Raw genomic sequence first — 144179 nt, 5'->3', positions numbered from 1 at the left:
GAAGGAAAGCAGAGCCAAGATATGAAGAAAGAAAGAGAGAGTTCAATGACACTGATTTAACATCTGGGCACAGGTGCTTTAATTCCTTTTATTTCCTGTCATGTGAGCTGAATCAGTTCATTTATTAGATTTCTTGCCAATGAAAGATGAGATAATGTGGGCCCAAGTGCTAGGGTGAATAACATAAAGAGAAATATGCAGGAAATCAGAGAAGAGCAAGTTGGAGGGAACTGATACAACGGGGGAAGTCGGTTTTGAAGAGGTGGACTTAGCTGGATTCTGAAGGATTTAAGTATAGGCTCCTATGGGGGGTGGGCACTGAGTAACAAAGGGAAAAGGGGAAGTGTGTGAGAAGAAAAATCTCTTCCATTATTTAATGCAAACTTAATAAAATATGAGAAAAAGTAGGTTAAAGCAACCTCGAAGCAAAGTGAAGTCTTGCCAAAAACAAAAACAAAACAAAACAAAACTTAACTAGGCTTCTGTTTATCCCAAATTTGTATGCCTTTGAACAGCTCTCTTTCTTAGCAAAGGCAGACTAAATTTCTCTTAGAATAGTGTTTGGAAAGAAAAATGAGCTAAAAAAGGGAGAAAGACAGTAGTTATTAACTAATTATTCCAAACAGGACCTTGGGTAATAACAAAGAGGAAAAAATGCTTTGCATCCATCCGGTTGAACGGGGTGCCTCTTTTGGTTTCAGTCCAGCCAGTCATTACAGACGCAAAAATATCAGCTCTGGCCCTCAGCATTTGCAAGGAGTATTTGACCTTTCCATTTTAAAGGAAATGAGGAACAAAAGGATTATATAATTAAAAATCTGTTTCTGACTCTTAAAAGCAATTCAATGTAGGTCAGGAGCCAACTGTCTCCCTTCCCTTCTAATTGTTTTACTCTGGCTCCTGGTACCCTGTTCTTGTTTCTCCTGTGAATAGCTCATTAGTGTTGGGCAGATGTTCCCATTGGGTGCACCGTGTTAATGGAGAAACAAAAGAGGCAGCATTGTGATCCAAGAGAAGTTAATATTGAATCCAAAATAGAATAATGAATAAGAATATGTGCCTCCTACATGCCTGTTAGCAACAAACTCTCAATTGTGGCTTATTTTCTTTATGACTTACTTGGTTAACCTCCCGTTAACAAGAATGGAGAAAAAATATTCACCAGTTTGGCTGTTAGGTGCTGATACTGTTCACTTTTACCCTGGTCATCTTTCTTTAATATTTGAAAAGAGGCCAGTAGAAATGTTAAAAAAATATGCATATGGATATTTGAATATAATTAATGTTAAATCAAGACTAAACCACTAAGCCAGTTACAGAGGTGCAATCCTGGGAAAAGGTGATAAAACACATAAGTTAGTGAGAAGTACAAAAGATGAATTAAAAATTATGCTGCATTAAAAAGTAAACATTTGTTGCAAAAAACTGGTTTCATACTCCGTACATTCCCTGCATTTTTATTTATTTATTTATTTTTTCAATTAATATATTTTGGAGATGCAAAGTCAGAGGATTTTAAGAGTGTTAGATGTGGACTTCAGAGATTTGTATATGAATCTTATCACTGTATCTATGGCATAATATTCCTGCTTTTAAAAGATGACATAGAACAGTAAATGTTGAGTACTAACTTGGATGATAATCTTCAGACACAGATGCTCGGTATTCTTTTTGGCAGCCTTTTTTCACTTTTTGTACAAGTAAGTCATATTCCTTGTTAAACAATTAGAAAATAGAGATAAGCAAAAGGAAAGAAATCATCCATATTTTTTCCCTCTCAAAAATATACATTTACATCTTGATGTTTAACGAGAATTTTCTCTTTCTCCTCTCTCCTTTTCTCTGTGTACATACACACAGTCTCTCTCTCTCACACACACACACACACATATATACACACACACACACATATATCTTTTAAAAATGAGATCACATATATATAGCTCTGTAACTTGCTTTTATCACTTAATTTTTTACGCCAATGAAGATAGGTCTATATCATAACTTTAAATCATGGCAAACTGTTCCATTGTATGTGTTATCAAACCAAACTGGGGCCTGCTCACCCAGCACAGTGAGGCCAAACATCCACATTGAGATTTGCTGTGGGAGAAAGGAGTGTGATTATTTTTATTTTTCAGCTTTTACTTTAGATTCAAGGAGGATATGTGCAAGTTTGTTACATGGGTAAACTGCGTGTTGCTGAGGTTTGGTGTATGAGTGATCCCATCACCCAGGTAGTGAGCATAGTATCCAAAAGGTAGTTTTTCAAGTGTTACCCCCTCACTGCCTCCTCTCTCTAGTAGTCTCCAGTGTCTATTGTTGCTATCTTTATGTCCTTGTGTACTCAGTGTCTGCCCACTTATAAGCGAGAACATGTTGTATTTGATTTTCAGTTCCTGTGTTAATTCATTTAGGATAATGATCTCTAGCTGCATCCATGTTGCTGCAAAGGACATGATTTTGTTCCTTTTATGGCTGTGTAGTATTCTATGGTGTATATATGCCACATTTTCTTTATCCAGTCCACTCTTGATGGGCATCTAGGCTGATTCCATATTTTTACTATTGTGAATAGTGCTGTGATGAACATACAAGTGCATGTGTCTTTTTGGTAGAACAACTTATTTTCCTTTCAGTATATATCCAGTAATGGGACTGCTAGGTCAAATGGTAGTTCTGTTTTTAGTTCTTTGAGAAAGGAGGGCATTTATTTGCAGGACACCAAGGAAAGGGAATCTGGAAGCTCACATTTAAGTCCTGACTTCCCTGATGGCTTACAAGAGAGGATTTTTAAAGGCAGGGATAAATTTCAGGAAAGCAGAAATTACAGGCAAAATCATAAATCAATACAAGGTGATTACTCATTGGTTTTGGCCTAAAAGGGCAGGATATCTTGACGTGGGGGCTTACAGGTAATAGGTAGATTCAAAGGTTTTCTGATTTGCAATTGGTTAAGGAAGAGAAGCTTTCTTTAAAAATTTGGGGTCAGCAGAAAAGAATATTAGATGTGGCTTGTGGGTGTGACTTCCTCTAGGCCACTTACAAATAAATTCAGAACAAAGAATGATGGTCAGACTTCAGTTCTCAGTTCCACTTTATCTGAGGTCTGTGTGCCAGTGCATCTGTTTGGTGGTGGTCCAGGTTTCTGAAAAACAACTCAGGGACATACATTAGATGTTATCTTCAGTTCCTTTAGAGGAACCAAACAACCTGTGATTCAAACTTCCTTGCATATTGTTTTAAGCTACTATTATCTTCTTGCTGATCAAGTTACTTATTTACTTTTTAGGACTTCCTTGGTGCTTGGAATTTCCTTTGAAGGAACTCAAGACTTCCCTTTATTTCTATGCTTGGGGGTCCTTCAGGCCCCTAAGAGGGGCCTCTGCTGCATCTCATATGGATAGTCCATAATTTATTTATTTAACCAACCCACTGTGATTGAACACTTCAGCAGCTTCAAATATTTACAAGTATAAACAACTCACACTCTGCAACATGAGTGCTTAATAATGTCTTATTGACACCAGAATTTCAGGTACTTCTCCAAAAGGCATTTATTTCCCCTTGATTCCCTCACTCCTCCCTTCCTCCCTCCCTCCCTCCCTCCCTCCCTCCCTCCCTTCCTTCCTTCCTTCCTTCCTTCCTTCCTTCCTTCCTTCCTTCCTTCCTTCTTTCCTTCCTTCCTTCTTTCCTTCCTTCCTTCTTTCCTTCCTTCCTTCCCTCCTTCCTTCCTTCCTTCCATCCCTCCCTCTTTCCCTCCCTCCCTCCCTTCTTCCTCTTCACCTCATTTTTTAAGCAATGCTTCCATTAGTAATGTATTTCATTCTGTTGTGATCAGGTAATGGGACTGAATCAAAGTGGGCAGCTGGCAAGGAGGCTAAGAGGAGGGTTTACCAGCTGGTGGTAAAGAGGAACCAAGGTTTCTGCTTACTAGTAAACTCTCCATGGCCGTTAATGCAGGATATATCCCTGCCTTTACACATAGCTCCCAAGCTGATATATGTCATCCTTTTCTGATGAGTCTTCTTTTCTCTTTCAGGGTTTATCTTAATACGGTATTTTAATGAGAGCTCACTGGTATAAAAACGCAGCCATGTGGACTAAATATTGAGCCTCCCAAGGTGATTATTTAGAAAGATAAGACTTATTTGCATGCAGAAGTTCTAATATGTTTGTTTAAAACAAGAAGTCTCACTATTATTTTAATATTAGGGTAGAGTCCCTAGGCTGTAAGAGGTGGGAGGTAGAGTAGGATGCTGGAAATTAAAAATATAAGGGCCATTTACCTGAGCCTGTTGGAGATGAAAAATACATTTGAATAGGGTAAGAGCAGCCACAATTCTATTATATCTTAATTCGCATCTCATATTCCAGACAAGTCTTGCAGGATAACAAAAATAATTAGCATTTCATAATGTAGTAATTCTGTATTCTAGCAAAACAGCCCCTTATGTGAAAGCCAAATTAGTTGACAGAATGATGGCACTGAACTCACAGGCATCATCTTTGGTTCAGTGAGTGCATGTTTTGTACATTCTTAAGTGGGGGAAACCGGAGACTTCAGAGATTGGGCTTCCCTCCTGTATTAGGGACTAACCCAGGCCCTTCATTAAACTCTTCTCAAATTATCCACTTTGGCCGGGCGTGGTAGCTCACGCCTGTAATCCCAGCACTTTGGGAGGCCGAGGTGGGCGGATCACAAGGTCAGGAGATCGAGACCATGGTGAAACCCCGTCTCTACTAAAAATAGAAAAAATTAGCCGGGCGCAGGGGCGGGCGCCTGTAGTCCCAGCTACTCGGGAGGCTGAGGCAGGAGAATGGCGTGAACCCGGGAGGCAGAGCTTGCAGTGAGCCGAGATTGCGCCACTGCACTCCAGCCTGGGCGACAGAGCGAGACTCCGTCTCAAAAAAAAAAAAAAAAAAAAAAAAAAAATTATCCACTTTGAATGTACTCTTTCCTGAGGGACTCTCCCTGATGCTGCTCTTCATGGAATTTTGATTCTAGAGTTTTAGGATAGGGCCTGGAAACTGTATATTAACAAGCACCTCAAGTAAGTCTTAAAATCTGGAAGGTTTGGGAAGTCTGCTGGAGGGGATAGGAGTATAGACTTTGAGTCAAACGGACCTGGATTCTGGGACTGGCTTTCAGTTTCCAGCTGGGTAAGCTTGGGTGTGTTACTTAACTTTCCTGAGGTTAAGAGTCCTCAGAAAGGACTCATCTGTAAAATGTCTACTACCTATTTAACCCAATATTGTGCCCTGTCCTCTTTGCTTTCTGAACCGGTCACCTGCCCTTTTATCCCTGCTCCTCAAGGATGGCAAGACCTTTTCTTTCCCAGAGCCTTTGCACATGCCATTCTGTCTGCACATCTCTCTCTTCTGGCTTCCCTCTAACTCATTCTTCAGGCTTTAGATCAACCATCACTTAGGTGGCCTTTCTTGATTTTTATAATCTGAATTATGTCCCCCATCTCATCTGAAGTATTCTCTTACATAATTTATTTTCCTTCTTTGACTTACCTTTTACCTTCTATTACAAAATGATTTATTTTCTAGACTAGTCTGTTAGCTCCCTGAGGGCAGAGGGCTTCCTTTGTTCAGCACCATTGTTAGAGCCAAGGAGTGATTTGGGGAGGAAGCTTTATACTTCCTGTTACCAAAAAATTTTCAGTCTTAAAAACAAACAAGCAAACAAACAAAACCCAGTGCTCTTTTTGTGCAAATGTGGCCTCAAGAAAAATCCTCTGGGCTCCAGTTATTTCTCTTTTGCTTTCTTTTTTCTTTTTTTTTTTTTTGTAGAGACAAAGTTTCCTTTGGTTAACCAGGCTTGTCTCAAACTACTTACTGGCTTCACCGGATCCTCCCACCTCGGCTTCCCAAAGTGCTGGGATTTGGGTGTGAGTCGTTGCGCCCGACCACCTTCTTAATCGCATTCTGGAGCCTCTGTTGTTCCTCCTACACACCCTATCAAGCTTGTCCAACCCACCATATTTTGTTGTTGTTGTTGTTGTTCTGTTTTGCTTTGTTTTAGGCTTTTAGCAGCCTTGAAGCCATGGATTTTAGTTTCTGTCTCTAGTGATAAGCAGAAGAGAGGAAAGAGGAAAGGGCTTTACTGGCCCACACAGAAACAGAAACTGAAGCTGAGAAGCCATGACTGTATTCTGTCCCTTGGACGTCCCTCAGAGAGCACAGGGACTGACCTAGAATTCTTAAAAATATTTGTATGCAGATGACACCTGCATTTATAGTTCTAAAGCTACCTCTCTCCTGAGCTCCAGCTCTGAGCTTCCAGTTGTTTCCTAATTAACTCATTGATATGTGGTAATGGCTATTCCTCTAATTATTTCAGTGGGCTTTTGCATTGCTGTCATTAAAAAAATTGTACCTTGTATTGTTTTGAATTTAGTCAAACTGATTCAATCTTTTTAAAAAGGAGGCAGATTATAATTCCAAATAAATAACCAACTGCCAATTGAATATTTCCGTTTAAGATCTTCAGTGTCACCTGAAACTCAACATGGTTAAAACCACATTTATCATCGTCCCTCCAAACCGACTCCCCTCCTGATTTCCATGAGATCCCATTTGTCAGTGGCTTTACTCTTCTTTCAGACAAGTGAGTGGGAGCCTTGCAGTCATCTTTACTTTCCTCTACTCTTCTATATTCTTTCTTATCATTAATCACTATGACTCAGTTATCATCATACCTCCTGCCATCATCATCCCTTTCCACTTTCTTTCTTAATCACATCCTGACAGTTTCTGTAGATTCTGTCTCTCTTTCCTTCCAAGCTCCCTGTAGCCTCCTTCCAGCATTAAGTAGTGCATCTGGAGTTCCCTTTAATGACTTCATTTTCTACAGAGTTCCAGCTCCCTGACCTGGTTGTCCAGGCCTTTCTCAGGCCTTCCCCCAACCCACCATCTTATCTCGTCTCCACCATGTTCTCACATTTCCTTCCTTTCTTCTTTCCTTCCTTCCTTCCTTCCTTCCTTCCTTCCTTCCTTCCTGCCTGCCTGCCTGCCTCCCTCCATCCCTCCCTCCCTCTCTCTTTTCCCTCCCTCCTTCCCTCTCTTCCTCCCTCCTTTCTTTCTCCCTTCTTTCATTTTCCTTTTCTTTTCTTTTCTGCTCTTCTCTTCTCTTCTCTTCTCTTCTCTTCTCTTCTCTTCTCTTCTCTTCTCTCTCTTCTCTTCTCTTCTTTCTCTTCTCCTCTCCTCTCCTCTTCTCTTTTCTCTTCTTTTCTTTTCTTTCTGTGTCTCACTCTATTGCCTAGGCTGGAGTGCAGTGGCGTGATCATGGCTCACTGCAGCCTCACTCTCCCAGACTTAAGCGATCATCTCACCTCATTCTCCTGAGTAGCTGGGACTACAGGCGTGTGCCACCATGCCTGGTTAATTTTTTTTATTTTTTGTAGAGACGGGCCTCACTGTGTTGCCCAGGCTGTCTCAAACTCCTGAGCTCAAGCTATCTTCCTGCCTGGGTTTCCCAAAGTGCTGGGATTACAGGTGTAAGCCACTGTGCCCAGCCACATGCATCTTTTCTCAGTCAGATTTATGTATTCACTGTTTCAAGAGGCTGCGTTTACTTTCAGGGAACATAACTCACTGAATCCTTTAATACCTTCTCTTCTCTCAAGGGTACCTGGAGGGGCTCCTTTTGTGAACGGCCCTGTCTTAGGCTTAATGAAGATTTACTGAATGAAGTAGACATGTTCCCTGACCTTGAGGAACTGCTGGAAAAATGAGAAGAAATGGACAGAGTTGATCTCTTTGCTTTAGCTGTCTTCATGATCAATATCTGTCTCTGTTGAATTGATTTTATGGAGACTGAAACTAGTGGTTAAGAGACCAGATTGAGTACTGTAACTGTGTTACATATGCTCATTTATATTATCCATGCTGGCCAGGCCAAGGGCCATACATTCTGTGTGGTACCATCGCTGGGGTTAAATATATGCACAAGCCATCCTTGAAATGGATTATTATTCTTCACAATTTTTTTTTTTAATATGAAGTAAACACTAGGGCTTCATTACGATTTGAGAAAAAACGAGTCAGGAACTAATACAGCCCAGGGACAATGTTTATAAGATCTATGTAAGGTTTCTTAAACTTTCATAATCTCATTTATTTTTGTCATGCTTCATAGTAATTAACAACAAAAACATTAAAACTAGCAACAAAAAGGCTTCGTGTACTTATCTTTGGGAACTGGTGGTGAGTAGGTCTTCATCTGAAGCAGAGTTTTTCGTTGTTCTCGCTCATGGCACTTGGTGGCTTCATCATTGTTTGTAAGACTGTATTTTCTCAGTTCTTGTCAGTCTCTCTCATGTAAAGTCTATAAGGGCAGGGAACATGTCTGCTTTGTTCCCTAATAAGTCCCCTGAGCCTACCAAAGAGCACAGGATGTCAGAAAGTTCCCTTCTTCTCCTGTCCTTTTCAATTGTTTCTAGACAACTGTAGTAGGAAGAGCTGAACTCTGGAAATATATTTTTGTTTCAATCTGAAATAAGGTCGCATTCTTTGTTTTTCCACCAGCATGCTGGTATTCTTACTTGATACCACCCTCGTCTAGTTTTTGTTTTTTGAGATGGAGTCTTGTTCTGTTGCCCAGGTTGAAGTGCAGTGGCTCTATCTCGTCTCATGCAACCTCTGCCTCCTGGATTCATCAGCCTCCCGAGTAGCTGGAATTACAGGCATGCACCATTGTGCCCGGCTAATTTTTGTATATTTAGTAGAGACGGGGTTTCTCCATGTTGGCCAGGCTGGCCTTAATTTTTTTTTACATATACTATATAATTATATTATATATTTTCCTTTTTATTTCCCCTTAAAGGAATGAGTTTGAGGTAGTTTCTGCACTTATTTATTTATTTAAAGACTAGTCAAGTGCAGTAGTGAGAAGGGGGAAAGAGTAGAACAAAGAGTTAAATCTGTAACTATGAACAATCAATTGTGGTAACTCACTAACTTCCGACAGCCTGATTTTTATTTTTCAGCTTTAATATTAAATATTGTACTTCTAATGTCATTTTGTGACATCATACATAAGAAAAGATATTTTTAAAGCAGGGACAAAATTAGTTTGTTTAAAACCTAAAACATTACATTTATGTGTTAATAATACATTCTATATACTTGTATGCATTCGTGTCTTAAAGTAGATTCCTGGGGATTATTTCTAATGTAAAACCCTCAGCCACATATAATTACAGTGCCAAACTACAAGCAAATGTGTTCTTTTCCAATCTAACCAACTATCGTTCTCAGTTATGTTTTTCATTTTGCTTTAAGATGAACTAGTTCAACAAAGACTAAAAGGAATTATGATAGATGAAAAGCTGATTTTTGTTTTGTTACTGAAGCATCAAAAGGCCCCAAATTACATGTATCTTAGTGATGACAATTTATCTATTCAAGCAATTTACTCAGAGGGTATGAGTATCTAAAGAAAAATTCAAAATGAAAGGAAGTATAATTTATCTTGCAGACCATATTGGTACCACTGTCCTTACCTGTCAGTTGTACTTTATTTACTTGTTATTTATACTGTTAACCCCACTGATGCATATATACAAAAATGCATTTTTTACACGTGAAGATATGATACTATCATGTAAAAATCAGATACTATCAGATTGACACTTATCATAATAGGTGGTTGTCACATGTTTTCTTGAAAATTTGCTTGATGGGTTAATTTTCAAAGATTAACGATGATGGGTTGAATCACAAGCTACCACTAAAATAAGTACTTATACAATACAATCTTATTTTTCTTGATATAAAGTCTCTGATAGATTGAGATTAACAGAGGTAAGACCACCCAAGATCCCAGATGGATTACTGTGCTGAGTGGTGACGGGCAACTCAGCAGCCAAAGATGCTCTTGGTTGGCACTAGGAAAGCTATGCACAGGCCTTCCTTTGTCTGGAACACCCATCCCCTTCTTTGTCTAGGTCTGTCTTGTTGTGTTGCCTGACATCTAGCAGGCACTCAAATATTTGTTCATGGAATGAATACATTCAATACTTAGAGAAGAGGTTTTGAAATTAGCCATGGGACACTCACAAAAAATAAGTTGGTGTGAGTATCCAATTAATATTATACACCAACTATATTCAGATAAGATAAAGTTGTCTGGAGGTTAAAGGGGGCCAGTATTGATTCTTTACTTTGTCCAGGCTAAGGAGGATAGTGTCCAATAACTGCTAGGGACATGGCAGGGAAAAAAAAATCTAGCCAAGAGTCAAAGGGATGTGAAAGTGTCAAAAAGATGTCTCTTATCTCTCCTCCTGCTCTGGCTCATGGGCGCTGACCACTGGTGTTGGTTAAGGGTCCTTGCATGGAATTTTGATGGCAGTGTCCAAATATTATCTCGTAGCCTAGTGGAGTTTGTTAGTGATTTTGTAAATTTGTTTAATCAGATATCATTTATTCTGTAGTATATTTGCATAGGTAGTGTTTTAGAAATAATAAATCATTTTATGTTTTGTTTAAAAATGATTAGAATTCAGCATTTAGAATATTAATAGTATACGTGAATTTAGATTATATAGTATAGAGGTCACCAGGCTTGTCACTGCAACTAACAGTAGTCTGGGGACTGGAGAAGATATTCTTAGTGAGGATTCTAATACTAAACCTGAAAAACTCAAAAAAATAAAAATAAAAGAGATAAATTATTCTTAAAATATTAGAAGAGGCCCTAAATTCCCCATTGAGTTAGACATAATGTGGTTTCTGCTCTTTGGCTGCACACGTAGTGGTTGCTTAAAAGATGTCTGCTGGGCCGGGCGCGGTGGCTCAAGCCTGTAATCCCAGCACTTTGGGAGGCCAAGACGGGTGGATCACGAGGTCAGGAGATCGAGACCATCCTGGCTAACGCGGTGAAACCCCGTCTCTACTAAAAATACAAAAAACTAGCCGGGCGAGGTGGCGGGCGCCTGTAGTCCCAGCTACTCGGGAGGCTGAGGCAGGAGAATGGCGGGAACCCGGGAGGTGGAGCTTGCAGTGAGCTGAGATCCGGCCACTGCACTCCAGCCTGGGCGACAGAGCGAGACTCCGTCTCAAAAAAAAAAAAAAAGATGTCTGCTGTGCTAAAAGATGTGTGCTATTTTTGTTATTTCCACGTGCTAACTTTTAAATTATCTTTGAGCTATGCATCCAAAAATAACATGGTAAATATTATAGATTTTAAAAGAATATTGACATTTATATTTTTTGTTTAAGAAAAAAAGTAAAAACAAGCCCTAATGCTTGTATTTATTTTCCTTTAAAGGTAGGTTGCTCTTTGATTACACTGGTCACTTTGGAGTCATTTGTTACCTTACCGTTTGAATGAGTGGGCTCTCATTGTTTGGCAGGAGGCAGAAGGATATGCTGCATCATTTCAAAAGAAACTGTAGCAACTCTTGACCTTGGGTTGTGAACAATGGTTTACTCTCTTCACTTGGCCACTGCTGTCATTAGATGCACATTCTGTCTTTTGAGTAAAAGGACTGTTCTATTCATCTTGATGTATATTGATTTGTCCAGAAGATGTTAACTTTTATTACAACACCAAAATTGAGAGGAGAGGATAAACCTGTGGAAATAGAAGCAGAATTTAAAATGAAAATTTTTAAATTCGATGATCTCAGCTTGTCATTCTTATTTGAGATGATAAAAAGATGCCTTAGAAACGAATGCAGTTTCTGACTGACAAAATCTGAAGGCAGTATGGGACAGGGGAGTCTGAAACTCATATCATTTTATTATTGTCAATAGCAGCCACACAGACAGATAGGAACACCTAATAGATACCTCCTTCAGCAAATTTATGAGCTAATCCAAATTAATCTTGGTAAAATCCTGTGAGCCACTGATACCTGGACACTAGGCCAAGCAATCCGGGAGAGGCTACATGGCTTTATCATAATTAGAAAAGAGAGTCGCAGCCTAGGTATTCTACACAATCGTAAACAAGCTGTAATTCACTCTGCTGTGATTTAAACTCTGAGATATACATAGAAAAAAACAAAAAGTTCTATATTAGAATTCTCCATCCTGTTTAAGCATCACCTGAATGACTGAGACCTAAAGCTATCACACACAACATTGATTAGTCAAAAAAACAATATTGATTCTTCCTATCCATGAGCATGGAATGTTCTTCCATTTGTTTGTGTCCTCTTTTATTTCGTTGAGCAGTGGTTCTCCTTGAAGAGGTCCTTCACATCCCTTGTAAGTTGGATTCCTAGGTATTTTATTCTATTTGAAGCAATTGTGAATGGGAGTTTACTCATGATTTGGCTCTCTGTTTGTTCTTGGTGTGTAGGAATGCTTGTGATTTTTGCACATTGATTTTGTATCCTGAGGCTTTGCTGAAGTTGCTTATCAGCTTAAGGAGATTTTGGGCTGAGACAATGAGGTTTTCTAAATATACAATCATGTCATCTGCAAACAGGGACAATTTGACTTCCTCATTTCCTAATTGAATACCCTTTATTTCTTTCTCGTGCCTGACTGCCCTGGCCAGAACTTCCAACACTGTGTTGAATAGGAGTGGTGAGAGAGGGCATCCCTGTTTTGTGCCCGTTTTCAAAGGGAATGCTTCCAGTTTTTACCCATTCAGTATGATATTGGCTGTGGGTTTGTCATAAATAGCTCTTATTATTTTGAGATATGTTCCATCAATACCGAATTTATTGAGAGTTTTTTTTTTTAATCATGAAAGGCTATTGAATTTTGTCAAAGGCCTTTTCTGCATCTATTGAGATAATCATTTGGTTTTTGTCTTTGGTTCTGTTTATATGCTGGATTACATTTATTGATTTGTGTATGTTGAACCAGACTTGCATCCCAGGGATGAAGCCCACTTGATCATGGTGGATAAGCAAACAAGGTGCGAATAGGCACCAGACTGTTGCTTAAAATAATATGACAGAACCAACACTGTGCTGGGAGGAGTAGGCATCTTGACTAAATTATGAGTCAGGCAAAGTGTGGGACTCAGTTTCCTTGTCTCTAAAATAAAGCTTTTAGATTTAGGTCATTTGTTAAGTATCAGTCTTAAAGTGCCATCACACGATTATTCTAAAATTTGGGGATTTCTCATTTTGAGGGGTTCTATGCTGTCTTTGGAGCATCTCCTTCACCTGCGAGATAGACATCTCTTCTCCCCTGCTCCAACCTCACTAAAGGATTTCACCTGCATCTGCCTATCACTCAGCTCTAGGGGTGTGAGCGTGTGTGTGTGTGTGTGTGTGTGTTTTGTTTTGTTTTGTTGTTAGCTCTAGGGGTTTTTATTGCCTATGCACTCCCTCTTCTCATGGGTCCTTCTTCAGGGTATCTTTGACTGGCGACCTAATTTGTTCAAATTATTGTTTTAATGTCGTACCTCCTCCACAATATACATACGTTTACAGGAGGATATTTTGAAATATTTATCTATGCTTTTTCTTATTTCCTTTAGCACTTTCAGCATTAACATTAGACAGTGAGATTGAATCTTATAGCCCCAGGGAAGGAAGGATACAAGGAAGCACAAAGAGAAGGATAGATTTCATTGAGCTTCTAACTGGATTAAAAAATCAGACAAACACTAGAGGCAACAGACAGAACATTTCTGGATTTTAATGGAAAGTGTTGGTTTCTGCTTCTGGTAATGGTACTGTAGCTTCTGTCAGAATAACCTTCTCTCAAATAACTACAAACTCTGCATAAAATAAAAACACAACCATCGGAAGGCATTAGAAAGCAAGCCAAAGCAGGCACATGCATATGAATTATGGATGGACATTTGGAGAAAGGGAGTGGCACTGCGTGGGCTTCCAATTTCTTATAGATTTTAGCCTGAAGAGAAGTCTCAGATGGTATACTAAGAAACCAAAACATGGATAGAAAACTGATATCCTTACTGAGGACAGGGTTTGAGGCAGCCAGCAGCTGAAGGTAAGGAAGGAATCCTGGAAAAGAGAGCCACAAAGAAGGAGCCCCAAGTCCTGTATATCAACTGCTCAAATATCTGACTGACCCCTGAACTACACATGTCCAGGAAGACTCCAAGCTACCCAGCCAAGGCCAAAAGAACTGAACTGAGATTTCAGAGTTTGGAATTTGAGTACAGCCTAGTTAACTTTTTGCCAATATAAGCAAACAAAAGTGAACCTTTTTGGAGAAACAGAACAGAATCCATTTTCCACAATGTATCATTCACAATATCCAGGTATAATCCAAAATTACTGGACATGAAGATATAAGAAAATGTGACCCATGCTGAAAAGACTGACCTAAAGATAACCAGATGTTGGATTTAACAAAAAAGAATTTCAGATTCCTGGGCAAGATGGTTGAATAGGAATAGCTCTGGTCTGTAGTTCCAAGAGAGACCAACTCAGAAGGCAGATGATTTCTGCGTTTGTGACTGAGGTACCCAGTTCATCTCATTGGGACTGATTAGACAGTGGGTGCAGCCCACAGAGGCCGAGCAGAAGCAGGGTGGGACGTTGCCTTACCCGGGAATCACAAGGGGTCAAGGAACTCCCTCCCCTAGCCAAGGGAAGCTGTGAGAGACCCTGCTGTGAGGGACAGTGTTATCTGGCCCAGATACTACGCCTTTCCCATGGCCTTTGCAACCCACAGACAGGAGATTCTCTTGGGTGCCTACACCACAAGGGCCCTGGGTTTCAAGCACAAAACTAGGTGGCCATTTGGGCAGACACCGAACTAGCTGAAGGGGCTTTTTTCCATACCCCAGTGGCACCTGGAACACCATGAGACAGAACCATTCACTCCCCCGGAAAGGGGGATGAAGCCAGGGAGTCAAATGATCTTGCTCAGTGGACCCCACCCCCACAGAGCCCAGCAAGCTAAGATCCACTGGCTTGAAATTCTCGCCAGCACAGCAGTCTGAAGTTGGCCTGGGATGCTTGAACTTGGTGGGTGAGGGAAGATCGCCATTACTGAGGCTTGAGTAGGTGGTTTTCCCCTCACAGTGTAAACAAAGTCACCAGGAAGTTTGCACTGGGCAGAGCCCACTACAGCATTGCAAAGTCGCTATAGCCAGATTGCCTCTCTAAAGTCCTCCTCTCTGTGCAGGGCATCACTGAAAGAAAGGCAGCAGCCCTAGTCAGGGGCTTATAGATAAAAATTCCATCTCCCTGGGACAGATCACCTGGGGGAGGGGGTGACTGTGGGCACAACTTCAGCAGACTTAAACGTTCCTGCTTGCCAGCTCTGAAGAGAGAAGCAGATCTCCCAGCACAGTGCTTGAGCTCTGCTAAGGGACAGACTGACTTCTCAAGTGGGTCCCTGACCCCCACGTCTCCTGATGGAGAGATATCTTCCAGTAGTGGTCGACAGACACCTCATACAGAAAAGCTCTGGCTGGCATTAGGCTGGTGTACCTCTGGGGTGAAGTTTCCAAAGGAAGGAGCATGCAGCAATCTTTGCTGTTCTGCAGCCTCTGCTGGTGATACCCAGGCAAACAGGGTCTGGAGTGGACCCCCAGCAAACTACAGCAGACCTGCAACAGAGGGGCCTGACTGTTAGAAGGAAAACTAACAAACAGAAAGCAGTAGCATTAACATCAACAAAAAGGATGACCATGCTAAAACTCCATCCAAAGGTCACCAGCATCTAAGACCAAAGGTAGATAAATTCACGAAGATGAGGAAAAACCAGTGCAAAAACGCTGAAAATTCCAAAAACCAGAATGCCTCTTCTCTTCCAAAGGATCACAACTCCTCACCAGCAAGGAAACAAAACTGAACAGAGTATGAGTTTGATGAATTGGCAGAAGTAGACTTCAGAAGGTGGGTAATAACAAACTCTTCTAAGCTAAAGGAGCATGTTCTAACCCAACTCAAGGAAGCTAAGAACCTTGAAAAGAGGTTACAGGAATTGCTAACTAGAATAACCAATTTAGAGAAGAACATAAATGACCTGATGGAGCTGAAAAACACAGCATGAGAACTACATGAAGCAAACACAAGTGTCAATAACTGAATTGATCAAGTGGAAGAAAGGGTATCAGAAATTGAAGATCAACTTAATAAAATAGTGTGAAGATAAGATTAGGGAAAAAAGAATATGAAGGAATGAACAAAGCCTTCAAGAAATATGGGACTATGTGAAAAGACCAAACCTATGTTTGATTGGTGTACTTGAAAGTGATGGGAGAATCGAACCAATTTGGAAAACACACTTCCAGATATTACCCAGGAGAACTTCCCCAACCTAACAAAGGCAGGCCAGCATTCAAATTCAGGAAATACAGAGAACACCACAAAGATACTCCTTGAGAAGAGCAACCCCAAGACACATAATCATCAGATTCATCAAGGTTGAAATGAAGGAAAAAATGTTAAGGGCAGCCAGAGAGAAAGGTTGGGTTACCCACAAAGGGAAGCCCATCAGACTAACAGTGGATCTCTCTGCAGAAACCCTACAAGCCAGAAGAGAGTGGGGTCCAATATTCAACATTCTTAAAGAAAAGAATTTTCAACCCAGAATTTCACATCTAGCCAAACTAAGCTTCATAAGTGAAGGAGAAATAAAATCCTTTATAGACAAGCAAATGCTGATGGATTTTGTCACCACCGGGCCTGCCTCAAGAGCTCCTGAAGGAAGCACTAAATATGGAAAGGAAAAGCCGGTAGCAACCACTGCAAAAACAACCGAAAATGTAAAGACCGTCGACACCACGAAGAAACTGCATTAACTAATGGGCAAAATAACCAGCTAGCATCATAATGACAAGATCAAATTCACACATAATAATATTAACCTTAAATGTAAATGGTCTAAATGACCCAATTAAAAAACACAAACTGGCAAATTGGGTAAACAGTCAAGACCCATCAGTGTGCTATATTCAGGAGACCCATCTCACATGCAAAGACACACATAGGCTCAAAAGAAAGGGATGGAGGAAGATTTACCAAGCAAATGGAAAGAAAAAAAAAAAAAGCAGGGGTTGCAATCCTAGTCCCTGATAAAACAGATTTTAAACCAACAAAGATAAAAAAAGACAAAGAAGGGCATTACATAATGGTAAAGGGATCAACACAAGAAGAAGAGCTAACGATCCTAAATATATATGCACCCAATACAGGAGCACCCAGATTCATAAAACAAGTTCTTAGAGACCTACAAAGAGACTTAGACTTCCACACAATAATAGTGGGAGGCTTTAACACCCCACTGTCAATATTAGACAGGTCAATGAGACAGAAAATTAACAAGGATATTGAAGTCAGCTCTGGACCAAGTGGACCTAATAGACATTTATAGAACTCTCCACCTCAAATGAACAGAATATACATTCTTCTCAGCACCTCATAGCACTTATTCTAAAATTGACCACATAATTGGAAGTAAAACACTCCTCAGCAAATGCAAAAGAATGGAAATCATAACAAACAGTCTCTCAGACCATCCCCTTATAAGGGATGTGAAGGACCTCTTCAAGGAGAACTACAAACCACTGCTCAAGGAAATAAGAGAGGATACAAACAAATGAAAAAACATTGCATGCTCATGGATAGGAAGAATCAATATTGTGAAAATGGCCATGCTACCCAGAGTAGTTTATAGGTTCAGTGCTATTCCCATCAAACTACCATTGACTTTCTTCACAGAATTAGAAAAAACTACTTTAAATTTCATATGGAACCAAAAAGGAGCCCATATAGCCAAGAGAGTCCTAAGCAAAAAGAACAAAGCTGGAGGTATCACACTACCTGACTTCAAACTATACTACAAGGCTACAGTAACCAAAAGAGCATGGTACTGGTACCAAAATAAATGTATAGACCAATGGAACAGAACAGAGACCTCAGAAATAACACCATACATCTACAGCCATCTGATCTTTGACAAATCTGACAAAAACAAGCAATGGGGAAAGGATTCTCTATTTAATAAGTAGTGTTGGGAAAACTGGCTGGCCATATGCAGAAAACTGAAACTGGACCCCTTCCCTACTCCTTATACAAAAATCAACTCAAGATGCATTAAAGATTTAAACATAAGACCTAAAACCATAAAAACCCTAGAAGAAAACCTAGGCAATACCATTCAGGACATAGGCATGGGAAAGACTTCATGACTAAATCACCAAAAGCAATGGTAACAAAAGCCATAATTGACAAATGGGATCTAATTAAACTAAAGAGCTTCTGCACAGCAAAAGAAACTATCCTCAGAGTGAACAGGCAACCTACAGAATGGGAGAAAATTTTTGCAACCTGTCTATCTGACAAAGGGCTAATATCCAGAATCTACGAAGAACTTAAACAAATTTACAAGAAAAAAAACAACCCTATCAAAAAGTGGGTAAAGGATGTGAACAGACACTTCTCAAAAGAAGACATTTATGTAGCCAGCAAACATATGATGAAAAGCTCCTCACTGTTCAATAGAGAAATGCAAATCAAAGCCACAATAAGATACCATCTCATGCCAGTTAGAATGGTGATCATTACAAAGCCAGGAAACAACAGATGCTGGAGAGGATGTGGAGAAGTAGGAATGCTTTTACACTGTTGGTGGGAGTGTAAGTTAGCTCAAACATTGTGGAAGACAGTGTGGCAATTCCTCAAGGATCTAGAACTAGAAATACCATTTGACTCAGCAATCCCATTGCTGGGTATATACTCAAAGGATTATAAATCATTCTGCTATAAATACACATGCACATGTATGTTTATTGCAGCATTATTCACAATAGAAAAGACTTGGAACCAACCCAAATGCCCATCAATGTTAGACTGGATAAAGAAAATGTGGCACATATACTATGCAGCCATAAAAAAGAATGAGTTCACGTTCTTTGCAGGGACATGGATGAAGGTAGAAACCATCATTCTCAGCAAACTAACACAGGAAGAGAAAACAAAACACTGCATGTACTCACTCATAAGTGGGAGTTGAACAATGAGAACATATGGGCACAGGGAAGGGAACATTACATGCAGGGGCTTGTTGGGGGTGGTGGGGCAAGGGGAGGGATAGCATTAGGAGAAATACCTAATGTAGATGAAGGGTTGATGGATGCAGCAAACCACCATGGCACATGTATACCTATGTAACAAACCTGTACATTTGGCACATGTATCCCAGAACTTAAAGTATAATAATAAAAAAAAATTTAAAAGCAGCAGTAATAACTACATTCAAAGATATAAAAGAAAAATAATTTACAAAGAACAAGTAGCTAAGATATAATAGCAAATAAACTGAAAGTATAAAAAAGAACAAAATGAAAATTTTATTATTTATTTATTTTTAATGTTTGTAGATTTAGAGAGTACAAGTGCAGTTTTGTTACACGGACATATTGCCTAGCAGTGAAGTCTGGGCTTTTAGTGTACCTATCACCAGAATACTGTACATTGCACCCAATACGTAAGTTTTCATTCCTTATCCTTCTCTTGTCCTCCCTTTTGGAGTCTCCAATACCTATTATTCCTGTCCGTATGTTAATGTGTATACATTGTTTAGCTCCTACTTATAAGTGAGAACATGCAGCGAAATTAAAATTTTAGAACTGACAAATACAATACCTAAAATAAAAATCTACTGAGTGGGTTTAAAAGTAGATTGCACTGTCTACAATAGCTAAGATTTGGAAGCAACCTAAGTGTCCATCAACAGATGAATGGATAAAGAAAATGTAGTACCTATATACAATGGAGTACTATTCAGTCATAAAAAAGAATGAGATTCTGACATTTGCCACAACATGAATGGAACTGGAGTTTATTATGTTAACTGAAATAAGCCAGGCACAGAAAGACAAACATCACATGTTCTCACTTATTCGTGGGAACTAAAGATCAATTGAACTCATGGACACAGAGAAAAGAGGATGGACATCAAGAGACTAGACGATGGACTGAGGGGCAGATGGGGTGGTTACTAAGTACAAAAAATAGAAAGAATGAATGAGACCTACTATTTGATAGCACAACAGGGTGACAATAGTCAATAATAACTTAATTGTACATTTTAAAATAACTTAAAGAGTGTAATGAGGGGATGAATACTCCATTCTCCATGGTGATTATTTCACATTGCATACCAGTATTAAGACATATCATGTATCCTATAAATATATATACCTACTATGTACCCAAAGAACTTAAAAATATAAAAAAAAAACAAAACCAACAACGACAACAAAAAACCAGTAGATTGAAGATGATAGAAGTCATAGTTAGAAATTTAAGATAGATGGATGAAAATCACCCAGTCTTGGTGAGCGCACTGGGCCTAGTGGATCAGGGTGCAGGGGCAACCTGGAGTATAGGTCAGAGCGGGGGAGGCATGGGGGCACGTCTGTCACTGTCCTGGGGACCATCTCCAGCATGGAGCCTCACAGTGTGGAGACCTATGATCCTGACACCTGCAGATGCTGAGCAGACCAGAATTGGAAGCCAGTTTAAACCTGGGGGAGATCAAGATACTTTTGGATTAAAGGGAGTCTTCAGGCTTCAGCATCCTGCAAGACTTTACTTTCCCTTTTTGAAATGTCAAGAATATTTGCAGTGTTCTGGGGAAAAAGTGCTGGTCAGTTTTCCAGTGCAAGCCATGATTTATTTCTATAACGATGAGTCTGATTCAGATGATGAAGAGCAAGAGGAAGAAACCAGTCCTTCCATTTTCTGTCCCAGGAGGTGGAAGGTCTGGAGGAAAATGGCCTGGGGGAAAGGGCAGAGACAGGAACATAAACCGAGGATGGCAACCTGAAAGAAGGGGTGGCCTCTGTGTGGAGGACCAACTCCTCTGCTGTGACTCCTCAGGGGGCAGGGAGTGCTCCTCATTCACACGAATAGGGCTGTCTCCCATGCCAGCTCCACAGGGGCTGTCTCCTCCTGAGCCCTGCTCCGGGTCCTGTCCCCCATGCTTTTTTGAGGACAGCCAAGCTGGGACATGGTGCATCCTCTGCTGAGTTTATAGATGCTGGGGGCTGCTTTGACTGCCTCTGGTCAGCACTCTAACTCATGGCTGGAACTCGGCTCTTACTTTTCTTTCTCTTGGTGATTCTTTTTTAGTGCACTTATACATACCTTTGAGAAAAGATTTTAGGACAGAGAAGGTTTGTGTCAACATGAATTCTTTTTTTTTACTTTCAAATGAAAAAATGAGAATTTATTATTTTTTTATATATATATATATATATATTTTTAAACATGAGTTCTTATCAGGCGGAACCATCTTTCAAAGTTCATTCAGCACAGTCACTCTGCTGATCAGATTACAAATTATTCTATGTAGATTAGTAACCCTCCTCTCCACCTCTCAATCTGAGACTCAATTTTTAGCTATTTCTGCTTTTGTAAAAACAATTTAGATATTAAATTTTAATTTTAATTTTAATTTTAATTTAATTTTAATTTTTAAAATTTTAATTTTAATTTTTTAAATTTAAATTTTAATTTAATTTAATTTTAATTTTAATTCATTGTTTAATTCATTGTTGATATGTTTGTTTAGTAGCATTTTGGAGAAAACTATTTATGAAAAAATAAAAAAAATTACCAAGTAATTTTGATAAGAGTAACAAATAAAAAGACTTAAATAAAATATGTACAAAATAAAATAACAAAAAGAATTTTTAGCAGACAGTTCTGGATAAAAATGTGTGCAATAGATTGCATAAAGGCTTAGATTAGAACTTTAACTCTTCTTAGTTGATGATTGATTTGGGTTTGTTACTTAGACTAACATTATTATTATTAATAATTTTATTTTATTATTTATTTTATTTACTTTATTACATATTTTACTATATACAAGTATATATTTTATGTTATTATTTTATTATTATTTTAATTATTATTAAACTTTAACTCTTCTTAGTTGGATTAGAACTTTAACTCTTCTTAGTTGATGATTGATTTGGGTTTGTTACTTAGACTAACATTATTATTATTAATAATTTTATTTTATTATTTATTTTATTTACTTTATTACATATTTTACTATATACAAGTATATATTTTATGTTATTATTTTATTATTATTTTAATTATTATTAGCATTATTTTTATTATTACCTAATGTAAAATTTTAAAAAAATGAAATCACCCAGGCTGAAGGGGGGAGATTTCCAAAGATTGGAAAAAATAAACTGTCTCAGGAACCTGTAGGGCAATATTAAAATAGATTGAAAATTGGCCGGGTGCAGTGGCTCACGCCTGTAATCCCAGCACTTTGGGAGGCCGAGGCGGGTGAATCATTTGAGGTCAGGAGTTTGAGACCAGCCTGGCCAACATGGTGAAACCTTGTAGTCTATTAAAAATACAAAAATTAGCCGTGTATGGTGGCAGGTGCTTGTAATCCCAGCTACTTGGGAGGCTGAGGCAGGAGAATTGCTTGAACCTGGGAGGCAGAGATTGCAGTGAGCTGAGATCGTACCACTACACTCCAGCCTGGGTGACAGAGCAAGTCTCCATCTCAAAAAAAAAAAAAAAAAGAAAAAAATTGAAAATAAATGGATGGAAAGTTATAGCATGTAAAGCATAAATGAGAAGGTTGAGTAAACTGTATCAATATCAGATAAAACAGGCTTTGAGATAAAGGATATTATAAGAGATGAAGTAGACTTTGTGGTGTTGAAAAGGTCACTCTGTAAGGATGACATGACAATCACAAATAATTATAAGGTTAATCATGGAGCTTCACAGTACATGAAGCAAACTGGAAAAAATTAAAGGTAATGACAAACACCAGGCACTTGAGAAATTTCTAGATCCCCAAAGCTTCTGTTGTTAAATATTAAAAGTCAGAGCCTGATGGACTCAGAGGTCAAAATGTATTAAATAAACCTGAAAATAGAGGTGACTCAGCATTTGGATATTTGTAGGGAATGGTTGCGAAGAGGATGAAGCCAGAGAAACATGGCAAATTTGGGAGAAGGCCAGAGCATGAAGATTTGTTCCTTGCTTGCCATGGCATGGGTGCAAGAAGACGGAGAGCAAATGATAAATAAGCCTGGGCAGCTTCTCTAAGGCCTTGTGCTCAGCAGGGCAGCACAGAGAAAGTGGCTGAAATTCCCTGAGCCTGCCGGGTCATACAAAAGTGCTGAGAGGGCTGAGTGGTTGAAAGAGGGGACAGGTCTCAGTGAGGAGGATTTGGTGTGCACTGACTTTGAGATTGGTGTGGGGTTGAGGCAGGAACTGAGTACATACATGTGTGTTAGACACCAATGCATGATGTCCTGTGACTGGTGGGGTGAGCTACACTTTTGTAGATGCTGGTAAGTACAGGTAATGACATGTGGAGCAGATGCCTTTCTCCAGCTGTCAGGATTTCATATAAACCCCTTGGGAAATGTTATCATCATTGCAGGAGAAGCATGGTGTAGGGGAAGGAGAGAATCTTGAATTGACAGACTATTTATTCAGTGAAACAGCTGTAAATCAAAAGTAACTGGGTTACTTTAAGTGGCATGACTAAGGGATTAAAATTTTTTTTAATGTTGAAATTAAACATTTAAAAATGTTTAAATAAGAATGCTTCTGATGCATGCTAAAATGAGAGAAAAAAACAAAAAATAAGGATAAAATGCATAAAGCATATATGCAGAATTTAATAAATCATCCAGGTTAAGAAATAGGACATGCTGTTGCTTCAGAATCTTCCAGTATGGTCATTCATGATCACAGCCTCCTCCCTCCTCCCAGTGGTAACTACTGTCTTGATGATTGGTTAACATTTTTTTGAAAAAAGTTTTTTAAAAGCATCTTTTGTAAGAGCAGTCATGCCATTATTATTCTTGTACAGGACAATGATCATGCACAGACAATTCTATAAGATAAACACCTAAGAATGGCATTGCTGGGTCATACTATATGCACATCTTTGCCTTTACTGAATAATGTTACTATTTCCAAGTGGGCTTACCAATTTTCATGACCACCAGTAGTGAATGGGAGTTTCTTTTGTGCCTCATTCTTGATAACTCCTTTTTATGTGTGTGTCAGACTTTAATATTTTGCCAATGATGCTTACAGTATTTTGCAGTCCTTCCTCCCAGGTGATGACTTACCTTCCTAAATCTCTGAGAAAATAGATAAGAATAGACATGCCAGAATTCCCATCACTACTTCTACCTGCCTACCTGCGTCGGTGCCCTGTGTGCTGTCTTTTCTCGTATCCCTATGAAAGAAGTGTCTGTGCTCTTGGTCGAGACCAGTCATCTCAATTGTGCCCCAGATCCCATCCTTTATTATCTATTTAAGGATGTGACTTCACTAATCTCCCTTCTATGTTCTTCATCATCTTTTCCCCTTTCTATACTGGATAATTTCCAGTATTTCCAGGCATGCAGTTATGTCTCCCAACTTAAAACATAATAAATGATAGTTAGTACCATTGCCAGCAACTGCTTCGTTTTCCTGCTTTCCTTTACAGCCAAACTTTCAAAGAATTGTCTTTTCTTCCTGTCTCCAACTCCTCACTTCCATTCTCTCTTAAACCCAATCCAATTAAGCTTTCTTTCTTACTCTTCCAGGAGAACTGCTCTTAAAGTTACTAAAAACTGGGCTATTGCTAACTCCAGGAGTCACCTCTCTGTCTTTGTCTTACTCGCTCTATCAGTAGCATTTGCCATTAGTCCTCTCATTTTCCAGGACACCTCTTGAATCTCCTCCTACTTCACTGGTTATTCTTTCTCGGTCTCCTTTGTTACTTTCTCCTCATCACTCTCTGGTTTATTAACACTGGATACTCCAGACCTTAGTCCTTGGAGCTCACCTTTATTTGTTCCCACTTCATTGATAACTCATTCAGTCTTAAGGATTTAAGTAGTATAATTAAACTGGCAAATCTCAGATTATATTTCCTCTTCTGGAATTGTTTAGGAATCTCCAAATTTGTTCATTCAACTGTTTACTTGACACATTACTTGGATATATATTAAAAAATCCCTTAACATGTGTGAAACCAAACTGATTTTTCTTGGTTGTCACACCATTTGCTTTTATGCAAATTAGAAAAATACTTCTCATCCTCTCGGCAGATGCTGCCTGTGGGGAGGGTGCACAGCTTTGGCTGGATGCTTGGGTGCAGCCATTTGCAGCTTCCCTCATCTTCCCCTTCAAATGGCTCCTCCCATTGTCTTCCATTTCAGTTGCTAGCAGTTCCAGCCTTCCTGTCATTCAACTCAAATATTTTGGAGTCATCCTTGAGGTCATTTTTCTTTTCAACCATATCTAATTAATCAATAAGCCCCGACAGGTAGTTAGGTTGGAAAAGAGGAAAGAGAATTCTAGCTAAAGGAATAGCACACAGGTAGGGAGGCCAAAGAGCACATAACGTATTTGAGGAGGCAGTGTAGCTCTTCAGCTTTGCTACCTTTTTCATGCTGTCTTTTGCCCATAAGGGTCTTTCTTTCGACCCTTCACAGCCCAGTGCATTTTTTACAGCCCAGCTCAAATAGTACCCACTTTGTTGACATTTCTTTTTTGCTGTCTTTGCACCAAACTATTATTTATTTATTTATTTATTTGTTTATTTTTTTAAGACGAAGTCTCACCCTGTTGCCCAGGCTGGAGTACAGTGACTTGATCTCAGCTCACTTTAACCTCCGCCTTCTGGTTCAAGCGATTCTCCTGCCTCAGCCTCCTGAGTAGCTGGGATTACAGGCTCCCACCACCATGCCCAGATAATTTTTGTATTTTAGTGAAACCCATGGAGTTTCACCATGTTGGCTAGGCTGGTCTCAAACTCCTGACCTCAAGTAATCCATCCGCTTCAGCCTCCCAAACTGCTGGGATTAGAGGAGTGAGCCACCATGCCTGGCCCGAACTATTCTTTTTACTACTTGTCAATAATCATAATAGTTTGCTTTTGCCTTAATTTCCTCATCTGTAGGGTGGTATTAATACTACCTGACTCATAGAGTTTATATGGGACTAAGTTGAGATAATAATTGGAAAGAATTTAGGACAGTGCATGGCACATGGTAAATATTTTTAAAAGTTACTTTTTTTTTTTTTTTTTTACAATGCTGATGGTGTTACTGTCTTCACAGTAGATTGTGTGCTTTTGGAGGGTGAGTGAGTTTACCTGATTATCTTTGAATATCCAGCATTTAATTATATTTATATTCAATAAACCTATTGAAGAAATGGGCTCATAGGATGTCGATGTAGTTGGATAGACATAGATACATGGAGGTAGCAGTGGTATTTTGGAAAAAATTGCTGAATTTAGAAGACTTATTGGTGAAGCTCTGGCTCAGACTTTACCAGTTGCATGACTGCTTGGGCAAGCCACTTCACCTTTTTGAAGTTTAGTTCCTTTGGCTGAAATTAGAGATGATACCTTTGGGTAACGTTATAAACATCATATATGAGATAACATATATGAAATTATTTGGATCCTAGCACTTTGGGAGGCCGAGGCGGGCGGATCACGTGAGGTCAGGAGTTTGAGACCAGACTGACCAACATGGCGAAACCCTGTCTCTACTAAAAATACAAAATTAGCCAGGCGTGGTGGCTTGCTCCTGTAATCCCAGCTACTCAGGAGGCTGAGGAAGGAGAATCAGTTGAACCGGGCGGCGGAGGTTGCAGTGAGCCGAGATCACTTCATTGCACTCCAGCCTGGCAACAGAGCGAGACTCCATCTCAAAAAAAAAAAAACCCCAAAAAACAAAAAAACAAGAAAACAAAAAAACTTGATAACTTGGTAACCTATACCTCATGATGTAAATTAAGGTTATTTGGTATTAAGGTTTTTAATTCAAGGTAATTTTATTAAAATTACAAAGCAACAAGACTTACTATAAATTTTATAAGAATATTAGTCCTGTTTTACACTTATCTCTGTTATGTGTGTATGCGGCTCTCTTTACCCTTTGTGTGGGAAGGTGATGTATTGCTTATGATTACTTTTTGCACATGTAATGGAGGCTGCAAGAATATTTCCACACTCTTCTCTGAGAAGGGTTAATTATGGCTTGCTCGAGTCATCACAATTGTCATCTGTTGATCTTTGCAACATGGACTATTAGCCTTCTTCTGCCTTAGAAAATCAGTCTGTGAAAGATAATGTAGGTTAAATGCAATCAAACATTAGTTGGAATGTAACTTGTAGAATTAAATTTTAAAAACCCAGTTATTAGACAGTAAATAGTTGTTTTCACAATAAATTGGGATGGATATAATTTACATCCATACTAAAAACCTTGACAATTGAATAGGTTTCTTTCAGAAGCATTTTTATCAAGCAGTTTGTGTACATTGATGAGTGGTCATCTTGAAATCTTAGTCAAATAGAACTCATCCCTCCCACATTCCTCACTACCTTGGGCTGGTCTGCCTGCACTGACATTTTTTCAGCAAACCTCAGCTCTTAGTTCTACTGCAGTTCTTGAACTGAGAGAAGCTGCTCAATCAAAATTTATTCTTGTTTGTGAAGCTGTGTTTTATCCCATTTGTTAAGGGTTTCCTATGTCTTCTCTTATAAGAGTACACAAAGAACTCTTTGTATTCTGCTGTTATCCACTTAAACCCAGCCACTTTAAAATGTAATAAACCTCATTTCTATATTGTAGTATTGATAATATTTCAGGTCCTGGAAGAGGGTGATCTGTCTCATCTTTTAGTGTTTGGCAATGTTGATGAAACTGTTCAAGGAGCCCTGTGAGTTGGCAGTGGCAGTTGCAGATCTCACAATCACACAATCATTTGTACATAATGGGCTTGGTCTGAAGGATGTAATCCAAACTGACTACTTTACAACTCTATTCGATATTTTATTGTTTTTAACCTACTGTGAGATTGACTGCAGCTATGGCAGTCTCGAGAACATCTCAGTGCTATAGAATAACTCTTAGTTAAGATTCATTCACTTCTTCATTTACCCAGGAAGAAATGCTCTCTGCTCACTTAATGTAAGTAAGAAAATGTTACCTAGTATAACTCAATATATAGTTTTATATTTAAAAAGTTGAGCCCAAGTTCTCATGTGCTCTGAATAATTCAAGTTAGTGACTGAGGAAAACAATATGATACTCGATTTCTATTTATATGGCTTCTTAGTTCATGGTGTGCGTGTGTGTGTGTGTGTGTGTGTGTGTGTGTGTATGTGTGTATGATGCTTTTCCTGGGTCAATGGAGACCACTGTCTCAATTGTGTAAGAGGAAAATCAGGACAGTCAGTAAGGAAAACCCTTGGTTTATCTTTCCAAATTTTATCCCAATACTAGTGTAACAAAGGTATGCTTTCTGTGCCATTGGAGCTCAAAGGGTATCCTGGAAATCTTCCAAAAGTAGGTGGTGGCTGACCATAAGTCTTGAAGAATGAGTGAGAATCAACTGGATGCAGAAGATGGAGGATGATTCTGCTGACTGAGAGATCAGTGTATAGAAAGAAACACAGCAGGGAATATAACATGTAATTGAGTAAATTGGATTTGGTATGATGGGATCAAAAAGAGAATGTAGGGGAGTGGTGGAAATGAGCCTAGGACTGCAACTGGGAAAAATAATTAAGTTGTTACTATTATTGTTGTCATCACTACTTACTACCAATCACATCATCATCCACCTTTTTGACCCCACTCTCACACCCACCATCATTGTTATCATTGTCCTGGAAAGTAGCATCCTGGCTCGATAAAGGAAGTAGCAGAAAGGGAAATGTTGGAGCTGTCTAATCTACAGATTTGGGAGGCTAATTTGATATGGGGTGAGTTAAACTCAGATGGGTTGTTGTGTTCAGGCTGCCTGTGGGACATCCAAGAGATGCCAGGCAAGGCTCTGGGCATACAGGAGTGAAGCTCCACAGGGAGGCTGGGCTGCAGACACACTTTGGGTTTGCTGGAATGTAAGTGCAACTTCATAGGTGAAGCTGTCAGTGTTTGTTTGCAAAGAATACAGGAGATGAAGTCAGGGAATAGAGCAAACTCTACTTTTAGGGGGCTTGAAAAAATGTTAATTCATGTTGTGGGAGAGGAAAAAGGGAACGTGTATTAGTCCATCCTCACATTGCTGTAAAGAAATACCTGAGAATGGCTAATTTATAAGAAAAGAAGTTTAATTGGCTCACGGTTCTGCAAGCTTTACAGGAAGCATGGTGCCAAGGTCTGCTTGGCTTCTGGGGAAGCTTCAGGAAACTTACAATCATGGCAGAAGGTGAAAAGGGAGCAGGCACGTCATATGGCAAAAGCAAGAGCAAGACAGTGATGGAGCAAGTGCTATGTATTTTTAAATGACCAGATCTCATGAGAAGTCACTATCGTGGCAGTACCAAGCCATGAGGGATCCACTTTTATGATGCAATCACCTCCCACCAGGTCTCACTTTCAACATTGGGGATTACATTTCAATATGAGCTTTGAGTTGGGATACACATCAAACTATATCAGAGAGTTCAAGAAGAGGGAAAAAAGGTACTGAAGGGAAATGAGAAAATGTCAGTAGTGGAAAGAGGGAGAGAATTCATTTATTCTTATCTATTGAGTGGCTGCTGTGTATAGTCACTGAAGTAGGCACAGAAGACATAGAATGAGTGAGTGACCATGACGCAGAAGACTGTCTAGGTGTAATGGGCCATGCAAGATGAGTCTAACAGTTCTTGTTGTTAAGAAACTCATAGTACTTAGTGGAAGGAGACACATAAGCAACTAACAAGAAACAACATGGAGGAGAATGCAATAAATTCCACAGTGGGAATAGATTATTCCCAACTGGGATTCTGGGATTGGGGAAGTCTTCTCGGAAAAGAACGCTTGGATGAAATCTGGAAGCCTCAGTGGATCGTCTCTCAGTGGAGAAGAGAGAAATGCTTTCTGGGCTCATTGTAGTGCATAAGTGTTACGGACTGAATTGTGTGTCACCTTCCCCAGGTTCCTATGTTGAAGGTCTGACCCCCAATATAACTATTTGGAGATAAGGCCTTTAAGGAGGGAATTAAGGTTAAATGAGGTCATATGAGTTGCCATAATCTCATAAGATTGATGTCTTTACAAGAAGAAGAGATACAGAACTCTCTGTCTCCATGCATGCACAGAGAAAAGGTCATATGAAGACACAGTGAGAAGGTGGCCATCTGCCAGCCAGGAAGAGAGCCATTACCAGAAACCAAATCTTCCAGCACTTTGATCTTGGACTTTTTGTCTCCAGAGCTGTGTGCAAATAAACTTTTGTTGTTTAAGCCTCCCAGCCCATGGTATTTTATTATGACAGCCCCAGTCGACTAATATGATGATCAAAAGCACAAAGCTGCGTGGTGTATTTGGGGACAGATGAGTTTCACCATGAGGCTGGAGACAAGGCACGTGAGGGGATGTGGTGGGAGATAAGTGAGAGAGGCACATTTTTTGAGTAGCTGTGAATGACCATGAAGGAAATGACCATTTGGTATAATACCTCTTGGGTTATAAATACTGGCCAAAGTGCCCTGTAAGCAAAAGGAGCAGAAATGGAAAAATACTTGGGCTCCTTAAGGAGGGTGAGAGCTAATGATCTAAACAGATTTATGTCACAAAGTCAGTTGGGGTAGTCACCTCCCTTATACTGAAGACCTGAAAAATTAAGATTCAAGTAAAATATGAAGCATTTCCCACATTCACTGACAGGCAATATCTGTTGCCATATAGGCATTAGATATGATAGTTTCATTATGTGATTTTTGGCTCCTTTGTTAGCAGTGTTAGAAAATCAGCTTGGGGGTAACAATCAGAGCACCACCCTGGTGGCTATATTCATTAATCTTGTTATTTATTGTGAGTGCAATGTTCACACAGACATCTTTGATGAACTATGGTGAAAACATTCCTTTTTCATCTTGTTGAAACTGCAGGCTTTAAGCCTGTTGATGCATTGGCTGATTAATGCTTGTCTGGGCCAAGCCAAAGTCATGTACAATGCAGCCAACTCTCCTTTGAATAATCAACTCTCATTTAGAAGGAAATGGAAAGTTGTTTCAAATTAAACACTAAAAAGAAAGTAGTGACAGATGTTTAATTGGTTGCTTTCTTGTCCCTTCTTAATGTGTGAGATGCCCTCATGAGAAAGGTTAGAGCAGACAGATTAAGTGGAGAAAGCCACTTGAGTATCCTCTGCTCTCATGACCAACCGAATATTCATTCCTCATTTTGTTTTTGATATATTCCTGTTTGTTATAATTTTTTTAGTATCTGATTATGGAAAAGGAGTTACTACCCCCCTATATTTGTCATTGTTTGGAAAGACAGTGTTGAGTGAGCCTGATACTCACTCATCACACACGAAGCTTGGCTCAGTCTTCAGAAGTGCAAAGAACTTGTCTGTTTAAGCCTAGGCCTTCTGAATACCTCAGACCAAGGGCTATCATGAACATGTAAGGCACCCACCAGTGAATTTATCTTCTGTAGTGTTCATTGAGCCTGTCACAAGTTCCCTTCCTGTTTTTACCTGCCATTTCTGACCTACCTCCCCCTCTGAAACTCACCTGTCTGGCTGTGACCTGTGGACATGATTTGGTGTTTGCCCTCTGACTTTGTGCAACAATTTCTGCTAGTAAAGGGAGGCTCTGATCTTCTGCCCTGTTTCTGGAGGGACCTGACTGGAAGTTTGAACATTCTAAAGGTTCCCCCAAAGGGGCTGCTGATGAGATCACATATATAAAGTATTGAGCATAGAATCTGGCACTAAGTAGGCTTTTGGTAAATGTTAGTTCCTTGCTACTTTCCTACCTTCAGTATCTTCAGATGTCAGATGCAGGCGATGATGGTGGAGGAAATTTGAGAATTTTAGACTGTTTGCTAGATGGAATCAGAATTGAAAACAGGGAATATTTTGGAGCATGGAGCAACCATTTTCCTTTCTTTTTGATCCATCATAAGATCTGGTGTCTGGTTAGCCCTTCTTCCTATGGTGGCTGCTGAGGTTGGAAAATGAGTTCAAATTCAGACTCACCAGCTGTGTGATCTTGAGAAAACTACATAATGCCTCTGTGCCTCATTTGTAAAATGGAGATAACAGTATCTCACTGAGAATTATTGGGAGCAATAAAAGACATCACATAAAGCACCTAGAAACAGAGCCTGGTGGCTAAAAAGTGCTCCATAAAATTAGCCATTAGTATTCTTTTTTTTTTTTTTGAGACGGAGTCTCGCTGTGTCGCCCAGGCTGGGGTGCAGTGGCACGATCTCGGCTCACTGCAAGCTCTGCCTCCTGGGTTCACGCCATTCTCCTGCCTCAGCCTCCGAGTAGCTGGGACTACAGGCGCCCGCCACCACGCCCGGCTAGTTTTTTGTATTTTTAGTAGAGACGGGGTTTCACCATGTTAGCCAGGGATGGTCTCGATCTCCTGACCTCGTGATCCACCCGCCTCGGCCTCCCAAAGTGCTGGGATTACAGGCTTGAGCCACCGCGCCCGGCCTGCCATTAGTATTCTTACTGTGATTTTCTTGTATAAAAAATGCCTGGCACATAGCAATGTTACTTCTTACTATTATTACTATCATTATTATTATTTCCCATATTGGTAATTTTCTATGGATAGTGAAATAGACTCAGGAGTACAGTTTTGTGTATTATTAGCCTATATTTAAATGACTCATTCATTTATTCGTGTATACTTACTAGATCAATTAGAAAATGCAAACATACTCTTATTTGAGCTTTTATTTTTGGCGTATGTTTTTCAGAACCAACAGAAGCTGTCTCTGAGACAGGTGAGGCCACTTATCTCTGCAGCTGTGCACTGAGACTTGGCAGGCAGCATCTAACAGGCCCTTGAATGAGACAAATCTTGTATCAGAGTCAGATTTACAACATGGTGCCTTGACTACTGATGCCTTGGACTGACTGACTTGTCTCCCCAGGCTTTAGATCTTTTACTTGCTGGGACCTCTACTACTTGCTTCCTCCTACCTGTGAATTATCTACATGGATTACTGTATTCTTGCCTCTTTCTCATTGTGGTTAATTGATTCCTAGCTCTTGCCTGTTAGTAATATCATTCTTTTTCCCGTTCCTGGGTTTGAGTAATTACATAGTGCTCAGTTTGCTAACCTGGAGCTGGCCTGTCTTTCCTGACTTCTGATTCCTTTCTGGCCTCATATTATTGACAGCCTCCTCCATCTAAATTTTTGTTGAGAGATGGGATCTTGCTGTGTTGCCAGGGCTGGTCTTGAACTCCTGACCTCAAGTAACCCTCCTGCTTCAGCATGCCAAAATGTTGCAATTACTGGCATGAGCTACTGTGCCTGGCCAGCCTTCTCAGTCTAAATGTCTTCCTGTTCGTACTGACCCATCAGAACGAATACTGTCCATGTGACCAAAGCCTTTCCTGAAAAATTGCTGTGGCTGACATGCACCACATAACAGTAAGTTGCCATTTGGTAGTCTGTTGTAAAAGATTCAGAGAGAGAATTTCATGCCTTGCGTCTTGAGGTTGATGTGAAGTGAATCAGTGGGTATTGTTCAACCACAAATAAAAAGTGGATTTGAATTTCTATTTTTGAGTCTGTATCCTTACACTATGGAAGTGGGACAAAGAACAGTTCTGAAAAATGCATACACATCTTTCCCCATAAATAGTGGGCATTGCTTATTTTGTTTTCTTCAATCACCAATCTGTGTAGCGTTGCATGATTTTCAGCTTCCTGAGAGAGTAAGTTTTGTTTGTGTCATAAACTCAGAGTCCTTGATGACATGTTGACAGGTATTGGAAATGATGGGATTGGAGAGCTGACAGGTGACTCATGCATATGGATGTCTTCTGTGATTATACATAGCAATCTATCTGGGGTTATTTATGGTAGCATTGTTATGGCGATCAATGAGCAGTAAACAAAACTCTCAAAGCCATGGGGAGAGTTTTTATAGCTTCCATGACCAACTGTGATACTTCCATTTTTAAAAAACAAGTTTCATAATAAGCTTATTGAACTGAACAATTTATATGTATATACCTTAAAATCATGGTGAAGTGCAAAAATCTGGTGAAATGAAAAAGAACTGGGTTTGTGGTTGAATAGGAGCCAGAGTTCCAGGCCTCACTCACTGGCTGTGTGACCTTGAACAGGTCATCTATTTTGAGTCTCAGTTTCCTTATTCTTAATGGGGCTTCAAATGTCTGTCCCAGGATAATCCATAAGACTATTGTAAGGAATAAATAAAATAATGAATATAGAAGAGCACTTGTAGCATGTCCAGGAGAAATAAGCCTGTAAGACGGCATTCTGTAAGAGAGTCTAGGGATCTGGTTTTGTTCATTTTGGGTGCCAGAATCTTGGTGGATTTCTAGATGGATTTTTAAGATCACCATACAGAAACATGAATTTTCAAATGAGGATATACACATAAAATGCCACGTGAAGCAGACCACAAACCATTAGAAACAATATGGTACCATCACTATCCAGAGGACCTAATGGCCCTTGTAAACTGAACATGCCTAAAACCAGACTCTTGGTTACTTCAAATGTTTTCTTTCCTAGTGTTCCTCATTTCTGCAAATGATACTATTTAGCGGAAATCCTCTTTCTTTAGAGTATTTATACTTCTCTATTATATTTGCTTGTTTCACTACTATGTGAGTTCTATGGGGGCAGGCATCTTTCTTCTGTTCATCGTGGCATTGCCAGTACCTAGCATAATGACTAGTACATAGCAGACAATCAATAAATATCTGCTGATTAATTGCCTGAATGACTGCTTAAAATGCATTAAATAGAAAAAGACACATGAAAATGTTTCTCATGATTCTTTTGAAGGTAGAATTATGGTGTTATTTTAGAGCTTTTCTATACTTTCCAGTTTTCTCTCTAGTTAGAAGAAAGTTATTAAAATTGGTATGGAAAGTCTGGTTTGTAAACATATCAAATTAAAAAAAATCATGTACACTGTGTTATTTTTAATGGTCAGGAAGAAAAGCAAACAATGAAACTGGATAGTTTGTTATAATAAAATATCTGCATTATTAACATACCAGCAGATCAATTAAATTAATTATAAAAATTGACAGCAAAGAGAATTATTAAGGTCAGTTATAATCCCAGAGAAATAACTCCTGAAATGTCAGTGTAATGTCCTTTTGAAGAATTTTGCCTTATTAAAAACCGGACCAGTACTCTTGAAACAAAATGACAGATTCAATTTTAGGAAACTTTACTTCCAATTTCTTCTATTCAGCTTGAACTTATTTTTATCTTAAGTTCAATTTTTATTTTTCTGATTTGGGAAAAATTGTTGATAGAGTTTTTTATAAGATTAAAATTTTTATTGTGGTGAATGAGGTAAAATTTATACTTTGCAAGTCTTATATACACTCCTCAAGATGTATCATATGCTTTTAAATTTCTTACCCAAAAGAGGTATTTGCAGCTCTCTTGATACCACAGTGAAAAACAACCCTCTCATCTTGTTTTCTGGGTTTGCACTGTTTTTTATACTATATTACTGTTCCTCATGGACTAACAAAATATGATTTTGTTACTAACTTTGGTCAAGTGCCATGTACATCTCTGTGCTTAAAAAGTGTTACTCAAAAACACCACCACCACCACTACATGGGGAGTGGGAAAGAAAGAATAATCCACAAGGAACGGTACAAAACAATTTTCCCTTTGCAATACGTTATTACTACATGGTATGCCCTGGGATGCTAAATATGAATCAACCTTGATGTTGTATGTTTGTTAAATCTAACAGATAATGGCATATGTCTTTATGTAATAAAAAGTATAATTTATTTTGCAAGTATCACTGAAGTAATATTACCTCAAGTATCAAAACATGATGTTTCTCTGAGCATATGCAATTACTTTATAGGAATCAAACCACCTTACATGGATATTAATAAGATTGTTTCTATTGTATATCTAGCCTTTATAATATCCACATAAAAGGCTTGTTAAAATGACTGAAAACATGTATATTTAGTTATTAGTTAGCATTTGGAAATACAGACAGTAGGTATTAGTAATAATGCTGTAGGGCTAACTTAGGTGCAATTATGAAATTTTTATTACTATTCATTATTTTTCAAAATGGCACATTTAGCCAAAGAGATCATTATCGAACATTTCTAACGTGGCAAATACTAACATAGACTTTCCTATCTTTATTCAATGATGGGTGATGATGTTATTATATGCTTTCAAAAGGAACTATGATTTATCATAATAATGACAAGGATAACAACATACCCTTCCAAAATTCATGCAGCACATTTGGTATTTGTTCATTCAATTCTTCATTCCTTGTTTTCTTTTTTCAGTAACTATTTGTGGCATACCCTCTATGTGTTAGATGCTGTGCTGGCTTCTGGGAATAAGGTAGGGAATAAAATAAACATGGTCTTTGCCTTTGTGAAGCTTACAAACTAGAAGAAACAATTATTCATTGATTCAACATGTATTTATTGGGCAGCTACTATGTGCCAGACACTCTATAGCAGTAAAAACAACAGACAAGGGCAATGAGGTGGAAAAGGCTTGGTATGTTCCAGGAACTGAAAGTAGGCCAACACAATAAATGGATTGGAGGGGGCCAAAGTGGAAGCAGAAAAGAGGCTATAGCAGGCATTTAGGTGAGAGACGATGGTGGCTGGAACTGGGACAGCGGCAGAAGAGATGGAGAGAAGGGAACGCATGTACAATCCACGTAGCTGATAGAACTCACAGGACACTCAGAGGGCACCCTCAGAAAATTAAGGTTTTAACTTTGCTGATCTCTTAAAGTCTGATTCAAATCTGATTTTTCAAAAAACTATTCCTGATACTTTACAGCTAAGAAAGACTCCTGTCTCTTTTTTTTTTTTTTTTTGAGACGGAGTCTCACTCTGTCGTCCAGGTTGGAGTGCAGTGGCGCGATCTCAGCTCACTGCAAGCTCCGCCTCCCGGGTTCACGCCATTCTCCTGCCTCAGCCTCCCGAGTAGCTGGGACTACAGGCGTCCGACACGGCGCCCAGCTAATTTTTTGTATTTTTAGTAGAGACAGGGTTTCATTGTGTTAGCCAGGATGGTCTCGATCTCCTGACCTCGTGATCCGCCCGCCTCGGCCTCCTAAAGTGCTGGGATTACAGGCGTGAGCCACCGCGCCCAGCCACCCCTGCCTCTTTTATCCATCATATATGTGCCTAGATTTATGGCCATCGTAACAAGTATATACTGACTTTTATGTATAGTGACATTTGTCTTGATATTATCCTTTTCTACCAGCTTGTTACCTTTTGAAATTCTCTTATATGCTTTTTTTTTTTTTTTTTTTTTTTTTTGAAATCCTTAGCTCTAATAAACAGAGGTCAGAAAACAATGATTGGGTTTGCTACTGATACTCTTTACTTGAGGATTTCACAATAGAAAATCAGTTCCATTACAACCTAGGATCACCTTTAAAGAGGTAATTTGTCAGGACCCAAATCATATAAGAGAAACATAACTAGGTCTTCCAGAGTAAATCATTCTATTTCCTCTACAGCTTTTCTCCTGAATGTCTTTTATTGGGAACTCAGAAAAGCCATCAGATAGCCCTAATCTAGTACAGGGTGATAGCACTAGGCAGACTTAAGAAAAAGAGGCTTTGTTAACTTCATTTTGCTTTTTGCTTCATTTGCAGACCTTTATCATAATTCCCTTGTCCTTGAAATCTCCCTTGGACATTACTCTTAACTTTAAAGAAAATAACTAAAGAATTGTTCCGGAGAATAATCTCATGAGCTTTCTGCAAGACGGTTTTAAAGTAGATGATACTAAATTTTCTTCCAGAAGCAACATTTTATCTTCCATTGAATCTTCATCTGTGTGATTTGCAAAGGTAGTCTTGAAATAATATGATGGAAAAAGGGATATAGCTAGAGATGAGGCCAAAGAGGGATGGATCTTGACAGATTGGAACTAACTTTGAAAAGAGGAGAAAATTGATTTTGCATTGTGTCAAATATACTTGGAAACAGAAGGTGCAGTCTTTATTCCATGAGTATATTAGTCTTCATATATCACTAAGTCCTTTGGGAAAAATGACTACTACCACAGAAATGCTTGTCATGTCAGATTTATCTAACGTGTTGTTTACTGCAGAGTTTTATTCTTCCAGGTCAATGTGGCATATGAATCTGTCTTGTGTGTGTGTGTTTTGAAGGCCTTATCTTTGTCAAAAAATCAGTATTAAGGTCACAAAGTCTCTAGAGCAAACCTTGGAGAGAGGTGTGTATTGTTCCAGGTTGATTGCTACTGGAATGTAGATGCAGGACTGCCTATTGTGAGATTAATGAAAAAATCACCTACCAATGCCCACATTACTTGGTGATTTAGTCTGTCCATACTGGAGAGAAACAGAATTCAAAGAACAGCAAATAATACTTAAAGGGACTCATTGGAAATGATGAAATAATAGGACTTAAAAAAATAGAATTATAAAGGTTAGATCTGCAAAAAACTTACATGCCATTTAGTCCTGTCTTTTCATTTTACATAGAGTCACAAATCTGGTCAAAATATCGTTTAGCCCAGAATCATTCCTCAGAATCACCTACAGAGGGGCTTTAGGTGGTAAGTTCAGAGCTGGGCTAATACTCTGGCAGGGTCATGACTCCCTTTCTCATGTTCTTTGTGTCACACCTCTCTTTCTTGAAGCTGGAGCTATTACTGATTGGAACTAACTGTAAGGTGCCTCCTTGCCTAATTTGCATTCTGTCACTCCTTGCTACATCTTCTCTGCTTTCTGGGAGTCTAACCCTCTCAGAGGATCACACATGCACCAGTTTGTATTGCCTCTTACCTTCATCATAGAAATGCTCAGACCTGGAGAACCCAGGCCTTTCCTCCATCCATCAGTCTCCAGTCTGCTACAGTTGACAGTCTCCTCTGCTTGGTCAAATCCTGCTTCTGCCACAGAGCTCTCTCTGATTGCTTAGCCCTGACAGATTTTGATGGTTTCTGAATTTCTGAAAAGCTTATCATTTATAACAGTGGCTCCCAAGCCTTGCTAATCTTCAAAATTGACTTAAAATGCAGATTCTTGGGCCCTACCTTCAAGGTTCTTTTTTGGGCTAGGTCTGGAGTGGAGAATTCTACCTTAAAACAAACAAGTAAACACACACACACACACGCACGCACGCACGCACACACACATGCACGCACACACACATGCTCCCAGGTGATTTTGATGAACAAATAGATTTGAGAACCAATGATCTAAAATACATAAAAATTTAGTTTGTCTTATATGAAGTCACATGAAAACTTTTTTCACGTGAGTTTGTTTTATATTTCAACCTGTAATGTGAACTGCAATGTGTTTGAGGATGGTGGGAATGGGGAAAGGGTGGTAGGGTCTGTTTGCAAAAGAAAGGTTGAGCTGCAAGTCCCTTGAAACAATAGCTACTGTATGTGGTAAGACAAGTCTCATGGAAACAAAAATGAAGGGAGATGCCTAAGGATATTTGTCCCCTTAGAGTCTGTTCTAAACACAGTAGCCACATTAATTTTTTAAAAGTATGAAGTCAAATCATGTCATTCCCTTGTTCAAAGTCTCCAATAGTTCTCATCATACTTGGAGAAAATCTCATGTCCTTACTGTGGTTTCCAGAGCCATGCATGAACTGGCCCCTGGTCAGCCCTCTGACCCCGTTCCCTACATCTCTCCTCCATGTCCTGTGCTCTTTTTTTGTTATTCTGCAGGTGTATCAAGCAGGCTTCTGTCTTGGTGCCTTTTCACTTGTTCTTCCCTAAGCATTTGTGTGACTCGTACCTTCTCTGTATTCACACCTCTGCTCAAAATGGCATCTCCTCAGAGAGACCTTCTTGATATCCTCTTCGAAATAGTTCCTGGCCTCTACCACCCACAGTATTAATCTGGATTTGTTAATATCTGTCTCTTCTACTAGAAAGTGCACCCCTGGAAGGCAGGATCTTTTTACCTTCCAGGGGTGCATAGTCTAATATGAGAGACAGATTGCCTATTTTGCCCATTTTGTTTGCCTATTTTGTTTGCTCTCAGCTGCCCCTGGACCATACTAATAAGAATAAAACAGATATTTGCTGAATGAATACAGTTGACAATGTGTATTGATGATGATGATACTGGGTTGGAAGATTGAAGGAATGACAATAAGAAAACTTTATATCCCAGCACTTTAGGAGGCTGAGGTGGGTGGATCACCTGAGGTCAGGAATTGGAGACCAGTCTGGCCAACATGATGAAACCCCGTCTCTGCTAAAAATACAAAAATTAGCTGGGCATGGTGGTGCATGCCTGTGGTCCCAGCTACTCAGGAGGCTGAGGCAGGAGAATCACTTGAACTTGGGAGGCGGAGGTTGCAGTTAGCCGAGATCACACCATTGCACTCCAGCCTGGGCAACAAAAGTGAAACTCTGTCTCAAAAAAAAAAAAAGCTTTAAGAAGTAAGAAATGGCTTTAAAGATGAAGGACGATTAAGTTTTAAGTTGGAAATAGAGTACACAGTCTATATAGGTCAAGGATAAACTTAAAGGCCTTTGGCTTTAGTAGGCCCTCTTAAAGAGTGAAGTCACCAGTTTAAGACGTTAGGCAGTAGTGAGTATTCTGGTGGGCTGGGCGGTGTATCCTGGCCTAAAGGTATTCAAATCTATTAACAAAAAATCAAAAACACTGTGCTGGCCTAAAAGATACTTCTAAATGTAGAGCAGGATTCTGCTCCAGCTGTCAGTTTGTAGCTGCTGATAGCATACAAATTCTATGAAAATGAATTGTGGTCCTTCTAATTACTTGTTATAAATGTAAAAATACCTGTTGTAAGTCACAGAAAGTGCACTAAGTGAGGAAGTTTGGCCTTTTGGACTCTGGAAGAGTCTCTGTAGCTTTAGACTAACGAGTTAACTGTTATAGGCTTCAACTTATTCACTCCTTGGCTGTAGATAAAAAAAAGTCACCCTCTGGGTTACAGACAGAAAAATGTTTTTAATTCCCTAAAGATGACTCATAAAATTAAAAATAATTGATACAATATAAAGCATTTGAACTGTTAGGAAAAAGTAGCTTTTACATGTATTTTATTTATTCTCTTTTATTCTGCCTAAAGAAAAGCAGATGTACCTTCAGCCAAATCTTTCATTTTAATCCATGTCCTATCCGTGAGTAATGCATAATGAATGTATTGATGAATTACTATGCAGGCTGAGAAGCTGCATGCTGGCTTGCTCGAGGATTCAATTAAAATGGAGCAACATTATTTGTAACAATCAAATGTTGTTTTGAATAAGTAATTCAAGTAAACAATGCAATTAGTAAAAAGTGATGATGATAAAGTTGAGTGGGGGAAATTCTTATATATAGCTTAAATATAATTTTGGAATTTATAAAATAATAGTTTGTTGGAATGGAAAAGTTTATGCTGGAATTAATAATAAATTTCTGAAGAAATCTTTTTAGTTTGCAATACTTGCCTAACCTTCTTTGATACTTCAGGCTGTTCTTTTACTTGGCTAAGAAGTTCTTTTAGTTTGCAATACTTATCTGACTTTCTGTGATAATACAGGCTGTTCTTGCCCTGCAATAAAGAAATCTGTAAGACTGGGTAATTTAGAAAGAAAAGAGGTTAATTGGTGCACAGTTCTGCAGGGTGTAAAGGAAGTGTGGTGCTGGCATCTGCTTGGCTTCTGGGTTGGCCTGAGGGAACTTTTACTCATGATGGAAGATGAAGCGGGAGCATATGTTCCACATGGTGAAAAGAGGAGCGAGAGCGAGAGCGAGAACGAGAGAGAGAATGAGAGAGAGAGAGACAAAGAGAGACGGAGAGCATAGGGGGAGGGGACCATACACTTTTAAATGACCAGATCTTGTGTAAACTCATAGCAAGATCTCACTTATCACCAAGGAAATGGCCCAAGTCATTCATGAGGGATCCACCCCATGATCCAAACACCTCCCGCCAGGCCCTACCTTCAACACTGGGGATTACAATTCAACATGAGATATGGGCAGGGACAAATATGCAAACTACATTGAGGTGTAATAAAATTTTAATCTTTTTATAGTGCTATAATTCATGTTAGTGTGAAAGACTGTCCCTGTGCAATAGACAGGTCTAGAGCTAATATAAAAGTTTGGACTATATCTATACCATATTAAATAACTGAATGAAAACCATTCCAGGAAAACATTCATATAGTAGAGCTAACAAATCAAACATCCATTTGTTTTGAATGGTCTGGCTGTTTCTAATATCTGAATAACAGTTCCTATTTTGATAATTTGCTATCATGTTATATGCTGCTTCTGGGATAACATTTAGTTCAACTTCAAGGGAAAATGCAATTTTCATTGTTATTGTTTGGGTGGGAGAATTATGGGAGCTAACGTTTTTATGAGCTAAAAAGAAACTCAAAGAAGGAAACTTATCTCCCAATTGATCAAGAATAGGATTCTGGAGTTTGGATGGCTTCTAGACCTCATAACTGCCCCCAGCAAGTTCCTCTCAATGTCTAAGCTGAGGTTATATTGCTCTCGTTTAAATATTTTCCTGTTTCTCTTGTTAGCAGAGGTAGAAACTTTACAGTCAGTTATTATTTTTTTTCTCACATTTTAGAAACATTTGAAAAACTTTACAAATGACAAAGGAAGATCTAAATTGCATTGCTTGTTGCTCCTGTCCCTTTGCTGCTTCGAGGTAGCCTGGTGGTGAAAACATCTCTCATATAAAAACTTCAGTGGAAATCTTGACTTTCTTAATCTTATTAGTGAAGGCTGAAATAAATTTTGTCCTCCAAAAATGTAAATAGCTAATTCAACTGGTTATTCAAAATTTTGATAACTGATTGGTTATTCTTTCAACCATCATTTACTGGTAACTACCATGTGCTGGGTACCTCCTATAGACATGTGTTATAAGCACACAAACGTATTTCTTGTTTCTGAGGAACTTGTCTATCTTTATATGATGACATGATTCACCAGATCTCATGACCCTTCTTTATGGGTCTTACGGTAGAAAATATCAGTTGTATATGTCTTGAGCAAAAGACAGATGTAGTTGACTCTTGAATGGCCTGTGTTTAAACTGCGTGGGTCTACTTATACATAAATTTTATTTTTTGGAGGTTTTTTTAAAAACACTAATTTTAACTTTTATTTTAGAATCAGAGGCTACATATGCAGGTTTATTACATGAGTTTATTGCATGATGCTGAGGTTTGGGCTATGAATGATCCTGTCCCCCAGGTAGTGGTCATAGTATCCAATAGGTAGTTTTTCAGCTCTTGCCCCATTCCCTCTCTCCTCCCTTTAGTAGTCCACAGTGTCTATTTGAATTTTTATTATTATTTTTTATTGTTTTGAGACAGAGTCTTTCTGTGTCACCCAGGCTGGAGTGCAGTATTGAGATCTCAGCTCACTGCAACCTCCGGTGCTTCAGCCTTCCGAGTAGCTGGGACTACAGGCATGCGCTGGTTAATTTTTTATATTTTAGTAGAGATGGGGTTTCATCATATTGGTTAGGCTGTTCTGTAACTTCTGACCTCAGGTGATCAACCCACCTTGGCCTCCCAAAGTGCTGAGATTAGAGGTGTAAGCCACTGTTCCCGGCCCCCAGTTCTACTGTTCCTTTCTTTATGTCCATGTGTTCCCAATGTTTAGTTCCCACTTACAAGTGAGAACATGTGGCATTTATTTTCTTTGGGGTGTATAACTGGTAATGGGATTGCTGGGTCAAATAGTAAGTTTTGTTTTAAGTTCTTTGCTAAATCTCCAAACTGCTCTCCACAGTGGCTGAACTAATTTGCATTCCCATCAACAATGTGTAATTGTTCTCTTTTCTCTGCAGCCTTGCCAAGATCTGTTATTTTTTGACTTTTTAATAATAGCCATTCTGGCTGGTATGAGATGGTATCTCATTGTGGTTTTGATTGCATTCTCGTGTGATTAGTATACATGAATTTGCTTCTGCCTTTGCCACCCCTGAGACAGCAAGACCAACAACCCCTTCTCTTCCTCTTCAGCCTACTCAGTGTGAAGATGATGAGGGTGAAGACCTTTATGATGATCTACTTCCACTTGATGAATAGTAAGTATATTTTTTACTTATAATTTTCTTAACATTTTCTTTTCTCTAGATTATCTTATTGTAAGAATACCGTATATAAATACATGCAACGTACAAAATATGTTAGTTGACTGTTTATGTGATAGGTAAGGCTTCTAGTCAACAGTAGCTATTAGTAGTTAAGTGGACTTTTGACTACATTCATGGCCAGCACCCCTCACCCCCACATTGTTCAACAGTCAACTATATATTTTTTAATGGATACTCTTAAATTATATGCGTAATTAGGTTTACTTCTTTGAGTTGGTTGCTAGGAAGCTCAGAGTCAAAATTGTGGCCCATATCTAATAAAGGGTGCAAGATCTATGGCATGCATCTTGGATGAAAACTTTATCCCTGCATTATATTTTCCCCATCCTCATTTTATGATTTTATCATAAATTCTTTGCTACTTTTATTAGCGTTTTCCAGAGAACTCGAATACATGTTTGTATCTATCTATCTATCTATCTATCTATCTATCTATCTATCTATCTATCCATCCATCTATCTACCTATCTAATCTGTCATCTCTTTATTCTAAAGAATTTGCTCATCAATTGTGGAGGCTTACAAGTCCAAAATCTGCAGGGTAGGCCAGCAGGCTGGAGAGCCAGGAAAGTGTTGGTGTTGCAGTTTGAGTGAAGGCTCTCTGCTGGCAGAATTCCCTCTTTTTTGGTGGTAGTCAGTCTTTCATATTAAAACTTCTAACTGGATGAGTCCCCCAGATAATATGGAGGATAATCTGCTTTACTCAAAGTCTCCTGATTAAAATATTAATCTCATGTGAAAAACACCTTCACAAAAACATTTAAAATAATGTTTGACCAAGTAACTGGATACAGTGGTCCAGTCCAGTTGATACATAAAATTAATCGTCATAGTATGTTATGCATTTTTTTTTTTGAACATGGTCTCACTCTGTCACCCAGTGCAGTGGCATGATCTCACCTCACTACAGCCTCCGCCTCCCAGGTTCAAGTGATTCTCCTGCCTCAGCCTCCCAAGTAGCTGGGATTACAGGTGTGTACCACCATCCTTGGCTAATTTTTGTATTTGTAGAGATGGGGTTTTGCCATATTTGTCAGGCTGGTCTCGAACTCCTGACCTCAAGTGATCCCCCTGCCTCGGCCTCCCAAAGTGCTGGGATTACAGGCCTGAACCACTGCACCCACCCATTATGCATTTTTATAACCCTCCTTCAAGTCTTTCTTGAAATAAAGGAGGGTATAGAACATACCTAAAGTAAAATATGGTTTTCCTTTTTAGTAATTTATGAAATATATGGTGTTATCTTTATTTTAGCCCTAATATTGTATCATTTGAGATGGCCATTTCTTCGTCACTGTGGCATTGAAGAGCTATATGTAGCGTAGGGTTTGCAAGCCAACTGTCCTGGGCAAGTCAAACAGATGCATCTACTTAGGCCTTCCAGTGGATATGCCTCTCTCTGGAAGTTTAAAAAAATCTGAATATTGCCTGTGTAAGTAAGTAATAAGTAAACAGTTAAACTTCAATTCCATAGTTGTCGCAGTTTAAGACTCTTGATTGCAATTATTGGAAATACATCTCTAGTTCCTTAAGCAAGAAGGGAGTTTATTAGAAGGATTCAAAGTTAGGGTGGCATGTGCTTTTAGAAACTAAAGAGGCTGAAGGTGGTGGCTCATGCCTGTTATTCCAGCACTTTGGGAAGCCAAGGAGTTTGAGACCCGCCTAGGCAATGTAGTGAGGCTCTGTCTTTACAAAACCAGAAAAATTAGCTGGGTGTGGTGGCACGTGCTGGTAGTCCTAGCTACTTGGGAGGCTGGTGTGGGAGGATCACTTGAGCCTGGGAGGTAGCGGCTGCAGTGAGCTGTGATCGTACCACCACACTCCAGCCTGGGTGACAGAGCGAGCCCTGTCACAAACAAACAAAAAACCCAAATAACTGAAGAGAAACACATAATACACAAAAAGCTTAGAAGTGCAGCACACCAACATGGCATGGCACAAGTATACATATGTAACAAACCTGCACGTTATGCACATGTACCCTAGAACTTAAAGTATAATTAAAAAAAAAATTTAAAAAAAAAAGCTTAGAAGTGAATTACATACTGTGATTATAAAATTATTATTTATTATCTCACAAAAGATTATTAAGTATCTCATAGCAATTAGCATATTTTTCTTTATGTCTAACCTAAATCCCTGCTGCTGAGATCCAAACAGTTCTCTTTCTGCCTGATTATTAGCAGAAAGACAAACTTTTCAGTCAAGGGCAGGAAGCATATTTTGGTCAGGTGTCTACTACCAGGCTAAGAGGCTGTGGCCAGGACAGCAGGGTCTACAGTAGAAATGTAGCTTGTGGGGCCTGTCTGTGTTTGTGTTTATGTGGTGGGGTGTGGGCCAGAGGAGAGAGAGACAGAGGTGTGGGGAGAGAAAGGTAGTAAAGTAGGCTATTTCTCAGTAAATAGATGCTTGGGCCAGGTAGCTACCATAAACCTTGTCTATTATGGTTTTTCTTAAATAATTGGTGGTTTCAAGCCTCTTAGAATAATAATAAAGAAGAAAGTCAGAATATTAAGGTATGGAGATATTCTTGAAAGATTTACTAGTCAATCTCTTCATCCAGCTTCCTTAAAAGCATTATTACTAAAAAGTTGTGTGTACTTATTGTGAGAGTAAAAGAGTAGCAACATACAATATGAAGTGTAAAACTTCCCCCATGTCAATATTGGCTCCCACATCACAAAATCCCAGTGCCATTCACTACAGGTTAAATGCTCAGTTTGGTAGGTAGCCATCAGATTTTTTTTTTTTTTTGAGATGGAGTTTTGCGGTTGTTGCCCAGGCTGGAGTGCAATGGCGTGATCTCAGCTCACCGCAACCTCTGCCTCTCGGGTTCAAGCGATTCTCCTGCCTCAGCCTCCCGAGTAGCTGGGATTACAGGCATGTGCCACCACGCCTGGATAATTTTTTTGTATTTTTAGTAGAGACGGGGTTTCTCCCTGTTGGTCAGGCTGGTTTCGAACTCCCGACCTCAGGTGATCTGCCTACCTCGGCCTCCCAAAGTGTAGGATTACAGGTATGAGCCACTGTGCCCGACCCATATGTTTTCTTTAAATATATAACTATCTTTATTCAAAAACAACTGTAACATATATGTAGTACCAATCAGGAGGCTTTCAGCTACAAGTGAGAGAAAGCTTTGTTCAAACTAGTTTAATTCATGAGGACATTTACTATCCTAGGAGCAGGAAGTCTGAAGGTGGGCTGTCTCCAGGCACAATATAATCAAGACTCTGGCTCAGCTTCTCTGTGATTTTTTTCCCAATTCTCCCTTCCTATATATGTTGGCTGGTCTTCAGCTGGCTTCCTGCATGGCGGCCAGATGGATCTCAACAGCATGCGGGTCACATGTTTCTTTGTTCACAACCAGTTGCAGAGGGAGAAAATGCTCAATCATGGAATAATTTGACTGTAGCAACTTAAATCTTGTGTTCACCTCTGGATCAATACCAGCTGTGGAACATTGCTACGTGTTGATTTTTTAAAGCCTGGATTCCTAAACCAGTCACTGGTAAAGGGGATTGGATTACCATGATCAACTTAGACTGATCAGAATCCATCTCTGGAGCTGGAATGGAATCAATTTCCACTGAGCCACATGACTTGTGTGGGAAGATATTAATATATAATGGATTGTGAGGAAAGCAGAAATGTCTGCGTGTGAATAGATAACATGAATGTTATTCTCCAGCCCCACTATAAGACCACAGTGTACATGAGATTTGAATATTTTCAAGAAGGGAGTCATTTTTAAATTTTTGAGCTAAGAACTAAAGATTATAATTTGCAGATTTATAAGGAGTATGGTCACTAGCATGTTTATGAAAAGCAGAAATAGACATTTTCGTAGAACCTAACTATAAACATTGGCCAGAGAAGGATAATATTTTAGGTTATCAGCAGTCAATTATATCACAGGGGCAGAGTCCCGAATACAGACTCTTTGGAGGGGTGGGGAGGTGATGCTACCATTGGGGGACAGCCTTTGAAGTCTCCCCACTGTCTCTTTCTGCTGCCTCGCTACTTTCAGCTGATCATTATAATCCCTGCTCAATCACCTCCCTGGGCCTTGAAATGGTAACATTTCAGATAGTGGGTCATGGTCTGAATCTAGTCATATTTTTATTATGCTAAGATTACTGGTAATGTTGAAAAAATACTTCTAGCTTTTCCAAATATTGCTGGATACTAGAAACTTGAATATATGTAATTTCTATTAATGATATATAATTAAATTCAGATCCTTCAGTATTGTACAGCTCAGTCATTAGCAAATGGCTACATGTGCCAAAGCTGGTAGCTCTCCAAGTTGCAGGTGGTTCTCAATGGTATCCAGGGTGATACTTGGGCTATAGCCACAGGCAAAATGGCAAAGTAGAAGTGAACTTTGGTTCGCGTCCACTTTCTTTTTAGCATCATTATTCCAGCAGTTGGAATGGAATAATAGAGTGATCCTCGTATCAAAGTCTTCTTTGATGGGTCTGACATGGAGGTGGATAGATGACAGCATTATGGAAAGCAAGAGGTGGTACACAAAGTGACATGTCCCCCAGAGGAGTGACCTTTATGTAAAGGAGAAGAAGCATTATAGAGTAAGAACTCCCCTGCACCATTCTTGACTCAGGGATATGGAGTGATGAGCAGTGTTTACTCAAGGGTTGCTAGAGAAGTGAAATCCTCAGTGGAGAGCAAGGAGGAGGAGGCAGAGCTCAGAGAAGCTCTTTCTGCTTGACTGCTCAAAGGGAAGGATGTCTCAACAAGGCCACAACACACCCACTGCCAGGATGGAGGAAGAAGGTGTTAAGGATGGTCGCTGGTGGTCTGTCTGCCACCAGAGACACACTCTTTGGATATTTGTTTTTGTCATCTCTATGGTGGAGGTGAAAATACTTCCCCTGCAAGGCTGTTGTGAGGATCAAGTACAATCATCCTCCTTGAACGCACCCTTTGTTTCAAAATTGTTGTTTTTCAACCTTGCATCATAATGTAAAAGTTTATTCTCTAAGTGAAGCTGATCTCATCCATCAAAAAAGAAAAAAATGATTCTTGGCTTCTTCCTTTTCCCCTTATTGCCATTCTCCTTCTTCTATACCTGTTTGCTTAAAGAAAAGGTCAGCGACTTGGCCACCCCATTCCTGAACTGTTGCCAACCGTTGGTATATGCACTGCCTTGCTGAAAACTCCCAAGGCACCAATGGTTTTTTAAAACCTCAAAATCACTTAGTGACGCTTATCAACAGCTAATATTAATGGATAATGACGAAAACCACAGATGTCTTCCCAGAACGGACAGAATAAAATCAATGTAGCCTGGGCTAGGGAATGTTAAAAAATTATAGAAGTAAAGTATCATCTTTTCCAACTTTTATCTTGTAATAAAACTTTCTATATTTTTAAGTGCTTAATTACCATTCCTTCCTCTTTTACAAAAAATACTATCTGGCTCAAGTCTGTAATCCCAGCACTTTGGGAGGCCGAGGTGGGTGGATCACTTGAGGTCAGGAGTTTGAGATTAGCCTGGCCAACATGGTGAAACCCCGTCTCTACTAAAAATACAAAAATAAGCTGGGCATGGTGGTGGGTGCCTGTAATCCCAGCTACTTGGAAGGCTGAGGCAGGAGAATCGCTTGAATCCAGGAGGTGGGGATTGGAGGGAGCAGAGATCGCACCACTGCACTCCAGTCTGAGCGACAGAGCACGACTGTCTTAAATAAATAAATAAATAAATGAATAAATAAATAAATAAAATCTAATGTAATGAGTTGCACTCTGAGGAAAAGAAAACATATCAAAAAATCTCAACAACTTTAACCAGTTTTCAAAGTTAAAACTTCATTTATAAGGTGATCATAATGTTACTAAATAGGCCATAGAAAATACAATATATTTATTTAGATTGTGTGGGCACCAACCAGCAAACCACCATCTTTGATTATGAAGATCAACTCTATACTCTCATCTAAGTACACACAGTGGGCTTCTGAACACCACACCAGAGGGAGCAGAGAGAAGAGATTGTGTTATATATTCACCCTGAGCACCACAAATACTCTTGGCCACCTTGATTTTGGTTTTTGGTTGGAATTAGGAAGTTTTGGTGGAACAGTTTTTGTCTGTTAAGAATCAAACTCCATGTCTGGACGCATAGCAGTAAATACTGTATTCTTAAAGTTTTCCAGCTGAAATTTATGTTCAATGAATATTTACTGGCACTTACTACATGCAAAGCTCTGCCTTATGGGCTGGAAATATGAATAGGATACAAATTTAGATTTTAAGGAGCTTAGAATTTTGTGGTATGTATTTATGTGTGGGTGTGTAAAATGGCAAAAAGCTTTTTAAATAGTTTTAAAAAGTTAGTCACACAATTATTTCTAAGAGGCTGATGACTTTCTCTGGAGAGGAATTCACTGATCTTCTTTTTGAGGAATATAAGCCTATATTCTCAGAGCCGAATGAGAGAAAGGGGATGGGGTCTTGTTTATTCAGTATGTAGACTTTTCCTTTGTTCCTCGGTTTTAATTTTACCTCAGTGCTGCCCTTGGCTGTGCCTGGAGCACAGGGCACCTCCAATTCAGCCTCTCCAGAAGTAAACTTGTGTTCTGCCTATCTTGTGTTTGTTGGGAGGAGAGGACCTGGGACTCTACTACTATTGATGAAGAATCCGAAAAAGTCTTCTATTCTTAGCCCTGTGCCACACCCTACCTGTGAGGTAGACTTTGTCTCTTTTTCCCCCAAATTCCTTGCCCATCTACTTATCATCTTCCATAATTAATTAACATTTAACATCATTTCCTTTACTGAGCTTCTTATGATTTTGGGTTTATTAGTGTTCATTCCTTTACTTTTGTATTTCAGGCTTTTGGGAAGAAGTAGAGGTAATGTCTTTCGCACAAAAATATGTGCAGGCCGGGCGTGGTGGCTCACGCCTGTAATCACAGCACTTTGGGAGGCCAAAGTGGGCAGATCACCTGAGGTCAGGAGTTCGAGACCAGCCTGACTAACATGGAGAAGCCCCGTCTCTATTAAAAATACAAAATTAGCTGGGCGTGGTGGTGCATGCCTGTAATCTCAGTTACTCGGGAGACTGAGGCAGGGGAATCGCTTGAACTCGGAAGGTGGAGGTTGTGGTGAACCGAGATCGAGCCATTGCACTCCAGCCTGGGTAGCAAGAGTGAAACTCCATCTCAAAAAACAAAACAAAACAAAAAAAGAAAAAAATATGTCTAATTACCTATGTTTGACTCTGTGAGATCTTTGGACACAGCACCTTGCCATCTTTGCAGCACTGCTCCCAGACCACTGCTTGTGTTGGTTGGAATGGTTCTTGGCATAGCTCATCCATGCTACTTATTGACACAATTAGAAGTTTACTGTTCCATAGCAGCTGCCATATGACAAGTCTGAAGCACATTACATCACTCTCTGGGGGATCTTTGTGGTATTATATAACATAGTGGACTTGGTACATTTGCTAAATTCTCTAATGCACAAAGTACTATTCTAAGTGGGATATAAGATTGGAATCAGATATGCAATTAGCCTTAAAGGAGTCTGAACTCCAGGTACTCTACTGGGGGAGCTAAGAAACACTCATAAGACCAGGCACGGTGGCTGACGCTTGTAATCCCAGCATTTTGGCAGCCTATGGTGTGTGGATCACGAGGTCAAGAGATCGAGACAGTCCTGGCCAATATGGTGAAACCCTGTCTCTATTAAAAATACAAAAATTAGCTGGGTGTGGTGGCACATGCCTGTGGTCCCAGCTGCTTGGGAGGCTGAGGCAGGAGAATCTCTTGAACCTGGGAGGCAGAGGTTGCAGTGAACCAAGATCATATTGTGCCATTGCACTCCAGCCTGGTGACAGAACTAGACTCCATCTCAAAAAAAAAAAAAAAAAAAAAAAAAAAAAAAAAAAAAGAAAAGAAAAAGAAACACCATAAGTCACTATAATACAACAAAGGAATCTCTCTCTCTCTTTTTTTTTCTAAGCCTGTATATACCTGTCATCAATTATGCTATGTAGTTCAGCAATGAAATAGCAGACTTCTCTAAAACTCTCAACTTGGGCTGTGTGGCCTGGGGCTTAAGAGCATGGACTCTGGAGCTAAGTGGCCAGTGCAAACTCTGGATTTGAATCCAAATCCTAGAATCCAAATTCTAGAATCCAAATTCTAGGAGCTGTGTGACTTCTGACAAATTGCTTTTTTTTCTTTTTCAACTTTTATTTTAGAGTCGGGGGTACGTGTGCAGGATTGTTACAGAGGCATATTGTGTGATGCTGAAGTTTGGAGTACTAATGATCCCATCACCCAGGTAGAGAGTGTAGTACTCAATAGGCAGTTTTTCAGCCTTTGCCCCTGTCCCTCTCTCCTCCTGCTAGTAGTCTTCACTGTTTATTGTTCCCCTCTTTATGTCCATGCGTACCCAGTGTTTAGCTTCCTCTTGTAAGTGAGAACATGAGATATTTGGTTTTCTGTGTCTGTGATAGTTCACTTAGGATAATGGCCTTCAGCTGTATCCATGTTGCTGCAAAGGACATGATTTTGTTCTCTTTTATGATGCATAGTATTCCATTGTACATATACCAAATTTTCTTCATCCAGTTCACTGTTAATGAACACCTGGGTTGATTCCATGTCTTTGCTATTGTGAATAGTGCTGCAATGAACATACGAGTGCCTGTATTCTTTTGGTAGAACAATTTATTTTCCTTCGGGTGTATACCCAGTAATGGGATTGCTGGGTCAAATGATAGTTCAACTCTTAGTTCTCTGAGAAATCTCCAAATTGCTCTCCACAGTGGCTGGACTAATTTACATCCCCACCAACAATGTATAAATGTCCCATTTTCTCCATAGCTCACCAACATATGTTATTTTTTGACTTATTTATTTATTTATTGAGATGGAGTCTCAGTCTGTCGTCCAGGCTGGAGTGCAGTGGCGCCATCTTGGCTCACTGCAAGCTCTTCCTCCTGGGTTCACACCATTCTCCTGCCTCAGCCTCCCAAGTAGCTGCGACTACAGGTGCCTACCACCATGCCCGGCTATTTTTTTGTGTTTTTAGCGGAGACAGGGTTTCACCGTGTTAGCCAGGATGGTCTTGATCTCCTGACCTTATGATCCGCCCACCTTGGCCTCCCAAAGTGCTGGGATTGCAGGTGTGAGCCACCGTGCCCGGCCTATTTTTTGACTTTTAACAAAAGCCATTCTGACTGGTGTGAGATGGCATCCCATTGTGGTTTTGAGTTGCATTTCTCTGATTGTTAGTAATACTGAGAATTTTTCATATCTATTGGCTACTTGTATGTCTTCTTTTGAGAAGTTTCTGTTCATGCCCTTTGCCCACTTTTTTTATTTTTTATTTTTTATTTTTATCCCCATAAGTTATTGGGATACAGATGGTGTTTTGTTACATGAGTAAGTTCTTTAGTGGTGATTTGTGAGATTTTGGTGCACCCATTACCCAAGCAGTACACACTGCACCCTATTTGTAGTCTTTTATCCCTTGCCCCCTCCCACCCTTCCGCCAAAGTCCCCAAAGTCCATTGTATCATTCTTATGCCTTTGTGTCGTCATAGCTTAGCTCCCACATATCAGTGAGAACATATGATGTTTGGTTTTCCATTCCTGAGTTACTCAGAATAATAGTCTCCAATCTTATCCAGGTTTCTGCAAATACCATTAATTCATTCCTTTTTATGGCTGAGAAGTATTCCATCATAAATATATATACACATATATATGTATATATATAAACACATATATATCACAGTTTCTTTATCCACTCATTTTTTGATGGGCATTTGGGTTGGTTCCTTGATTTTGTAGTTGCAAATTGTGCTGCTATAAACATGCATGTGCAAATATCTTTTTCTATTAGTGACTTCTTTTCCTCTGGGTAGATACCCAGTAGTGGAATTGCTGGATCAAATGGTAGTTCTACTTTTAGTTGTTTAAGGAATCTGCACACTGTTTTCCACAGTGGTTGTACTAGTTTACCTTCCCACCAGCAGTGTAGAAGTGTTCCCTGATCACCACATCCATGCCAACATCTTCTGTTTTTTAATTTTTTGATTATGGCCATTCTTGTAGGAGTCAAGTGGTATCACATTGTGGTTTTGATTTGAATTTCCCTGATCATTAATGATGTTGAGCATTTTTTCATATTTTTGGGCCATTTGTATATCTTCTTTCGAGAATTATTTATTCATGTCCTTAGCCCACTTTTTGATGCGATTTTTTTTTTTTTTTCCTCACTGATTTGTTTGAGGTCTTTGTAGATTCTGGTTATTAGTCCTTTGTCAGATATATAGATTGTGAAGATTTTCCCACACTCTGTTGGTTGTTTGTTTACTCTGCTGACTGTTCCTTTTGCCATGCAAAAGCTCTTTAGTTTAATTAAGTCCCAGCTATTTATCTTTGTTTTTATTGCATTTGCTTTTGGGTTCTTGGTTATGAAATCCTTGCCTAAGCCAATGTCTAGAAGGGTTTTTCCAATGTTATCCTCTAGAATTTTTATACTTTCAGGTCTTGGATTTAAGTCCTTAATCAATCTTGAGTAGATTTTTGCATAAGGTGAGAGATGAGAATCCAGTTTTATTCCCCTACATGTGGCTAGCCAATTATCCCAGCACAATTTGTTGAAAAGGGTGTCCTTTCCCCATTTTATGTTTTTGCTTGTTTTGTTGAAGATCAGTTGGCTGTAAGTATTTGGGCTTATTTTTGAGTTCTCTAGTCTATGCCATTGGACTATGTGCCTATTTTTACACCAGTACCATGCTGTTTTGGTGACTATGGCCTTATAGTATAGTTTGAAATCAGGTAATGTGATGCCTCCAGATTTGTTCTTTTGCTTAGCCTTGCTTTGGCTATGCAGGCTCTTTTTTGGTTCCATATGAATTTTAGAATTGTTTTTCTCTAATTCTGTGAAGAATGATGGTGTTTTTTGTTTTGTTTTGTTTGTTTGTTTGTTTGTTTTTTAGGATTGTGTTGAATTTGTAGATTGCTTTTTGGAGTATGGTCATTTTCACAATATTGATTCTACCCATCCATGAGCATGGGATGTGTTTTCATTTGTTTGAGTTGTCTATGATTTCTTTCAGCAGTGTTTTGTAGTTTTCCTTGTAGAGGTCTCTTGCTTGCTTTGTTAGGTATATTCCTCAGTATTTTATTTTTTTTTTGCAGCTATTGTAAGAGGGGTTGAGTTCTTGACTTGACTCTCAGCTTGGTCACTGTTGGTGAAGAGCTACAAATTTGTGTACATTAATCTTGTATCCAGAAACTGTGCTGAATTCTTTTGTCAGTTCTAGGAGCTTTCTGGAGGAGTCTTTAGAGTTTTTGAGGTAAATGATCATATTGTCATCAAACAGCAACAGTTTGACTTCCTCTTTACTAATTTGGATGCCCTTAATTTCTTTCTCTTGTCTGATTGCTCTGGCTAGAACTTCCAGTGCTATGTTGAAGAGGAGTGGTGAGAGTGGGCATCTTTGTTTTGTTCCAGTTCTCAGAGGGAATGCTTTTAACTTTTTCTCATTCAGGATTGTGTTGATTGTGGGTTTGCCATAGATGGCTTTTATTACTTTGAGTTATGTCCCTTGTATGCCGATTTTGCTGAGAGTTTTAATCATAAAGAGATGCTGGATTTTGTTGAATGCTTTTTTGCATGTATTGAGATGATCATGTGATTTTTGTTTTTAATTCTGTTTATGTGGTGTATCACATTTACTGGCTTGCATGTGTTAAACCATCCTTATATCCCTGGTATGAAACCCACTTGATCATGGTGGATTATCTTTTTGATATGTTGTTGGATTTAGTTAGCTACTATTTTGTCAGGGGTTTTAGCGTCTATGTCCATCAGGGATTTCGATCTAAAGTTTTCTTTTTTGGTTATGTTCCTTCCTGGTTTTGGTATTAGGGTGATACTGGTTACATAGAATGATTTAGAATGGTTCATACATGCTGGAATCCTAAATGCTCCAGACTTTTCTCTTTCTCAATCTTGTGGAGTAGTGTCAATAGGATTGGTATCAATTCTTCTTTGAATGTCTGGTAGTATTCTGCTGTGAATTCGTCTGGTCCTGGACTTTTTTTTTTGGTTGGTAATTTTAAAATTACCATTTCAATCTTGCTGCTTGTTATTGGTCTGTTCAGGGTATCTAATTCTTCCTGATTTAAGCTAGGTGGGTTGTGTTTTTCCAGGAATTTATCCATCTTTTCTAGGTTTCTAGTTTATGTGCATAAAGGTGTTCATAGTAGCCTTGAATGATCTTTTGTATTTCTGTGGTGTCAGTTGTAATAACTCCCATTTCATTTCTTATCGAACTTGTTTGGATTTTCTCTCTTCTTGGTTAATCTTGCTAATGGTCTATCAATTTTATTTATCTTTTGAAAGAACCAGCTTTTTTTTTTTTTCATTTATCTTTTGTATTTTTTTTTTTGTTTCAATTTCATTTAATTCTGCTCTGATCCTGGTTATTTCCTTTCTTCTGCTGGATTTGGGTTTTGTTTGTTGTTGTTTCTCTAGTTCCTGAGGTGTGAGCTTAGAATGTCAGTTTGTGGTTTTTCAATCTTTTTGATGTAGGTGTTTAGGGCTATGAACTTTCCTCTTAGCAATGCCTTTGCCTTATCCCAGAAATTTTGATAGGTTGTATCACTGTTGTCATTCAGTTTGAATAATTTTTAATTCCCAACTTGATTTTGTTTTTGACCCAATGATCATTAAGGAGCAGGTTATTCAATTTCCCTGTGTTGGCATGGTTTTGAAGATTCCTTTTGGAGTTGATTTCCAGTTTTATTCCACTGTGGTCTGAGATGGTGCTTGATATAACTTCAATTTTCTGAAATTTATTGAGGCTCATTTTGTGGCCTATCATATGGTCTATCTTGGAGAAAGTTCCATGAACTGTTGAATAGAATGTGTATTTTGCAGTTGTAGGATGGAATGTTCTGTATAAATCTGTTAAGTCCATTTATTCCAAGGTATAGTTTAAATCCATTGTATCTATTTTGACTTTCTTTCTTGATTACCTGTCTAGTGCTGTCAGTGGCATATTAAAGTCTCCCACTATTATTGTGTTGCTGTCTATCTCATTTCTTAGACCTATTGTGATTATTTTATTAATTTGGGAGCTCCAGTGTTAGTTAGGTGCATATATGTTTAGGATTGTGATATTTTCCTGTTGGACAAGGAAACTTGTCCTTCCTTTACCATTATATAATGTCCCTCTTTTTAACTGCTTTTTTAAAAAATGTCTTTTTAAACCACTGCTGCTTTAAAGTTTGTTTTGTCTGATATAAGAATAGCTACTCCCACTCACTTTTGGTGTCCATTTGTGTGAAATGCCTTTTTCCACCCCTTTACTTTAAGTTTATGTGAGTCCTTATGTGTTAGGTGAGTCTCTTGAAAGCAGCAGATAGTTGGTTGGTGAATTCTTATCCATTCTGTAGTTCCGTATCTTTTAAGTGGAGAATTTAGGCCATTTGCATTCAATGATAGTATTGAGATGTGAGGTGCCATTGCATTTATCATGCTATTTGTTGCCTGTGTACCTTGGTGTTTCATTTTTTGCTTTTACTTTGTTTTTTTTTTTGGAGACAAGAGTCTTGCTCTGTTGCCCAGGCTGGAGTGCAGTGGCACAGTCTTGGCTCACTGCAACCTCCACCTCCTGGGCTGAAGTGATTCTCCTGCCTCACCCTCCTGAGTAGTTGGGATTACACGCACCCACCACTGCACCTGGCTAATTTTTGTATTTTTTTGGTAGAGGTAGGGTTTCGCCATGTTGGACGGGATGGTCTTGAACTCCTGACGTTAGGTGATCTGCCCACTTCTGCCTCCCAAAGTGCTGGGATTACAGGTGTGAACTACTGTGCCTGGCCTGTTTTTACTTTGTAAATTGTATTTTTGTTTTATAGGTCCTGTGAGATTTATGCTTTAAAGAGGTTCCGTTTTGACGTGTTTCCAGGATTTGTTTCAATATTAAGAGCTCCTTTTAGCAGCTCTTATAGTGGTGGCTTGGTAGTGGCGAATTCTCTCATCATTTGTTTGTCTGAAAAAGAATATACTTTCCATCGTATGTGATGCTTAGTTTCGCTGGATACAAAATTCTTGGCTGATAATTGTTTTGTTTGAGGAGGCTGAAGATCAGGCCCCAATCCCTTTTAGCTTGTAGAGTTTCTGCTGAGAAATCAGCTGCTAATCTGGTAGGTTTTGCTTTATAGGTTATCTGGTTGCTTTTGTCTCACAGTTCTTAAGATTTTTTCCTTCGTCTTAAGTTTAGATAACCTGATGACAATGAGCCTAGGTGATGATCTTTTTGCGATAATTTCCCAGGTGTTCTTTGTACCTCTTGTATTTGAATGTGTGGGCCTCTAGTAAGGCTGGGGAGGTTCTTCTCAATTATTCCCCCAAATATGTTTTTCCAGCTTTTAGATTTCTCTTCTTTCTCAAGAACACCGAATATTCTTAGGTTTGGTAGTTTAACATAATCCAAGACATCTTGGAGGGTTTGTTTATACTTTCTTACTCTTTTTCCTTTGTCTTTGTTCGATCTGGTTAATTTGAAGACCTTGTCTTCGAGCTCTGAATTTCTTTCTTCTACTTGTTCAATTCTATTGCTGAGACTTTCTAGAGCATTTTGCAGTTCTGTAAGTGTGTCCAATGTTTCCTAAAGGTTTGATTGCTTTTTCTTTATGCTATCTATTTCCTCGAATATTTCTCCCCACACTTCTTGCATTGTTTTTCAGGTAAACCAGGGATTTCTTCTTGGTTTGGATCCATTGCTGATGAGCTAGTGTGATTTTTTGGGCGTGTTAAAGAGCCTTGTTTTGTTGTATTACCAGAATTGGTTTTCTGGTTCCTTCTCATTTGAGTGGATAGGTTCTGTCAGAGGAAAGGCCTAGGGCTGAAGGGTGTTGTCCAGATTATTTTGTCCCATGGGGTGTTCCCTTGATGTAGTACTCTTCCTCTTTTCTTATGGAGTTGGCTTCCTGACAGCCAAGCTGTAGTGATTGTTATTTCTCTTCTGGGTCTAGCCACCCAGCAAGTCTACCAGGCTCTGGGCTGGTACTGGGGGTTGTCTGCACAGAGTCCTGTGATGTGAACTGTCTATGGGTCTCTCAGCCATGGATACCAGCACCTGTTCCGGTGGAGGTGGCAGGGGCATGAAATGGATTCTGTGAGTGTTCTTAGCTTTGGTGGTTTAATGCTCTATTTTTGTGCTGGTTGGCCTCCTGCCGGGAGGTGGCTCTTTCCAGTAGCATCAGCTGTGGTAGTATGGAGAGGAACCAGTAGTGAGCAGGGGCCTAGAACTCCCAAGATTACATGCCTTTTGTCTTCAGCTACCAGGGTGGGTAGGGAAGGCCCATCACATGGGGGCAGGGCTAGGCATGTCTGAGCTCAGACTCTCCTTCAGCGGGTCTTGCTGTGGCTGCTGTGGGGGATGGGGTGAGGTTCCCAGGTCCTTGGAGTTGTATACCTAGGAGTATTCTGGCTGCCTCTGCTGAGTCATGCAGGTTGTCAGGGAAGTAGGGAAAAGCCGGCAGTCACAGGCCTCACCCAGCTCCCATGTGATCCAAAAGGCTGGTCTTACTTCCACCATGTCCCCCTAATAGTGCCAAGTCTGTTTGCAGGCAGTGGGCAAGCAGGGCTGAGAATTTGCCCCAGGATACCTGCCTACCAGCCTCAAAAGAAAAGGGCTTTAGTTCTTCCTCCGCCTGTGGAGTCTGCACACAGGATTTGCATCCTCCCCAGAGTTCTGGTCGGGGGGGCTTTTTGATTGGTTCAAATTGTTATAAAGTTCAGCTGGAGACTTCCTTCTCCCTGTGGCATTTTCCCTGCACCTCTGGTCACCATCCTGAAGGATCCCTGTGGTTTCAGGCAGGAATGGCCTGCTTGGGGGCCCAGCAAGTTCCCAGGGCCTTTCCTGCCGCTTCCTCTACCCCTGTGTTTCACGCAGCTCTCTAAATGGACTCAGCTCCAGGTAAGGTTGGAATCTTCTCCTGCAAACTAGACCTTCAGTTTCCCCATTGGGGGTGTGTGGTCAGGGGCAGAGGATCTCCCGTTCCCACTTCCACAGTTTGGGCACTCACAGTATTTGGAGTGTCTCCCGGGTCCTGCAGGATCAGTCCGCTTCCTTCAGGGGTCTGTGGGTCCTCTCAGGATTCCTGATTTATTCCTGTAGTCATTCTGGAGATAAAATTCACAATGCGAGACTCCACACGCTGCTCTGTCTACCTGAGTTGGAGCTGGAATCTGGTCCTGCCTCCTGTCTGCCATGATCATTTGCCAAGTTTTTAATGGAGTTATTTGTTTTCTGCTCGTTGATTTATTTAAGTTCCGTATAGATTCTGGATATTAGACTTTCTGACAAGTCATTTGACCATGCTGTCTCAGTTTTATTTTCTGTGAAGTGGGGATGATAACAATAGAAGCTCTCTTGCATGGTTGTTATAAAAATTAAATGAGCATATATATCTTCTCATTTAATGAATAAATGAATGAATTTAACACACACTCTTTATATATATTTGTATATAATATATATAAATACACACACATACACATAGAACAGCGCACGGAGCAGAGTAAGCACCATTTAAGTATTTGTGATTATTTTCTGCTATCCTTCCAAGTGCCTTTTTCTTGTGTTCCTAGCTGGCACATCATAAATGTCTGTTAAATGATTGAACATCTTTTATGCATATTCCTTTTCATTCCCTTCACATGGACTTATATCTAATATGACAATATGATCTGTAGGTAGGGACTGCAACAAAGGAAATTTTTCTATTGTCACCAGCATTTCCCATACACTTTGGGGGAGAATTGAGCCATAAAGTAACAGCTTGTATTTTGACTTTTTTCTGGAGCAGAATATTATGGATAACAGTTTAGCTCACGGTTGTTTTGGGGAGTGGTTTGACATTAGTAAAGCTAAGTAGTTCCAAGAATATCACTTAAAAGTCTATATTGTGGCCTTATCAGAATCTGCCAAATAAAATAATAGACAACTGGCACAGACACGGAAGGACAGAGAATCTTTGTGCTTTTATGACCCTGGGGGGTTTCGCACCTTCCACTACTGTGAAATGACCAGTTGTTTACATTCACAGTCTATGGCAGTGTGTGTTTTGTAGATAAGAATACTAAAAGAAGAAAAAAAGGAGGAAGCATTCCATTGGAAATGCTCTGTCTAAATTGTACTATTTCCCTGATTTAGTCTGTCCATTTTATTTATTAAGTCTGTCCATTTTACAGTAAAGACTTAAAATGTTTAAAACTTCTAGGTAAAGTTATGAAAATAGATATGTCATAAGTTCTTTATTGAAACACAAAGCAGATTAGGGGTTGCCAGGGCCTGGGTAGGGGTAACAGGGAATAACTGCTAAATGGGTACAAGGTTTTATTTTGGAGTGACAAAAATGTTCTGAAACTGGATAGAGGCAGTGGTTGCACACATTGTGAACATACTAAATGTCACTGAATTGTTCACTTTAAAATGGTTCCTTTTATGTTATGTGAATTTCCCCTCGATTTAGAAAAGGCAAAATAAAAACAAAAACAAAAACACAGCTTCCAAGTCTTAACTTTCCCAAGCTCCGGCCTCATAAAACAACAGGCCATTTACTTTACACTAGATCTTAATCGAGAGGTCAAGAAGCGATCGACCATTGCTTTAAAAAACAAAACAAAAAATCCCTAAAACACAGAGGACAAACTTATTATTTTTTAACCTTTAAAATTATTAGGCTTGTTTATTACTTTTCAGAAGGGCATGACTTACCTTGCCACCTGTGAGACTTTCTGATGGCAGGTTTTTACTGACTTAAGGGAATGTCAACAATCCTGCTCTGTCACCATGTCTGTGTAGTTTTTGTGTGTTAATATGTTGTTCGAACTTATTAAAGGATATTTTTTATCTTTGTGAGGAAGACTTGATTATAGTACTGTGTTCTTCAATTTAGTTTATGGTGAAATGGTCACTAATAACTCTCATTATTTGTATTCTTTGTTTTGCTATTGCTTCTATCACGTTACGAGCATGTATTTACTTAATATGAAAAATGCAGTTTAGCAGGAATGGTGTTTATGCTCTTGGGGTGGTGATCAAACAGGGTCCTTTCCTATAGCAGTGGATACATTGTGAAGAGAATGCAGTATTTTAAGCTAAGTTGATGCTGGTGTTTTATATTTGCTCATGTTTAATCTATGGGAAAATATAATAGTTCATACAAAAGCTTTTAGCAACTAACACTTACAAAAATCTTTTAAAGCTGTGTGTCTCAGGATCCCTGGATCTAGAAAATGGTTTCTATAACCAAAGGGTCTATTTTGAATTCGCATTATTGCCCCTTTTCTTTTAGTTTAGTTGAAAGTATTCTCAGCTTTTGGGAGAGAAATAGATGTTTTGCTAAAGTTGTGGCCTATTGCCACAGCCCATCTGAGAAAGGCACTATGAACATTTGAGTCTCAACCTCCCGCTTGACTCAGACAGTCTGGCTTTAAATCCAGCTTTGTCACTTCCTGGATTTTTGGCAATTTGTCATTGCTACCAGAGAGGAACAATAGATGCTTAGACTACAACTAAAATTAATAGAGTCAGTAATCATATGCATCAAAATTAGTCTTATTCTTGCCTGGGAAGAATGGGAGAGGGGAGCTTAAAATTTTGTGTTTAATTTGAGATGAGGGTCTTGCTATGTTGCTCAGGCTGGTCACAAACTCCTAGCCAAAAGAGATCCTCCCTCCTTGGACTTTCAAAATATTGGGATTACAGGAGTAAGCCACTGCCTCGGCTTGAGAGGGGGCCTTTAAAAGACAGTCAGGTGTCTGGAATTGCTAGGCTACTTTTTGTTGTTGTTATTCAGCTTTGTAATAGCAGATAGAACTTGTAGTGCCATTCTGGGGCCTTAAGGGAGAAAGTCAGACACCAAGAAAGGCAGAGCAAAAATATAGAAGAATCTGGGTCCTCAGTGACATACCAACTCTGTAGCTATTCCTGCAAGACTCCTCGCATGAAATAAGTAAATTCCTCTCAGGTGAGTAAGGCATCTGTTACTTGCAGCTGAGTGCAATCTCAACTGAGCAATTGCTCAGGTGTCTCCTAGTTGCATTTAACTGGGGCCTCTAAGAGGTAACATAATTTAATTCCATGGATTCTAATGGTGGACATATTAAAGAGGGATCTTGGGGTTGACTTGTTGTTGTCCTTCAATCTTCATCCTGTGGCTGGCTGTCCAAAGACAGAACCAACCCTGTGGCTGTATCCACCCTGTGATTGCCTTTTAATACAGTTGCATTTCTATGGTGAAGTTAGCTAATGAAACAGGGTGTCAGCTGAAAAGTTTTATGGAAAAAATACAATACACTTTTCACACACAAGAGTCTTTCTTGTGTATTTAAACAATGATATTAATTGAGATATGAAGCCTGGTCAGTAGAAAGTACATTCCTTTGTAGGTAAAGACATTAAAATTGCTACCTTTTACTGCATTTGTTTTCAATTAGATCTGTCTTGTCAGCTCTTCCCTTGCATCCCAGGGTATGAAGTCACCAGTTTGCTCCAGGCATCACTGTGTTCTATGTGACTTGTGCTTCTGGGCTTGTGCAGTACCATAGCCTTGCTTTTCTTGGGTAAAATGGTAGGGTCTGCCTTGAAACCACATAACACGAAGGCTTGTCCTAAAATATTTCTCTTCTTTGCTTATGAGGCAACCAAACGTTGCCCAATCTAGCCTCTGTTGGTTCCACTTACTCATTACTTTGGAAATGGTCTGTTTTCTGGTAAGAGTGCACATTAATCTTAGGCAAGTGATATGTTTAGGCATTGTGTCTACACCCAAATCTCATATAGAATTGTAATCCCCAGTTGTTTAGGGAGAGACCTGGTGGGAAGCGCAGTTTCCCCCATGCTGTTCTTGTGATAGTGAGTTCTCGTGAGATCTGATGGTTTTATAAGGCAGTTTTCCCTGCTCTTGCTAGCTCTTCTCTCCTGCCACCACGTGAAGAAGGGCCTCGCTTTCTCCCTTTGCCATCTGCCATGATTGTAAGTTTTTTGAGGCCTCCCCAGCCATGTGGAACTGTGAGTCAATTAAACCTTTTTCCTTTATAAATTACCCAGTCTCGAGCAGTTCTTTATAGCAGTGTGAAAGCAGACGAATATGGCAAGTAAACCTTTTAGTATTGGGCATATTTAGCCCTTTAATCATTTAATCAAATGATTGGAAAGAGTATTGATCACATCTAGCCTGTAAAAAATTGAGTCACCATGGTTTTTGTGGGTCTTCCTCTTAGGATTGTCTCTCCTCTCTCCATTTTAAATACTTTCATTGTTTGCCATTCTATTTCTCATCCCTAAGGGAAGACAGATTTGCCATATATTTTATTAGAATAAAATGAGACTCAAGTAATTATATTATTTCTAATTATCGTTGTTAAATATTTTTTGATTACCTCATATGGTTATCTTTTTAATATAATGCAATTGCCCTAAGGTTGTCGAAATGATTAGTTTTTTATTAGTGATCCTTGTCTGAGATGTAACCTTAAATAACACATCCTTTCTTGCTCTTTAACAGCAAATTGTTTTCCATTTGTAAGCTTTGTTCAGCATGCATTTAGCTCTTCTTTTTCTTTATTTAGCCTTCTGTTCATCAGTTTAGTGTAGAGCTAGTAGAAAGAAAATATTGAGCTATACTGGCATTAAATTAGAATATTTTGACATGTTGTGCCTCCCCATTTTGACTATTTTCTTGCGTGTGCAACATGGAATTGTTATTACACAAATGTACAATATACAATTTTTACACATTTGATTGAAAAGTTAACTTTTATATTATGGAGAAATTTCAGGGTATATTTAATAAGTACTAAGGCTACTATTGAACTAATCACTTTCACATAAGAAAGCTACAATGTAAGTTATAATGTTTCCATTTGTCACTTAAAAAAACCTTCCAGAAACAAACACATTGATGGCTTTCCCTGTGTCTGCTTTACTAAGGGCATTTCAGGGTTGCTTGCTTGGATCCTCATATTTTCAAGTTATGTTAAGTGCTTTAATTTTAATCTTCCCTGGGTACCATGGTGGACAAGTCTCTGAGTGCTAGGTGAGAATTAACAACTTATATTTCTTTAAGCCATTTTGAATGCAAGTACTTTTATTTTCTGTGGTTATGTAATTTTTGAACTCTCTTTTTTATACAACTCTTTAATATTCATCACTAATAATAGATTATTTAAAAAATAACACATTTTAATTATAAAAGCAGCAAGCAATAAGAAATATAGATAAGCAAAATGAAGTAAAATAAAATCCATCCTTAATTCTACTATTCGGATATAATGCTGAACTTACCAGCATTTTTATAATGTAATATACTTAAATATAAAAAGTGTACTTTTATGATATACTATTAATATAAACTGTAGAGATTTTACAAAGATGAGATCACATTATTCTGTTTTGAATTCTTCTTTCCTTATTTAAGAGATAGTATGTATCTTATAAGTCATTATTTTTTAATCTATCATTAAAAAGGGGAATTAAACTTGTATTTTTCTCTAAAATAATACATGCTTAATGCAGACAAGTGAAAAAATACAGGTAAGTACAATGGAAAAACAACTGTTAATATAACCATGCAGAAATACGTTTTTGACTTCATTTTAGTCTACATACTTTTGAGCTTTTAAAAATGAGTACATATATATATAAATGTTATGTGTACATTTTTATAAACAATATCACATTTTAGATTGTGTTTTATACAGGAATTTTCACTGAGCTGTGTCTATACATTTTTTGTCTTTACATACCTAAATCATAATTTTAATGGCTGAACAATAACCTCATTCTATGATGTATCACTGTTTATTTACCAAATCACCTGTGTTCAACAGTAGGTCATTTAAATTTTTTTTGTTGTTGTTTACATTTCCTCAATTGACCTTACAGAAGACATATTTTAACACTTGTTCAATTTCTGCAGAATAAATGGTAAGGCTTTTGATATAGAATGTCAGATTTCCCTTGGAAAGCTTGTACTAGCTGACAGTCCTGCCAGTAGCACAGGAAGCCTGCTTCCACACACTCCATGTCCTCACTGCCACTGGATTTTCCAGCCAGAGTGCCTTTGACTGCAGCTAATGAGAACCAGGAGGTGGTATGGGTTTAACCAGGAGGTGGTATGGGTTTAACACTGACAGCTTGGTTTTAAATCTTGATTCTGTGACACAGCAAGTTTTCTGGGCTTTCATTTCCTCATCCATAGCAATACCAGTTTTACAGGGTTATTCTGAGGATTAAATGAGATGATAGACATAATGCATTTAGAGTTATCCCTGGCACATATGAAACAGTAAACAAACATTAGCTGTTTTATTTCTTACATAATTAAAATGATACAGTGATAACATTGGTTTGATGTTTTCATATTGATAGTTTGTATATTGTTTCTTAATTCAGTCTGAAGTAAAGATTTTTCTGTTTGATTCTCATCTTAAAAACTCATACTAAATCTAGTTGATCTTCTAAATTTTGCGACAGCTCCAAATAATATAATTCTGACCTCAGATGTGAAATGTAACATTACCTTGCAGTGACTAATCTTGCATACTGTAGGATGAACTTCTGAGATTAAACATCTTCAGGAAAGCTCATTAATTTGGGCAAAGAAGACCAGGTGAGGAGAATTTGCTTTTAAAAAGTTTTAATAGCCATAATAATAATTTATTTACAGAGTGAAGTACAAACTCTAGGACTTCATAATTCTAAATACATTGCAGTGCATTTTCGAATAATGGGACATGGCTGACAATGGCTGAGGCATAGCAACTGGCAGACTAATCAAGTGCAGAAATTGGTGATTGTTTTCATAGCACATGCCAGACTGCATCTCCAGCTGGAAATTCCATAAAAGAAACAAATAATAGTATCACCCTTGGGTGCACTACTGAAAACACAATATCTGGTTTTGTGAGTGCCAGTCCATTCTGCTCAGACACTCTGGTATCATAGTATTGTCTCAGAGGTATCATAGTACTGTCACAGTACTGTCTCAGACAAAATGGGATACTTCAGAGAAAAGCAGCCAAGAGAACTAAAGTCCTATCAGTTAAGGAAGAGTAGAAGAAATCTGGAGTGTTCAGCCTGGAAAAGATTTACAGGGTCGTGGTGGCAGATTTAGAATAGCTGAGCAATGAGACTTGCTCTGTCTCCTTGGGTGGAAACTGGATAAATGGAGAGAAGTTACAAAGCAGCAGATTCTGGTTATTAAGGTTTAATGTAAAGAAAAACTAAATTAGCACTATAATGCAAATAGCTTGACGTATTCCTTCCACAAGGCCACATCAGTTGTATTGTGTGTGTGTGTGTGTGTGTGTGTGTATTTAATACTTATTCTAAAGAGCCAATATATTTAGGGGTTCTGAGAAATTTATAGACCTAGTAAACTGTGGGCCTTTTAATGCATAATTTGTGAACTAATCAATTTTCTCATTTTAATCCCTCCCTCCCTCCCTCCCTCCCTCCCTCCCTCCCTCCCTCCCTCCCTTCCTTCCTTCCTTCCTTTCTTCCTTCCTTCCTTCCTTCCTTCCTTCCTTCCTTCCTTCCTTCCTTCCTTCCTTCCTTCCTTCCTTCCTTCTTTTCCTCTCTTCCTTTTCTTTTTTTTTGTTATACTTTAAGTTCTAGGGTACATGTGCACAAAGTGCAGGTTTGTTACATATGTATACATGTGCCATGTTGGTGTGCTCCACCCTTTAACTTGTCATTTACATTATACTACAGAGCTACAGTAACCAAAACAGCAAGGTACTGGCATAAAAACAGACACACAGAGTAACGAAACAGAATAGAGAACCCAGAAACAAATTCATACATCTACAGTAAACTCGTTTTCAACAAAGGTGCCAAGAATATATGTTGGAGAAAAAGCAGTCTCTTCAATAAGTGGGGCTTGGAAATCAGGATATCCATAGGCAGAAGAATGAAACTAGACCCCTATCTCTTGCCATATACAAAAATCAAATTAAAATTGATTAAAGACTTAAATCTAAGACCACAGGCCATGAAATTACTAAAAGAAAATACCCTACCTCAGCTTCCCAAGTGCTAGGATTACAAGCATAAGCCACTGTGCCCAGTGATATAAGATTTCTGACTGCAAAGTTACTCATCTCCCCTTTGCAGTTAGCAACATTTGTGGGGAGATAATTTGAGACCATGTAAACATCCTGGTTGTCATCAAAACTTCACTGTTTCAGTATCTTTTGATGCTTTCTTCTTCAATCAACTACTACTATAATAGTTGCCAAATAATGACCTTCCAGTTCTACCTTTCCTTCTGCATACAGTAGTTAGCGTTCTTATGTAAGGAATAATTATTTGTTTGTTTATGTAATTTGAACTCATGAATTCCTAGTTTATTAAATGGGCCATAATCTGCTATTATCATTAATTTATTTTTTAAAAGTTTTATTTTAAGTCCAGGGGTATAAATGCAGGTTTGTTACATAGGTAAACTTGTGTCATGGGGGTTTGTTGTATAGATTTTGTCACCCAGATCTTAAGCCTAGTACTCATGAGTTATTTAGTTATTAGTTATTTTTCCTGATTGTCTCCCTTCTCCCACCCTCCAGCCTCTAAAAGGCCCTGGTGTGTGTTGTTCCCCTCTGTGTGTCCATGTGTTCTCATCATTTAGCTCCCACTTATAAATGAGAACATACAATATTTGATTTTCTGTTCCTTTGTTAGTTTACTAAGGACAATGGCCTCCAGTTCCATCTGTGTTCCTGCAAAGGACATATCTCTTTCTTTTTTATTGCTGCATAGTATTCCATGGTGTATATTGATCACATTTTCTTCATCCAGTCTACTGTTGGTGGACATTTAGGTTTATTCCATGTGATATGGTTTGTCTCTGTGTCTCCACCCAAATCTCATCTTGTAGCTCCCATAATTCCCATGTGTTGTGGGAGGGAACCAGTGGGAGATAATCAAATCATAGGGGTGTCTTTCCCATGCTGTTCTCATGATAGTGATGGGTCTCAAGAGATCTGATGGTTTTAAAAACTGGAATTTTCCTGTACAGCGTCATTTTTTTTTTTTTTTTTGGCCTGCTGCCATCCGTGTAAGATGTGACTTGCTGCTCCTTGCCTTCCACCATAATTGTGAAGCCTCCCCAGCTATGTGGAACTGTAAGTCCAATAAACCTCTTTCTTTTGTAAATTATCCAGTCTTGGGTATGTCTTTATCAGCAGTAAGAAAGTGAACGAATACAGTAAATTGGTAGCAGTAGAGTGGTGTGCTGCTGAAAAGATACCTAAAAATGTAGAAGTGACTTTGGAACTGGGTAACAGGCAGAGGTTGGAATGGTTTGGAGGGCTCAGAAGAAGACAGGAAAATGTGGGAAAGTTTGGAACTTCTTAGAGACTTGTTGAATGGCTTTGACCAAAAGCCAGATAGCAATATGGACAATAAGGTCCAGGCAGAGGTTGTCTCAGATAGAGATGAGGAACTTGTTGGGAACTGGAAAAAAGGTGACTTTTGTTAGTTTTAGCAGAGACTGGTGGTATTTTGCCTCTGCTCAAGAGATGTGTGGAACTTTGAACTTGAGAGAGATGATTTAGGGTATCTGACTGAAGAAATTTCTAAGCAGCAAAGCATTCAAGAGGTGACTTAGGTGCTGTTAAAGGCATTCAGTTTTATAAGGGAAGCAAGCATAAAAATTCGGGAAATTTGCAGCCCGACAATTTGATAGAAAAGGAAAACCCATTTCCTGAGGAGAAACTGAAGCTGGTAGAAATTTGCATAAGTAATTAGAAGCCAAATGTTAATCCCCAAGACAATAGGAAAAATGTCTCCAGGGCATGTCAGAGGTTTTCATGGCAGCCCCTCCCATTACAGGCCCAGAGGCCTAGGATAAAATGGTCTCATGGGCCAGCCCCATGGTCCCCATGCTGTGTGCAGTCTAGGGACTTGGTGCCCTGTGTCACAGCCACTCCAGCCCTGACTAACAGAGGCCATGGTACAGCTTGGGCTGTTGCTTCAAAGGATGGAAGCCCCAAGCCTTGGCAGCTTCCATGTGGTCTTGAGCCTGTGGGTGAACAGAAGTCAATAATTGAGGTTTGAGAACCCCTGCCTAGATTTCAGAAGACGTATGGAAATGGTACCAGTTCGCTTTCTTTCTTTCCTTTCTTTCCTTCCTTTCCTTTCTTTTCTTTTCTTTTCTTTTCTTTTCTTTTCTTTTCTTTTCTTTTCTTTTCTTTTCTTTTCTCTTCTTTTTGAGACAGTGTCTCACTTTGTCAACCAGGCTGGTCACAAACTCCTGCCTGGCTCCCCCAAGTAGTTGAGACTATAGGCATACACAACCGTGCTCGACTAAGTTTTTGTATTATTTGTAGAGATGTGACTTGCTGCTCCTTGCCATGCTGCCCAGTCTGGTCACAAACTCCCGAGCTCAAGTGATCTGTCCACCTTGGTTTCCCAAAATGCTGGGATTACAGGTGTGGGCCACTGTGTCTAGCCTTTGTATCAGCTCTTCTTTGTACATCTGCTAGAATTCAGCTGTGAATTTGTCTGGACCTGGGCTTTTTGTGATTGGTAGGCTATTTATTACCACCTCAATTTCAGAACTTGTTATTGGTCTATTCAGGGATTCAATTTCTTCCTGACTCAGTCTTTGGAGGGTGTGTGTGTCCAGGAATTTATCCATTTCTCTATTTTCTATGTGCATAGAGGTGTTCATAATATTCTCTGATGGTTGTTTGTATTTCTGTGAGTTCAGTGGTAATATCCCCTTTGTCATTTCTGACTGTGTTTATTTGAATCTTCTCTCTTTTCTTCTTTATTAGTTTAACTAGTGATCTATCTATTTTATTTATTTTTTTCCCAAAACTAGCTCCTGGATTCATTAATCTTTTGAATGGTTTTTCATGTCTCTATCTCCTTCAGTTCAGCTCTGATTTTGGTTACTTCTTACCTTTTGGCTTTGGGATTTGCTTGCCCTTGGTTCTCTAGTTCTTTTAGTGGTGATGTTAGGTTGTTAACTTGACATCTTTCTAACTTTTTGATGTGGGCATTTAGTGCTATAAATTTCCCTCTTAACACTGCCTTAGCTGTGTCCCAGAGATTCTGGTACATTGTATCTTTGTTCTTATTAGTTTCAAAGAACTTCTTGATTTCTGCCTTAATTTCATTGTTTACCCAAAAGTCGTTCAGGAGCAGGTTGTTCAGTTTCCCTGTAGCTGTGTGGTTTTGAGTGAATTTCTTTCTTTCTTTCTTTTCTTTTTCTTTTCTTTTTTTCTTTTTTCTTTTTTTTTTTGAGATGGAGTCTTGCTCTGTCATGCAGGCTGAAGTACAATGACCTGATCTTGGCTCACTGCAACATCCTCCTCCTGGGTTCAAGCAATTCTCTCTGCCTCAGCCTCCCAAGCAGCTGGGATTACAGACACCCACCACTACACCTGGCTATTTTTGTATTTTTAGTAGAGATAGGGTTTTGCCATGTTGGCCAGGCTGGTCTTGAACTCCTGACCTCAGGTGATCTGCCCACCTTGGCCTCCAAAAGTGCTGGAATTACAGGCATGAGCCACTGTGCCCGGCCGTGAATTTCTTAATCTTGAGTTCTAATTTGATTGTGTTGTGGTCTGAGAAACTGTTTATTATGAATTTCAGTTCTTTTGCATTTATTTGTTGAGGAGTGTTTTACTTCTGATTATGTGATCAATTTTAGAGTAAATGCCATGTGGCACCAAGAAGAATGTATGTTCTGTTTTGGTGAGAGTTCTGTATACATCTATCAGGTCCATTTGATCCAGTGCTGAGTTCAGGTCTTGAATACCTTTGTTAATTTTCTGTCTCGATAATCTGTCTAATATTGTCAGTGGGGTATCAGAGTCTCCCACTATTATTTTTGTGGGAGTCTAAGTGTCTTTGAAGGTCTCTAATCACTTGCTTTATAGATCTGGGTGCTCCTGTGTTGGGTGCATATATATTTAGGATAGTTGTCTCTTTTGGTTGAATTGAACCCTTTACCATTATGTAATGTCCTTCCTTGTCTTTTATGATCTTTGCTGGTTTAAAGTCTGTTTTGTCAGAAACTAGGATTGCAACCCCTCCTTTTTTTTCTGTTTTCCATTTGCTTGGTAGATTTTTCTCCATCCCTTTATTTTGAGCTTCTGTTGTCTCATTGTATGTAAGATGGGTCTCTTGAAGACAGTATATCTATGGGTCTTTATCCAGCTTGCCACTCTGTGTCTTTTAATTGGGGCACTTAGCCTATTTACATTTAAGGTTACTATTGATATGTGTGGATTTGATCCTGTCATGATGTTAACTGGTCATTTTGGAGACTTATATGGTTACTTTATAGTGTCACTGGTCTGTATTTCAGCATGTTTTTGTAGTGGCTGGTAATAATCTTTCCTTTCTTTATTTAGTGCTTTCTTCAGGAGCTCTTGTAAGGCCAATCTGGTGGTAAAAAAAATTCCCTCATCATTTGCTTGTCTGAAAAGGATCTTATTTCTCCTTCGCTTATGATGCTTAGTTTGGCTTGATATAAAATTCCAGGTTGGAATTTCTTTGTTTTTAAAATGTTGAAGATTAACCCCCAATCTCTTCTGTCTTGTAGGACCTCTTCAGCTGAGAGGTCTGTTGGTCTGATGGGCTTCCCTTTGTAGGTTATCTGGCCTTTCTCTCTAGTTGCCTTTAACATTTTCTCCTTCATTTCAACCTTGGAGAATCTGATGATTATGTGTCTTGGGGATAAGCTTCTCGTAGAGTATCTTACTGGGGTTCTATGCATTTTCTGAATTTGAATGTGGGCCTCTCTAGCTAGGTTGGGGAAATTCTCATGGATAATATCCTGAATTATGTTTTCCAAATTGGTTCCATTCTCCCCATCTCTTTCAGGTTCACTGATCAGTTGTAGATTTGGTCTCTTTACAAAATCCTGTATTTCTTGGAGGTTTTTTTCATTCTATTTCATTCTTTTTTCTCTGTTCTTGTCTGCCTCTCTTATTTCAGAAATTCGGTCTTCAAGCTCTGAAATTCTTTGCTCCACTTGGTCTATTCTGCTATTAATCTTTGTGATTGCATTATGAAATTGTTGTATTGTGTTTTTCAGCTCTATCAGGTTGGTTACATTCTTCTCTATACTGGCTATTTTGTCTGTCAGCTCCTGCAATGTTTTATCATGATTTTTGGCTTCCTTGCATTGGGTTACAATGTACTCCTTTAGCTTAGTAAACTTCGTTTCTACCCATATTCTGAATTCTACTTCTATTGTTTCAGCCATCTCAGCCTCATCCCAGTTCTGAACCCTTGCTGGGGAGGTGATGCAGTCATTTGGAAAAAGAGGGCACTCTGGCTTTTTGAGTTTTCAGTGTTCTTGTGCTGATTCTTTCTCATCTTTGTGGGCTTATCTATTTTAAGTCTTTGAGTTTGCTGATCTTTGGATTTCTTTTCTTCTTTTAACAACTTGGCCAATTTTTCATAGAGCTGCAGTGGAATGCTGGGGGTCTGCTCCAATCCCTACTTGCTTTGGATTTTCCAGTACCTGGAGGTATCACCAGTGAAGGCTACAAAACAGCAAAGATGGCAGCCTGCCCTTTCCTCTGGGAGCTCCAGCCAAAGGATGTACGGACCTCCTGCTGACTCAACCACACCTGTAGGAGGTGGCTGGAGACCCCGAATGAGAGGTCTCATTCAGTCAGAAGGAACAGGATGAGGGACCCGCTTAAAAAAGTGGTCTGGTCATGTTTTTGTAGAGAAGCTTTGCTGTACTGGGAATCTACCTTAGGCCCTGGTCACCTCAAGCACTCTGAAGTCCAAATGCTGGAATGGCTAAGTTGCCTAAACAGCTAAATTTCCTAAATGGCTAAGTTGCCTGAACAACAGCCTGCTTCTCCTCCTGAGAGCTCCATCCCAGGGAGGCCCGAAGCCTCTGTCAGCCAGAGAACACTGGTGGGTATAGCTAGAGACCCTGGTTGGGAGGCTCTACCCAGTGATGAGGAATGGGGTCAGGCAGCCACTTAAAAAGCAGTCTGGCCACATTTTTGTTTGGGCTGCTGTGCTGTGCTGGGTTACTGCTTCCAGTAGTACTCTGGTCAGCTTGGGCTCTCCAAAGCCTGAAAGCTGGAACTGCTAAGTTGCCCAAACCACAAAGATGGTGGCCTGCCCCTGCTCCTTGGGACTCTGTCTCAGGTAGTTTTCTAATTTCTGTAGGCCAGAGGACGCTGGTGGAGGTGACTGGAGGCCCCAGTTGGGACGTTCTGTCCAGTGAGGAGAAACAGGATCAGGGACTCACTTAAAGATGCAGTCTGGCCATGCTTTCTTAGAGCAGCTGTGTTGTGCTGGGGTGCTGCTCCTGTCCCAGTTGGCTTGGGTTCTCCAAGAGTCCAAAGGCTAGAACTGCTAAGTCATCCAAACAGCAAAGATGGAAGCCTGCCTCTTCCTCTGGGAGCTCTGCCCTGGGGAGCTTTCAAATGTTTGCCAGAGAACACTAGTGAGGGTGGCTGGAGGTCTTCTCCATGGTTTAAGTTGTTTCCTTGACTAGTACCAATGTGAGTGCCTGGATGTTTCTGTTGAAGGTGCTATAGTTACCCTATTTATTCCTCTCCTTGATAGCCATACACCTAAGCTGCATCTAGTTGGCCATCTTAGCCACTTCCCCTTATTATCATTTAGTCTGATGTTCAAATTGTCATAGACTTGATCAGTGGGAGCTCATTCAGGCTCTGACACCACCATTACTCAGCCACCACCTCCCCTGACTTGATGCCTGTCTCAGAATCCTCCTCACATGGCCTTTGGATAGTACGAAGGAAGGAGATTACATTTTAATTCTTTGGTGACATCAAAAGTAGAAGAACATTTAAAAAAAATTGATGTTTGCAATTCTTGCATTTTACACTTTAAATAAAAAGGAGCTGCTTTATTTTGTATCTTTTTGTGTTTTGGTTCCTTGTGATGAGATACAAAAAAATTTCTTCTTGCTATTTGGTAAGCACTTTTCTGTAACATCTTACAGGTGTGGTTAAGTATTATTTTCAATAAATTGAAAGACAAATTTAACATAATTGCCAGGCAATTTCATCTTCTTTATTTTTAAAGTATTGAATATGTCTTGAGATGCTATATAAGAATTTTTATCAGATGGATACAATTTAGAATTCTGGAAAAGAAGATCTTGAGGTGATGTTTAAGAATTACTGTCACTTGCTGTGCCTCTTTAAATTGGGTATTAATGTAATGCTCTTTAAACATCCGGAGTTTAACCAATAGTCCATTATCGGTGTAAATTAAGCAGCAAATGGCTAAAAAAAAGTACTGTGTAACTGTTTTGTGACCACGTGCCCTCTGGCAGCTAGCGTGCTCAGCCATGTGGCTCCCTGGGTTACAGGTATGCTCTTCGGATCTGCACTACTGGTAGTTAAAGTTACTTTATTAATAACTAGGGGCTCTCAAGATGTTATTTTAAAGGGGAAAATGTTGGGTATTTATTGACTTTTTTCCCCAAAAACGCTTCCCATTGTTGCTTTTAATGACAGAATCCCTGTGGAACACCTGTATAAGCCTCTCAATCCCTTTTGGAATCTGAGAAAAGCATATTTGTGCACAAATGCAGAGTTTCGTCTACAACTTAAGGAAGTTTGCATATCTCAGATCAAGAGTCCCTTTCTTAAATGGTCTATTTTTGTGGTTTGTAGCCAAGGTTAGAAAGTGACACAAAGTGAATTATTCCAAATCAGTAAGAGATCAGAGATTCACTTTCTTTTTTGGTTTTCTCTTTTAGAAGAGATTTATGAGAACGGGTTGACACTGAAAACACAGCTTAATTTTGAGCACCTGAAGACTTAAAAAATTTGATTAAAATGTTTCAACAAATACCATTAAAAAAAGGTATTTCAAGTTAGGCTTCGATTTTCTTCTTATAAAGCAAGTTGTCTAAGACAGAAAGGGCCAACATTTTGTGCTTGGAAGCGGTTAGGTTCTGAACTCATGGGAATGTGCATATTTGAGAACTGTGCCTCAGTCTTGGGCTTTATGGTGTTGAGCATTCTGAGTTTTAATTGTAATAGGGTGATTTGGTGGTTATCTAATTTCAAATAAAAGACACTTTTGAATTCTACCTGTTGAGTTGATCAATTTGAGATGTGCTCAACAATGAAGAGGAAAGGCAGATTTCAGACCATCCAGAGTGCCTACTGGGCTTGCACTGAGGTCTATGAGTCAAAACAGCAGTGCTAGCCCAATTGGAAAACTCAGGGAAAAGACTGATCTCAGCTTAAAAATCTGCTGGCAAAGTCAATTACCGAGTTCAAAGACAGTGAGATTAAAAAATAGCTAATTATAAAAGTGAGCCATATGGACTTAATTATAAACGATAAAATGAACTCTCATTAAAAAGGCATAAATTCATCACTCTGCAGCTCAATAAACATAAAAAATGGGAAATTAGCCTATTCATTTTAATGATAAAAATCAGTAATAGTATTAATATATTATGCATTTATATGCTAAATATTCTAGGTTTCTTTTGCATTTGTTATTTATTTTTTAAAGATATCTTTTCCAGAAAGCATTGACTTCATTATTTTATAGGTAAAGAAATCAAAGCTAGAGAAATTAGAGCCACAAAGCTAGGAGGTGATACAGCAAAAATTGGAACCCAGGACATGCTGGCGTGACTCCAGACTTAAATGATTTATACTCTCCATGCTGCTTCCCTTTTAGACTTGAATGCTAAGCTCTTGGCACTTCGATTAATATCGTCACATAGTATTGTTTGTGTCGTATTAGTCAGCACACACACCTAAGAGACTTACCACAGTAGAACTTTATTTCTCCCTAATGTAAAGCTCAAAGGCGGGGTACCCTTGGTTGTAGTCATCAGATCTGTGTCGATGGTCGCTTTACTGCCTTTAGCATGTGGCTGCTGCCAGTGTAACTAGAGGTGTTGCTGTTTGGGCGGCCAGTTTAGCAAATATAAACACTAGACACACAGCTAAATTTGAATTTCACATAAACAACAGATAACTTTTTAGTACAAGTATATCCCATGAAATATTTGGGACAGTTTTGATGCTTTTTATATGCTAATCTGGCAACTTGAATGTCAGTGCCCCTGGTAAATATATGTCTCAAATATTGCATGGGATATATTTACACTAAAATGTAATTTAGTTTTTTGAAATTCAAATTTAATTATGTGCTCTGCATTTTATCTGGCAACCCCAGTTGACATCAAATGAGATGACTGGTGAACATGGAAGAGTTTTGGGGAAGTTTTTATAGTACAGGCCTGAAAGTGGCAAATTAGTTTTGGGCACATTTTCTTGGTAACAACCTATCTATATCATAGCCACACCTATACATAAGGGGGATTGACAATGGGTGGACATTTATCTACATCAATATTATGCTATGGGAGGTTGGCACAAATCGTAGTTAGGCATCTTAGTATTTCCACCATAGCACATTAGCAGGTATCACATGCCAATTTGCAGTGGGTCCTATGTCTGCATATACAGGCAACATGTAATAGGAATTAAGCATTTTGTCCTGACAAATCAGGACTTAAGCTATAGGTCAGTCTCTAGCTGTGAGGCTTGGACAGGTTCCTTTTCCTTTCTAAGCCTCAGCTTCCTCATTGATCAAAAGAGATAACACAGAACATCTTTAGATAGTTTTTAAAAGAATTAAATCAGATAAGACATGTAAAGTAATTTGTGCTATATCTGGGAATACATGGTGGCAGCTACTTCTGTGAGTCATAGAATGGAAATATTTGCCAGTCTATTTATTTTGTGTCTTTTTCTGTTCCCAATGTTTTTTGGTGGCTAAAAGAAAAGAAAAAGCAAGCATGATAAAGACTAATTAAAGAGTTGTTCCTCAAATTTCCTTGAAATTAGTAAGTTGATTCACTGAAATAATTCACATTTCATAACTCAAAATAAGCAAAACTTTGAATCTTTTTTTTCTTTTTTTACTTTTTAAACTGACATTTACTGGAGCTGGTAAGACTTGGTTTTTAGGTGGTTGTTTTGTGAATTGTAGCTGAAAACATAATAATAATGAAAAAATATATGCCGGTAGTAAAAGTTAATATGCTCTGTGTTGGTAATAGTTAAAAATTACAGAGAAGCTGAATATCTGATTGGGTAAAGAAGTATTTTTAAGGCTTGAAAACTGTTAAATAAGAATAATAATGAGTATTCATTACTTATCAGATGTAAATATTTACCTAGGCAGTCTATTCACACACACACACACAAATTATTACTCTGACTTCTTATTGCACTGCCTTATAACTTTTTCTGAGCACGCATAGTGCTTGAAACTAAAATTATGTCATTCTTCAGGATGATGGGTCTTATAAAGACTTATCTGTCAAGTAGCCAGCTGTGTTCTGGCAGGTCATTCAGATTCTTTCTCCTCTCACTTTAATTTACTTTCAGGAGAGAGATGGCTGGCAAAGTTTAAGCAAGCATGATAAAGATTAATTAAAGAGTTGTTCCTCAAATCTCCTTGAAATTAGAGGTTGATTCACTGAAATAATTCACATTTCATAACTCAAAATAAGCAAAACTTTGAATCTTCACAAGAAAATTGAAGAGCTCTACGGATTACCCATTCTTTGCTGTGGAATTGTGCAATTGAATTTAGAATATAATAGAATTTGTGTTTCCAATAAAATCAACTCAGAATAGCTTCACATCATAGAACTAAATTAGACCATAACTCCCTCTAATTAGTTTGGATAGTAATAGTTTTAGTCCTTAATCGCACCTTTTAGTGAAGAATTCTGAAGTCCTTAGAATAAAGTCTATTGTCCTACATCCTTGGGAGTAGTTCTTGAGAGAGGGAAGTTAACAGATGCATTGACAAAATAGGTCGTCTGAAGAGTAGTTTTTAATGGTCTATGAGTTTTTTTTAAATGGAAAACTTGGAAGTGTGATATTATATAATTGCTCATGTGTGTCCTGAAGCAGGTTTAATGGTAGAATATACGAACTTGATTAAATATTTCATTTCCTGGTAACTTCATTAAGGTTATGGATATCAGTTGAGACATTATACAATATCTTGGTTAGGGGGAGAAAACCCTTCCCTCAGATGATTTATTTTCTGCATCAGCTCTTTCTTTCTCAAGAACCAGTCAACATCTGTAGATCAATTCTTTATTGTGTGCAGAAGCCTTTATCACATGCCTTATTCCAGTCTTCAAATGTGCCTGCCCTTGTTATCTGCTATCTTCTAGACTGGGACAGAGAACAACATTATTAGAATATTACTGAGGTTTGGTTACAACGCTTTAGTAGGTAGTGAGGTGATGTGGAGATGGTGAGGCAGTTGGAGCATCCTCTCTGAGACTATGAGTTAAATCAAGGAAAAGAAAAACTGGACAAATTCCGTTCAGTTTGAATCTGAGGAGAAACTTATGGAAAGCAGGTTGTTTACATTGAAGTTAAAGTCCTGCATAGACAAATGGCACTTAAATCTCTTCAGTAGTGACATTTTCACTGATGACATTAAGAATACATTGAAAACCTGAAGGGCACATGAGAACAAACTAGAGAAAGGGGAAGGGGATGTATCTGTGGGATATGGTGAAGTGTGTTTTGAGGATGAGAGCCATCTTGGAGGGATGGAGTCAGGAGTTCTCAGAAGAATGGCAATGATCTGTATAGATCTGTGTGGGAAAAATATTGTGAAAATTAACCTGGCAAGCTTATTTTTGTTCCTATCTCCCTAAATGAATTTTATCTTTCAAATATATTTAAACAATGGGTAGCCATGTTGAGAAGGGAGGAGTCCTAACTGATATATGCGTTTAGTCTTTTTTATTTTGTTGTCACTGAAAAGTTGAATTAAACCACAGATTCTGGGCAAACCACTTTAGTAAGATTAAAAACATTCATTACATTTTCCTCCTAAAAGCAGCTTCCCTAAAGCATGGAAAAATGTTAAAAATGCATTCACATTAAAGTCTGATTCTTTTTCTAAATTGGAAAACATGAAAGTGCATTAAAATATTTTTCTAGTGAAGAGTCATTAGAGTAATAAGGAGATTGTTGGTGATGAGTATCTAGGGGGAACATTAATCATCTTCATCTTTTAGTTTTCTTCTGATAAAAACAACATTTGGAGATAACCCAATCATAATTGCAATAGAAAGTTTACAGAAAGTGAAATCCCTGGACATTGAGGTCAACTTGACCTTTGGGTAATAATTCCACAGCCCCACATTTCATGAAATGGAGAAAAATGAACTTTAAATATATGATTACTTAGACTTTCTCAATGAGTTGTTGGTCTCACCAGTATCTTCTTATGTCTTTGCTTCTTTTTGTAGCACTTCATTTCTTGGGAGCACCTTTACCTTAAATAATTTAGGCAAAAAAAGTAAGATATATTAATAAATGAACTAATTTTTCCTTAGGTATTGAAAGTTCTAATTAAAGTTTTAATATTGGAAAAGGTTGAAGCTGTTTGCTAAATAAGATTTTAAATGACCCCTAGGCTATTTCTAGCTATGATAACATGATGCTCTTATCATTAGTAAACATCGTTGGACTATCATTACATGTTATTATGTGGAGGACATTTGTTAGTAACAAAGTGGAGTAAGAGGTGGTTGCTGTCTAAACTACAGTTCAGCTGGAGACAGATGTTTACTGTTTTATGGTTTACTGTATTTTAGATACTATTGCTTAGTCATATCAGCTAGTAAGGGACAAGCCCCATGAAGTTAATGAATGAACACAGTCAGAAGTTTTTCTCCCTCACGTGAAGTCCAAAATACCTTCTGTGGTAGGCAGAATAATGACCTTCCCCACAAAGACATCCTAATTCCTAGAACCTGTGAATAGGTTACCTTACATTGCAAAAGAGACTTTGCAGATGTTATTAAGTTAAGGATATCAAGATGGGAAGATTATTCTGAATTATCTGGGTGGGCCCAATCTAATCATAAGGACTCTGAAAAGACAAAGAGGGAGGCAAGAGAGACACAGAGGCAGGCCATGACGGAAACAGAGGGACGGAAAGAGAGACTGGAAGATGTGGCACTGCTGGTTTTGAAGATGGAGGATGGGGCCATGAGCCAAGGAATGCCGCTGGCCTCTAGAAGCTAGAAAAGGCAAGGAAACAGATTGTCCCTTTAAGGCTCCAGAAGAAACAGCCTTGCCAACATGATTTTAGGACTTCTGATCCCCAGAACTGTAAGATAATAAATTACCTTGTTTGAAACCATTGGGTTTGTGATCATTTGTTACAGCAGTGATAGGAAAGTAGTCCACCTTCCAGGTAGTCATTCAGGAAGTCAGTCTCTTTTCATTTTATGGCTCTGATATGAGGCGTTCTAATCAGCTGCATTTATTTTAGCCAGTGAGTGGAGAAAGAGAATGAGGGATGGCACATGGGAGATTTTTATGAAGCAGGGAAGTAAATGACAAACACAATTTCTATTCACATTCCATTGTTTTCACCCATCACAAGGTGTCATATTGACCAAAATTTTTCTTTAGATGTTATGATCCCCTTATCAGTCTAGTACTTTTCTCTATGTCCTTATGACACCGTGTCCATGCAGCTCATGCTAGACATCTTGCAGTCGTTTTTGATACTTCCCTCTCTCCTGGCTCCTCATACTCAATCTGCCACAGACCCTCAATGATTTTGTCTAACAAGTCCATCAATTTTCTCCATCTTCAATACCACCATTCTCACCCAAATAGCCATATAACTACATGCAGGATAGTCCTACAGCCAGGAAGAATATGAAGCCTGTTTGGTGAGCAGTTGAGCAGTTTTTGCCATGGATGCCAAACTGGTTCATCAGCAGATGGTTGTTATCTCTTCTCCATCCGTATTATCTGATAATGACTTTTTAACAGCATTACTTAGTTTTTCAAATGCTGAATATTATAAGGGAAGTGTAAGGCATTTTCCTCAGTTTTAAAGGGGAGCTAAAGGTCTATAGTCATCTCAAGCTCTTTGAGGTAAAGGTAAAAAATAACGAATAAATTAAAAAACCCCTGCGTAATTTAATGGTAAAATAACTTATATGAGTCAGAAGACCTAGGGCAGAAGTAAGGCTCAAATTCAAATAATTAAGTTTATAATATTTATGAGAAATAATTTTTCTTTAATTTCTCAGCACTATTGATGAGTTGTGTTGAGGGCCAGGAACCTCAGTCTTGCCTACTGCTTTCTCCAGTTTGGAGAAAGTTAACACTGTAGGGAACATGTGAGTAGAGGTTGTGAGCCTTGAAATATTGCTTTGCCACACTTCACCAGATGAGTTCATTCTCAATACCAGATGGTGCTACCTCATTTGTATTTTTACAAATATACGATTCTTTTATTTTTTAAAGAAGAAATAGGGATCATATTTGTCCCAGAAACATGGAAAAATTGTAACATTTTGCTGCAATCTTGTCTCATGCTCTTATTTCATTTATTATGGCTTATACATATGTTTTAAGATTCTTTGTAATACTTTAAAATACCACTATGTTATAAAGTGTTCTGTGTTCACACCAAACATTTAGAAAATATAGATAAGTAAAAAGGCCACCATACTGAACTAGCAACTGTTAACTATTTGGTGTATATTCTTTCTATAAATATATTGATCTGTCTGCAAGAACTCAACTTTGAAAATGTTCTTACCCATATCCAAGAAGCCATATTAAACACATTTTTTTTTTAGACTTTATGATCTTCTTATCAAACACTTTTCTCCATTTCATTATAAGGCAGTCCTGTCCATGTGACTGCTCATGCTAGATATCTAGCATTGTAGTCATTTTTGGTACCTCCCTCTCCCTTTACCACTCATATCCGTTCATCTGCCATATTCAATCTGTTACCAAGTCTTCTTGATTCCACCTATCTTCATCTACTTTTCATCATCCATCATCTCCCCTGCTGCCACTTGCATCTTGGCCCATGCACATACATGCATATTTCTTCTTGCTCATCACCATGTTCCTAATAACTACTTGCCTTTTGGATTTCATTTTGCCAGGGAAACCTTTTCTTGCTGTTCAGACAGGATTTGGTGTGCCTTTTGTGTGCCATCTTAGTACTGTGTGATTATCTCTATTATATTACATATCATCACAGCATTACAACCTGTTTATTTGTCTGTGTTTCCCATAGTGTTCCTAGTGCTTAGCACAATGCCTGCCCCTATCAGGTCTTTGATACACATGATCGAATAGATAATGAGCAGTAGTGGGAAAGTAGGACAAATGGGTAAAGGGATCAGTTTTGGCCTCTGAAAGACATGTTGATTCTTGAATAAAGGAGTGATGTAGAAACAGATGGCTTTAGAACTGGTAGTATTATGGAGAATGAATTGAAAAGAAATGAGATGAATTTAAAGAGTACTGCTGGGACACTGCTGCTGTGATCCACGGGTGAAACCATGAGAACATTGACTCTAGTTACTGGGAATAGGAAGGTATGAATATGAGGACCTCAACTGAAGAAGCAAAGAAATCTGCTCCTGGTCACTTTGGGGTTAAATAGTACATATAAGGCTGTCAGGGGTCCACCCCAAATGGCTCAGAGACGCAATTCTGAAAGGAGGAGTTGATGGTTATAGGCTGGAAAGACCTTTAAAGAAAGAAAGGTGGACGATTACTAAAGCTAGCCCCTTTTTTCCCCACCATCTGCTCTTCAACAAATCATGTATCTTAGTTGAACTTTTTCTGACTTGGTTACATAAACTGTTTTTCTCAGGGTGAGTGGCTCTGACTGCTTCGCCAGAGAAACTCGTTTTAACTGTGTATCTAATGGGTTGCTCTTCAGTTTTCTTAGTTTGCATTTTTAACATGGACAAGTTGCAGAAGTAATACAAGGAACAGCACATAACACAATCTGTCATCCAAAAGTTGGAAAACAGAGCCAGGAGGTTAATTCCTCATGTTTGCAAATACTGAGAAAACACCACCAAAACAACATGTGTCCTTGTATGTAGGTCATGCGATGGATCATAATTATAAACTTTTAGGATAATGCAATTAACAACAATATTTCTGAATTAAAAAGGAAAAAAGATAACATAGAGCCACAGTGAGTGAGCAAATATTTGAAGTCTGCTTACTCTATTCAAGGTATTGTGTATGTCATATATGAGTGCAAACAAGTATAGAGAATAGTTTTTGCTCTCAGGGAGCTTATACTTTGGATGAAGAGATAAGCTGTAGACCTATGAAAGTGTAAGTAAAATATAAGAGTAACTTAATGTATACATGTATCATTACTTAGGGTTCTGGGTTTTAGATAACAAGTCAACTCAAGAAGTAAGCAACACAGAGGAATTTATTATAAGGAGACAGAAACATATCTCAAGATCAGAAGTGCATCAGGGCCTCAGAAAATGAGCTGGGAAAACTGCAAAGCCACTACCTCCCTTCTTTTGTTTCCTGCTCCCCCATCCTCCCACTGACTCATTTTCTGAGGTGCTCTGCAGTCCCCATATTTGCATATTGCTGACAGGCTACTTGATTCCAACACCAAATTTTTAGTTGAAGAAGTATGTTTATGCTAATTGGATTAAGCATTCATCCTTAGTCCAACTAACTGTGATTTGCATGGTTATGTTATATAGATAAAGCTGTGAGAGCTCAGAGAAGTCATTTTTAGAGAAGGTGCTCATTATAGTATAAATATTTTGTTCAGAGATTGTCTGTTGTTATTCACCAGTAGGCATGGCCAAACCACTGAGATTCCAACTGGATAAGTTTCCTGGGTTGTAAAAATAATGAGGGCTTGTCACAACAGCTCATAATTTGGTCAGAATTTCTATTTGGTACTGTAGAGATTTTTCTGTTGAATGGATGTTTGCACATACATTAATCACAGCTATGCTTGTTTAGAATGTCACTCTGCCATTTGTCATATTAGTGAATAGTCACACTTTCCTGTGTTTCGAAGTTGCCTTTTGGAGAAAAAAGTCTTTGTGGACTTTGTGGAATAACGTAGGACATATCTTTGTTAACAAATTAATTTTTAGGTATAATAGAGACAAACCCAGCATTGAGGGTAGGTCTGTAAATGTTCAGTAGAGCTCTTAAATTGTATTGCTTATGTGCAGTTCTCTCACAAAATTTTAAATTAGTTTAATTCTCTCTCATATTCAGTCTATTTCAATGTGCTGAGCTTGATAGGAAATATCTGAAAAATGTGGTTCTTCCAAAACATCTTCTTATGTGAGGTCCATGAGACAAAGTGTACACGATTGCCATACAGTACAAAGGCTGTGGAATTATACACTACAGTTCAAATTGCTTGAACTGAACTCTGTGAAAAGATCTTGGATGGTCTTTAAAACATAATTTTACTAAGGAGGTAATGTATGCAGTGAAGTGGCATTTGTTCACATTTGCTTTTGAGAAGGATTAATTTACTAATACTGTTAGTTCCTTCACCTCTTTGCTAGTTTATTACTTAAATAGAGACAGCCAAACTTTTTGTCAGGAGAGCTTGTGAGAAATACTGAGTATGGTTTCATGTAAGGCACTTAGGCTATAGTGATTCTTCAGTAATAGGTTAAAAAATGGAAGGACAGGATAAAATAAAAATAGAAAACAATCACAATCCAATATAGCATTGAAAATAATCTCAAAGAACTTTTTAGAAACTTCCAATAGAGAATTTAAAAAATAGAAATGGCTGTTATGGCTGTGTGCTCAGAAATAAAGTCAAGCTACTCATCGTCTTTAAATGAAATTTCAAACTATTGAAAACCTGTTAACGATTGGGTTTGTATGTAACTGCAGAATATAATATAAACAGGATTTAAACATAAAGTCTAGGGATACAATTGCTTTATTGCTGGATAGAATACTCATTGATTCATTCACTCTTTGGCCTGGCTCAGAATCTGAGTCCATATGCCTACCGGTCTCATTCTGGGAAAACGAAAGAAGTGGAATTATAATGAGGTTTTTAGTGTAAGGGAGTGTTTCTCCTCCATAGTAGCTGTGAGTGAAGCTGATGGGACTTACTGGAAAAGTCAGACCTCAATGTACTCTTGTCTCAAGGGCGGCAAGTTATTATGGTTCTTTGTGGTGTGTGATGTGGATGTTAGTGGTCTGTCACGTGACTTGCCTGCTTTTCATATCAGTGGGGGGACTCGAAGGAGCTGGAGGAGCAATTGATAATCTCATTTGGTGTCAATGCCTGAGGCCCGAGCCACACAAATCAGCACCTTTCTGGTGTCACTGGGCTGCTTGCTGATGGCATCCTTCCACTCCTTCACAGATAACATTTTTATTAAGAAGCTAGCAGCGGCTCAATATAAGTATTGTGTGTGTGTGTGTGTGTATGTGTATGTAATGTACATTGATTTAGGACTTTGACATGATAATCAAAACAAAAGCTGTCTTTAAATTTTTTTTTGAGACAGGGTCTCATTCTGTTGCCCAGACTGGAGTGCAGTGGTGTGATCTTAGCTCACTGCAACCTCTGCCTCCCGGGTTCAAGCGATTCTCCCACCTCAGTCTCCTGAGTAGCTGACTATGGGCTCGTGCCACCACGCCTGGCTAGTTTTTGTATTTTTTTTGGTAGAGATGGGGTTTCACTATGTTGGTCAGGCTGGTCTTGAACTATTGGCCTCAAGTGATCTGCCCACCTGGCCTCTCAAATGCTGCCATTACAGGTGTGAACACCGTGCCTGGCCAACAAAATCTGTCTCAAACAAAGGTGATGGGTAAAATAGCCTACAAAATGGCTTCTAAGTCTCAAAAATTAATTGTTGTCTAGATTTTAGAGTTTAGATCTGACTCTGCCACTAACTTATCTTGGTTGATTCACACAATGGCTTTGCTTCAGTTGACTTCTTTGCAAAAAACAGTTAAATTTGTTTTATTCCTAAAATTTGTGGCATAGTTATGCCTGAATTCATCCCGCATATTGTATATATACTGTATACCTGGCATTTTGTTACATGCTCTGAGTACAAAAAGTATGTTTTAATATAAAATAATATGTGGTCTAGTAGTGAAATTGAGATGTATAAAAATACAGCAATACCGGGCAGACTGTTATAAATGTATATATAATAAAATTAAGTTTAACTATGTGAGTTTATAGTTTTATATAATAAAGCCTCTCCAAAAGCTGTTTTTTCTTTGTGCTTTCCTATAATTTTTCTTTATTTAAGAAATCATTTCAACTTTTATTTTAGATTCAGGGTTACACATGCGGGTTTGTTGCATGGATACATTGCACTATGCTGAGGTTTGGGGCACTAATCAATAGTTAGTTTTTCAATTCTTGCCCTTTCCCTTCACTCTGACCTCTAGTAGTCCCTAGTTTCTATTGTTGCCATCTTTATGTCCATGTGTATCCAATGCTTAGCTCCCACTTATAGGTGAGAACATGTAGCAGCCAAATGCTATTTTTAAAAATAGGATTTTCATTTTTCTTGGTTATTTTAGGAGTAAGGTATAAGAAGAGCCCATGTATGCATGCATTAGCATGTGTTTATACTAGTGTGCAGGTACAAGCACACTGCTATGTCCACTGCCTTGCAGGATACTGTGTGTGATGTAGCGAAAGTCAGAAGACCAGCTTGTCATTCTCTCTCTTTACCTTTCTGTGTGATCTTGGGCATATCACTAAATGTCTCTGGGTATTGTAAATTGAGAATAGAGATAGCTTTCTTGGGCAAAGGATTATTCTCTAGCTAAAATGATTGATCAGAAAAGTATTTCGTAAATGGCAAAGCGATGCATAGTTACTCTCAGGAATTTCATTCTCTCTAATTCGTATGTGAGCATTTAAATATTATGAAGACTAGTTGCTTTATGATGATAAAATGTTATAGTTTGCTTTGCACAGATTAAAAAGTCATAAGTGTTTTAATATCCTTTAATTCTTCATGGTATGTTCATTCTCATTCTTAATGGCTCCACATGCCTGAAAATTAATTTGCATCTTTACCCAATGTCATATTGTGGCTCTTCAGTATACTTGCAGAAAGTCTTTGACAAAGCTTCACATGCATAAAGATTTTCCTTATGTGTATATTAATAACCAATTATAAGTATGATCCAAATTTTAAAATCTTTTTACCCCGCCTTATTCACAAAGGATAATTGTATATAGCTTTCACATAATGACTAAAATATTAGACTCAGTGGAAAAAAATTAATTTTTATAATTGAAAAGACTTACAAATTTTAGGTCAAGGACAACTACTCCTTGGTAACCCTTTATTTAATGCATGGATTTGACTTAGCACAAAGTTCTTTAAAGTGAAATCAAGGCACACTCTCGCATGTGCTTAACTCCCTTTGTTCTGCAGTCTGACTTTTCTGACTTGTGGAAATATAAGACTGAACAGGATGTCAGTAGGCTTCTTTTTGGGGCTTTCTTTTAAAATTGTTATATATGTATTATGATTTTAGACTCTCTGGAGGAGAAAATACTTTTTCTTCTTTAAGAAGCTACAGAAACTTATAGGAGGTTGGGTTATAAAATGGAGAAGCCAAACATTGACTGGGGGGGTAATGAGCAGGTGAATTTGGAGCTGGCTGGGAGAGAAGGCTCCCTTTGAGCTTCAGTCTGGAGATGGGGAGATACAATGCAGAGGGCCAAGAGCTCTGTGGAGTCTGTCCTACTCTGGCATACATTAAAAGCATCTTTCCTTAGTAGGAGCCATCAATTTAGAAAGGAAGTAGTTAAATACTACCAGTAGGATATGTAAGAAGCGATTCCTACCTTTAATCTGAGAGACAAACTGGAATAGGTGACAAGAGATGGTTAACCAAGAAGTCAGGAATTGTTCAGGGGAAATGCTATAGGGTAAAACAAAGATATTATTCTTTTTTTTTTTTTTTTTTTAACGGAGTCTCACTCTGTTGTCAGGCTAGAGTGCAGTGGTACAATCTCAGCTCACTGCAACCTCTGCCTCCTGGGTTCAAGCGATTCTCCTACCTCAGCCTCCCGAGTAGCTGGGACTACAGGTGTGCACCACCGTGCCCAACTAATTTTTGTATTTTTAGTAGAGACCATGTTGGCCAGGATGGTCTCAATCTCTTGACCTCGTGATCCGCCCGCATCAGCCTCCCAAAGTGTTGGGATTACAGGCGCGAGCCACCACACACAGCCAATATTATTCTTTTAAGGGAGAAGTTTTCAAACCTTGTCAGGAGTAAATTCCTTTCTTCTAAGTAAAATTTTACATGACTCCTCACATGTCCTCTGCACTCCTTTCATTTATGAAATACATAAAAATAGAGCTGCTGCAATTTGAAGCAGGTATGGGGTCCAAGCCTCATGTGATTGTGATTCCTACTATGACCCCTCAAGTAACCTCATGAAGCATGAGGGTTCCACAGACCACAGGTTGAAAACCACTATTTCCAGTTATAAAGGAAAACAAATGCTTAGACTGAGATAGCCATATTAGCTTAGTGATAAATACACTTGTATGTTGGTGTTGGCTTTTCTTTTAAATTTTCCCTAGTATCGAAATTCTGCTTTTGAATAAACGTTGAATGTTAATCAAAGTGTCTGATTATTAGAATGGGAAACAATGTAGAATATCTGGATAAGTTCATCTGATATTATCTACATCTAAGGAAATCCTGATGATTTATTTAAATTAGGCGCACATGAATCATTGGTAGCAGCCATACAAATTTTAGAAATAGTGTCTTACAGTACTTGGTATTTAATAGCCCAGCCTAGCAACATCTAATACATCTTTTGTCCACCCAGCCTTTGGCACAAAATCTTGCACATTGTACTTATGCCATGAATGATTTCTTTTTAAAAGATTTTATTTTATTGTGGCTAGAACACTTAACACGAGATCTACTGTCAATAAATTTCTGTGTACAATACTGTATTGTTGACTACAGGTACAATGATGTTCTGCAGATTCCTAGAGCTTATTTGTCTTGCTCGATGGCAACTTTATACCTGTTGATTAGTAATTCCACATTGTTCCCTCTTCCAGCCCCTGGCAACCACCATTCTCCTTTTTGATTCTATGAATTTGACTATTTTAGTCACTTCATAAGTGGATTCATTCAGTGTTTGTCTTTCTGTGACTGGCTTATTTCACTTCACATAATGTCCTCAAGGTTCATCCATGTTGTCACACATTGCAGAGTTTCCTGCTTTTTAAAGGCTGAATGGTATTCCATTATATCTACGTATCCTATTTCTTTATCAACTCATTCATCTGTCCATGAACATTTAAGTTATTTTCATCTCCTGGCTATTATGAGTAGTGCTGCAATAAATGTGATAGTGCCAATATCTCTTTGGGATTCTGATTTAAATTCTTTTGAATAAATGCCCAGCAGTAGAATTGCTGGATAATATTATAATTCTATTTTTAATTTTTTGAGGAAACACTATACTGTTTTCCATAGTGGCTGCAGCAGTTTGCACTCTCACTAACAGTGAGTTAAATGTTCCAATTTCTCCACATCCTTGCCATATTTGTTGTCTTTTATTTTTTTGATAGCAGTCATCCTAACAGGTGTAATATCTCTTTGTGGTTTTGATATGCATTTCCCTGATGACTAGTGATGTCAAGCATTTTTTTTTCATACACCTACCTATTGGCCATTTGTATATCTTCTTTGGAGAAATGTCTATTCAATTCCCTAGCCCCTGTTTAAATTGGATTATTAGGTTTTTATTTTTTCTATTGAGTTGTAGAAGTTTCTTGTACATTTTGGATTATATACTCTCATTGGATATATGGTTTGCAAATATTTTCTTATATTCTGTAGTTTGTCTTTTCACACTGTTCATTGCTTCCTTTGTTGTGCAAAAACTTAGTTTGACGCAGTCTCAGTTATTTATATTGGTTTTTGTCACCAGTGCTTTTGGTGTCATATCCACGAAATCATTACTAAGATCAATGTCATGAAGCTTTGCTTCTATGTTTTCTGCTAGAAATTGTACATTTTCAGGTTTTAGTTTTAAATTTTTAATCTATTTTGAGTTGATTTTTTTGTATGGTATAAGATAAGAGTCCACATTTATTTATTTATTTATTTAGACGTAGTCTCACTCCGTTGCTTAGGCTGGAGTGCAATCTCAGCTCATTGCAACCTCTGCCTCCTGGGTTCAAGCGATTCTCCTGCCTCTGCCTCTGGAGTAGCTGGGATTACAGGCAGGCACCACCATATCGGGCTAATTTTTGTATTTTTAGTAGATACGGGGTTTCATCATATTGGCCAGGATGGTCTCGAATGCCTGGCATCAAGTGATCCGCCTGCCTTGGCCTCCAAAAGGGCCGGAATTACAGGCCTGAGCCACCGTGCCCAGCCTCACTTTTATTCTTTTGAATGTGGATACTGGATATCCAGTTTTCCCAAAACTATTTGTTGAAGAGGTTGTCCTTTCCCCATTGTGCATTCTTGGCACTTTTGCCAAAGATCAGTTGACCTTACATGTGTGGATTTATTTCTGGGCTCTCTATTCTGTTATATTGGTCAATACGTCTGTCTTTTTGCCAGTACCATGATGTTTAGATTACTATAGCTTTGTGATATTTTTCTGGACTCAGGAAGTATGATGCCTCCAACTTTGTTCTTTTTTCTCAAGATTAATTTGACTATTTATGGTCTTTTGTGGTTCCAGTATAAATTTTAGAATTGCTTTTTCTGTTTCTCTACAAAATGCCAAGGGATTTTGATATGGATTGCATTGAATCTGTAGATCACTTTAAACAGTACAAACATTTTAACAATATGAAGTCTTTAAATCTATTAACATCAAATGTCTTTCCATTTGTTTATGTCGTGTTTAATTTCTTTTATCAGTGTGTTGTAGTTTTCATTATATAAGTCGTTCCCCCCCATAGTTAAATTTATTCTTAAGCATTTTATTTTTTTGTTGCTATTTTAAATAGGATTGTTTTCTCAATTTCTGTTTTAGGATAGTTTGCTTTTAGTGTATAGAAATGCAACGGATTTTTATATGTGGTATTTCTATCCTGCAACTTTACTGAATTTTTTATTCTAACAGTTTTTAAGTTGAGTCTAGAATTTTTGATATATAAAATCATATCATCTGTAAACAGGGACAGTTTTACTTCTTCCTTTCTAGTTTGGATGTCTTTTATTTTTTTCTCATGCCTACCTGCTCTGGTGAGAACTTTTAGTACTATGTTGAATAAAAGTGGTGAGAATGGGCATTTTTCCTGAGCTTAGAGAAAAAGCTTTTAGTTTTTTACCATTGAGTATGATGTTAACTGTGGGATTTTTATGTAAGATCTTTATTATGTTGAGGTACTTCTCTTATATTCTTAATTTGTTGAGCGTTTCTATCATGAAAGGATGTCGAATTTCATCAAAGTTTTTTCTACATTGATTGAGATGATTATGTGATTTTTATTCTTTCTTCTGTTAATGCAATGTATCACCTTAATTGATTTTCATATGTTGAACCATCCTTGCATCCCAGGGATAAATTCCACTTGGTCATGGTGTATGAAACTTTTAATGTGCTGTTGGATTCAGTTTGCTAGCATTTTGTTTAGGATTTTTGCATCTAAATTCATCAAGGATATTGTCTTACAGTTTTCTTTTCCCATAGTGTCTGCTGGTCTTTGGTATCAGGGTAATGTTGGCCTCGTAAAATGAGTTTAGAAATGTTCCCCTTTCTTTAATGGCCAGAAGGATTGATGTTAATTCTTCCTTAAAAGTTTGTTAGAATTCACCAGTGAAACCATCTGGTCTCAAGGTTTTCTTTGTTGGGAGGTTTTTGATTACTGATTCAATCTCCATGTTAGTTATAGGTCTGTTCAGGCTTTCCAGTTCTTCATGATTTAGTCTCGATAGCTTGTGTTTCTAGGAATTTACCCATTTTTCCAGATTGTCCATTTCTTTGGTGTATAGTTATTCACAGTATTCTCATATAATCCTTTTTATTTTGTGGCATCACTTGTAAAGCCTCTTCTTTCATTTCTCATTTTATCTATTTGGATCTTCTCTCCTTTTTAAAGTTAGTCTAGCTAAGAGTTTATCAATTTTGATTTTCTTTAAAAAAACTCAGTTTCTTATTTTGTCTATTTTTAATTTCTTGTGTTTTCTGCTGTAGTTAAAAAATTTTTCGTAATCTCCTAACTTGGACTTAATTTGCTCTTTTAAAAATTCCTTGCAGTGTTAAGTTAGGTTGTTTATTTGAGATCCTTTTCTTTTTAAATGTGTTTATTGTGCTAAATTTCCCTCTTAGTATTGGTTTTGCTGCATCAAGTACTTTTTTCATGACTTATATCACAATAGATCTATTCTGGAGAAAGATCCACATGAGAAGAATGTGTATTCTGCTGCCATTGGGTAGAATATTCTGTATACATCTCTTAAGAACATTTGGCCTATAATGTAATTCAAGCTCTCTTGTTTCCTTGTTGATCTTCTATTTGAATATTCTGTTTTCAAACATTATTGAAAGTGAGGTATTGAAGTATTCTATTATTATCACATTGCTGTCTATTTCTCTCTCCAGTTTTGTCAATGTTTGCCTTATGTATTTGGGTACTATGATGTTGGGTGCATATATTTATAATTATTATACTATCCCGGTGGATTGACCTTTTTATCTTTATACAATGCCCTTCTTTGTCTTTTGTGACAATTTTTGACTTAAAGTGTATTTTGTGTGTTATAAATATAGCCACCCCTGCTATCTTTTAGTAACCATTGCATGAAATATCTTTTTTCATCTCTTCACTTTCAGCGTATGTCCTTAAATCTAAAGTGAGTTTCTTGTAGACAGCATATAATTGGGTCTTGTTTTTTAATCTATTCAACCATTCTATTTTTTTTTTTGATTGGGGCATTCAATCCATTCACATGTAAAGTAGTTATAGGAAAGTACCTGCTATAGCCATTTTGTTAGTTGTTTTCTGTTATGTAGTGTTTTCTTAATCAAAATTTTTAAAATGAGTCTCAGAAGGGACTGATTAATATTTTAAATCTATAGTCTGCTAAGTCAGGGGAGGCAGTATTTGTGAATTACCTCAGCTACATGCGTTTTCTCCTATTTCCTATCTGGAAATTTCAAATAGGTTGGTAAGCTTATTTGCCTATTTAAATTGGTTGGGTTGGAGTGCAATGGGCAGAAGAAGAGGTAGTATCATGAGAGAAGCCACAGAGAGAAGAAATATGGTATTTGAGGTGTAAGGTCTCCCTTTATTATTATTGGATGTTGCTAGCAAAAACAATCCTCTGCCCACCTCAGAGCAAGATAGGATGTTGTGCTGAGTTTAATATCAGAAGAATTGGATGGTATGTTGTCCAAAGGCAAACAGCGTATGAGGTAGGTAACCTAATAAGGTTATATAAGTCTATAAATGTGAGTGATTGGAACTGGAGGTCTTGTAATACAATTTTCAAGGTTTCAAAGTATAGAACCTTAATTTTATCTTTCAATAACAATGGATATTACTTGTAATTAACATTTAATACAATAACCTTGAAATAAAATCTCTGTATAAATAAAAATGTTAAATCACTACTAATTTTTTTCTTGTGGAATATTATAATCTGTATTAACTTATTGATAAACATAGGCAATTTTAATGAAAATAAAAATTTTTTTGAGATGGAGTCTAGCTCTGTTTTCCAGGCTGGAGTATAGTGGTGTGATCTTGGCTCACTGAGACCTCTGCCTCCTGGGTTCAAGTGATTCTCCTGCCTCAGCCTCCCAAGTAGCTGGGATTACAGGTGCCCGCCACCATGCCCAGCTAAATTTTGTATTTTTAGTAGAGACGGGGTTTCACTGTGTTGGCCAGGTTGGTCTTGAATTCCTGACCTCATGATCTGCCCACCTCAGCCTCCCAAAGTGCTGGGATTACAAGCATGAGCCACTGTGCCCGGCCTAAAAAAAAATTCTTAATTTTAGGATATTAACTACTTAAACTCTTTTTTTTTGTGATCATTTCAGATAGACTTCAAGAAGTTACATAGTGGAGATTTGTTAATTACCTTTCTTAATAGAAGAAAAAAACCTTGGTAAGTAATATCAATTCTATTCATTGCAGAAAATGAAACAGTTGGTGATGTTTCAGAGAACCCAACTCAAACTGACTTAAACAAGCAGTAGGCTGGAATTTATCTAATTCCAGGTAGTTGGTTTTATCTAATGTTGGTTTAACTAAAACCAGGTAGTTGGTTTTATCTAATGTTGGTTTAGTCTAGGGCTGGTCCAAATACCCAGTGATATCACCAAGTACCAGTTTTTTCCTATCTCTTCATTTGCCTCCTGTGATGTTGTTTTTTCTCTTCTAACCATCAAACAAAAGTCCTGAGAATCACTCTCCTTGGATTGACTTAGATAGCATGCCAAGAGAGTGTTATATACTGCACTGTCTTGTTTAGGCTTGGGTTCCTTCACCATCCCTGAATCAGTAACTGTGGCAGAGCTTGTAATTTTGCTGATATGCTTAAACCAATCCCTAAGTACATGATTGGAAATTAGGGATTCTGTTAATAGTGAGAAATAGGATTGAATATTACTATAGCTATCAAAATTGTCTTTTTGAGTGGATAAGTATTTATGTTAATTATTACTTGAAAAGATTGTTCTTATTTTTATCAATAATTATAATCCTATGTAGCAATTTATGAAGAATCAGGGCTAAGTATTATTAAAAAGAAGATAATGAGCCAGGTGTGGTGGTTCATGCTAGTAATCCCAGCAATTTGGGAGGCCAAGGCAGGAAGTTTACTTGAGCCTAGGAGTTTGAGATTAGGCTGGGCAATATAGCACGATCCTGTCTCTAAAAAAAAAAAAGGAAAAAAAAAAAAGAAAAAAAAAGAAGTTAGCCAGGCTTGGTGGTGCACCTGCAGGCCCTGCTACTTGTTGGGGCTGAGGTGGGAGGATTGCTTGAGACTGGGAGGTTGAGACTGTAGTGAACTGTGATGGCACCATTGCACTCCAGCCTGGGCAACAGAGTTACACCTTGTCTTAAAAAAAAGATAATGTATTCTGGTACAATTTGCTTGAGTTACCTGATTTATTGCAAATACTCCCACATTCTAATATATATAAATCGAAATATATAGCAATCTAGTACATTAGGAGTAGGTTTGGGATATCTGTTAATATAATTGATGAGACTTTTTATGCAATAAGAACAATTCTAAATTTATTTAAAAGTGAAATTCAAGGAGCATGCTGAGAATGCTATATTTCTGGTTGACGTTTGTGTCTTTCTATTTTTTTCTCTCAATTAGTTGAAATTTTTGTACCAATTATACGTAATAGATTTGAAACACTCTCTTCTAATCTTCCTGGATTTTTTAGCTTGCTGCAAATCCAAGCTTTAATACTTTCAAGGTCAAAAGAGATTTTACTAATGTTTAGGCCCTTCGTCTTGTGCATTTTCCAGAAAGGGCAGACAAAGACATTAATCACTAAAAATGATGACCTTGATCTCCAGCCCATATTTCCTTTCTGAACACCAGCAATCTATATCATACTGCTGATTGCATATCTTAACCTGTATTTTCTATCTTAAACTCCACATGTATAAAACTTAATATCTCCTTCTCCCAAATGTCTTATTTCCAACCTTTTCCCGACTTGATCAAAGGCACCATCATTCACCTGGTCCTCCAGTTAGAAGATCAGGAGTTGTCCTGCATTGCTTTCTCTCACTTGTCCTTTAAATCCCTTACAGTGTGTCATCAGTTCATACGTTCTACCTTCTTAGCATCTCTCCTCTTGATTCTCTTCTGTTCATCACCACCACTACTGCTTTTATTCACGCCGTTCTCATGTGTTCTCTGGATTCTGGGAAACGTCTCCTAACTAGCTCTCTTGTTTCTATTCTGACATCTATTCAGTAAGCCTTCCACATGTTTGCAAGAACACTTTTAAAAAGTACAAACTTTATTAGGCTATTCTGCTGTTTAACCTTTCAATGGCTCTCCACTGCCCTCAGGATAAAGCTGATCTATGAAAACATGGATCCATGAAAACACGCTCTATTGAGTCTTCCTTGCACTGGCTTCTAATGAACTATCCAATGAACCATTTACTCAGTATTCTTTTTTTTTTTTTTAAATTTGAGATGTATTCTCGCTCTGTTGCCCAGACTGGAGTGTGATCTCGGCTTACTGCAACTTCCACTTCCTGGGTTCAAGTGATTCTCCTGCCTCAGCCTCCTGACTAGCTGGGATACAGGTGCATGCTACCACACCCGGCTAATTTTTTTGTATTTCTTTTTAGTAGAGTCAAACTCCTGACCTCAGGTGATCTGCCTGCCTTGGCCTCCCAAAATGCTGGAATTTCAGGTGTGAGCCACTGTGCCTGGCCTCTGTATTCCTTTTTACATTAGATTTAAACTGTGGAATTTCTTTTGGTTTCCTACTGCTGCCAGGCTATTTCTTACCTCTCTGACTTTGGTTATGCTTTCTCTCTGCTTGGAATGTCCTTTGCTCAGTTTCTATTTATTAAACACCTACCAATCTTTCAAGAGAGTGTATGTTATAATGTTTGAGAGCTTGTATTTTGGAGGCAGATGGACCTGGGATTGAATCCTGGATCCCCAATAACTAACTATATAGCTTTGGTCAAGTCACATAACCTCCTTGAACCTCAATTTTCTTATCTATAAACTTGGAATAATAATATCTACTACAAATGGCTGTTGTGAGGATTAAATTAAATGAACTAATGAACTTGAAGTGCTTAATACCATGCTTGACACATTCTAATTATTCAATAAATTGCAGCTTCTATGACTCAACTCAACTTATTTATCAAAACCTTTTGAACCCCTTCCCCTCAATTGGAATAATCATTCTGCTTCAGTTATTGAGCTATGATCTCAATTGGAGCTATGATCAGCTCCAAACCCATATCCTTGTGTAGCCTGCTCTGTGGTGCTGGGACTGGCACTCTGTAAATTAGATCTCTGCCTGGCCAGTTCTCTCCTCTTAGGCTCTCTCCGCAGGGGTTCCAGGGAGACTGCACAGCTGGTGGAGGGAAAAGGCACTTGCTCTTTTCTGTTGAGTTCATGTGTGCTTCCTAATTTTGTCAGGGTCACCCTTGTCTCATTTCACCCTGGCAGTGGCAGTTGAATCCAATAGCAGCAATCAAATGCACTTTGCAGTTTAGGTTCTCTAACAGTGGCAGAATCAGACACATTAGGTGAGCAGTGCCCCTTCTTAGATGTCTGGGTCTCAGGCAGATGAGTCACCTCCTCTAAACGTTCTAAATTTTAATAAACCCAACCTTTCACTTTGCTTTCCCAATTGTAGGGGTAGAAGAGGCTTCCTGCAGGTGTTATCTCTGTGATACCTTAGAGTTCTCTCTTTGCCTTTTCATCTACTCAATATAACTATCTACACTAAAGTTTTTCCTATTAAGAGTAATTAGTGTGACCTCTGTATCCTAACCGGACCCTGACAGACACTGACACCTATTCCCTCCTTTGTTCCCTTACTAGGATTTGTTTTTGTGTCCCAAGTGCCTTTGTAATAAACTGATGCACAGTAAGAGTTCATAAATAGAGCTACCTGATGAACATCTCTGCCTGAATAGTTCCCTTTAGGTCCCACACTCTGTATTTTTCCATCTGCGCTCATCGTTTGCAGTCATCACTACAACTGCAGTTTCTTCTTTCTCCATATTGGTCAGTGTCATCAGTGTGTGCTTTCGAATGAATTGAATTCAGTGTTCTAAACTTGATCTTTACAGCAATTGAACAATGTGAACCAATTAAAGTTACTAATGTCTTTGTACTTCAAGTTGCTACAGTAAGTGAGACAAATTTTGGTTTAAAAAATATATTAATGTAATTCATTTAAAAATCTATATCTCCAAAAGTTAATAACCAGAAAAGATACACTTGAGTAGGAGGGGGAAACCCAAATCTTATTCCTTTCATTTCAAACTAATTTTTACAACTCCATTAGTCTTTCACTTTCCCTATCAATAAAATGGAGTTAAAATATGTATGTATGTCAGAGATATGTATGCATCCTATGTATGTCAGAGATATTTAATATATTATATAAACATACACATTAGATAACATATCTGCAAGTTATTAGGATTTAATAAGATTTAGAATTAATCATTATGCTAAAGTTAAACTATTTTAAAGTCTATCTCCTCCCTCCCAATCTAATGATAACAGATGGGTTCAAAGTAACATCTATAAAAGAAGCTTAAACTATGTTTAACTTAACATAAACAATTCATTGAGTTTCACCAAATAAATAATGTTGACTAAAAGTTGGGAGAGTTTTGATTACATAGTTATTAAATCATTATAAAACATAATGTGGTCTTTGAGAAGCAATTCCTGACTTGCATAACTGTTTTAAAAAAGGAATCTTTGATATAAAAAATGATGAAGCAACTCAATTTTACTGGCATAGAATTTGGGGAAGGGCATTAAGAATTATTTTATTTCTAATACTGAATGTATGAGAGAACAGATCAAGTAATAAATTTTAAATTATTTCAGTTTTCATGCTGGATCAATGTTTGCTATTGCTGAATTTTTTTCTGGAGTTATTTTGATTTTGAGAAAATTAGAATTGATTTATTTGTAAAGCAGAATTCTGAATAGAAACTATAAACCATGCTGAATAACAAACTCAAATATAGATTTCTTGTCCGAATATTTAAAAGACAACACTTTTGAAGAAAAAAGTGAAGTAGGGTTAACTCAATTTCTTATCTTGGCGAATATGAATGATATCTATAGTATAGAAAAAAAGTTGATACTCATACGAGCCTATATAGAATCAAAGAATTCAATAAAATGCCGGATCATTCTACTTTTTAGATATACTTGGAAACTGAAATATCATCAAAAGACTTCAATACTGCATGCAATGAGCCAGTTCTTCCTATTGGAGAAACAAATAACTATATAAATATCTTCTTTGAGCAAGTGGGCAGTTGAATTTCAATGATTTAAAATAGCTTTATTTTCAATGTTAAAATGTCATGCAGTAAAGTTTTAAGGAAACCCTACAAAAATACATTTATAGCAGACTTAAGCAGTTGCTTTCAGATAATGAGATGTTTGGTTCTCTCTATTGTGGTTTTTCAGTGTAGACTTCATCTGAATTATCTCTTCTTGGCCTGTTGAGATTTTCAAATGTATGAGGATTTCTAGGGATATTTATTTCCCCTTATAACATATTAGCTATGAAGAAATGCCAGTTATCTGAACAACATTTGAAATTTACTGTGCTCTGGAAACTGTCCTAGGTCCTAGGATGGAGTTGAGATTAGAAGACAGGGGAGGAAATAAAAAAAGAAGAATAAGACGCCTTGGTCCAGTAGCATTTGCAGTGATGCATGGGCGCTTTGGAATTTCATGGTTCATCATGGTTCTCAGGGCAAAGGTGAAAAAACTGAGTCAATTAGAAGTTTATTATTTTCCATTTTGTCACATTCTGGCCATATTCCTATTGATTTTGTAGCAGACCATTAGAGTATGCTGAGAGCCATACCTTGCCACTTATTCATATAATTCATATTCATTATAACATGCCGGTAGTAAAGAGAAGAATCCCGATTTCCACTCTCCTTTTTGAATAAACCTAATGGAAACAATTAATGTCATTCATGGGATCTGGGACCTGGTAGATGCTGAGCATATTCCACCACTTAGAGAAGTGTACAGGAAACCTGAGGTCATTTCAGGGTAGCATGGCTAGTTGGTCAGAAGGGATTCTAGCCTGTCCCATTTCTGCTGAGAGAGTGAAGTTGGTCTTTATTTCACTGTCTTATACACCCATGCCTAAAAATAAAATAAGGAAACCAGAAGTCAATATTTGACTTTAGTATAAATCCCTTAGGGAATTGTTCACTCATTCAGTCATTTCAACATAATCAAGTTCTGAAGCATCTCATGCAGTGTAAAACAAACTGGTACCAGACACTGGGGACATAATGACGAAAAGACTTGGCCCCTGAATTAATTTGAGCTTCTATAACAAAGTACCATAGACAGGGTGGCCTATAAACAACAAGAAATGTATTTTCACAGTTCTGAGGGCTGGAAGTCTGAGATCAGGGTGCCAAGACGGTCCCCTTCTGGTGAAGGCCCTCTGCCAGGTTGCAGACTGCTGTCTTTTTGTTGCATTCTCACGTAGAAGAAAGAGCATGGAGAGCTTTACAGGGTTCCTTTTATAAGGTTAATCCCATTCGGGAAAGCTCCACCTACATGACCTATTTATCCCCCAAAGACCCCACCTCCTAATACCATCACTTTGGGGGTTAGGAATTTTTTGGGGAAGGGGCACAAACTTTCAGTCTTTAACAGTCCCTACCCTGTAACAGGAACATATTTGCAACATGGTAAATGCTTATTGTAGAATGACTTCTGGTCAAGTTTTTTCTAGGTGGTTACTTAATTTATTAGTAATTATTAAAAGTAATGGCAAAAACCACAATTACTTCTGCACCAACCTAAATGTTTATGTATTTTGACCAATTTGAGCAGTCTCTCCACCAGCTCCTTGACAAAAGCATGAAACAACTGACAGATCCACCTCTTGTTTGCCCATCCTGATCAGGACCATAAACTTTCAGGGTCAGCTGGGGCATTTTCTCTCACAGAATGAAAGCAGCTGAGAGGAGGCTGACTTGGCTGTGTAATCTCTGTCCTTCACCTTGAAAACTCCAATTTAGGGGATGTTAGAGGAGAAAAGATTAGGGATGTTCTGAATGGGAGAGATTTAATGTCTCTGTGATTGAGACTCAGACTTCACAGAGCTCCTGATTCCCCTCCTCCATGCACACACTCATAAACTCCTCAATGGTCTTCTAACCTCAAGGCTGTTGTTAACACTGAGTTGCAGGGTAGAATGGAGTAGGGTTATTTCCTATTGATTCATTTCTTTCTAATTGCTTGAGGAGGTAGAGTTTGGTTATCAAAACTTTATTTTTGTCAAGTTTTACTCATCAGTTCAATGTTTTCTCATCAGATTTTTAGGACATCAACATATTGTGTATTTCTTTCAAACAAGGGTATTCACGGTATATAAGGAAATCCCTCAAGCATAGACTGATACCTTTTCTTTCCTCACCTCCAAGATGAGATCATTACCAAAAGAGTTTTAAAGAAATGTCTTAGCTCTTGTTAAAAGAGACTACAGAGGCCAAGGCAGGTGGATCATGAGGTCAGTAGTTCAAGACCCAGCCTGGCCAAGATAGTGAAATCCCATCTCCACTAAAGATACAAAAATTAACTGGGCGTGGTTGTGGGCACCTGTAATCCCAGCTACTCGGGAGGCTGAGAAAGAGAATTGCTTGAACCCGTGAGGCGGAAGTTGCAGTGAGCCGAGATCATGCCACTGCACTCCAGCCTGCACCACAGAGGGAAACTCTGTCTCAAAAAAAAAAAAAAAAAAAAAAGACTACAACACAACTCTATTGCAACAGTAATGAGAGACTATCATGTACTATACACCTTTATTAGAGTCCTTATTTCTCAATATTTTAGTAATCTAGTTACCTTTTTCTCTGCAGACTCTAAGTATCATGAGGCTAGAGACTATGTCCTAGATCTACGTATTCCCAGTACCTGGCACAGTGCCTAGCACATGATAGCTGAGCTCAATACATATTTGGTGAGCCAATGTGTGTTCATGAAGGAGTGACTATTTTAAAAAATTATCTAGTTATAATGGAATTTCACTATATAATTTTTGTTTGACGTCCAATTTCAAACAAGTAATTTTTTTTGTCTGAAAGAGCTGATAATGTCATTTTGAAAATCTTTTGATTAAATAAAATGTACCAGCATTTTCTTTCAAATATATCAGCTTATTACTCTGTAGCTCAGTTATCTCTCTCTAGGTATTGAGGAGCTGTGAACTCTAAGGGACAAAAGCTCTACATAATTTGAAGGTATTATACTCAAGGCAAAGTTTCTTTTCAGGTAAAAATTATACTGCAGTTTTTCAATCAAGTGAAAGTTAACATTAACATTCACAGGAGAGTTTTTGTGCCCATTACACATCTTTTACTTTCTTTCATGACATTAAAAAAATTAAATAGATAATGCTCCTCTCAATGAATAATCTAGAAAAAGAAGTAATGAGGCATACGTGAAAACCAGTTAATACAACCATGATCTTCTCAGCATAATGGTCTGAAGTGATTTATTTGTGTTGACAGTGTTTACTCAACTATAGCCTACTTATAAACAGAGTGGTGAGTCATCACTACCAATGATGAGCTTACTTACAGAATTTTATTTCATTTCAATGGCCAATACTTACTATATTTTGAGATGGTTGCTCAGAAGAGTGGGAAGAATTTGTTCACTGTAAAAGAATAAATTTTTCAGATAATTATAAGGGAAAAATGAAGTTAATTGAATTATATAATTGGTATTTAATGTCATAGATGAATTTTTATGTGTAAGCCATTATTATATATGAAAGTTAGTCCCTAGTAATAAAATTATACTCATTTTTTCCTTGGTTTAACTATAAAATTTTTTCCTTGGTTTAAATATAGTCTTTCCTTTGTATATGAGATATTCAGAGGCTATACTTCGTAAACATCAATATCTTTCCAAAGTGATTGGTCATTTTTTTCTCTAGGCCCAGCAGAAAATTAGAAAATACATAACTCATTCAATAACTAAGGATACAAACTTCCATGCATTTTAGACCTATTCCTTGGCTATTATGTCTGCATCTCTTATCTAATGGATGGATATCCCATAAATGAATTGCCTCCACTCTGGCCTGGTGAATTATACTTAGATGGAGAAGAGTTGAAGGGAAGGGTGGGAACCCTAGCTCTATTCTATATTCCTTTCTGAACTACAAGGGATCCTATTAATATCTGTAGCTATTGAGCTAACATGTAAAGTCTTGCCTACTATTTCTTTTTCAGGGCATGGTAGATACTATTGAGATAAAAATAATTTTCTAGGAAACCAGGAATTTTAATAAAAATGTAAATTATTTTAACATTAGTACTGAAGTTCAGGTTAATAAGTATGACAGTGATTGATAAAAATCTTATGTATCAGCAAAAATGTTAGAGGTGGAAGAAGTTTTCAACCTGAGAGACATAAATGTATTATTACTTGAAAATTATTTCATTGAAGGTAAACATTTGTTTTACCCTCTAGATTCACCTTAATATAAAGTCAAAGTTGAAAATAAGGTAATTAGTCTTAGTGAAATTTGTGTCTCTGCTCCCAGAAAGGTCAACTAAATTTTCCCAGATGTTACAATTAATTTTCATTATTGCTTTTAGCTTATCTGTATTTCTAGTTCCCCATTTGCCTTTTTCTTATCTTTCCGTGTTCTATCAGAATGAATTCTATTTCTCACATTAGGACCAAGGAAGGATTGGAATTACTTACAATGGAAAAGTTTTATTTGAACTTCATTCTCTCTTCCTCCTTTTGTTTGGGTATCTCTACTTTCCGCTTGTTTAAAACCTTTCTCAGGCAATTTTTACTGTTATTTTTTACACTGAGCTGTTTGGAAAAATGAAGTATCAGCCCTGAGTTAAATGTTACCCTTGTGGCCTTCAAACTCTCTGTACAGTAGTCTTTGATTTCCTCATTTCTAAGCTTAGTTTGCAACCACTTTCCTGGTGTGAGTATACTTTAATTACACTTTCAAATTAGGGTCCTGGAAAGCTGAGATAATTTGCAGGGAGCTTAATTAGGGACTGTCTACTAGAATTTAGGGAAATCTGAAATGTTTCAGTAACCCTAGGACTAGTAAGAGCTGGTTATTGCTCTAGGCCTAAAAGAGTGTGGTAAACCATCTCTAGGGTTCCCACCACCCAGTGAGTGTGGTGTTCATGCCCTTGGGTACTTCCTCCCTCTTGAGTGTAGCCTGAACATAGTCATATGCTTCTAATAAACAGAACACACTAAAAGTAATAGGATGTCACTTCTGAGATTAGATTACAAAACGACAGTAGATTCTGTCTGGTTGTCTTGCTTGCTCTGAGGGAACCCAGCTGCCATGATTGGAGCTGCTTTATGGGAAGGCCTTCATGAGAAGAAACTGAGGGATGCTTCAGTCCAACAATCTGTGGGGAAATGAACACTGTCAACACCATATGAGTGAGCTGGAAGTGGATCTTCCCTCAGTTGAGCCTTCAGGGGAAAACACAGCTCCAGTTAATACCCTGATTACAGTTTTTCGAGAGATCTTTAGGAAGAAGCCCCTAGGAACTTTGAGATAATAAATGATTGTTGTTTTAAGCTGCAGTTCTTGGGGGTCACTTGTTATGTAGCAATAGGTGGCTAATTCAAGGAGTTGGGGAGGAAGCAGTAAGCGGTTCCTGGAGTCAGAGATGGCTGTGTGATGGTCTCCTGCTAAGAGCTGTGGCTTTCATTCAAGGGCCACATTCAGTGTGCAGGAAGTTGGGGGAATAAAAACCCTGTCTTTCTTCCCTGTCCTGCTGCAGTTGACTATTTGCTGGACCCAGTCAGAAAACAGGAGGCAAAAGAGCCCTTTGGTGAGGTCTACATAGCCAGCCTCCTGTGGCTCAGAGCAGGACAGAGAAAGGGGGAGTAAATCTGGAAGATATGTAACATAGGGAAATAAATGAATCCATTTGTACTTACCATTGAATCTAAGAAGCCTTTGTTATAAATACAGTTGAACTCCTCTCTACCTATCCCTGAAAGTGTTCTTTTCCCTTTACCCACAGATAGTCAGGATCTTTATCTTGGGGTTATTATTCCCATGCAGTTTTAAATTTTTACCTGTTTTGGCCAGGTGCGGTGGCTCACACCTGTAATCCCAGCACTTTGGGAGGCTGAGGTGGGTGGGTCACCTGAGGTCAAGAGTTCAAGACAAGCCTGGCCAACATGGTGAAACTCTGTCTCTACTAAAAATACAAAAAATTAGCTGGGTGTGGTGGTGGGCCCCTGTAATCCCACTACTCAGGAGGCTGAGGCAGGAGAATTGCTTGAACCCAGGAGGCGGGGGTTGCAGTGAGCCGAGATGGCACCATTGCACTCCAGCCTGGGCGGCAAGAGTGAGACTTCCTCTCAAAAAATTTTTTTGTTTTATTTGTTTATTTAGTTTTCATGATCAGAATGGCCAACAGTGTCCCAGGCATGTGTTAGAATAGTGTTTTATCCTTTGATTGATTTATCCTATTAGTTTTCCAGATAAGATTACTGGTCCGTGTGCACCAAGGGGGTCCTCCTCAAATTATGCTGGCTTAAATTAAGGAATAATACAGTTCTGTTATTTCATCTATAGCAGGGATCAACATACTTACTGAAAAGGACCAAAAAGTAAATAGGTTAGGCTTTGTGGGCTACAAGGTCTTTATCTGTCACCCCATTCACCTCCACCATGGTAGTAGAAAGCAACCCTAAACAATGTGTAGGTGAATTGGTGTGACTGTTCTTCAATAAAACTTCACAAAATCAAGTGGCAGGCTAGATTTGGCCCATGAATTGTTTCCCTGCTCTATAGCAGCCCTGAGAAAATGACCATGGGATTAGCCATCCTGATGGCACACATGCCTCTGGGGAAGAGAAAATTTTCAGCATAAAATCCCAAGAGGGTCATAGTAGCTGAAAAACACAGGTCTGCTTAGGAGCTCCTTTAAGAGCAGGCAATGTTGAGAAGAGGGAGGTATATCAGAACCTTGAGGAGAACTGAGCGCTGGGAGAGAGGAGGGAGTGCAGGAGGCCGAAGCTGTAGTGCTGACTGATGCTCAATCAGAGTCAAAGTGGGTGATTTGGGGAGGGTAACAACATGGCCAGCAGCAACTCCAATGGATAGGAGAGGTGCAGCGGAGTTCATGGTGGCTTTAGTGATGTCTCAGCAACATATTCTGGAACACGGTGGCATTGAGCACACTGGACTGTGGTCCATCCAGACCTGAGTGATTCTGGGACCTCCGGCAACAACCTGCTCTAATGCAGGGGTTTAAGACACTGCTGAGCAAACATCCAGAGAGCCCCGTGGGGAAAACCTGGGAAGGTGTATGCATTTGTATGCATGTGTGTGCATGAGGATGGTGTGGGAAAAAGGAGGAGAATCAGTAGGGTATTTTGTGCTATCAGACTGCTGGTCTGATCATTGTTGAGACAACTCCTGTGCCCACAGGGATGGGTAAGGGCATGGCATGAGGTCCTGGGTCACATGACAATTATATAAGTAGCAGGTTGATTCTTCTTTACATCCACTTCCTAACATTCACCTACCATGAGATGTCAATTTGTTTCTGTCTTGTCTTTCTTTTTTTAAAATTTGTGATTCAAGAAGAATTCTATGAAACAGAAATTTTAGGATATGTTCTGAAATAAAGGGATACCACAATCAAAGTTTTCTAAGCAAAGACGCTTCCCTTCAAAAGAACTCAATTGCTGACTATAAGATGCTGAATTATTTTAGGTTGGTAGCTGAAGCTGTATCTTGCAGTTTTTCTATTGAAGGAAGTGCTTTGTTTAGAAAAATGACTTGGTAAGCAGTTGGGAGTAGATTGGCAGGATTGAAAAAGAAGAAGGAATCAAATAAATAGTCAATCTGATATGCATTAAAAGTAAATACTGTATAGTTTGAGAGGGGAGAAAAGCCAAGAAGAGTAGAGAAGAGAGGGAAGGGAGCAAGAAGAAGGAGAAAGATTAGGCAGTCTGTCAGTACTCTGGAATAAATGAACAGTGGTGGTCAATTAGAGGTTTCTGGTGGAGAGGAGGAGAGGACTTTTAAGAATGGAGATATCTAATCTTTGCTTCTAAGGTGTTTGAATTGCTATGACGTAATGCTCCTTGCTTCTCCAAGCCCTTGGGAAAGTCTGATATTTTTATGGAGACTCGTTCGGTGCTCTTGTGGGAAATAAAGGGCAGTTAAGGATATGTGGTAAACTTCACATTTACCCCTTAGCTGATGCCAAGAAGAAGAGGAATGTCATGTGAAAAGGAAAACGAGTTCAGGAGTTCCAGATGAAAACAAGATATAAAGTGAATGGCAGTCCTTAGGGAAACTGAGGTGGTCCAGATAAGAATGAAGTTGGCTCTGGGCCCCTTTTGAAAGAATAAACCAGAGGGAAGTGAATGCATGACACACGGGTCATGTTCTTCTTGTGGATTCATGAGGATTGTTCAAAAATGCTGAGAAGTCTGGAGTAAAAACAGCAATGACAACAGTGAAAACCTGCTTAATTCTATTCAATCTAGCATTTTCCAAACTTATTTGACCGTGTATGTTTTTTTAAAAATGTAGTAACACTGAGTGTTCTAAGGAATATTCTTTGCCTTTAAACTATTAATATTTTTATAGTTGTGATCAAACCCTTTATAAATAGTCTTTAAGATACACTTTAGTAGGGGGTTTTGAAATGTGCTAATTCTTTTGAATGCCAGCTCTAAGAAGCCGAGACTTTAGAATTGAAAGGGAATATGAGAATCATCTTATAGGGCACAGACAGAGCTTGGCATGGACGGTGGAGAAAGAACAGAATTGGATGATGCTCAGATTGCTGCCTGGAACTACTGGGTGGATGGTGGAGCATTTCCAGGGAGACGGAGCATGAGAAAGGGCAAGTCTGAGCAGGCAAGGTCATCAGGGGTCAGCTCTGACTTGATTTTGAACATGAGGCTTTGAGATGTCTGTAAGACCTCTATGTTGGGATATCAAGTAGTTACAAAGGATACACGAGTCTGAAACTAGGAGGAGAGAACTGAGCTGTTAATTTGGCAGGTAGGTATTCTTTGAGGCCTGGGAGAGGATGAGTTTGCCTGGTGAGAGAGCTGAGAGAGAAAAATAGAAGAGGGCTTAGTGTTAAGTTGTGAAGGAATGTGACATTTAGAGATAGCATAGATAAAGAAGAACCAGCAAAGGAGTCCTTAAGATACCAGAAGACAAAGAAAATATGAGAAAACCCAAGAGAAGAGGGTATATCAAGAAGGAAGGAGGGCCACTGAGACAAGAGCTGCTGTGAAGTCAAATGAAAAGGACAAAAAGAGAAATGATACTATTTAGTTTTGTGCTAAGTTAAGCAGTGTGGCAAATGCTTGAATAAATGTGATTCTCACAACAATCATGGGAAGAAGTCAGTATTTTATGGACAAGGAAACATACTTAGACAAATGAAGAAATTCAAACTGAAGCCTCTAGGCTATCCTGCCTTCCAAAAATTCCTATTTCAATGCCAGTGTTTGCATTTACTATGGCTGATTAGTAAGTCCTGATAATTCTCATTGTAGAGAATGATGATTCTTAACTTTAAATTTTTAGCTTACTATGGCTGCATTTTGACTTTAGTATTTTTTGATGGAGGGTGGGAAGGGATAAGATACTTCCTACAAAAATTTTTGGAAGAAGACCAATGAAATTGTAACTGTTGATAAAAGGAGCCTATAAAATTTAAACACAGGCAACTCCATCCTTTATTAGCACAGAAAAATTATGGTATGTCATAGTTCATTCTGAAGTTTATTATCACAAATATTGAATAAAGTATGTTATGACATTATATTGACATCCTACTTCCACCGATAACTCAGGTGCTAGAAAATTTATGCAATGCTGACAGCCAAGCCACAATTTGTGGTATAATTCTCAGAAAATGTTGCAAACGGACAAAAGCAACATGATGTAGTTGAATATTTGAGCGAGGAGGAGCTCTTTCACATAGCCACAGTATTCTAGGGTGTTTAAAATCGGAGTTAAAAAATGAGTGTGATCTCTAAATATTTTCCTTAGGATGTGCTAAGATTGCAGGATAGATAGTTCTAGGATGGCCAGATTGACTAGTGTCAGGTGCAGCTTCTCAGTTTTGTTGTAGGTGGGCTGTAAAGTAAACTGTCACCAGCTGGTTATTCCGGTGGATGCAGTACCATTTGAGTCTACTGTGAATTGTTCAGTTATTTCTCAGATGAGTATATTTGGCTGCTAGGCAGTAGATTTTTATAGAAAAATTTAACTTAAGATCCTGCTACCCAGCAGGCTGAATATCAGGGTATCTTTTTTTTTTTTTTTTTAAAATAACAAAACACGTTTGTGCAAATTTCAGGGAAGGAATACGGACAAAATGAAATCCTAGCTCTATAGCTGCTATACTAGGATCAATTCTTTTAAAATAGCACAAACTGGCACATAGTGGAAGCTCAATAAATGCAGTACTTATGCTGCGGATGTTAGGAAGGGCATTTCGTTACATTTTAGGTGATCATTCATCTTCCACCTTCCTACAAAAATATCTCCTGATTTCAGCCATGCTGCTTATAGCTCCAAGATGCTGCTGTGCCATTCTAGGAAAAGTTGTGTAGTGTAGTGTTGGGAGCAAGAATTGTGGAGCCAGACTGCCTAGGCTTAAATCCTTGGTCCTTCTAGTATAGCTGTATGACTTTAGGCAAGTTGCTTCATCTTTCTGTGTCTCAGTTTCTTCATCTGTAAAATGAGGATGATGAAAATAATAGTTTCTATCTCATAGGGTTGTTAGAGGTATTATGCTTGGTACCTAATAAATAAAGTCCAGAGAAACACACAGTTGGTATGCACAATCAGTAGTGTGGAGTTCATTTATCTCAATGCCAGTACCTATACCTTCACTCTGCTCCCAGAACTCACTTTCACGGTCACACCTTGGATCTGGTCACCACTAGGAACTAGGAACTCATCTATTTCTGAACTACTGCTTTTTGTCCTTGACAGTTGTCTCACTTTCTAAGTTTTACCGTCTTTGGTCTTTGAATTTGTGAAGACTTCTAGTTCCTTGACATTTCCCTTTGCTTTCTGAGTAACATGCATCAGCTGGATTACTTTCCTTCCCTTTTCCACCTGCATCTTTTAAGCTTCTCTTGTTAGCACCTTCCACTCTCTTGCCTATTTACCATGTGGTGCCCAAACCCGGATTAATTCATCTCTCCTTTTATTGTTGGAAACCCAGAGCATTGTGGATGAATGTCATTAGAAAAAGGTAGGATCTCTAATCCTAAGTAGACCCTCAAAACCACCCAGTGATCCTCCAAGGTTTTGTTGAATTTCCTTTCCTACCTCCTATGCCAAGTTGTTCCAACTTTTATGACTTTCCTCATGTCTCTTACCCTAGCCCTTTCTTCTCACCAGACCTAGGAGGAATAAACACTGTTAACTTAACATTGATTTTTTTTAAGAATAGTCTTCAACTACACCTGTTCTTCTTTTCTTCTCTTTTTCTTAGAGTCCAAGGTTAGTTCCTCTGTTGACATTGCAGTCCTGTCTGCTCTTACTGCCTTTGACACTTCCAATTCTGCAGTGACCTTCTTGAAGTCTCATATTTTGAACCTCTTCCTCTCCTCTGGTGTAATGCTTAAGTTTCATTTATCTTCATAACAAAACCTCATGGCTCCCTGTTCGTCTCTAGCCTTATGTTTCTTTATGAGGCATGGCTGAATTGTCTTCACTCCCTTGTCTCTTATTTCTGTCTTAGCCTCCTGCAATCTGACTTCCCTCCTATTCTACCAGGGATCATCTGCTTGGTGAGTCTATTAGAATCTTATTTTTTCATCTTACTTGACCTCTTCACTGCACTGCTAGAGACTTCCTTCTCAAAACTCCCTTTTTGTGGTTTCTTCCTCATTTATGATTTTCTTCTTTTTTTCCTGGCTGCTCATTTAAAAACTCCTCTGTGGACTCTTATTTCTCTTCCTGCTTCTTAAATGATGGTGCTCAAAAGAGTTAGATTCTCAGCCTCTCTTCTGACTCACAAGCTCTATCTATATAATGTATTTTAAATTCAATCCATAAATCAAAGACTCCCAATTTATACCTCTAGCTTCATACCCAAATTAATCATGTAACTCTCCAAACTCAAATTCAAGCTTATCCTTAGTGGTGAATTCAAAGCTCGTTGGGATCTTATCTCTGCTTATCTTTCAGCCACATCTTTATTATAGCCACGTCAAACTGTTCCCCAATTCTCCAAATGCAAGAGGCTATTTCACTGCTTTGAATGCCTTTCTACTCTTTTTATCTAGAAAGCTCCCACTTGTCTGATAGGATTTGAGTCAGTTGTCACCTACTTTGTGAAACTCTCTCTGACTCCTCTCCTGTTTTCAGATTAATTTTGTAATGCTTCCGTTTTACAGTATCCAGTTCATCTGTGTCTTTATATGTCTATTCAATTGCATGGTTAGTGTTTACGTGTTCGTGTGCCTTGAGAAAGCATGAGAAACTTGAGGCAGGAATTTAACTTGTGATTATTTTCATCCTGTGGTCAAATCTATCTTTATAGCCCCAGCACACGGCACGAAGCCTGGCGCAGGGTAAGGAAACAAAGACATTTTCATCATTGCACATGTTATCTCCTGCATCTACTCTTGCCCATCATGGTTCTTCACTACCTTGAGGACACTGGCTGCAGCACTTCCAATGAACCATAGGGGAATTTAAGCACAAAGGGTTTTAAAGTTATCTAGGCCAAGATAATAATTTTGTATACCTTTAAGGGAATATGTGTATATTTGTGTAATTAGCTATGAAAATATAAGTCCTGGTCTGGGCACCATGATATTGAAGTACATAAAAAAGTGTTGATTACCAGAATAAAGGTTAAATTGCTAGTCTAAAGAGAAACAGGCAGCAAGTCTAATAACAACTTCAACATATATGGCTTCAACTTTGTCTTCTGATTTTAAGTGGTTTCTGTGGAATTTTTTTGTTTGATGTTGACACTTGGAGACAGTCAGTGTGCTTTTTCCTGGTGTGGGTAGGGGTCTGAGCATGTGCAGGTTGCTGACTTCCATAAGGGGCTGAAGGTGCAGGCATGGGGCTAGCCATGCCTATGGCGTTAGTGCATGGTCCAGTGCTTTGCACACACTTCATGCTCAACAGGCATGTGCTAAATGAATACATAAGTGAATAAAAGAACGTGTTGGTGGTAGCTCATGGAAAAGTGAGGGGAAAAGTAGAGTGACAGGATGAAGCCCATGTGTCATAAAAGTTTGGTCTAAGTGTGGTCTTTGGCTTGGGTCAGCTTCTTGATATCTGTGAAAATTTTTCCCTTTGACACAGAGCTCTTGAGACAGCACAACTTGCTGATGACCTCTGGGCTTGTCTTCTTCTGGAGCACAGCTTTTCTTCTCTGTATTCAGGTATAGGTTTATTAAAATCATTGACCACCTGTTGTTTTATCATCTCAAGTTCTACAATTCCTCAGACAGCTCTATTACTCCCCTCTCACCTTTCCCTGGCCCATTTCCTTTAGAGAACAGGAATCTCAACTAAATTGAATGAGATCTTACCTAAAACAAATATGTCAAATGCACTGAGCAAAACACAAAGGAAAATTTATTAAGCTTCAAAGACGATGTTATTAATAGTAAAAGTAAAGAAAACAAACATTTGAAATAAGATAGTTGGATTCAAGGTTTAATTTTTGTTTAAATAATCTGTTTTTTATTAGATTTAAAAATGTAATATTTACTCCAATATGTCAAAGGAGCCAGGTATTATATTACTACAAAGTTTTTCTTCCAGAAGACCTTATAAGAGAAATATAGAAACATAGGAAGAAATACTCAGTAATTAAATAATTCTAGACTCTGTTAAGTGACAAGCAAATTTACTAACCCTGGTAATTTACATGGAAATCAGAGAAACAGTCAACCTAACATTGCATTTTGCTGTTTTTTTAAGACAGAAATGATTAAACATGTAAATTCAAATTTAAATTATTCATAACTACAGTAGCTGCAGTATTAGCTTCAAGCATTATTAAAAGTAAATGTTTTGCTAATTTGATAAATCATATGTCAAATTTATGATAAATCAAAGTGTTTTAAATTTTTAATATGATTTTTAGATTTCCTAAACCCCCTGCCTTGCATCACAACCAAATATTCTAACTTTGTTATATGGCCTCTCTCTATCTAAGCTCCTGAATTTTTTACAGCACAATGGGGACTGGACTCTCCCTCAGTAAATCTCTTTGTGAAGAAATTTTCCATGAGGGAAATAAATCCAAAAACAAGATTAATGCTATGCTGTCCATCATGTTCTGTATTTTAGCACACCTGCTTTTCCAGTTTCTAAATTCAGAATATAGGTTTTTATTCTACTTACAACCCCAAGCAGCTTAGGAATAAAGAAATCCAACTTTATATAATAATTCTACCGTGGAACTATAGTGTCTGGTTGCCACAGATGCACGGGTGGAGTGTGTTCATCCTTGTTTGCAAGTAAAAGCTAGTCTATGCATCTAACTTAGGAGATAAAAGACATTTGATATTCTATAATCTTTTCCTTTTTGTTTTTTTGAGATGGGGTCTCACTCTGTTGCCCAGGTTAGAGTGCGGTGGCTTGATCACAGCTCACCACAGCCTCGACTTCCTGGGCTCAGGTGATCTTTCCACCTCAGCCTCCCAAGTAGCTGGGACTACAGGTGCATACCATCACACCTGACTAATTTTTGTATTTTTTGTAGAGGCAGGGACTCACCATGTTGCCAAGGATGGTCTTTTCCTTTTTGAAACCACCAAAGCTTTGTCTTGTGTCTATCATGAATAAAGTCACAACTCAATTCACATCAATCTCTAATCAGCACGCAAGAAGATTGATTTTGGGTACCACATCATTAGGAGATCTTAGCACATCAAGGTGATATTAACGTTAACTCAGCCTTGAGAATTGGAGTATGCATAACATAAATGGTCATTTTGCTAAGTTCAACAAAACTGTAATGTTCAAACTGCCTAAGGGTTGAATTTAGTCATAGAATTTAGTCATTTTGGAGATGAATCAGTTAAACAAATCTTTAAGTTGGAAACAGAAGTGTCAATCTAGGCAAAGTATACTGATTTGCCTATGAAATATGGACATTAGCTATTGCAAAGGTATTAACCTACCATTTCTACTTGTACTGTTCAGGCTGACCTAATCCCCACATTCATCTGAAATATTCAGGTAATAGGGTTGAAAAAACCTGAATTATGAGGACAATGACTTAACTTTGTATTTCCATATACTGAACCTGTGGTTTCACAGGTGAACAATTTACATGATGGATTAGTGACAGCTTGGACCTTTGCTGAATTACCAGCCTGGGAGCCTCTGGTTTGTAGATGGTTTTCTACTAGCTTGTGGAATGCATTTTGTGCTACTGTGGACTTGAAAGAATGAATATATTTTTCCAACAGGCTTGCTGGCTACCAGGAAGTAGACAAAATTGATCTTAAACAACAAAGGGATTAATCTAAAAGGTCAGAGGATGAATTTATGTGTGGAATGTTCAGGAATAATAACAGGGAATAGTTTAGGGGAAAAGTACAATTCATAATTAAGGAGACATAAGCTTCCCAAGGAAGAGAAGTGTGATTTAAAAAAATAAAATGCTAAATTAACTAGGAGCATACAAGTTTACAATTTGTATTTTTACAAATTTTTACAAAATTTATAATTGTTGGATGAAGGAATGATATCTGAGATTTTCTTTTCTCAGCCACCAATGGCACACACACAGCCAAATAAAGCAATGTGGGAAAGCTCACACCAACATAGCAAGAAAAAAAAATCACATTCTTTGGGGTGACAAATGTGCAACAGCTTTTGGCTAGCTGATTTGGTTTAACAGAATTTGGTGAAAGGAAGTTTGAGCTGCTAGTAAAATCTACTTTTCTTCTTGAAAAGCTGATTTTTTTTCCCCATGAAAAATCTCAAAGTGAAAATTGCTGCTTTCACACTACTCTCTACAGAAATATTAATAAATGCCATTCTGTTAAGTATTAATTAAAATAGTACTTGTTCAATTCTATTTTATCACATATTGTGAAGAATTGAAATAAAGCTCTCACGATTTTTGGATTGGTAATCTTTTTATTGTACGTATAAAAGTGTACAGACAAATTGGATTCTCTAGGGGCTGTTACATTCATTCATTCACTCAGTATTTATTTATTGAACAGTAGGTACTGGGAATATTATTTTGTGAGGCAGTCTGTTTCCTTGGGAACTTGCAATTTAAAGGCGAAAAACAGACATGGTAAGCAGAAAATTGCAGTACAATGTTAGAGCTCTGTCTGAAGTAGGATCAAGGAAATTGGAAACGATGATCAGGGAAGGATTGAAACTTACATCTTCAGAGAGGTGCTGCTTCAAGGGAGGCTGAGGTGTTGACAATCAAGCTAGACCTTTAAGGTTAAAGGATTTTGCTGGAGGAAAAAATGGGCTGGACGTTCTAGGCAAAGTAAAACACTGGAAGCATAAAATGTCTGATGGGTTAAATGCTGTGACAGGCTGCCTTTCCCCATCTTGTGGAATTGCTTCTTGAAGGGTGTATAATTTAAAGAAATCTTTAAATTCTGGAATAGGCTTGGTTGTGGAAGAAAGCAGCAAGATTTGTCTGATTATCAGGAGCCACCTGGGAGGGTAAATTTTCACTGGGGACAACAAGTAGGCATATAACAAATATTTGTTGCTTTGAGGTTGTTGCATTTTATTTGCCCAAATAGAATGAAGAAAAACAGCGCAGGATGATGCCCAGGAAGTAAGGGCCAGGCATTCGTGGAGGGTTTGGGCCCTTAATAGTTTGTGAAAGAGATTATCAGGACCACATCTCTAAAAGAGAAGCAATTCAAACGCCAAACATCCTAGTGTTTACCAGCAGGAGATTTAGTTTGTACTGCAAGGGAGTGTGGACTTACCCCCAAAGCAAATACACAATTGTGTGTATTTTACTCTGCTGAAGGCTCTTGAAATCAATTTCTAACCCATAAAATAGAAGTTTCCCAAACCAAATCCACTATAAAATTTATCTCTGTGGAGAGGCCATAGCTGTTACAGGAGGGCAGGATGGTAGATCAGGAGGCTTTTCTGTTTAAATATTTAAATAGATTTCTATTTGAACAGCTAAATGAAACCAAACTCACTCTCTTATCTCAATAATTAAAAAGAAAATTACTGAGCTTTCTTTGCCAAGTGTTCATGCCATTTTCCCCCTTTCTTGAGCTTTCTTAGTGTATTCAAGTGCCTGATTTGGTTTCTTTTTGGAATAACTCAAGCAGTCTTTCACAAGCCATATTTCTGGGACTATGGCAGACAGACTTCACTGGCTTCTTAATGAAGAACAGGCTGGCTTAATGATTAATTTCTAGGTAAATGGGGCTGAACCAAGCCTCACAGGACCTGTCTTGGAGGGGTGGGCTAAACAGCGGCTCCCTGAGAGGACAAGCACATTTCTTCCTGTAACTGACAACTATAGATTTATTTTTCTTAGTGATGTTAGCATCAGAAGGTACTTCTTTTACTTGCACGAGGCAGGATAGTTTTAATTTTGCCTTTAGGCCTTATCTATTACTGTTTCCCCTGGCAACGTTATCTATAAACTTTTCTCTCCTCATTTTTTTATTTCCAAGTAGTTCATGATTATTTCAGAATGATTAGAAAATACAGGAGATAACAAAAATTAAATTAAAAGCAGCTAAAAATCTTGTCATTTACTAGCATCCTGATGCATTATTCCTGAACTTTCCTCCTTCAGATATGTGCATATAGAACATGTATTTACAAAATTAGAAACACACCACGTGTGTGTGTATTAATCTGTGGTGTTAATGTCTTATATTTCTTTGATACAATTACATGGTCTTAGCAAGACCGATATAAAGCCATTTCAAATTATGAGACAATAAAAATGATATGAATTTTCTAAGCAACTCAGGGCTCCATATAAAATACACATAAAGAAATTTACCAGCCTTTATTTCCTATTTGATACCCGGCCTATGTTTCACAGACTATAAAATGAAAATTAATATTCTACACTACTGTCCTTCTATAAATAGGTATGGCCATGTGGTTAGCTGCTGCCCAGCATGGTGGGGGGATTAGAACCCCATCTAAACAAAAGCTCACCTTGCACTGATGTGCTTGTTGAAAAGTATGCCAGCAGAGGGCAGTGTTCTTCCAAGACACAACTCAATGCTGCCATGGGCTGTGGAACAATCGGTGGAAAGACAAATTTTAACACTGCTCTCAATACAAACCAACACACAATTTTACTAAAATATTATTAGTCGATTCGTGACATGTTTTAAGAATTTGAAGTTCTGACACTAGATTATGGAAACTATATAGCAAAAGTGACAATTTATTCATTTAATAAACTTATATTGGCCACCTACAAATGCCATGCCATAGTAATATAAATATCGAAGACAAAAATCCTTGCCACAGATCAGCAGAAGATAAAGACATGTAGTAAATGTTTCCAAAATGCAATGACAACACTCACACTAGCTGAATAAACTCTGTCTAGAGGAACTCAGAAAAGGCCCCACAGAGGAGTTTTGTGTGAACTGAATCTAAAGAGTAGCAGGAATTCATTAGGCAGGTGGGGTCGGGGAGGCAGGGAATTCCTACAGGGAGGAAGGTAGAAAGGCGCAAAGGTGTTATTTAAATGTTGAGCACGGTAGGTGATTTTGTTTTTTGTTACCCTAAACTATAAGCCTTGATTTTCAGAACAGAGCCCCAGAAAAAAACAGAACAATAGTGAGAAAGATGATATTTGCCAGTAGATTTTATGCTATTGTTTAGAACAAGTGGCTAAAATATAATAAATCCATTATACGCAAAAAGCACCAGCATCAAAAATATTTATCCCCACTCACCTTCAGGTAATCACCAAATTCTGACTTGTCTTTTGGTGGACTTGATTAGTCAGCCAGTATTTACACATACATATATGCTGATTTCACAGGAAAGGGGAGATGAAAATGTGTTCATTCAGCATCTCTCCATTGTTCTTACAATGGGTGGGTACTTGTTACAACTGGTGCTTTCATTAGTGATATGTTCTTTTGGCCTGCCTATTCTGTATTGCTGATGTATTGGTTCCGATTCCCTGATAGGCCATAAATGCTTTTGAATCTGAATGAGGGCCTGTTTTTCCTTCGTATTTTTCCCACAGTGCCAGGCAATATAATGTGCATACACAGCACAGCCATAAATGTTGACTGACTTTATCTGTAAGGCCCACACTCACTTCTCACAAAGAAGGAAATGATGCTAGAGGAAAGGAGGACGAAGGAGACGATGTGGAGAGGCTATAATTAACTTTTCACATGACAGGGCAATCCAAATGCCGAGAGGAATTCTCTGGCATAAGACAGTGTAGAACTTTGTACTGAACTATACCTTTCGTGTTTCCAGCTGCTCACGCCTCCTGCTTAATTAACCAATGTTTGTATAGAGTGGTCAAGACACTCGATATACTAGGAGACCTAATTGTTATGATTACTTTACATTAACATCCTCTCTGTAGCTGCTTTAAGTCTGCATTTTGGAAAGTATTCACAGAAGCTACTCAAAGGAGCTAGAGTGGTTTATGTTTATGGCATTTTACTTATACAATGTTCCTTTGCCTTTTTATTTTCTTCCTTACTTGTCTATATCAGGAAGTAGCTGTTAACTAACCATAACCAAAGTGACAATATTCTCTTTTGACTAGTTTTTTCCTAATCAGATAATCACCTGCTACATATTTTTAAATAAACTCTAGAGAATCGTCCTAAACAAGGCAGGAAACCAAGAAACTCTAAAAGGAAAGAATAGTGAATTAGGATAAAACCAAATTGTTATTGCAAATAACCTCCCCTCTCCATGTGGCTCAAAGGACACAAAAGCTTGTTTTTCTCTCATGAAACATTTCAGAGGCGAGCATTCCAGGTGGTTGCTGACCACTGGTGGGGACCTTGCGGTCATTCAGGAACTCAAGCTCTTTCAAGTTGACAAGTCTCAGTGTGCTAGTTAACAATTCATTGCTTTTAAGCTCCACATTCATTCTTTCATATGTTCTGTGATAACAGTGGACAGAATTCCTTCAACCATCTTCCATTTACAGTGGATAAGATGTTACACTTTCTCATTAGAGGGTGCTGGAGGGACCTTGCTAGTGAAAGGGGCTTCTGCTGTTTCTGGCAGCTACACAGTGGGTCAGCAGTGTCAATGTGAGGCCATCCCGTAGAGTTCTGCCCTAACCATGCACTCAGAATGAGTGGTCCTTTAACAATGTTACAGCCTAAGCCTGGCCTGGGGATGACCTTTCTGCAGCCTGACTCACTTGAAAAATGGCTTCTGAAAGCCTCCTGCCCCTACAGGTGCAGTTAGCTTTGCAGACCTGTGCCCAAGAGCCCCACTCACTCTGCATGCCCAGGCCACCAGATCCCCAGTTGCTGACTGCCTGTACCCAGCCTCTACTCCAGAAGATTGCTTCCTGCTTGTCCAGTGATTGCAGTTAGCTCTGGCCTGGGCAAACAAGTAAACTTCTCTGCTATCTAGTGGACTGAACCCCAGCCTTGGGGAAGGGGGTCCTCTCTAGGTTTGGATTTCCTCAGGAGCTCTTCCTTAGCCCTTGTATTAGTCTGCTCTAATGCTGCTAATACAGTCATACCTGAAACTGGGTAATTTATAAAGGAAAGAGGTTTAATGAACTCACAGTTCCACATGGCTGGGAAGGGCTAGGAAGGCCTCACAATCATGGCAGAAGGCAAAGGGGAAGAAAAGGCACATCTTACATGGCAGCAGGCAAGAGAGAGAGCATGTGCAGGGGAACTCCCTTTTATAAAACCAGCAGATCTCGTGAGACTTATTCACTCTTATGAGAAGAGCATGGGAAGGACCCATCCCCATGATTCAGTAATCTCCCACTGGGTCCCTCCGAGGACGTGTGGGAATTCTGGGAGCTGCAGTTTGATATTTGGGCGGGGACACAGCCAAACCGTATCGGGTACCACATGGTGTTTTCTCTTATGGTCACTCATTTATCAGAGTTTAACAATACTTTATATTAAGCCCCACTCCCACTCAGTTTCTGACTGGAACCTGACTGATACATGTGGCTTTGTTGTCTCTTAGGATATGGTCCCCTCCATGGTCAAAATTTGCTGTCATGTCCAAGTTCTATCTGGTGGAAGGAGAGAGAACATGGAGGGGGCATGAGTACTTTTTAAGATCTACATGTGGGAAGAGGTACACATTTATCCTATTTGTATTACATTGATAAAAATTTGTCCTAGGGCTACACCTAACTGCAAGGGAGCAGGGAAGTACAGTGCAGCCACATGCCAAAGAAGCAAGTAGAATGGGTTTTAGCAGGCAACTGGTAGTCTCCACCACAATTACATAAAAATAAAAAATAAAAAAAAACCTATATGGTAAAAGACATCAAAAATAAAAGAGAGCTATGGACTGAGAAGAAAATGACATCACATATGGAAATTTTTGGGAGAGTTTTGAGGGATATTAGTAATATGTCAAATAAGAGGTTATAGTCCTCAAAGTTCTCCCATAAATTGATAGCAAAAATAAACTCAAGTTAAAAAACTGAAAGGCTAAACAAACAAATGAAAAACACAAATACAGAATAAACACCACAGAGAAGACATTCAACTTCATGAGAAGTTAGGGAAATGCAAATTAAAACGACCATGAGAAAATAACAGATTAGAGGTTCTTAGCATTCCTCAGCCACTGCATGATAGCAAGGTAGTAAATAAAGATTGACTCTATGAGCTTTAATTCAAGAAGGGAAATGAGAGTACACTGCAATCATGAATGACACCCCAGATCTCGAATAGGAGAACATGAGCAAGCAGCTCTCATGATGGCGTCCAGCTGATAAAAGTGAGTGAAGCCCCAGTATGAGAGATATAGATAGCCTCCCTCTATGACTTTCTTTCCACTGGGGATATAAGCAACCCAGGCTGAGGGAAAGCACTTTGTTTCTCTCAAGCCCTGTAGCTAACCTGAGGAGAGGCTTGAAGATGTTGTAAGGGAAAGATATCAGGAAAAGCTGCAGACATTTTCCCAGACCTGGGACTGAGAGCAGGAAGCCATTTTTACTCCACGAGCATACAAAGGCAACCATTCTTAGATGACCTGGCAATGCAACCATGCAGGTATTTCAGTCTTGGGCCAGAGACTAAAGAGCCTGCTTTAGAGTAGGGTAGGAGCTCCCACAGTCAGAAATGTGGGAAGTGCCTCAGAAGTAGATGCTGGAATTGTGCTTTCCCCCATTGTAAGTCTGGGGTGAGAGGAGACCTGCTACAGCTGCAATTTCTCCTGGGCGGTGAGACTTGCAGCCAAGACTGACTTGGTGACCTGGAACTGATTTGCATGTGCCATTGCTGGGTGCCCCCGCTTGCTCCCCTGAGTGCATGGTGCAGCAGGACCCTTTCTGCTCCACCTCTAGGCAGAGAATTAGGCATTTTGAGCACCCACTTGTCTGGACCAGCAGCCTAAGCCACCTCATCCTTCATGGACATGGATTGCAATGCAGCTGGGCCCTCTCTGCTCTACATTCTTGCCTGGTTCAGCAGCCTGAGATGCCCACCCTTCCTGGACATAGATCAGGGTGCAGTGGGACTTTCTGTTCACGTCCAGGCATATTTCCAGGCATATCTCCAGGCATTTGGAATACCCATTCACCTGGACCAACAGCCTGATCCATCCTGCTCTTCCTGTGCAGAGATCCTGGTGCAGGCAGCTCTCCAGGCATTGAGAGGAACTGCTCATCTGGTTCAATAGCCTGAGCTGGCCCCCTCTTCCTGGGACATCAGTTGTGGTGCCATGGAGGCCCTCTCTGCACCATGCCCAGGTAGATCTTCAGGAGTCTATAGAATCTGCTCACCTGGATCAGCTGCCTGAGCTGCCCCACCCATCCTGTGCAGAGACCCTGGTACAAAGGGGCTCTCTCTGCTACACACTCAGGCAGATCCCCAGGCATTCAGAGCACCTATTTGCATGGTCCAGCAGCCTGGGTCACCAGTCCTTGTGCAGAGATCTTGGTCAGTAGGGGCCCACTCTGTACCACACTCAGGCAGCTCTCCAGGCATCTGGAGTATCCACTCTCTTGGATTTGGAATTTAGGCCACCTCCCCTTATTCATGTGCAGGGAACTTGGGGCTGAGGAAGTGTCCCAGCTCTATGCCTAGGCACATGTTTGGGTGCTTAGTGGCTGCCCCCTGGATTCTTCCTTGGTGCCTGATATTTGTGTTTGTCATCAGGGGACTTGTAAGTGGACCTGCCTGGCCTGGCCCTGCCCTTTGTGGCCCCCACCCATGCTATGACTAAGAAGGGAGCCCAGACCACTGTGCATTCCATGAACCAGCCCATTGCCTGAGGCAACAGAGAGCTTCTGCCAGTAAACAAGGATCAAGTATATACCCAGCCATGTTTTCCACAGCTGGTTCTTACCTATACGCACCATCAACTGGCATATAGGTTGAACTGCACAGCCCAATATAAAACCTACTGAAAAAATGCATAGAGCTATAGAAGCAAAGCCAAAAGACCCTACCCAGCACTCTCTCCAGTTGCACACTGGAGTAGGGGAAAGGAAGAGAAAAAAATATTATGGGGAAATAAATAAAAAGAAAAAATCCTACTCGCATGAAAATAATTACAAAAATTAGAAATGCCAGCATTTCCAGAGAAGAAGAAACTAGAACAAGAATTCTGGCACTATGAAAAATCTGAATATAGTGACACCACTGGAGAATTGCTGTATTAGTCAGGGTTCCCTAGAGGGACAGAACTAATAAGATATGTTTATATATATAAAGGAGAGTTTATTAAGTATTAACTTACACAATCACAAGGTCCCACAATAGGCTGTCTGCAAGCTTAAGAAGCAAGGAAAGCCAGTCTGAGAAGCAAGGAGAGTCCAATGTTTGAGGGCAGGAAGCATCCAGAATGGGAGAAATATGTAGCCTTGGAGGCTAGGCCAATCTTGCCTTTTCATGTTTTTCTGCCTGCTTTATATTCACTGAAAGCTGATTAGATTGTACCCACCAGATTGAGGGTGAGTCTGCCTTCCCCAGCCCACTGACTCAAATGTTAATCTCCTTTGGCAACATACTCACAGACACACCCAGGAACAATAGTTTTTGCATGCTTATAATTCAATCAAGTTGACACTCAGTATTAACCATCAGAATAGCACTAGCTCATTACCAATGTTCCCTAATCAAAAAGGAAACTCAGAAATGACAGATAATTTAAAACATGGATTGTAGGGGATCTCAGTTAGATCCAAGACAAGGTTGAAAATCAACACAAATAAACTTCTAATGCAACCCAGAAAATGAAGGGAAAGATAAACATTTTAAAAATAAATCAATCAGAGCTTCTTGAAATGAAAATCTCACTTAAGAAATTTCAAAATACTATCGAAACCTTTATCAAGAGACCGAACCAAGCAGAAGAAAGGATTTCAGAGCTTGAAGATCAGTTTTTTCAATCTAACCCAGCAAGATATAAATAAAAAGATAATTAAAAAAATGAACAAACTCTTTGACAAATATGGGTTTGGGTAAAGCAACCAAACCTACAAATTGTAGGCATTCCTGAGAGAGAGAAGAAGAAAAAGTAAATAACCTGCAAAACATATTTGTGGGAATAAGTGAAAAAAAAAAAAACTTCCCTAATCTTGCTAGAGAGGTAGATAGATACAAGAAATCCAGAAAACACCTGTAAAATACTATACAAAGCGAACATCACCAAGGCATTTAAGTCACCAAACTGTCCAAAGTCAATGTTAATGAAAAAATCTTAAAGGCAGCTGAGAAAAAGATCAAATCACATACAAAATGAACCCCATCAGGCTAATAGGACTTCCCAAGAATACTTAAATAGGCAGAAGAGATATGCTGTGTCTTTGTTTTTATTTATTTCAAATACTTAAAAGAAGTTTTTAAATAGTGCTGAATGCCTAACTCAAAAAGTTAGGAAGACCTCAAATTAATGATCTAACACCACATCTACAGGAACTAGAAAAACAAGAACAAACTAACCTCAAAGCTAGCAGAAGAAAATAAATAACTAAAATCAGAGAGGAACTGAATTAAATTGAGACCCCCAAACACATAAAAAAAAACCCAATAAAACCAAAAGGATAGACCACTAGCTAGATTAACACAAAATAAAAAAAAAGAGAGAGAAAGAGAAGATTCAAATAAACACAACCAGAAACAACAAAGGTGACATTACAACTGATCCCATAGAAATACAAAAGATCCTCAGAGACTATTATGAACACCTCTACACACACAAACTAGGAAATCTAGAGGAAGTACACAAATAAATTCCTGGAAACACACAACCTCCTAAGATTGAATCAGGAAGAAATTGAAATGAACAGACCAATATTGTATTCTGAAATTGAATTGGTAATACAAAAAAACAAAAACTACCAAATCAAAAAGGCCCTGGACCAGATAGATTCATAGCTGAATTCTATCACATGTTCAATAACTAGTACCCTCTAATGAAATTATACCAAAAAAATTAAGAAGGAGGGACTTCTTCCTAACTCATTCTGTGGAGCCAGCATCATTACCCTAATATCAAACCTGGCAAAGACACAATGAAGAAAGAAAACTAAAGGCCAATATCCCTGATAAACATGGACACAAAAATCCTCAATAAAATACTAGCAAACTGAATTCAACAGCATGTCAAAAAAATTAATTCCCGATGATTAAGCTGGCTTCTTTCTTAGGATGCAAAGTTGGTTCAACACATGCAAATCAATAAATGTGATTCATCACATAAACGGAATTAAAAACAAAAACCATATGATCCTCTGAGTAGACATGGAAAAGTTCTGATAAAATCCAATATCTCTTCATGAAAAAATAAAAACCTTCAAGAAATTAGACAGTAAAGGAACATACCTCAAAATAACAAGAGCCATCTGTGATAAATCCACAGCCAACATCATACTGAATGGGCAAAACCTGGAAGCATTCCCTTTGAGGACTAGAACAAGGCAAGGATGCCCACTTTAATCACTCTGATTCAACATACTACTGGATGTACTAGCCAGAGCAATCAGGCAAGAGAAAGAAAGAAAAGGTATCCAAGTAGGAAAAGAAAAAGTCAAACTATTTTTCTTCATGGACTATACCTAGAAAACCCTAGTCTCCACCAAAAGGTTCCTGGAACTAATAAACAATTTCAGTAAAGTTTCAGGATACAAGGTCAATGTACAAAAATTAGTAACATTTCTATAAATCAATAACGTTCAAGCTGAGAACCAAATCAAGAATCCAATCTCATTAACAATAGCCATCCACACACACAAAAACCTAGGAATACATCTAACAAAGAAGGTGAAAGATGTCTACAAGGAATACTACAAAGCACTACTAAAAGACATCATAGATAACACAAACAAATGAAAAAACATTCTGTGCTTATGGATTGGAAGAATCAATATTGTTAAAATGGCAATATCACCTAAAGCAATCTACAGATTCAATACTCTTTCTATAAAACTGACAATGTCACTTTTCACAGAACTAGAAAAAAACTATTGTACAATTCATGTGGAACCAAGAAAGAGTCCAAATAGCAAAAGCAAGCCTAAGCAAAAGAACAAAGCTGGACGCCTCACATTACCTGACTTCAAATTATGCTATAAGGCTACAGCTACCAAAACTGCATGATACTGGTACAAAAATAGACACATATACTAATGGAACAGAATAGAGAACTCAGAAATAAAGCTGTACAGCTATAGCCATGTAATCTTTGACAAAGTCAACAAAAATAAGCAATGGAAAAAGGACTCCCTATTTAATAAGTGGTGCTGGGATAACTGGCTAGCCATGTGCAGAAGAATGAAACTGGATCCCTACATTTCACCATATACAAAAATTAACTCAAGATGGATTAAATATTTAAGTGTAAGACCTCAAACTCTAAGAATTCTAGAAGAAAACCTAGGAAACACCATTCTGGACATTGGCCTTGGGAAAGAATTTATGATGAAGTCCTTGAGCAATTGCAACAAAAACAAAAATTGATAAGTGAGACCGAATTAAACTAAAGAACTTCTGCACAGCAAAATAAACTGTCAACAGAGTAAAGAGACAACAGGAGAAAATATTCGCAAACTATTTATCTAACAGAGATTTAAAATCCAGAACTATAAGGAATTTAAACAATTGAACAAGCAAAAAGTAAATAACCCCATTAAAAATGGGCAAAAGACATCAACAGACTCGTCTCAAAAGAGGACATACAAGTGGCCAACAAACATATGAAAAAATGCTTGTCATCATTAATTATCAGAGAAATGCAAATCAAAACCACAATGAGAACCATCTCAAAACACAACATTAGGAGAAATAAAACTTAATAAAAAGTCAAAAACAACAGATGCTGGCGAGGATCTGGAGAAAAGGCAACATTTATACACTGTTGGTGGGAATGTAAGTTAGTTTGGCCACTGTGGAAAGCAGTTGGGAGATTTCTCAAAGAACTTAAAAGAGAACTACCATTTGACTGAGCAATCCCATTACTGGGTATATATCCAAAAGAAAACACACATTTTTCTTTTTTTGTTGTTTTGCCTTTTTTTTTTTTTTTTTTTTAAATACTTTAAATTCTGGGATACATGTGCAGAATATGCAGGTTTGTTACATAGGTATACATGTGCCATGGTGGTTTGCTGCACCCATCAACCCATCATCTACATTAAGTATTTCTCCTAATGCTATCCCTCACCTAGACCCCAACGCTGACACACCCCAGTGTGTGATGTTCCCCTCCCTGTGTCCATGTGTTCTCATTGTTCAGCTCCCACTTATGAGTGAGAACATGTGGTGTTTGGTTTTCTGTTCCTGAAAACACACATTTTTCTACCAAAAAGACACATATACTTGCATATTCATTGCAGCACTATTCACAGTAGCGAAGACACAGAATCAACCTAGGTGCCCATCAATAATGGATTGGATAAAGAAAATGTGTTACGTACATGCCTCAGAATACTATGCAGTCATAAAAAAAAGAAATCGTGTCCTTTGCAGTAACATGGATGCAGATGGAGGCCATTATCTTAAGCAAATTATTAACACAGAAACAGAAAAAAAAAAAAAAAAAAAAACCTCATGTTCTCATGAAGAGAGAGCTAAACATTGAGTGCTCATGGACGTAAAGATGAGAACAATAGAAACTGTGGACTATTAGAATGAGGATAGATGGGGAGCCAAGAGTTGAAAAACTAACTACTGGGTACTATACTCAGTACGTAGGTGATGGAATAGCCCAAACTTCAGCATCACACACTATACCCAGGTAACAAACCTGTACATGTACCCTCTGAAATTAAAATAAAAGTTGAAACAAAAATAAAGCGACAATGAAATACCACTTACCATCTATCAGATTGGCAAATACTAGAGTGACAATAGCCAATGAAAGAATATGTGCTCTTGCACACATTTATTGCAGCACTATTTACAATAGCAAAGACTGGGAACAACCCAAATGCTCTTCAGTGATAGACTGAATAAAGAAAATGTGACACATATACACCATGGAATACTATACAGCCTTAAAAAAGAGTGAGATCATATCCTTTGTAGGGACAAGAATGAAGCTGGAAGCAATCATTCTTAGCAAACTAACACAGGAACAGAAAACCAAATACCACATGTTCTCACTCATAACTGGGAGTTTAACAATGAGAACACATGGACACAGGGAGGGGAACATCACACACCAGGGTCTGTCAGGGGGTGAGGGGCAAGGGGTGGGAGAACATTAGGACAAATACCTAACACATGCAGGTCTTAAAACCTAGAGGACGGGTTGATGGGTGCAGCAAACCACATGTGCACATGTGTAACAAACATGCACATTCTGCACATGTATCCCAGAACATAAAGTTAAATTTAAAAAAAAGAAAAAATATGTGCTATTTTCTTTCTAGCAGGGTTATAAGTTACTACATGACATTTAAGAAGAGTAGGCTAAATGGGTACTCTTTGCCTCAGGACTCCCACTTTTGGAAATTTATCCTATAAAATAAAAGCTCCAGTACGTAAGAAGTTTATTGATGAATTATTTGTAGAAACAAAAACCTGAAAACAACATGAATACATTTCAATATGGAAATAATCAAATACACTATGTTACACACATATATATAAAATATGTTATTTAGCTACTAGAGTGAATCTATCCTTTGTTTATTGATCCGAAGTTATGTTCATGATATATGTAAAGCTAGTAAAAGTAACTTCAAAATAATATGCATACCAAGATTTCATTTGTATAGAGTCCAATAACCAAGAAACTGTGAATGTGTACCTATGTTTCAACATATTTGTATGATAAAGGTGTGGGAGGATGTGTACAGAGCTGTTGCGGGGTGGGAATGAAGAGGGGTTGATGAAGATAATTAATATAAAAAATGATTTAAAAATACTTGTTTCATTGCTGATGTGAGTGTTTTTTCCTTTTTTTTGTGAAAGGAAAAGAAAAAAACCCCTTGCTCTTTGACAGGGGAAAATTTTTACACATCCTACCTGCAAATCACCAAAGCCTAGAGAGAAAGTGCCAGTCTGAGTTTCACAGTTCAGTTGCAAAACTATCAAGTGTTTAAAGAACAGTTTGCCAGAAGTGTGATTCATTGAAGCCCCTGGTCCTTTGGAAAGCAAATCAATACCTGTCTGTTTGCCTCGGGCGTTGGGTTTGTTGATGTTGTTGTAGATACATTATTTTGCTGATAAAGAGAAAAAGTAAGCACTTTCTAAGAGTAGTAGCTAATTGCAGATCCAGGAATAAAATCCTCAATCTTCAGTTTGTCTTTTGGCCTGAGTTACCCTTTGTATCCAAATTCTGCTCTTCATCACAGTGTATGTTTCTGAGGATGTCACTGAGCTCATCAATTTGATATTCTCTTACTTGTTATTATGGTGGTTGAAGATTTTGCTGTTTCTTGGACTAAGGAGATGAATTATTTTGTATAGCCTTTGGCCATAAATTGTGCACATAATCATAATAAAGCTTTGGGCCTTACTCGGGTGTTAGGTGTAAGGTAGAGAGAACTTCTACATCTAGATGTCAAAGAAGGGTAATTCTAATTCCATCTATTAGTTTGATAATGTACTGGTATCTATTGACAGCCAAAAGTAGGATAATGCTTAACTCTAGGGGGTATGGGAGTGAAACTTTTATCAGAATGGGGCATGTTGTGGCTTCTGGGGTGCTGACAATATTCTATTTCTTGACTGGGGTGGTTTGTTATTGCTAAAATATACATTTATGCTCCATTCAATTTTATGTATGTATATTATATTTCACAATTTAAAAGGATTTTTAAAAAAGAAAGAGGAAAGAAGAAAGGGAGGAAGGAGGGAAGGAAGAAAAAGTTGAAGGAAATGGTTGGGTTTTGACAGGCAAGTGTGAGAAAAGGTAGTAGTAATGGAGTTAAATGTGTTTGAAAGACAGTAATTATAATGATGAACAGATGAGGTAAGAGCAGCACATGATGAAAATGAGAAAAATAATCTCAACCTAAAGTATATAATAATACTTGATTATTTGCCTTAACGTGGACTCCTTGGAAAGCAGTGCCTGTGGTACTGTTAACATGTTAACACTTAACTGTCAAGGACAATCCTAGGCTCAGGAGCCAAGGGACAAAGGATGGTGGCAGGCAGGGAGGGATAGAAAATACAACCAGCATGCTACTGAGCTGGCCAGAGCTTTGTGACACGCGCAGATGACTATCTGGTTTTATAAAACATTTGTGCAGAGATTATGGGATTAATTACCGTGCCTCAACTCAGTCTCAGATCAGAGAGAGGAAGAGAGAAAAAAAATTTACCAGCGTTCGTAGTTTGATAGTCAAAATTTTTCCTGTGGGTGCCATCTATCCTCCACCTCTGGATAGTGCTCTGAGTCCCCTCCAGAGCTGACTTGGCAATCCAGATTCAAAACAGCTGGGCTAGACTGTGAGATTCTGATACCTTTCTACAAGGTGTGATGGTCAAATCAGCATATTAATCACCTCGAACATTTATCATTTCTTTGTAAATCATTATGTACCAATTAAAAATAATAATAATAGCCCAGCAGAGGCAGCATCTTCTGCATGAGCAACAACCGAAGTGAATGAGCCCCTGAAATTAACACCAGCCAGGGCATTATGTGTTGGCCCAGAGCCTGCAGACTTTTGGGCCTGGTCATGTGTGTGAGTGAGTGTGTGTGTGTGTGTGTGTGTGTGTGTGAGAGAGACAGAGAGAGACAGAAAGAGAGAGACAGAGAGAGAGAGAGAGAGAATCCTGAGGGGATCCTCCAGTGTCTCATGCCTCAGAGGCAACAGGGAAGCTGATGGTGGTAGGCAAGAGGAGATGTGTTCTCAGGTTACCTCTGCAAACAATAGGTAGGACCTGGGGCAGCCACCCCTGCAGCCAAGCCAGCCAAGCAGGTGGAGTCCCACAGAGGATAGCCCCACAACAAATGCAGCAATGAATCTTCTTTCACTGAAAAGAAAAACTTCCTCTTAGGAGCTTTAAACAATGTAATCAATGCAAGATGATCTTAACACAGTCACTGGTAACACTGAACAAAAATCTTGACCAAGCAAATCTAGGGAGACACTGAACAGTCCAGTTTATTATCTGTGGCAAAAATTTAATCTTTTTTTTTTTTTGGTCAACGATCCAATGCCTTTTTTGAGTAATTCAATATATATTCTGAAAATGCAAATTTAATAATAATAGCAACTTAACCCAATTCACTCTTCCCTCGACTCCCTCCAAAATGAAAAAAAAAAAATGTATCAAGTTTATAAAAGTTGTGTTCACTTTGGTCAGTACTTGACTATTTTTTTTTGCCTTAGCATTTTTTTTTTTTTTTGTCCATTTTTATGCTGCTGATAAAGACATACCTGAGACTGGGAAGAAAAATAGGTTTAATGGTCTCACATTTCCACCTGGCTGGGGGGGCCTCACCATCATGGCAGAAGGTGAAAAGCACTTCTTACATGGTGGTGGCAAGAGAGAATGAGGAGGAAGCAAAAGTGGAAACCCCTTATAAACCATCAGATCTCGTGAGACTTATTTACTATCACGAGCACAGTATGGGGGAAACTGCCGATGTGATTCAATTATCTCCCGCGGAGTCCCTCCCACAACACATGGGAATTATGGGAGTACAATTCAAGATGAAATTTGCGTGGGGACACAGAGTCAAGCCATATCAGCATCTATAATTGAGAATCAACCTGAATATCTCTATAACTATTAAAGCAACTGAATCAGTAATTAAAAACAGTCCAACTACGAAATCTTCCAGCCCATAAGACTTTACCCTGAGATGTCAGTCGAACATTTTAAGGAGGAAACAATTCCAATCTTACACAAACTATTCCAGAGAACAGAAAAAGAGCATTTGCTCTCCAATGCACATTATGTGGATAGCCTGACCTTGATGCCAGAAGCAGGCAAGCTGCACATATCCTTAAGTTAGAATTTCAGGTGGTAAAACTATAAAGAAGAGTAAGGAAATGATTATTCTACCAGTCAAGACAATGCTTAACTCTACGGGGGTGGGAACAGACCTTGCTCAAAAAGAGCATGTGGTGACCTGTGTGCTGATGATGATAATGACTTTTGGCAGGTTCTTCTTCCTTTACCTCACTTGTAAGTGTAAGAATTTCTCTTCTCTCTCTACATGTCCTCTCAGTGGTCTCCTGTCTTCCTAAATGTACATGCCCAGCCCAAATCTCTTTTCCAACCTCTACCCTTACATACGCGAGAGTCTCAATGACAGTCTTGCAGGCTTAAACTTGACATGCTCAGAAAGGAACTCTTGATTTCCTCCCCAAACCTGCTCCTGTCTTCTCCATCAGGTAAGGGCCACATCATTTAGCCAGTTGTCCAGGTAACCACAGGGAGAAGCATTCTTGATCTCTCCTTCTCCCTCACCTCTCTCTTCCAACCAATCCCTAATTCCTCTCAGCTGCATTTCAAATATCTCTTGATTACATCCACTTCTTCCCATCTCTTCTCCCCAACCTGGATTATGGAGTCTCCTATCTTTTATTCTTGCCAGTAACCAAGTATCTAGAATTTGCTAAGCTCTGTACTACTGATGCTCTACACAGCAAAAAGATATACTTCTAAGCAAGTAAGCCGGATCATGTTCACAATTTAAGTTTCTTCTTCAGCTTCTGAGCAGGTGGTTGGGAAAACGATATTTGGAACAGTTCCAGATTCTACGACGTCCTATCTGGCGCTGCTCAGTCTTGCTCCTGCTGTTTTTTTCAGCTTCATCTCATGCGTCTCACGTCGCCCCAGCTGGAATGGCCTTTTTCTTCAGTTCATTGAACGTGCTGAGGGCTCACCTAAATAAGGCCTTCTTGCCTTTCGTCTGGCGGAAACACTCCCTTCCGCCAGCCCTCCCCGCCCAGTTCTACTGCAGGCAGGCTCTTTCTCATTCTAAGATCTCTGCTTATACGGCAGTTCCTCAGAGAGGGCTTTTGAGACCACTCTACTTAAGGTAGATGTCCCCTCTTACCATTTTCTATTATAGCATCCTTGTTTTTGTTTGGTTCATCTATTTATTTGTTGGTTTCCTTATTTTTTTGGTCTATAATTTTCATACAGTTAGGGGCCACTTTTTTTTTTTTTTTTCCTGCTTACTCTAGTGCCAGACAGTAGATGCAACTAAATGAAGCAGGGGGGCGGGGTGGGGGGCACGCCTTTCCTGTAACATGATCTGTAACACATTCTTCTGAAGACCAGTAACTTCTATATCTACATTAATGTAATAAATGAGAATTTTTTTTTTTTGAAAAAGAATTTTCAGATGTGGTTAACATAGTTTTCCAGTGCATACTTTTAACAACTTTAACTAGATGCCTTAGTGCCCTTAATGCATATTAATTAACTTTGACCTAGACATTTTACAATTCCCTTTTAGAAAGTATTTATTGTATTTAGAGTGCTTCTTCTTATATAGTAAACAAGTGCTTAATAAAATATGTGCACTTGGGGATTTTTGCAAGTTTTATTTTCCCTTTTGAATTAGAAAGAGCACTAACCTATGGACCCCTGTAGATCTTTGGTCTATTTTCCATTCTTTGCATCTTTACCCTTTCCAAGATTGGCCCAGCAACAGATGAGCTATGCTCAGTGCTTTGGAGGAGTCAGCATGTGGGACAATTAAGACCAGGACTTGTTCAATCTTTCATCATGGCTGCTTTCCAACTGTCTTGCGATCCATACATATGTCCTACTGAGATGCTGTCAAACATTTTCCTGGTTCATTTTCCTTTTCCCATTTTCTCCCTTGCTTTCACGGAACCCTCAGGTCAGTGCTATACAGCTCAGGCTGAGATATAAACTTGTTCTGAGCATTCTCAAACAAGAATGCAGCATATTTGTGTAGTAGGAAAGAATTCGGTTTAACCTGGCATAACCAGCTTCTCAAACTCATTTTCCCTCAGTCCACCTCTCTTCTGGCTTAACTATCTCTGGTAATGTTGCTTCTCATCTTAGTCACCACCAAGTTTTTATTTTTCACTTACACTTTATATCCCTACATGAAATCAAATGCCAGGGACTATCAATTCTATTTCTACCAAGTTTGTGCTTCTGTCTCTTTTGCTCCTTTCTTGTTACCTCTAGCCTACTTTATATTGCATTTAATTATTATTATTGCTTGGACTACTACAGTAATTCCCTAACTGGTATTCACTTTTTTTCTCTTCTTTACTCAAAATTTTCTCTCCTTTTATCAAGTCACTCTACATATGCTGGTTAATTAATATTCTTGAACTTTGCTGTGATCAAATTACATTTCTGCCAGAAAAGTTCAATAGTTTTTTATTAGTTATGGGTTAAATCTGAGCTCCTTAGGCTGGCTCTGCACAACATGGTCTCACCTCAATTTCTAGTCTTACCTCCCTCTGTTCCATGTACACCTTATGACATGGTAAAATTGAGCTTCCTGGGGTTTCCCAAACATGACTTGTCTTTTCCCACTGCTCCTCTTTCTTTGTTCAGTATTTGTCTGCTGGGTTGTCCTTCCCCTCTTATTCCATCATCTTAACTTACTGAACCTTATTCACTTGTTAAGGTACAGATTCAATGTTGCTTGCTTCATGATGCTTTCTCTAATTCCCTCAATGCAGTGTCATCTCCTCCCCTGTTCCTATTGTCATGGCAGGTTTATTTGCTTACTAGGGCTACCATAACAAGTTACCACAAACTTTGTGACTTAAAACAACAGAAATTTATTTTATTCCAGTTTTGGAACCAGAAATCCAAAACCATAGTTTTGGCAGGGCCATGTTCTCTGTCCCTGAGGGCTCCAAGGGAGCCCCTGCCTCTTCCTTGTCTTTCCTTGCCTCTTTCTAGCTTCTGGTGATTGGTGGTGATTTTGGTGTTCCTTGGCTTGTAGACACATTACTCTGATCACCTGGCATTCTATCTGTCTGTCTTCATATCATCTTCCCTCCGTCCCTGTGTGTATCTTTCCTCCCTTTTTATAAAGACACTAGTCATTGGACTAGGGTCCACTGCCATCCAGCATAACCTTATCTAAGCGTGATGACATCTGAAAAGTCCTATTTCCAAATAAGTTCTCATTCACAGGTACCAGGTTAAGACTTCAACATATGTCTTCAGGTGGCACAATTCAACCCAAAATGGCAGGCATATGTTAATTCTCATTCCCGATTTAGTGTTGCCTTTGGAAATGCAGTTCAACTGCAGGCTTTTTTCTTTTCTCATTTGTAGCATTTCTCAAGTGTATTAGCTTCCACAGAACATACTTTTTGAGCCCCTCTCTAATACACAAGGTTGCAGAGTTTGATGCACTCCAAGTCTTTGCATAGCTCAGCCAGCTGGCATTATGGCTAGTCTGCAGCATCCCTCAACCACCTTCCTCACCAAGGAGTCTCTAGCTCTAGGTACTTTTGTAGAACTCTCTCAACTGAAATGCAAAAACCTCATTTCTGTCCTGCCAATCAATTAGCAGCCAGTTTCCCTTCTCCCATACCAACATATTGCATTTCTGTGTTATGTGTTCACTGCCCATTTTGTTCCAAAATCATTTCTTTGGACGTGATGGCAGTATGCAGACCTCAAGGTAGCACTTGGGGATATTGAGTAGGGGAGCCAGGGGGTATGTGACGTATCACAAATGACTCCTTGGATCTACGATCCATGAAACTGTTTCCTTCAGTATCCTTGCTTTTGGCATGACTTAGATTAATGTCTTGAAAGAAAAACAAACTAACTGCACAGTTTGGTGGAAATTAGATATTAGAAATAATTTATTGTTGTTTTTTGTTGGTTTGTCAATCTTCAAGGACTATTTATATGGCTTTTCATAGTTTTGGAAACTTGTTGGGATATACCAAGAAGTATGGCTATTGTTGAATAACTTAGCATTCCCTTCCTGCTATAAAATGCAGTCTTATCATTATATATTCTAGAAGAGTTATGTAGAAATTGAGGTATAATTACATACAAGTACATGGAAACATTCCAGTAGAAAATGAAAACATATGCCTGACGAAAATAGCAGGAAACATGTCAGTGTGTTACAATAGAAAATTGTTGCAAATAACTAAAAATGGGCTTTCACAAATGTAAACAATGCACAAGTTCTGTTAAAATCAATGGCTTACATTTTTTTTTTCATGTTCAGTGACAGTTTAACATCAGTTGAAGCTAGCTTCCTGCTTATGACAAAAGGAGAAGTCATTTTATTTCCAACTATGTATTCCCAGTCTCCTCTTTTTGGCATGAATCATTAATATTAAAGTTGCTGTTGACAAAATAAAAGGCAGAGCTAGAAATGGAACACATTAAAGAAAATGCTATGTCGCACGCATGATGTGGAATACTTAAATAGATGAAATAAAGCTGCTCTTTTGCAAAAAGCTATTCTTCATGAAGCTTAGTGCCAGGAAAAGATCAATGTCCTCTATTTTTAGCTCTCTCCATTTTGTTCCTATAAGGAACAAAGATGCTACACAAGTCCTAATAGAGTGAGACAGTAAATCCAATGTAGTCATTTTAGTTTTCTTTTGCACCTCTCCCAGGCAATTATATTAAAGTGCCCAGATAAAGACAACTGACTTTCATATGTTTGGAAGAGCAGATGATCTTTTTATGTCTGTCAGTTGGCTGTTCTGAGTAATGGAGACCCTAAATGTGCCACTGACCTTTTCAAAGGAGGACAGAGGAAGACAATAAAGGAGGCAGTGTGGCTGTTCTGCTTCTTCCCGGTAGAAGAAATGTAGCACACTTAGTTTTGCGGGGATAATGAAATTCATTTTGGGTTCACTAGCAATTCTATTTCTTTGGAAAAACTGGTGATGATGGAGTTAGGATTAAAGAAGTTCTTTTGAATTCCTAGTTTGAATTCAACATCCTGGGATTCTAGTCTAAGCAGTAGAGCCTATGATCAATCATCTTTATTCTTCGTCTTCTGGGGTTTAAATATTACTCTTAGATTTTGTTAAAAGTTTCACATACTAATGTTATCAAAGGGATGTGAAAATAACTTTGGAGTTTTGGGATTTAATTTAACTGGGAAATAAGAGGATCCAAGACTTTTAAATCTTAGTGAAATGAAACATTTTAAGAGTCATGACTACATTTAAAATCTTTTCCTTCTCTTGATTTTGTCAAAAATGAAGGCACCAAAATTAGAATTGTCAAAGTAGAAGAGACAATAGGTGATTCTCTTGTTAAGACTGATATTATAGATGAAGACAGACAGAGAGGAAAAGTATTATAGATGAAGACAGAGAAGAAAAGTGCTTTCTAAAAGCCACATTTTTTTTTCTTTTTTTTTTAGTGGATGAGACAAGATGGTATATAGTTCCTTTGATTCTCAACCCAGTTAGGTCTATGACATGCCTCTTGGTTAGAAGCTTTGGATTAAAAATTTTTTTTGTTTTCTAACACCTTTATGTAATGGATTAGTAGATGCTGCAGTATACTGTTCAGTACTTTAGGACTAAATGAGTACTTTAGGACTAAAGTACTCATTTCCCCAATTGCTGGGAATGTTGGCAGCTGACAGCACTCGACTGAGTCCCTGTTTCTCTTCAGCACAGGACAACACTGAAGCAGCATTTTATGGGATTAGCTGAGTGCTTTCTTGATATTGATACAATGTTCATTCATTTTGCTCCTGTGCTCAGTCCTTCTTTCTTCGTTCCCCTACAAGCATTGATCCTAAGAGCACAACTTAATAAACCTCCCGCGCACAAGCCTCCTCCTCGGAGTGTTCTTCCTGGGGACTTGACCTGTGGTATCTTCTACATTTGAATAGTTTCATGGTACGTATGGGAAGAAACAAATATATTTCCCAAATGGGGCTTGAGCTGAGCCTAAATTAGCATCATCTTCTAAGATAATGTGAAGTTCATACTTGTTAATTTAATACATTATAGAAAGATACTATCTTTAGACCTTTTCTTTTTGTTTTTTTGTAGCGTGGTACCTTGAAGTGTGACCTTCTCATCAAGAAATTATAAAAAAGGTTACTACTTAAAAGAGTAAACAAAGAGTAAACAGAAGAACAAAAGAGAGAAAAGGAGCTGACAATTTTTTTTTAATCTCCACAAAATCTTGATTCCACACATATGTACCAGGCCAAGACAGAAGTGATTTGATGTGATCCATAATCACGTTTGCATAGCTAATGTTGTCTGATGGGGTTAACTGGATAAATGACAATCCACCATGACTATCTTTGATATTCAAGAGAAAACACTTATGTGGAAACAATGCCAGAGAGGTGGAAAAGGGAAAGATATCAAAACAAAACTTTCCATCCATTCTCCTCCCTGCATAATTATGCAAATAAAATGATAATAACATAAGTTTTATTTTTTACCAAATCTAAACTAGCAGCATATATTGAAGAATTGAGGTAATTAAAGGTAATTATTTGTATAATAAGTGCAATAGATTATTTGCATAATCAGTGCAATAGATTACTTTTATCTTTAAAAACACAAATTATCATGATTATCTGGATACTAGTTCCAATTATCTTGATTACTCTATTGATGGAGATTAGGTCAAATAAATGTATTTCTTTTATTCTGATTTGCCCACAACCATACAAACAGAGAGTAATGGTATTCCATGACCACAGTTTACCATAGCACACTGGGAACAATTGTTAGTAAAATATCTAATGTGGATGGGGAACTGAGCTGGTGCATTCATAAATTGAACTTGTTTAATTAGATGAATTTGAGCAACTTGCCTTTCTCTCCCAGGTACTTAACATTTCATTTTCAAGGAGATCCTCTTCATTGGCGTATGTGCCTGCCCATGATTTTTGAAAAAAAAAAAAAAAAATTCCTAAAACAAACCTTCCCAAATTCTGTTTCTTTGGCCATTACTTCTCTGTCTGTTTTGAAGTTTGGTAAATGTTATCTGTAGTGGCTGACTCTCTTATTGTCATTTCCAGGTATTAAAAATTTTTTTTTGCTATTTTGAGTGGAAACTTTTTTCTCATTATTAATTGTAGCTGTTTATGTAAAAATGCTGTTAATATTTGCATATGTATTTTATCAGGCCATTAATACTTATTTGGCCATTATTGAACTCTTCCATTAATTTTATAAAATTTATAGTTGATTCTCTTGCATTTCCCCTTAGCTATATGATAATATCAGTTGCAAGTAATGATAATTTAGTTTCTTGCTTTTTAATAATTTTACTTCATTTCTATTTCATGCTTTATTTCACTGGCCAGTATTTTTAGAACAGTGTTTGATAGTAAAGGAGAAAGCATATTTTCTTATTTTATTCATTATTGTAATGGCACTGCTTCTAGCATTTCACACCATTAAGCATATCGTTGATTTTTTTGGTAGATATTATGTTGAGAAATTCATATTCTTTTTTATTAATTCATCATATATTCCAAACATCTTATGGTATTATGTACTATTCTCTTAGGTTTTTTAGTTTTTTTTTTTTTTTTTCTGTATTGGTTAGCTCTCTAGTCTCATAACTTGTTTTATTTGTTTTTTTATTCTTGAATGGATTTACCAGTGATAAATATATTTTATGAAGCCATATTGAAATACAAAATCTTATATTTGTGTATCAACACTATTTTCTGTTTTCCAATTTATTTCTCTCTCTTTTAAATTTCTATGTTTATTTTATTATTTCATTTTCTCTGCTTTTCTTATTTATTTTGAGTTCTATTTATGCTTAATTAATTTATTTTTATCCTTCCTTTTTAATAATTAAATCAAAACATTTAAGGTTACATTCACTGCTTAGTTTAGGTTTTGTCACATACCTTAGGTTTGATAAAATAGTGTTCTCATTGTCTTTGTTTTCTCAATAATCTGATATTGTGGTTTGGATTTCTTTTCACTACAATGTTTATCCCGAAGAAGTTAAATTTTTTTCCTAAATGATTTTTGTTTAAACCTTTACTATTAATTTATAGCTTTATTGTTTTATGTTCAGAGAATTTAGTTCAGTTTCTGTTTTTTGGAATTTGTTGAATTTGTCTTTTTGACTTAAAATATGATCATTTTTGTAATTGTTTCACTTAAAGCAAATATATCCTCTAAAAAGGACTGAAAATTTGATATTTATCTATGAAATCAGTCTTATTCATTGCATTTTAATACATCTTTTTCTAACTTATTCTGTTAGAGTTTCGGAGAGTTGTATAATTATCTCTCACCGTTGTGTTTATTTTGAGTTCTAGTGCTTATAACAATTTATGTCTTTTATTTCTTTTTTTAAATTTTTAAATTTTTATTTTTATTTTTTTCTTATTATACTTTAAGTTCTAGGGTACATGTGCACAACGTGCAGGTTTGTTACATATGTATACATGTGCCATGTTGGTGTGCTGCACCCATTAACTCGTCATTTACATTAGGTATATCTCCTAATGCTATCCTCCCCCCATCCCACAATAGGCCCCGGTGTGTGATGTTCCCCTTCCTGTGTCCAAGCGATCTCATTGTTCAATTCCCACCTATGAGTGAGAACTTGTGGTGTTTGGTTTTCTGTTCTTGCGAAAGTTTGCTGAGAATGATGGTTTCCAGCTGCATCCATGTCCCTACAAAGGACACAAACTCATCCTTTTTTATGGCTGCATAGTATTCCATGGTGTATATGTGCCACATTTTCTTAATCCAGTCTGTCACTGATGGACATTTGGGTTGATTCCAAGTCTTTGCTATTGTGAATAGTGCTGCGATAAACATACGTGTCTTTATAGCAGCATGATTTATAATCCTTTGGGTATATACCCAATAATGGGATGGCTGGGTCAAATGGTATTTCTAGTTCTAAGTCCTTGAGGAATCACCACACTGTTTTCCACAATGGTTGAACTAGTTTACAGTCCCACCAACAGTGTAAAAGTGTTCCTATTTCTCCACATCCTCTCCAGCACCTGTTGTTTCCTGACTGTTTAATGATTGCCATTCTAACTGGTGTGAGATGGTATCTCATTGTGGTTTTGATTTGCATTTCTCTGATGGCGAGTGATGATTATTGTATTGGACTTGTGCAAAAGTAATCATGGCATTTACCATTAAAAGTAATAACAAAACCACAATTACTTTTGCACCAACCTGAGAGTTGTCCCTTTAATAAAATCTTTCTTATTACATTTGATACTTTTTGCATTAAGTTTATATTATCTGAAATTAATAATTATTTCTATTGTATTTCTTGCTAGTTTTCATCTAAAGTCTTGCTCTGTCACCCATACTGGAGTGCAGTGGCATGATCTCTGCTCACTGTAACCTCTGCCTCCTGGATTTAAGTGATTCTCCTGCCTCAGACTCCTGAGTAGCTGGGATTACAGGCGTGTGCCACCATGCCTGGCTAATTTTTGTATTTTTAGTAGAGAGAGGGGATTTCGCCATGTTGGCCAGGCTGGTCTGGAACTCCTGACCTCAAGTGATCTGCCTGCCTTGGCCTCCCAAAATGCTGGGATTACAGGTGGGAGCCACTGCGCCTGGCCTCCCCTAAAGTTTTATTCAAATTTTACTTCTAGTCATCTTAAATTTGTTATATTTGAGTGTTTTAGATCAATTTACATTATATTTTTATTTTACTTTTTAACATTGATTTTTAAGAATAACATTTTGAGATGTAATTGACATACCATACAATTATTGAAAACATTATGCTAAATAAAGAATCCAGTCACAGAAGACCATCTAGTGTGTGATTCCATTTATATGAAATGTCCAGAGTAGGCAAATCTATAGAGACAGAAAATAGATTAAATTATTTTTATAATATAAATGAAATATTTTTAATAGTGGATTTTGTGTCTGCCTCTTAATCTGCATATAATTAATTTATGGTTTTGGAATAAAACATGATGGAATAAAACATGATGGAATAAAACACTTAAAAATACACATAGCATTTCAGAATAACATGTTTTTAAGCTGCTTGCCTATATGTATTGGTTCTTCTGGATAATTAGAAAACCTGATCACATGAATTGGGTGAAGAGATTTCCCAGACCTCATCCTCCTCTTTTCTAGTTGCCACAAAATATTTTGAGGATTCTGAGATTATGTTCTGTGAGGTTTCTTGAGTGTTTTTTATTTACTTATAAATGTCTTAAAACTTTTAAGAGGTACCATGACTGGAAAACTCATCTGACATCACAGAGAGCCCCACTGTAGAAAACACAAGGATGATAGCTGTGTTGGAAAAGGCAAACATGTCGGTAACCCTGGCCTATGCTGCCAAGTTGAAAGGAAGGGATAAGTCTGTGGTATCACTGACATGGCTAGAATTTCTATAATGGAGAAGATGGAGAGTAAAACTGGAAGTGAGTATGGCCAGTACCATTTTCAGCTTTCCTGGACATTGTCAATAGAGCTTTCACCTACAAACTCCACATTAAAATTTTAAAAAGGTTATGCCTGCTTTTTCCAACCCATTGAAACACATCTCTTGCCTTTTATTTATTAATAGAAAATTGTGACTTCAGTAATCTTGACATTCTCACTACTTTGTATAAATCTGGATGAGCAATGAATTGAGAGTGCATGTTTTATTATTGCTGATTAACATCTGATCTCCTAATGCTGGGACTAAGGCATCATAGTAGGTGACTATGGCAGAAACTGCTGGTGGATTGCTAATTGCCCAGCCTAATTTCTTCTTTTTTCAACAAACAAAACCCTATGTATTTGTGTATGTATGTATTTGGCAGCTGGCCAAATTCAAGCTAACCTTCCTTATGGCTAGGTGAATACACATTCGTGAGTTGGGACAATGACATTAAGCATTAAGCTTTGAGTGACACTTTAGGAAAGTCTAGAAGCTGCTTCAGCTGAGCAGTGTGTCTTCTTTGCCTTTCTGCTCCTTTTCCTTCCTGCTGTGTGGGAGATGTAAATGAAATCTATTGTTCTAGCGCCATCTTTGTCTGTGAGATGAGCTTAAGCATGGAAGCCATATGTTCTGATAGTAGAACATAAAGATCAAAGATGCTTGGTTTCCTCTTCACCACAGGTGAGCCATTAAGTCTTGGATGGGATATCTTTGGACTTCCATTAGCTGAAATAGATCAATGGTTGCTTTATTTAATCATAATTTCATTTTATTTTATTTTTGATTACATGTTTTAATTCTAGCAAATACAACAGGGCTCGGCTATGGCTGCAAAGCCCTGAGCATAGGCAAACAAAATTTTGTATTCTGAGTGAAGAGAAGTTTTAAAACATCCAAAGCATACAGAAAAAAGATTGGATAAATAACCAAAGGGGAATCTGAAGTGAATAGTCATGATAGAGAATAAGTGAATCAGAGCCAACAGATCTGGAGTTAGAGACTAGAAGGATCTCCAAGAGGGCAAGTAGGGAATGTTTAATGGCTCATCTGTAAATGAGCTGGAGAAACAGAGGGAAGCATAATCTGTTCCTTCCCATCCTTGAAGCAAAGCTTAGGAAAGCATTAATGTACCACAGAGTGTTCAAAATTTGGGTGTCATCCTCCAGTAAATGCCACTCTGATTGTTCAGATACTTGGAGTCACCCACAGCTGTGTCAGGAATGTACAACCTCTTATATTAGACCTGGTGTTTTCCTAGGGTCAGATGGCTAAGGCCCAAGGTCAAAGACAGGCTTCCAGTGGGTTGGATAGAATAGAAATTGATTAAATATGGGATACATGTGCATGAAGGGAGACAGTTTGAGATGAGCCGTGGGAATGGAATGTTTCATCATTTTTCAAGGAGCCCAAGAAGTGTTCCTCCAGCTTTCAGCATGGCAGATAGTATAGGTGTTCAGGAGAGAGTCAGGGATGAGTCCCCCTCCCCCAATGTCTTCTAAAATTGAGAGTCCCTTGCACACCGTAGAAAGAAATCAGTTGTTTTGAGTGTCC

At 38.3% G+C, this 144179-nt stretch overlaps 1 long non-coding RNA gene across 1 annotated transcript; it reads right to left on the bottom strand.

The window, feature by feature from the left end:
- Positions 1–66741: 66741 nt before the first annotated feature.
- Positions 66742–107243, bottom strand: LOC144330246 (uncharacterized). The gene is made up of 5 exons (XR_013396247.1): positions 107232–107243; positions 103303–103347; positions 80372–80432; positions 77842–77889; positions 66742–66950 (listed from the first exon to the last, which is right to left on the bottom strand). It is a non-coding gene; the product is annotated as an uncharacterized LOC144330246 (long non-coding RNA).
- Between the last annotated feature and the right edge of the window lie 36936 nt (positions 107244–144179).

This window comes from Macaca mulatta, chromosome 7 (genome assembly GCF_049350105.2).
Source record: "Macaca mulatta isolate MMU2019108-1 chromosome 7, T2T-MMU8v2.0, whole genome shotgun sequence".
Lineage (NCBI taxonomy): Eukaryota > Metazoa > Chordata > Mammalia > Primates > Cercopithecidae > Macaca > Macaca mulatta.
This window is presented reverse-complemented; position numbering and strand designations above follow the sequence as displayed.